This window comes from Oculina patagonica, chromosome 13 (assembly GCF_052425735.1).
Source record: "Oculina patagonica isolate OP01 chromosome 13, crgOcupat, whole genome shotgun sequence".
Classification (NCBI taxonomy): Eukaryota; Metazoa; Cnidaria; class Anthozoa; order Scleractinia; family Oculinidae; genus Oculina; species Oculina patagonica.
In genome coordinates this window covers 30,539,976-30,649,552 of record NC_135770.1, presented here as the reverse complement: position 1 = coordinate 30,649,552, position 109,577 = coordinate 30,539,976, and the positions used below count along the sequence as shown (strand labels likewise).

The following is a 109,577-nucleotide window of genomic DNA, read 5'->3' as shown; positions in this document are numbered from 1 at the left end:
GGTTGCTTGCGGTTAGCTTTTATTGCCAACGAGACATACAGGCGGGCGAAAACGCGAGCCTGCCTCGGCGGCAGGATATAGAGCCGTGCGTAGTTCGAGGGCTATGCAGAAAAAATCTCAGAATCTTTCTGCTCGATTTTCGCGTAATCCGGTTCCGGTAGTGAATCTGTAGAATCTGTTCAGCACGTGCACACTTTGTTGTAGTTTGGCCAATCAGCGCGCTACTAATTTGTTTAGCACGTGCATGATGCATTGGCAACTAAAATTCCCAAACAAGATGCGTCTCAGATAACAAAGAGGTTTCAATTTTCAAATCTGTTCGCTTCAAAAAGCCAAAATTCCCGAACTAGAGATTGAAATACGAAAGAAACTTGAATTAAACTTTGTTTAGAATTTAATTTCATTTAAGATGACGGCAAGAAATGCATTACAAAGCTTCAAAATTTTCAAAGCTTCGAAAATTTCGAAGTCATACAAATTTTGCATGCGTAATTAAGTTAGGTCTGGCTATGAAAACAACACGGAAAAGCGGAAACGGATTTGGTGTCGTGGATTTTTTCGATCAGAAGAGAGCTATTTAGAGTTTTTTTTCGTTTCTCGAATTTATAAAATAAATTCCCTATACTTAATTTTTTTACTGGATTGTCTAGCTTTTTTTTTCTCGGACAACCGGGCCTTGAATTTTCCAAAAAAGCTGTCTCAACAACAACAGTTTAACGTGACATTTGAGACGCATTGCGCGTGATGAATTATTCTCGGAACGGTGGTAGTAAAATGAAATAAACTTGTTCCATCTTTGGCCACAAAGATGGAACCTAGAATTTGTTGGATACTTACGTGTTGAGTGGATTTAACTGCAGCGTGGAAAGTTTGAAATGATTTGTTTTGGCAAATCTTTGTAAAAGTTTGCTTTTTGTTTCGTAATGTATTTTTCCGAGTTCAGTGGGTCATAGCAACTTTGATTAAGACCTTTAGGACTTTAAAACAGCTAAGGCCCGGTTCGCCGTACTTTTCATGAGCCGAACTCAATTCGAATTTGGACCGACCCAAATTGACAAAAGTACTCCTCTTGATTCAAACGCCGTACTTTTTGGCCGTTCCGAGGCCGTTCCTAATACAGTTCCAATAAAACCAGTCGAAATACATTATGATAATTTATGAATTAGGATCGGCACATGAAAAGTACGGCGTCTGAATCAAAGCCGTTCCAAAGGCGTTCCACAGGCGAAATTCTCGGCCAAGCCAGGTGGGAAGAACGGGTGAGCCGTTCCAAATTGAAATAGCCGTTCTAATTTGATTCAGACGCCGATCTTTTCATGTACTTAATTCAAGGAATTAGGTTCGGCTCATTAAAAGATCGGCGTCTGAACCGGGCCTAAAACAGCAGAAACCTTTCCAAAATAGCGGCATCGAACAACAATGGCTGGAAACTCTCAAAAAGCATGGAGTTTGCAAGATTTCTCACTAAATCTTCACTTCTTTAGTATTATTTTAGAACTTTTTCCTCATTTAGCCTTCACAAAATCGCATTTTGTTCCAGAAACATTCAAGATTTTCAAAGAAAACGCGCAATGTTTACATGATCGGACCAAAATCATAAAGTGTACTTTCAGCCAAACATTTACAATTATCCTCCCTTCTTCTCTCCCGTTGTACTCGTTGGCATTTCTACCGATAGGTACCACTAGTAATAGGGCTAGGATTTCTATCTGAAAAAGGGTGGATCCTAGCCCTGATTCTAGCTCAGATCCTGGCTCGGATCCTGGCTCGAATCCTGGCTCGGATCCTGGCTCGAATCCTGGCTCGGATCCTGGCTCGGATCCTGGCTTTATCATTAGTTTATCTCAAATTCTATTCAACAAACAAGATTGAGTTATCGAATTGTCACGGAATGGCACGCTCTTATTCTGTTTTTGCTCTCGATCGTAGTTGCTTTTAACAGCAAAGTTAATACTTGTACCGGTTCATTAAATGTTTGAACGAGATGTTTTACAGTTGATTTCAGTTTACTTTGGCCGCCCGCTTTGCGAAGTTTGTTGGGAAATTGGAAACTTTGTTATGAAGTTGCCAATTACGTTGCGAGTTTGCGAATCAAATTGCGAACTTCGATAAGTTCCCAACTTCGGCCCGACTGAACTTTCGAAGTTTTGGTAGTTGAGGAGAAACAAGACATGTTGCTCGAAAGTCATGGCGATTTCTGAACTCGAAGATTTTAGAGCTTGTCAAGGAAAGTTGAAGTAGCTTGAAGTGCAAGACAACGTTTCGCATCAGCGATCACGCAAGTGATTTGAATTGGCGATAAATAAATTTTATGCAGGTAGAAATTTGGTCAAATTTTAACTTTTTTGTATGAAAACACATAATTAACGATTTCTGTGAGGCATAATCTTCACTGTCTTCAATTTCAAGTCTTCTGCGTTTGTAAACCGGATGAAACTGGATGGTTTATTGATTTTAATCGAAGCCGACGCGACGCGACAGACTAATTTGTTCGAGACAACGTGTTTACGGCTCGCTGAACATAAAAGTTTTTTTATTTTTATGACATTTGTTTCCAACAGTTTAGCGTAGCAAAGCCCTTTTTGATAACATAATTATAGAAGGTTTTATGAATTTCGGGCCGAAGTTGGGAACTTTGTATCGAAGCTCACAATTTGATTCACAAACTCGCAACCAATTTGGCAACTTCATAACAAACTTTCCAATTTCCCAACGAACTTCGCAAAGCGGACGGCAAAAGTAATGACAACATTATTCTTCAAATCTGCTTTGTGCAAATGTTATATGTTATTTTTACTACGGTCAGGAAAGCTAGCCTCTCCAAACGTACGCTCGAATAAGACGAATAACAAGTTAGTGTTGGGCCTTTTGCTCACGGCGTGTGCGTTGTAAGCAGGCGGGCGTTACGAAAAACGTTTTTAATCCAGGGTTAAATCACAACTCACCGATTCCGCCTCCTTCTAATCTAAAAACTTCGAACAAAATTGCTGACTACGTCAGATTGCTTCCCCTTTATAAACTACAATTTGATTGGTTCCTATAGTACCTGAAATCTGATTGGTGTGACAAACAAACATACTTTGCTGACCCACTGACTGATTCACGGGACATCGCGGCGACTAACTGGAGCTATTTTGGAAAAAATAACTCAAAAACGATAGCCGTAGCTTAATTTCTATGCGTAAATCATGGTTGTATCTTACTTTAGATGTTAAAAGATAATGTTTTTTATGGGTTGAGTTGCCTACCACTAATTTCACAACAGTTTAGACCAAAAACCTGCGAAATCCCCATAACGTAACCCCATTAAAATATTGTTGCATGTTGTCGTAGTAAGTGCATATTGTTTTGAACTTCTCGCCCTAAAACGCAAATTTAAATACCTTTTACTAAGATATGGACATCAAGTTTTCTTTTCATGCAAATTAATTTAGCAGAGATCAGTAGTTTGTTTCTGCAAAGAATTCTAACTATTAATTAAATGTAAAAATGACAGTTTAAATCGACGTCTTTGATTTGTTTTGACAGAAAAGTTTTGTCCAAAAATGCACCTCAAGAACAACTGTCGGTATTTCTTTATGCCGTCGGAAAATGGCACGACATATTTTGGCAGGAAAGGAAGAAATTCATGAACCCTTACATCGCCTTCGAGGAGCATTTTGTCGGAGATGTCTTCGGAATGGGCGAGGTCGAGGTGAGATATACCGGCAGTTTCCGTGTGGGATTTCAGACCCTCGGAATGTCTTTTGGTTCGGATAATGATATCATGTACATTTACAAAGCCATTCGAGTGAGTGACCAGAAAAATGCCACAACTGAAGACCATTTTGTAATCCAAACGTCGGCGTTTCCTCGTCATGTGTATCTTCAGCTCAACGTTCCTAAAACGGTGTTCTTGAAGTTGTACCATACAATCGCTGTCAACGTGTATGCCAGTAGGTTTGGCTTTCCTGTTATTGAAGAAATCGATGAGATTCTGGACGAATCCGGCTTACAAACGCCTGAGACTTTGACGGGAGTCTTCTTTTCATCTGAAGTTTTCACATATCTCCACCATCGATTCAACTCTTTTCGTTTTGGCTCGGGATGGGTCACCTTCCAGCCGTCAGGCCCTGCAAGCACCATTCTCAGAAACAAATCAATTTTGCCCAACGTGGTCAATTTTGGGATGGTGGATAATGTTTTTGCTCTTCATTGCCCCTGTTGGCCTGAAGATGCTAAGGGTTGGCTGCGCAGAGAACGTCAGAACGGCTTCCCAAGCTGCGATGTTGTTAAGGCAATTTTGGATTATGGAGTTGACTTGGTACCCAAATCGAAACTAATCTTGGACAAAAGATCCAGTAGAAACTACAACTCCAAGTTCTTATGGAGAATTTCTTTTTCCGTTGCTGAATTGCTGCTGGTCAATACCTGGAACGAAGCGCAGAGAATTTGTTACAGGTACTGCAAAACGTTTTTAACGTGCGACCTGCGGTACTTGGAAATTTCGACCTACGCCGGATTAAACCTTATGCTCTATCTTATCGAAGAAACGAGTCCCGATGTTTGGAATGACCGTAACCTTGTGCTTTGCGTAAAAATGTTTTTTGAAAGGCTCGAGAGATGCTGTTTCACGGGTTTCTGCCCACACTACTTCGTACCTTCCAATAACTTGCTTGCAGGCATCCCTGTGGATAAGCTGTTGGAAGGGGCCAGAATATGTCAGAAGATTCAAAGGGACTTCTATGCTCACCTGTGGCTAAATGAGGGGATATGGCGCTACCTTAAGGGAGCTCGAGAATCCTACTGGATTGCCCCCAACCTCACATCAGTGTTTTATGCCATTTCTGATGACAGCACCTTCACATCATTCTTGAAGAGATGGTCTGCAAGCTTGTCGGATTTGCAAAAACATTGTCAAGAAGCTTACAAGATCTACTATTGCCTAAAGGTCTACAAAGATGTAGCTCGTTGTTGGTATTCAGCGAACACTAGTTACCCTCTGCGAAAAGAAAGAATCCTGAAGACCGTGGCGACGTTTCTGCAAAGATCGACGACTTGTAAAAACAAAACAGATCATATGGAGTATATGCTTAACTGTGTCCGGTTTGCGCAGTTGACTTTCTTGGAAACGTACTTTCGAGAAGCTGCCGACTCCAGTTCGGAATGGCGTGTTTTCCATCGACACGAAATGACCCACCTCCGACGTTACCTTTCTTCCCGAGAAGATCTTCAAGACGACGTCGTTAATGCACTTGAAAGGTACAAAGATGGCGATTTTGAAGCGGCAATAAGAATATTGGAAAAGGACCCGCTTAAAAGAAGAGAAAGTATTCAAAGGTTTCCCGTATTCTCGGCATTTGACAAGAACTGCAATGACCCCGTCATAAAGTTATTTCCCTTCAAAGGGCATGCGTATTACTGCCCGAAGACCATTGTTGCTTGGTACGTGTTATGGCAATCCTACGTTGCCTTGGAAAAGGACAAAGAGCAAATTGCAACAGTGAAAAAGAAACTTAAGGAATTGGATCTTGCCGTTTTGTACGCAGGGCATCTAAACTTGATGAAACCTCTGTTTGAATTGTTTGGAGAGCGTTTGCAGAGAAGGGCTTTCTCTTCCTAGAGTCGGTTTCACTCCCTTGAGAGCGACAGACTTATCTGTGCCCATGCAGTATCTCCAGTCAAAAAAGTAATCCTTTCGGGCATGAAGTCTTACTTTCAAAGGGAACTTAGCATATATTTGGAGAATTTTCTTATTTAAAAGCAACGTTTTGGGTTTTTTGAAGCAACTTTCAAGCAACGTTTTTGATTTTGAAATTTCGAAAACTTTTTGAGAAATTTCGAGCATCTTTGGGACAGCCCTAGCCTTCACAGCGGTCAAACGCAAAAGTTGACGTCACATCCGGTCTTCGCCGCCTCGAACTTTTGACTCGAAAGTGGGCAAACTTTTGTAAGAAATTGTTAAAGAAATAGTACGGTGAAAGAACATTTCAAGCTGGGACACTTAGTGGAGATGAATTATCAAATTTCCAATCCATAAGCGGCGTATAAACCTTAACTTTTCAGGGACGGGGTTAACTTTTGACTTTAAAGCGAAAGTTTTCGAAAAATTTAAGACTTTGTATGGAAAATTTTGGCGGGAATTGCGCAGGAACTGCGCACGCGCGCTGCGTTTGAACGCTGTGTGGCCCTAGCCACAAACAGGCAGACACAGGCATGTGCTTTATCGTCGGTGTATTAAAGGAACTTGGTCAGCGTTCAGACCGCGCTGACCTGGACACTAGTTTTCACGTTTTTTAAAATAAAGTCCACCTTAACCCGAAATCAAAACTAATACGCGTAGAGAACCTTCAGAAATCTGCTTCAATCTTCTCAGTGTTTTTTTTCTCTAAATTTTCCCATTTAGTAAAAGACTGAGAAGATTGAAGCAGATTTCTAAAGGTTCGTTTTGAAAAAAGTCACGTGAAAACTAGTATCCAGGTCAGCGCGGTAAGAACGCTGACCATGTCCCTAGAAAAAACAGTTCTTTTGTTCTTTTCCTGCCTGGCTCAATTTGACTTGTGATAATTAATTAAAAAAACAGCTATTGAGCCATACTCCCTAATGTGACACTGCTTAATATGTGCTGTACAAGGTGGCTCAAATGTGAGCAGTGAGAGCAGTCTGTGAATGAAACCCTAGTGAACGCATGACCATTCAAATGAAACCTATTGAACAGTACTGTACAGTGTTACGCTGTTTAACCGGGTTTTTATAATGTTGTAAAATTAGAAAAACCTGTCGAGACGCACTTCCGTTTTTTTTTATTTTGTAACAGGAAATTTTAAATCTCCCTGTGTAGCAAACTCACATGAATGGTGCTTTGGAGGAACAGCTCGCAGGCTAGGAGGTGTGATGTGTCGATACTACATCCTGTGATCCGGCTGAAGGAAACTGAAAGGAAATTGGAACTCAAGCGATCTAGGGAATAAGTGTCTAAAGACACATTGTACTTTCCTGTTGCTGACGGCTGATAAAAACGTATATCATTAAGGAGATAGCATCGTTTGAGTACAGCAAACCAGAATTAAAACTTCCAAACTCCTGATATAAATGATATCCTCTAACTACCCTGCGAGCAGAGCTACCTTCCATCTTCCTAGAAAAATCGAAAATCTCCTCCGGGTTTTCTAGGAAGATGAAAGGGAACTCTACTCGCAGGGTATCTTTTACACTGCTTGAAGCTTATAGAAATATACACCGGAACAATGTGATTTGTAGTTTCGCTGGACATTATCTGTTCCTCGAAATTTACAGTTTCAGTTACAGCCGGCAGAATCCCGATTTCCCAAACACTAGCGGTTTATCGAAGCTTCCGATTCCTCGAACCAACTTTCGTTTCGATCCGTTGGATAGTACTTCTTTGTATTTAACCCCCGATTTCTCAAGCAATTTTCGTTACCTAAAGTTGCGAAAAATCGGATTCTACACTGTATCCTTTCCGAGAAACAAAGACAAATTTGACTGATACATATTTTTACACATGCAGGGTCGCGCAACAAAGAAATTTTGAATTTAAGAAATTTCTTTTCCTGTGCTTTCTAAAATCATCCACAACCGAATTACACAAAATAATCTCAGCTAATCTCGATAAGCTCTTTCACCTTAAGATAGAAGGCAACCCCAAGAATAAACCTTATGCTCAAAAAGCTTAAAAAATACGCAATGGCTTATTTTCGGCAGCTACGCTTATTCTTGATATTTACGGCCTTTTATAAAATTGCTTTATTTTGGTGAAGTTCACAGCCTTGGGAAATGGACCGAAACAGTCCGCGAACTGTAGTTGCGCTGGACATAATATCTGTTTCCAGCAATTCACAGTTTACCGAAAAGGAAAATGCCTTTGATATATTATTATTATCTTTTCCGAGAAACGAAAACAATCCTTTGTGATATATATTTTTACACAACCGTGCGCAAGGAAGAAACTTCTAGAAAGAAATTTAAAAATATCCATTCTTACGTTTCCGTAATTAGCACTGAACTACGCCTTAGAGACAAAAATTCTTGTGATGACAAGCTCCCACGTTTAACTCTTATTAAATATTTTAACTCTTAAATAATATACACAGTGAATTTTAAATAGAAACTCAGTCCCACAAAAAGCTTTAATTCGGAAGTTACACTTTAAGAGACCGTATGTTTATGGATGAGTACATTATTTTGAGACAAAATAATTATGGGAATCCTAGAACCGGTACCGAGAAAGCACAAGAATTTGAACATTTTGCCTAAAAACTTGACTCTTATGACTCATAAATTGATGCCCACAGAATGGTTTGAAGAGACTGTGATAAATCAAATGAGGTGGTCCTCAGCGCTGGAATTCGAAAGGAGAGCGGTTATATGTACTCCAATCCTTGAAATGACATTAGAAGGATTGGAACAGCTAATCCGCTTTCTAACCTTCGCAACTAGATTCGAGATAAGATCAAAATGTCGTTATCAACGAAGGCTAAACTTCGTTCTGAAATCGAACCAGCCAATCTTCTTTTTTATTCGCAGAGAATGCTGTCAGTGAATGCTATACGGTCCTTCTCTCTCAGTTTATTGTCATAAATCACAAAATACTGTATCTTAATAGACCAATATCTTAATTGACCACTCCCGGACGGGGCGCTTCAAGACCTTTGTAAACAAAACTAAAAGAAATATCGCCGTATTAAAAATGACGCGGTGAAGAATCTAGGCTGGCAGAAAGGAGACCAAGCGAAACCGATGTTAAATATTGGGGCGTTGTAACATTTTAAATGGCTTGATTTAATACATACATGAGCCAAATATAATAAACTTTTACTATTAATATAAATTCAAATTTAGCAATTTCTAAATGCTTCACTTCCTCTAATATTAACACTCACCGCACTGAATTTTGGTCTGCCTACCTCACCTCTGTAATTTTTTTTCTGTGTTTTTATAATTTTTGCGTTGAACATTTAAAGGAGCTACCTCACGGGGATTTCGCAGATTTTTGATCAAAACTGCTCTGAAATTAGTGGTAGGCAACTTAACCCATGAAAAACATAATCATTAAACAACGAAGGGAAGATATATAGAAACCAAACTACGGCTATAAATATTGATTTTTTAAAAAGACACGCGGATACACCTTGAAACGTTTAGCCTTATTACTCAAGGTGTAATCCATTTCCCAGCGATCCGCGGCCAAATACGCTTGTTCATGTTAAGAGTTTCAGTGCTCTAATATGGCAATTGTTAATAAAAATGGACCATTACTTCTAGGTTTGCTACATCACAAATATAAATTTTGGCTGTTCAAAAATGTGTTAAAATTCGAGGTAACACGTGACTTTTGGTGACATCATCGGACGTAAAATGCGGGGCGGATGCACTTTCATGTTCCTTCATTTCTGGTACTTACGACAAAGCCGGATATACAAAGTGCATGAAATCGATCGTTGTACGTGCTGGGTAAAATGTTTAGAAACCGACAAAGTGTTTGAAACGAACTTTAAAGGATGTGAACACTAACTGAAGCAACGCTGTACGTGCGAGGGAAAAGGATTTAGAAACCAACTACTTCTTGAAACGTACTGAAACAGTATTGTAAGCGCTAGGAAAAGGATTTCAAAACAAACTACATCACAGTGAAAGAATGTAATTAAACTTCCCACGATCGAGTTTAATTTTATTCTCTAAGAACTGAGACAAACAATTCTTAACATTTCACGCTGTAACGCTCAAGTAAGTCATCATTGTCTATATCTAGCTATAATTTTAAGGGTAGTATAAATCAAACTCAAACGTCCGTAGACTGTTTGAAGAGAAAATTGGATAAACTTAAACTGTTAATAATTTAAAAATACTTCATTTTTTTCGGCGCTTGAACAAAACTACCTAGTTTTGTGAACTGGCGCACAACGTTTTGATATAACTACAGTTAAACACTTAAGAAAAATGCACGTACTTTAATATTTGAACGACATGTTTCGGATACATCAGAATGTTTACAAGTTGTATCAAGTTGTATTTATAGCGTATCTTTTTACAACCTATGTATTTAACTAGGAAAGCTCGATCCTGCAAGTCATTCGACTGTTTACATGTTTTTATATATCTACTACATTGTAGCTAGAAAATAAAGTCACGTCACATATCAGAAGACTTTTTTTATCTGATATACTCGCGAAAAATCTCTTCTCTTCGTCTATTGACTTCATCTTCCTTTTTGTTTGCTTCTAAGAAAACATTATGTTCCCGAATTGGAAACCCTCACTAATTACGAAACCCTTATTTGTTCGCCTTGTTCTTGCATCATTCTGTTATCTACCCGTTCAATCTTACAATTCAAGTGAGAACTAACTGACAAAACTAAAACATATCTAACTTTGTCGGGTCCCCTCTCCTTCTCCTCGGGAGGAGCTGGGGAAGAGGGGAATTTGGCTTTGCTTTGGTTAATTCAAAAAATGTTTGAAAGGACGAGCGAACAGCAGCAAAACGAAAAATTTGCTTATCCACAGTCCAAAAGAAATTGTTTCTCTTCTACGAAGAACGATAAAACAGAACTTTATTTTTTTACGCTGGAAAAAAACTTAAATTCCCACCCAAAAATTTGAACAATGAACAAAAAAATATCGTACGATCACTGCTCTCTTTAAGCAAATGAAAGATCATCGCAGTAATGTACTCAACTTAAGCAGTTGAGAAAAGCAAGCCTGAAAAAAATTCAGGCTTGAACGGTAACCGAACCCATGACCTCTGCGATACTAGTGCAGCGCTCTAACCAACTGAGCTATCAAGCGAACTGGGAGCTGATCACTTGTGAGTTCGTTATATACCCGTGGATAGAGAATATGTATTGATAAGTTAGGGCCGAATCGCACTAGCGGACAAATTTTGTAACAAATGGTAGATTTCATCATTAATGAGTCACTTGTTGCAGAACACAAGTGCGATTACGTTTTTCGAGACCTACAACTTGTCCAACATTTTAGGAAAACAAAGAAGCAGCTGTCTTATGATTGGTCCGCATTGCACGCGCGATACATTTTGTCAAACAATTGCAAAAACAAGTGCGTACGACTTGTTGGACAAGGGCAAATTTTGTCAAAACGGACAAATCATCAAAGGGGCCGAAGTCCTGCCTCGAGGCAGGACATTTCATGACAAGTCGCATTCCCATGCCCTCGTAATGCCAGATAACAATACGTTGTTGATTGGCTATTGTGTTTGGCCCAAACTGGACCTAATAACAACACGCACACCAAAATGTTTGCGATAGTATGCACCGTGATGTGGCTCTCACTATCATAATTCAGCCGCAAAATCTTTCCGCGATAGGCAAGGCATGTTTATAAGCGAAGTATTTGCCCAATGTAAGAATGAGAAAAGAAAAAGTTATCTTGAGACGACTCATTATTCCACTGCATGAGAACACGCGTGCTCTAAATGCAAATTTTTTTAGAATTTTTTTACCGCGTGGTACTGCATATTAAATGTTTGCCCAAGACGGCCGTGCTGAGAAATGTACAGGGATGCCAGAAGCACGTGCAAAGCTATTGTACTAATAATTTCACCTTTTGTTCTCTTCAAGATGTCTCTGACTTGTCGCGACAATTTTGTTTTGTCAAAAATGTCATGACATTTAAAACTTGTCCGCTAGTGCGATACGGCCCTTATTGACATTTTACTTCAAACCTCGAAATGTACTGAAGGTTACAGGACCTTATATATAGTTGAAAGAACTTTGACTTTTCCCATAAACAAATTCTTGATATTTATCTTGGTTCATTATAGCAAAGCTCGAAAGTATAAAATATTATCTTATAACTTTATCCTTGGGAAGTATACACCGGAACAAAGATTTGATCTGCAATTTCGCTGAACATTCTCTGTTTCTCGACACTTCAAAATTTTCCTGGAAAAAAAATGCACTGGATATTATTTCCTTTCCTAGAAAAAGGAGCGCAACAAGTTAATTTTAACGACAAAAGAATTTCAAAAATTCCTTAGCTTTTCTTGCCGTTTCCGAAAGCATGCAATCGTGACTAGAACGCAAAAATTCCTGTGATAATAAGATCCCACGTTTAGCTTTTAAATAGTTTAACACTTAAATAATTTACACAGACACCTCAAAATAGACATTAAAGCCTTTGAAAATAAAAGATATACACTAAGACGTATTTGGGAACTTACGCAGATCACATATTTCTGAGACTTCTGAATTAAAAAAAATTATAGGCTGATCCTAAATCTGGTACAAAGGCACAGAAAATAGTTTTTGTCATATTCCGATATATAGCTATATTGTCAATAAATTGAGAATTGAACCAGCACAGGAATTTTAACAGGTTTTCCAAGAAAAATTCAATTGTTTGTGACTTATGCCGCACTTCATGCGAAGAGACAAGCGACTATGGTTCTTCTTATCGAAATTTTTGATCTTATAAATAATGAAAACTGGAATTCGAAAGAGGAGCGGTTTTTGCAATCCTTGAAATGGCATTCCAAGGGTTGAAACAACGTTAACTGACCCGATTAAGTTTGACTCACGTTTTGCGATTACATTCAAGATTAGATGTAAATGTCTTTATCAATAAAGTGGGAGCTTCGTTCTCGAATCGTACAGCCAGTTCTTTTTCTCGTAAAGAATGCTGCGAATGCCAAACTCTCCCACTCTCCCAGTTCACTGTCATAAATATCAAAATATCTTGATTGGAATTGACCACTCCTGAATGGGGCTTTTCAGAAAAAGGTCTAGTGTAAACAAACACTGAAACCAATATCGCAAATTCGCAATATCGAACATAGCGTGTTTAAGAATCCAAATTGGGAAGGCAGACCAAGCAAGACCCGAGGTTGAATATCGAGACAGTTGGAAATGTTTTAAATCGCTATATTTTATACGTAATTGAGTCCGATATACAAAAACTTCTACTATTATTATAAATTCAAATTTAGCAATTTCTTTATGTTTCATTTCCTCTAATATTGGACACTTTGCATTGTGTTTTTAATTAAAATTTTGTTTTGTTTATTCCATCTCTGTAAATTAATGTGTTTCTAGGTTCTTATACTTTTTTCTCCCAAAGTAATTAACATTACGTGCTCGGAATTTAATTTCACTTGTTTATCTCATCTCCGAAATTATTTTCTAGTTTCTCATATTTTTCTTTTAAAGTATTTAACGTTACATCATCTTCCAAGGAGTCATTATCTCGGGCCTTCTGTTCTAGTAACACGTGACTTCTGATGACATCATCGGCCAATTACAAACACGTTAGGAATGTAAAATGCGCGAGGTTCGCGTGAAACTGCATTACGTAAACCTTCATGTTTTCTACGCGCATTTTTGGTACACTTGCGATTAAGCCGGATGTGCGTACTGAATGAAACAGTGTTGTACGTGCGATGGAAAGGATTTAGAAACCGCCTGCTTTTTGTAACGTACTGCAAGGGATGTGAAACGACATTTTGGTACGTGCTAGGGGAAGGGTTAACAATAGGCTGTTTTTTTTTTTAATGCATTGCAAAGGATGACACCTGTGCATACTAAATGGGTCGGACTGTGTTGTAATTGCCAGAAAAAGGATTTTGAAAACAACTACATCACAATGAAAAAATGTAAACTTCAGATATAATTCACTTTTAATTTTCTTCTCTAACAACTGAGACAAATAATTCTTAACATTTCATCACGCTGAAACGCTCAAATAAATTAAATTTACATCGTCTATATCTGGCTATATAATAACGGTTATACAACTCGAATTTTGATACGTCCATAGACCGTCTGAAAGGTAACTATAACAAACTTAAACTCTTAATAAATTACTACGATTTTTCGGCGCTTTTACGGAACACTCTAGCTAATTTTGCGAACTGAAACTCAACTGTATATGAATATGATAACGTATGAATTTACTTATCTGATAAGTTACTGTTTTCTGCATTTTGACCTTTTTATTTTACTAGGAAAGCTCGAGCCTGCAGGCATTCGTCAGTAAAATAACTAAATAAATACTTTTATGTTTTATACTAGCCAGAAAATATGGTCATGTCAAATAGAAGACTTCTTTTCCTCTCTTCATCTGACTGATTTATCTTCCTCTTAATGCTTTTTTTGCTAAACAAACAATATGTTCCCTGAAACGGAAACCCTTTCATTCATCTTGTTTTTCGATCTTTCTGTTTTCTACCGGTTCAATTCTAGTAACCAGCAAACTACAGCGAAACGAAAAAAACTACTATCACACAACCCACAAGAATTTTTTTCTCTTCCACGAGAAAGCAAAAAGAAAACTTCTTTACGGAATAATTTAAAACTGCGCCACCACAATGTAAAACTATACTTCATTAATAAATGTCCGAAATAAAAACTATGATATATTAACTACCCTCTCGATATATATAAGTTAATAAATTTCACTTAAAACCTCTAAAAAAAATTGAAGTTAAAACAACTACAAAAACGAAACTTGAATCTTGCTATCTGCTCTTCAAATCTTTTACCATGCGACTTTCATCCAGCTTAAAATTTCCGAGAAAAGCCTGATAGTACTTTGGAGATTTAAGTGAAGATGAAAACTTAACTATACTTAAGTCACACTTGTTATTAAAGCAAACACTGCTAAATTAAGAATAATTATTAAGCATTACATCTAGGTTATTTTTTGTCCTCCATATAAAATCTTGCATGGGCTGTTGTATCAGTATTCTCGCCCGCCTCACGTGAGACGGACGAAAATTTCGCCAAAACTTTTTCGTCATTGCCAACCTTGTTGGAAAATATCTGACAACTGGAACTTGATGGAAGGTTGGACGGCGTCTACGATTCCATAGTTAGCTAAATGCTTAACGTATCTTGACAATTCAAGCTTTCACAGAATCGGGGCTTGTTGGAGTTGTTGGCTCGTTCGACTTTGCCACTTCTGCTGAACAGGGTGATTTGGCTTCGCACGACTCCGCCGCTGTGTTCTTATTTCCGTTTGATTTCGTATCCTTCAAGACACAGGCATGGCTTCGGAACATCTTCTCCAACTGTTCTTTTTGTGCCTTGAGCGCCACTAATTCTCTCTCAAGAGAGCTATTTTCAGAGTTTAGCTCATCGCTTTCCTAAAAGAGACAAAACGAACAACAATTTGTCAACTATATTGGTTCAGAATCTATCCACCACACAACTTGTTGAAACACACCAATACAAACAAAACTTCAAAATAGTGCGGTTTGAAATAGTTGTATAACACAAAAGACGGCTCCAAAACTGAAGGAGGTCACAAATAAGACAATATCAGTTGAAACCCTTTTTACTATATTTTTGGGCTACCGACAGTCAAAGTTGAGCTAAATTCATTTCAAAACATAACATATAGTCATAGAAATTGCCCTATTTCTTTGATTCGATCGCCAAACTTAATTATTAAGAAAGAAGGAAGATTTTGTCCAAAAGAATGTCAACTAGTCTATTGTTCTAATCTGAATAGTTTACCGGTACTAAAAATGCCTATATTTTCTCTTTATAGTTCGGAACCAAATAGCTAAATTTCCTCTCTAAAGTATTTTCTAAAGAATTTTATCGAGTGCACAGTGGCCACACCTTTCCGCGTGTTTACAGGTATGATAAAGATGAAGTCCCACCCACGGGACCAGTCTCACCAAATTTGGTTTGCTATCGGAAAAGATGTTGGCAAGCGCTTAAAGTTCGGGATTTTCGGAAATGACGTTTGAGTATTTTTGTGGGTGTTGTGCATGTGATTATCAAAGAAATCCGTTTCTTTGTCTTGTAAAAAATTTTTTTCGATTATCTCTCCTGAAACGGAACTAAAACGGAAGCGAGAATGAACTACGTACTATCTCAGCTCATGTGACGCGCGTGACTCGTCAGCTTATTTCCGGTTTGATGCGTGACAAGAATCACAAGTTTGAATATTGTTGACATAATAAAATAATACTTACGTCTTGAAGTTTCTGCATGTGCTCTTTCCTCCGCTGTCTACATTTAAAAGCTGCGATCTTGTTACGCTCTCTTCTTATCCGTCTTTTCTCCTCTTCCTCGAAGGAGAGCTAAAAGAAACAAAATTTGGAGAAAAAAATGTTATTGCTTGCTACGTGACCTTGAATGACACACGAGAGAGTCAGCCGGATCTTGACAAATTAGCATACCAATTGTTTGGCAAAACCGCAAAATAACAACGTTTTCATTCAAAAATTAAACGCGCGCGATGATAATGCAATGAATTGAAAATAAATTTACGTGGGATAAAATCGCTCGATCGACTTACCACTTCGACCTTGGGTCTTTTCGCTTCGAGATGTGGCATTCCTTCTAAACCCTGGGCGACCCTTTTTTTTGTTATCGCTTCTCGAAGACCAACTTTTACTTCTTCTTTAGCACCACTTGTCATGGGTGTAAGTTCGGTGTAGCTCGCTGCATCTTCGCTAGATACCTGGTTTTATCGAGAAGAAAAAAAAATTTGATGAATACTTAACGGTCAAAATAACTAGAGCTTGCTATATTTATACAAGCACGAACGTAATATTAAAATATCTTGCCTTACATTACGAAATCATACGTGCCACAAATTACCATTTATTTGCGTTGTCGTTATTTCTTCAAGCGCAATAAGAAAATCTAAGCATAAAACAAGTCCAGCTTGTATTTATAGTGGTATCGCGACATAAACTGAAATTGTAGAGTCATGTAAATACAGAACTTTTCGTTACACACTAATAATAGAATTCTGACATGAAAAAACATCGATCGATTCAGAATTTTTTTATTGCTACTGAAATCATGTTTCTATGATGGGTTAAAACTTAGGGAATTATTGGAATAATGTAATTTTTCCCTACTAGAATCTAGCCCAAGTGGGAATATTACGAACGTGAACAGGAGTGATCGATGAGGAGCACACGATAAAATTTTTAAAGTCGCATGTCGCTCGATTCGAATATTATGCAAACTCGGTCACATCTGTAAACACGTTCATAGAGAAAATAAAAATCTGATGAAAATTTTGAGCTTACGATGGAATCGCTGTCTGATTCATCCAAATGATAAGGCACTGGCATTTTCGCTGCTCCAGATAGAAAATTTCTCTCGTCGCCAGAGTTTGTGTCCATAGGCAGTGGCAAATTCAAATGTCGCATCAACATTGTCGACGCCGAGGTTTTATTCAAATCCAACACGTGGGTGTAATTGAGCATCAAACAATGGTTCACTTTTCGCGCGTGTCCAGTGGTTCTTTCCCAGATATGGCTTGTTGAGATCAGCTTTATTCTGGGAAAGCCCCAGCGAACGCAGTTATATATTATACGATGGGCTCCGATTGCATTAAAAGTATTACGTACCTTCTAAAATTAGCGATCAACGCATTGGCGTCATCGATTATAACCAACCAATCACAAGTAAGGTTTATTCAGTGTTGCTAGGTAACTTCAAACAAAGAAACCAAGGACAAAGGCCAGAAGCGACTAGTAACACGATCTGTTTTGTACACGAAGCACCATGAATTCTTTATTTTTTTCGTCTGGCGATCTTTCGTGCGTTTTTTCTGACGAAATTAAGCAAACAAATCCATGGCAATTGCAAATGGTAACGTCTGGAAAAGTTTTATTTCGGTTTGATTCAAGTTTCAGCGATTTTGGACGTAACATTCTGAACATTCTAGAATGCGCGTGACGTAAATTAATTATGCATCAGATCGGGTGCAGCTCGCAGAGTTTAAATTGCGAAATATTAAAGTAAAAGAATAAAATTCAAGGCACGATTTGCCCTAAGCATGGAGATACGTGCCCTATTCGATTTCGAAATAGCTCTATTGCCAGATAATCTAATTTTTCAGTCATCTCTCGCTGGAAATGTTGAAAACTAGATATTTTATAATCGAGATAAAAATGTAAACAAAAGATAATCGGAATAGTTTGTCGGCGGAGCGGCCGTTCCGTCCGAAGAACTCGGCTATCAGACAGCTGTTAAATAAAAGGCTAAAAAATAGGAAAATTTGACAGTAAAAAGAAGAAAAATGTTCTACAGCTAAGCTATCTAAATGTGAAAAATAGCTAGAAAGGTAGAAAATAATTTTGTATTCAAAAACCACAACACCAGACGCGAGCGACATGTGGAGGCAAGCACCAACTGCAATCTGAATAAATTTTATCGCTAATGTTCATAATACAAGAGCTACCTTCTCACGGATTTCGCTACAATTTCGAGCCCTTTAGCATTGGGGGATTGCTGGGGATTTTTTAGCGCAAAAAACCAAGGGTCGTCTATATTTTGGCGGTGCGGGGATTCCTTGGTGAAATCTATCGAATTTAGGGACAAACCCGGAACCGGCTGCGATGACACCAAAATAGCGAAATGCGTCGGAGTCTGCAAAACCCCATAACATAACCCCTGACATATTTCTGCATGCAGCAGTGATTCAGCTATTTGTCGGCTTCCATTTGCAGAGGGGGAGCTTAGAACATGCCGTAAAAGCTATTTTCTGCAATTGGAGTTTTCCATATTAGGCACATATTACGTCAGTAAATTAGATTCCAGATGTGAATGTCATTGAAGGTGACTATAATTATTGAAGTGTTTACAAGGGTCATGGCTATCGAACGATTTACTATGGAATGATTGCGCAGTTTTTCGTTTGCTGAAAGCTGCTTTTTATTTGCATGCTTAAACAAGCGTCTTGGGTTTACAAGCTGGCAGATTTAACCAGTATCTGACGGGTACAAGTTTCAACATTGCGAAATCTTGTTTACAGAGCCCTAGTGTGACGTCACAAACGTGACTTTCTCTTTGAGGTTTTTAACATGCGAAATAAACCGGTTTTACGGTCTTGTTTCACTTACCGGGTAGATTTTCGGCGCGAGACAACAAGCGAAAACCCATCTTCGTTCGCAGACGACTGAAATAAGCAGAAATACACTGCAAATAGCCTGTATATCGCAGGCTACACTGCAAGCAGCCCATCGCAATCCTGAACAGAAGCTAAAACGTGAGATGGTCGACCCTCTTTTTCTCGCCAAATGTACAGCTACCTTTGTACACAGAACATTAAAAAGAGAATAAGGAAAAGCACTAGCGAAACGATTGTAATCGAGATTCTTGTACCCTGGGAGGCCCTGGGACGCACACTTTACTTCAGTGCAGTCGCCGGGTCGTGCTATTTTTAGCGCGAATCTTGTCTGCCTTCTTTAATTCCGTCTGAAGACATGATAAAAATCAAGATACGCCGAACTTTTTGCAAAACTAGTTATATTTTTTGCTATCGGCTCCTCGAACCTTAATTCAGCAGAGGTTTCCGGCATCAAACCTGCTTTGTGTGTGTAAATCGCATAGCGTGACCTCTCTAAGATCTCTTGCAAAATTTCTTAATCGCCAGTTTCAGGTTTACAGAAGACAAACGTCAAACTAGCAGTAAACAATTGCAGATAATTACGTAAGTTACAGCTCTGTAACGCATCGTTTCAGCGACTGCATTCGTTAAATGCGTCAATATCGAGGGTCATTCAAGGTTTCACAGCATTTACGAGATCTGCGTTGGCTGAATTTGCACGTAAGAGTCTCTAATGGAAATTTTTGGAGCTTTACTTTCACTCGCTTGCGTCATAATGTACGTTATTGCTAGCTGACAGCAATAATGTTATTTAACTAACTGAATAATTTTAATACAAAGATTGCAAAAAAGGGGTGAATCGTCAAAGTTGTTCCTATCATTTATCCCATGGCCGGCCCAGGGATAAATGAGAGAATGTAGATTACATTGTATGATACTAGGTGGGTGATCCGAGGGGACACTGCTCATAGCTAAAAGCATTTTCGATCCAGTATAAACATTTGTTCTGAAATTTGGCGCCTGTTATGCATTCACGTCAGAACTACGCAAAACGTATCACCCGAAAGCAGTTAATAAAGTGAAAAATTGTGTAAATTACTGATGGAATTGTTTTGATTGCTTAGATTTCTCAACTCTTTCACTTTTGTGACGTCATTACAAGGTTCGGCTTGGCACAACAAAAGCACGAGACATGCCATTCGAGGTCACGACATTGCGGGGGATAACAAACTGGAACTAAAGACTTTTTTTCCAAAAATAGTTATATTACTTAGTGCTTGTATTGTTTAGTCTTGTGACCAAGTTGACAGTATTTGAGAAAAAAAATCATTGCACTGTCATGCTAGCTTCGCCCATTTTAGTTACATTACAAACTCGTACGAGCTTACAGTTCATTGAATTGCTTTAGGGTTTAATTAACAAAGAACTGCAGGTGTTGATAAAAACGTCAGACACTCAAGCCGCTAACAAGACTATCCACATTCCAGTTAGTTCAAGGCTATGCAATGTTTAGTGTAGACTCGATACTTTGCAATAAGAAGCAGATAAAATTTAGAGACCGGGACAATTGTAAAATTGAGCCAGACATTTCGGCGTCATCGGCGAAGAGATATTGTTTTTGGAGCTCGAATTTGGGCGATCTCTTAAATAGGGTTTGATGCTGGGGTTTTCAAACTGTAAACTGAGAATTGGCTAAACGAATCTTTCACTGTGAGCAGATAAACAAGGGTTTTGCAATTTGCACTGATACCAGAGAAGCCTGAATAAGGCTCACAACGTAGATAATAAAAACTTTGTTTAAGTGTACTAATTATAAAACATTTGAGAAATAAGCACTCCTCATTCAGATCTTTCCAGTGTTTTGGCGAAATAAGTTGTTTCAACAAGGAAAAATCTCCTGAGATCCTTACAACAGAGTAACAGTTTGTGTCAGCGCGGTTTTGCACTGAGCTGATTGAAACGCATAAATACATATTTAATCGATACACTTTGTTCCGGGTGAAAGTCACGCTGTAGACAGCGTGGGTTCCTAAGCTACTCACCGCAGGGCAAAGTCTAATTACCTTCTCTTTAGGGACTCTTGTTCATGAAAAGCGAAGTCACAATATAATTAATAAAGTACTATTAATAGATTCGGCCTATGTTCCTAAAATTGCCATTGCCCTGAATTTGCTTGACTCGCACGCGTAAAGCTCGTGCAGTCCCGCCTAACTTGCCTTGCAAAAACTTGTCATGTCAGTTTAACTTATCTTCCGGAAATGAATAAGTATGGTTTTCGAAAGCTGAAAGAATTTCCGATCGCAAGCAAGGGCAAAATAAGTTGTTTCTATCAGACAACAGGTGTGATATGCATATTGTTTGCCTGCATGAGAAAATATCGAACAGAAAAGCATCGACCACAACTGGTTACCGCCGGGAAAAATTAGGCACAAAACTCATGCAGTCTAGAACAGTTAAAGAACTGGTCTTTGCTACCGATTTTGCTACAGCCCTTACTGATCGGTTGATCCCGGGATTTTTTATGTAAATGCTTAGCTAACGAATCATTCAGTGCAAATGTTTATTTCCCTTTGAATTATTTTTCGGTCGACTGCATCAGTCGCTGAAACGACGTGATGCCGTTACGGTCGACCTCAAAACACTTTGATAATGGGTAAATTGTGAAGTAGTTGTCGTTTCAGGAATTATGCCTGTTATGTGCTTGTTTTTGTATTTCCGTACTGAAGAGTGAACTATAAAGTATGTTTTTGTGTCATGGTTAGATGCCTTAGCACTCAGCTGTCTTAGCTGGGTCCAAGCAGGGTCGCGCTTTGTGCAAGCTTTACATTTGACTAATTTACGTCAATCGTACGTAATTGCAAACCTCGACAGGTTATGGTAACATTCATAACAAAGCGTGTTTGATGGTCAATTATGCATTAACACTAATTTCTAAGCAGAATGACCAAAGTTGCATTATCTATATACGCCCACACAGGTAAACCGTGTTCATTTGTGACGTCATATATCCTGTTTCAATTGTCTTTTTGCAGGGACAATCTTTAGAACATTCACAGCTTAAGTGTTCTTATCTTCTCTCTAAAAACCTTTAAGACTACTGCACTACAGCGGGTCTCAACTGGGCTTTCGAACCTTGTTGTATGTTTGCTTTCGCTAGCTAACTAATTAGTGTATTTTGTTGAACCAAGTGGTTGATCTCAGTTGCACATTTTATGCATTGTATTAAATTGCAATGCATTCACAGTGTTACTGGGCTGGGCTAGGCTATGCTAGGTTAGGCTAGATCGGTCAGTACCTACTATTTCTTCTGTCTGAAGAGTTTTTTTGTAAAGCTTTGATACCGTAACTGTTTGAAAGGTAAGTAGAAAGTGCGGTTTAGCCAAAACCCCGTCGATTCCAGACGTTTCGAATTACATATGAAGTGCGCGGGAGTAGTAATCCTTCCGCGGGAAGAAATGATATGGCTTGTTATATAAATGATAAGCTTCGTAGAATTGTGAGACAGATTTTATATATTTAATCGCCCAATGTCGCAAGCTTCCCGTAACATAATTTCCAAGATATTTCAACAGGCCTCTACTCCTGAAGCAATCTTTCAGTTTTCAAATGAAACGAACGTGGCTAAAATCATTCCACAGATTCCTGCTGTTTTTTTCGCGTAGGTGGAAGCTACAGCCCCACCTTTATTGCTCAACGAAGGTTGATACCATGCACTTATCAAGGCCAACGCAACCCACTTATTTTAATTTATTAACAGTAATGTAGAAATAATAGCAATAATTGCAGATAATTACGTGGGAAGAGCTCGTGGGAAGAAATACAACAGTTCTGCAGTCTTGTCGTTTCAGCAACGTTCGTTTAATACTCCCGCGCGTCAATGCCAAGTTCATTTGCGGTCACGGAAGTGTTTGTTATTCTAGGACAAGGTACGGGCTGCCTTAAATTGAAATTGTAGATCTAACATGCTCTGCTTTCAGGGTTTGCGTCATGAACTGCGTTGTTCTTACGGTGATTAGCCCACGCACTTAATTTTCACTATTACAAATCAAACCTTCCTTTTCGTTCCCCCGATCGACGATCTTTTAATTTTTTCAAACGCCGAATAGCCAATTTCTGCCAGTTTTTCTTAAGTGGTGATTTTCAGGGATTCTTGTTCTGAAATAATGGTACCAGACGAATCTGAGGGAAAGTGTCCTAGATGATATGAAGTGGTTTTCATTCCGGTAGCACTTGACGCAAAAACTTTTATTTGTCTTGTATTAAAGGCGAGATCAGTTTCGATAATAACGCTTATCTTCGAGCTCTATATTACAAACGCGTCACAACTTTATTTCTACGTAACGCTTCACGTCTGAAGGTTCTTTGTTACGTCAGATATCATATATATAACGTTCGTCAGAGATTTGCAGACGAAATTCTTGCGATTTTTGAAATGTCCATTGCCCACGATCAGGCAAAAAATCTTAATTATTTCACTTCGGTGCTATCACATGATGATTTGGTTCATTAGCTACATTACGACACAGGCCTAGCGCCTGGGGCATGCACAAGAGAGCGGGGGCAAACCCGAGATTAGCTAATCTCGCTGATTAATTACGTGATTATCTATTTTTAGATATATTAGTAAATCTGCATTTATTAGCAAATCACATGTGCTTGCATTTTGTCTTGTAATTGTGGTCAATTTTCTTTTTTTGAGATGGGATTTCTGCATCGTCATGCCGATATGCGCATTTTTCTTTCGTTTAAAGATATACTGGAGATAGAAAGATTAGCTTGTTACCAACTCAAGCCGATAATGCAGGTGACGCCAGCGACACTCAGAGATTTGCTGTGACTATGGGTCGGGTCTGACCCTAAGACATCACTTATGACTGTCTTGGCTACAAACATTTCAATTTCCTTCAGTCGTTTAAAATGCATTTTTCCGTTTTATGCCTGTGATAACTAAACAGATATTTCTCCTTCATTATCATTTATTAGCTACAAGTCTAGTATAACCTCGACTGTTTTAATTTAAAGATACGCTTTACCTTCAAATAGTTATTTCGGATCGGCCCAGTCACCAGATTAAAGGGACTCTGTCACGGATTTTAGTTAAATTTAAGCATGGAAATTGGCCATCAAATTCGTTGAAATATAAAACTAACCGCTTAAAACAGTGGAGGCACATTTCATTAACACAGCAAATACAAAAAAGGTACGGATGGCCAAAAGCGACGAAGATTGAAACGGATTGCAATAAGGAGTTTTGCAATATTGTTGGGCTGAACAGATTTCAAAATTAATCTTGCTTGCTTATAACTTTTTTTTTTTTGGTTTTTAAAAAAAAAAACCTTTTTATTTCAAAATTATTCCCTAACAAAAAACAACAATTTTAAAAAATTTTTTAGTTCTATTTCAGCAATACCAAATTATAACTCCTGGGAGACAGATTTGGTTGTAATAAAGCTATGGTTTTGTCATTTAGATTTATAGAAGTTTTTTCTTTGCAAACATTAAGTTTCATAGCAAGTATTTGACAAAGACTTAATAAAATAAACTGTACTCAGCCGTGACACAGTCCCCTTAACTGTTAATTATAGTATAATAATATAATTGTGGTAAGTCTTTTGGTACAAATAAATTGTTGTTATTTGTGGTTGCATGAATTGATTTCCCATTTATCTGCATGACAAGCAGAAGCCGCTGATTTTGAAGTTTATAAGGCATCAGTGATTCCTCGTTAAAAGCTTATAGAGCCGCCACATGTATGCTGCAATATGATAAATAATTGTAGAACACTATACTAGCAAGTATTTATGTCCAATCCAGAATAAAACTGTATGATGAAACGCTGAGAGACCTTTCATCTGACAAGGAAAAAAGTTTTCTCAACTTTCAGTGTGCCCAAGTGATCTAACGAACAAATATGACATGATTAAGCTTATAAAAGATTAGAAAAAAAAAACAATACCTCTAGTTTAGAGTCCAAATCACTTATCACACTATCTGTGCCTTTGGAGTGCATGGGATCTTTGAATTAAAGTGGTGATCTGATTCGTTCTTGCTCTTGGTCATAAAGTCACTGACTCAATAATGCCTTCTCATTTTATCTACAATGCTATTTATAGACCAGGATGTATGTAGCTAAAATTGCAAATCCATGCAAATTTTCTTGAATGGTAAATAGCTGACGAAAGCAAACGAAAACTTCACGTATTTCTAAGTCAGCATTTCCGTAGGCATTTCCGTCCGGCTTTTCTAGCTACAATCGGAAAAAATAACGCACAAAAATTTCACAATTGTGATAATACAGTAAATCAGTAAAGCATAGGGATGTGATCTATTTTAGAGCTGTTCTAAAGGCCTAATACTGCCGTTTTGCTGACTCCTCGCTGTAACGACCTGTTATGACTAATAAACTGCCCGTACATGTCTAAGAGACCAGAAATTTATAATACAAAAGAACCCCAAATTGAATTTCAATTTGGGATTCTACCTTCTAGTCGTCAAACTGCCGTTTCAGAGGTCGTATTTACTAATAAGCACGAGCAGTCCCTTTAAGTAAGTTAAAAACTGTTCGTGGTGTAATAATACTTCATTTATTTCACTCCTGAAGTGGGAAATAACTTCTCCTGCATGCAACTTGGTGTTATGTTAGGTTCTATTAGATCATCGATGCCTTACCTAGTTAAGTTATGTTTTTCAATGCCTTTAGTAATTGCACAGTTCTACAGGTTTAGTATTATTAAAATTCAAGAAAAGTGTTTCCCATGGTTGTTTATGAAATATAAGATTTCAATCAAGGCATAATATCCTTGTTTATCACGGCATACGGTGTAAACTGCTTGTTATGACGTCATTTCCTAGTACTTGTGTTTTCACAAACCGGAAAGTTTCAATATAGCTTTTCCGTCGTTTGTAGTTAACAAGCACAGCAGTAAGGATAGCTTATTTTACACAGTCAGTCCTAGAATACCTGTTTTACTAGTAAGTTATGAACGGGAGCGGACTTTCGAAAGTGCTAACCGGATTTTGTGGTTTCACGTAAGCAGAATTGTGTTATTGAGTTCCGGAAAAAAAAGGGAAAAAAAACAAACGCCCGACGTACCACCTTAACCTATCCCCAAACATACCGTAGAGAAGGGATCGTTGTTGTTGCTTTAGCTTTGTGGCTGTATTCGGTGCAAAACCAAGTCTTGCATGTGTATTTTCCTTCGTGTGTCTTAAGTTATGGTCGGTTTTAGTTTTCGCGTTCTGCGTCGTCTATCACACCATTCTTGCAGCAGCTGTAATGATTGCCTCTCTCATAAGTTTAGTTTAAGTTTTTTTTTCCTTTTATGAACAAGTCCTTTCTACATCGTTTTAACAACAAGTTTTCTTGTCAGTGAAATATACTGATCATTGACACCCTCCAGGGTTTACCCTAATACACTCCCCTTTTTTTTTACCCCCCCCAAACCAAAAAAAAAAAAACCAAACACCAAAACCGACGGCCCAGAGTAGCCTTACACGCATGCTCATGCAAATCAATGGTGGTGGACACAACTTAACGCATGCCATCAGAAGCACCATCAGATACCCTTCATGATTACAGTTTATTAAGAGTTCAATATACATATTAAAAGAAAGCTACTGAGGTATCTGTCTGTGGAGAAAAATAGCCTTGAAGAATCTGGAAATGGCAACATACTAAACACAAACAAAGATTTCACACTTGAGTGCAGTTTTGTGCTATATGTATTGTTCTACCTTCGATCGAAACCGAACTAACAACCGTATGCTGATTTGATATATGTTGTCTACCATTATAAATTGTATTTCTGTGAGCAGAAATGCTTTTTTGAAAGTTATAGATCTTCAGTTGTAGCCAGGCCAAATAACTCAAACAAACTTGTGGACTGAAATGGCAATTTTGTTACGTATACCTAGTAATAAGTCTTTACTATTAATAGGACTATAATTCAGATCATATAGTTTACTGATATTGTGACTTCATGGACGAGGGTCCTAATATAATTAAGTAATTAATCGTTTACCACGTCACCACAAAATCACACGCTGATAACGTGACTCTAACCCGGAAAAGTAACTATCGTTTTAACATAATCTTGCTCTATATTTGTACGCTTAAATCATCTCTGTGTTAACTTGACAAAACATGCTGTCTAGTTGTAAGGTTTTAAGGATATGTTATCTCACGCTTCTTGGTCGGCCTTGGGAGTGAAACTTAGTTAACTTCTAGTTGTTCGTCTCTAACCAATTTATCATTACGTGTACCCTTAGAATTTGCTTAATCTTGCAAGACCTGTAAATTTCACTGGGAAAAACAAAACGATCATTAGTTGAGCTTGGTGCAAATTTCCCTGAGAAAAACCAATTATTAGTAGAGCTTTGCGCATCCTTTTTTGACTTAAAATGGCAGCCACAAGATCCAAAGCTCAAGAAAACACTCGTTAACGAATGAAACTTTTCTATAGTTTGTTAAAAGTTACTGAGTTCAACTGTGATCGATCAACCGAGGTTATAGATTTAGGGAAGTTGGATACCTCAATAAGCTATAAACAGTCAGACTCGTCGGACACCTGAGGGAAATCTTACAGTTAAAATATCGACTTAGATGTCGTGCAAGAGTAAAAGGGACCCACCTTTAGGCTGCAATGCTTTATAGTGACGCTACCACATGCATAGAATCAACTTCCGGGCGGTTGCAGAGTCAGTAATTACTCAGTAAGACACCTGACGAATTGAGCGGCAGGCGTTTGTCATCTAAAAACCACGTGATGGTGTTTGTCAGTGTCTCGTGATATTTGGCTCAAGTTAGCAACTATGTAATGTAACTAATTTTGAACGAGGCTGATGAAATACCAATTATATTGGCATGTGATGCCCGGATATCCGCCACTTGATTAATTGGTACATGTGTATAAGGGCCTAGACAATTCACACAATACAAGTACCAACTGCAAGTTTCTAATGTAAGTAATACATAACTATTAATAGAATATCATGAGTTAGCTATGCCTCGATTTCCCGCGCTATCTTGTGATGCCATGCCTGGAGTGCACGACTAGCGAGCGAGTTGGTGACGTCACAAGAAGAAATTTCTTTTTTACGTCAGTCATGCTTATCGAAGGCGCTGACGAATCTTAGAAGTAGAGAGAATCCCCTTCGTGTATCCACGCTTTGCACATTATATATTAACAACCTTAAGATGTGGAGTATTACGTAGTTAATGACACTACAGTGGCTCTTGTAAATTGATTGCTGCATATGTTACCCTAGAAAATTGCTTGGAAACAAATTATGCGTGCACGCAAGCGCTTTGGGTAGTCATTCTTCCTTCTGAAGATGGTATAATTATTTCCAAACGGTTCGTTTTTTTATTTTAAAAAGTACTTTAAGAAAGGACTTTGTAGCCTTGTGAATAGTTATTTAACCGGCTAAAGCAATAATTATGGACACCAGCTATGCTTCTCATCAATGCAGTCATTAGCAATAATGATCGAAATGACGCACTTATTTTATACATCAGCGGGACACTGTGCACATACGATAAGTTATGTAATATCAGCGTATACTGTATCTCATGCAATATATAAAAATCTTAGGGCACTCTAAAGAAGCTAAAGCGGTCCTATTTATAGCTTATTTTATTGCCACAAGACACTTCAGGTTGAGAAAACTCAAGAACTGGGCAGTAAAACACTTACACTCGCTCACGGCTCGCTCTTTCTACACAGTAATTGTCTCAACCTTGTTTTAATGCCTTTAAGACGGACTGACAGCCTCTTTTATCTAAAAAAATATTAAATATCTTATAAATATAACAATATCAAGGCTTCTTACTTTACCAAACAGGAACTGTAACTGTAACTACCTAAATTTAATGGTATCACGTACAAAGGCTATCTTCTGCGTCACCGCTCTACGAAGAACATACACTTTGACGTAGGCCACCGAAAAAGAGTCTCCGCTTTCGATTGAAATGACCTGGAAAAGGAAGAAGAAATCCTAAATGAACTTTGATTAATACGCATGTAGTAGTATTGGTTACAGAAGCTGTTCGTCGACGTCGGTATCTGCGACAGTACTAGTACAATAACAGTCGGTGCTACAGTAAAAACCCGCAAGAACCGGCCATTTTTTCCACGGTTAGCCTAAACACTGGTTCTTACATACATATACATATACATATACATATACATATACATACTTTATACATACTAGTTATGCAACGCTTTCGAGTGGTATACTATGGAATATCCCACGAGTCACTTGTATTTTCTCGGTATACACACGAGCCTTTAGGCGAGTGTGTATGCCAAGAAAATACAAGTGACAAGTGGGATATTCCATAGTATACCACGAGAAAGTGTTGTGTAACTATTTTATACCATGCCATAGAAAATACGCTTACTAAATTTCGTCAAGAATACAGTCGCAGCGCACTATGGGAAGGTTGGGTTGAATACCGTCGAATATACAACGGCTTTCCTGTATTCTGATTGGCTGTATTTTCTATGGCATGGTATAAATATACATATATACTTTATTGACGCTCCCTAAAAAGGGTTTTTCAGCTCAATACAATACAATTAAAAATACAGATTTAAATTTAGATTAATTAAGAATATAAGTATAATTATAACTACAATAAATATGTCAAAAATATTCTAAATGTAAAAAATTAACCTAATAATACATTTGCGAAATGACGCCTAAAATTCCTCGGGCATTTTAAAGACTTGATGTTATGGTTTTACTAGATATGTCTAAAGCATTTGACAGTATTCGACACGACATCTTATTATCCAAGCTGCAAAGTCTCGACTTTTCCCAGTGTGCGTTAGATTGGTTCCAGAGTTACCTTTTTACAATCTAATAGGCAGTTAAGACAAATTTAGGGTATTTAGGTTCTTAAAAGGTTCTTATTTCCTGAAGGAGTATTGAACCTATTCCTCGTACGAAATTTCCATACCAAAGAAGTGTTTATGTAAAAATGAAGCACTTATCATTCAGAACAAAACACTATATACATGTACAGCAATGCCTTGTCCAAAATTATTTTCCCAATAGTAAACATTTTTAATCGATTTTAAAGAAATAAAAACCTGTTTCTAAAGTTTAGGCAAAATAGGTTCTTATAAAAAATGGTATCTAATTTGCAAATTTTAGCCTAACAGGTTCTTTAATGTTAGGTTCTTACTCGCGGGTTTTTGCTGTATTACATGTAACGTAGTACAAGGATGTGCTGACAGCGCACCTAATAAACCCTAGGAAAGAACCCCGATATAACGAACCTTCATTATAACGAATACCAAAAAAAGAAAGAAAAAATTATAACGAATACATTTCCCCAATCCCTGTACTTCTCAACGTCCTGGCTCAAAAAAGAAATAACTTGGTCACGGTAAAACCATCATAAGAATACATTTGTCCATGTATCTAATGATGTCCTTAAATAAGTAGTTGCTGGTTTTGCTGACATGTTTAGTCATTTTACATGCAGTGCCAAGCCGTAAGGAAAAGAATTGGACCATTTTGGTCTGAAGTAGGACATAGTTTGTGCGCTCTGGTCTGAAACTGAGTATGACTTTTAGAAAGTTTTTTTTTTAATCATTTATATATCTCTCTCTTGATAATGAGGACAGTGCGGTGAGATTAACATCTAGCCTGCGTAGCGGGCGTCTGTGTTTTTTAAAAGAGTGCGTGATCGCGAGAAGGCCGCGCTCCTTTCACGTTTCCCGGCCCATACGCGCGCTCGAAACTACGGCGCCTGGTACGCAGGCTAAATAACATCAGGAACAGAGACAAAATTGGTAAAGAAACAAACATGTTTTTGTCTAGCAAACGGTGAGAAGAGGGTCGCACCTTCGGCCCCACCGTATTTTTGGGAGTGGTAAGGCGAGAAAATACAGGCGACGTTGTTGTCATTGATTTCACTTCCATTTCAAGTTGTTCAAATCTTAGCCGAGAAACTAATAAGTAGTTTTAATTTGGGAACCCAAAACTAAAGAAAAACATGTGACTTTTTCCAAAAATCTTTAGAAAGTCGTGCTGACGCAGTTAAGTTTTTCAAAGAGTTAGTGGTTTTACTTAACCCGTGAAACAAAAACTGTTAGTGAGTGTGTAATAGTGCCATTCTCGAGCCCAGAGCTCTTGTCTTTTGAACGTGACTGTCAGTCATGCGCAAAAGAGAAGTGCTCTGGGGTACTAGTTCAATGATTAGTGCGTGATACACTTAAGACAAAGAGTAAAAAAAATAATTACTAATTACTGCGAAATAATAAGAACTAATACGAAGTAGTAAAGTGTACTATCCCTCTCAATTTCACAGGTTAAGAACGGTAAAACCATTCTAATAGCAAGGAGGTGCTATTGAAACTAGTCCATTGGGCGTGAAGCCAAAACTGAGAACGCGAGTGGAAAAATGGTCGTTGGAAATCTGGGAACGAGACGCGCAATTTCCCACCGTCATTTTCCCACTTGTGCATTTTTTCGCTTCACGCAGGACGGAATAAGAAAAAAGGGAACTGCTTGTAGTCGACACAAATTAATTTCTAATAGCTCAATGCAAACAGATGGAGACCTGAAAAATAAAGGTTATTCTAAATTGTCATTATAAGACTGTAAAGTAGTCCCATCCATTAATGTGGCCAACATAAAAAGTAAAGAGCTGAAGATTAGAAAAAAAATTCCATTAAAAATCCCATTAAAAAACAGAAAGTACACCGTACCACCTGGGGAACAGGTGGATGGGAGGGGATGGGGATCCTACATGATTAAGTGAGACTTTTTCTGAGGTAAACTAGTCCCTGTAACAAAAATCTTTATTAGAGCAAAGGTCAAGCAACAGTAAAAATATATTTACACAAAAGTGAAAATATTTTACAGCTCCACTTCAATAGCAGCATAGGGCATAAATATACAAAGATAATCCTATGAGAATTCAACAAACCGCTCAACATGTAAATGGCGTAACACTGGAAAGACCCAATATGCAGGGAGTAAGGAAACACTTTCTAAATACCGGTAATTATACTTTTTACAAAGCTGTAGAGTACAAAACTGTATTAACATGTGTTCTTAAATGTTTATAATAAAATAATGATAAGTACAAATAGAGTGCTACATGTATGTCCTGGTAAATGTAGCATGCCAAACTCAACCTTGTGCAAATCAAAAGTCATTTGCAGCATTGAGCAATAATTATGGTACACCACTGAAAGATGTTAAGGTGTAATGCATGTTTTTCTCAAGTTGCTTTTTCCTTACGCAGTAAGTGGCCTGTAGTTCTCAAGTCCTCCTTGCCCTCCCCATGTCGTCGATTGCTGCACAGCCCCGGCTTGAGCTGCTCTGCTTTTGCGCTGTCGTAATTCTTCATGGTGACATGTTAGGCATAAAGGGCGGTCTTCATGATGGTCATAGTTGATAGTTGAGCAAAATGAGCAGAACACTCCAAAGCATCTGTCACATTGACGCACGCACATTTCACAAACATTGTGCTCACAAAATGCACACGGCATAGATTCACTTTGTTGATGACAAACCCAGCAAGGAGATGAAGTAATCGTCGCTGTTGGATGCAGAAGAGGAAGGCCAGAGTCTGTTTGGTTTCTTTGGCTGCTCATTAGCATTTCAAATGCACAACCTGCAAAATAATTTATTACCAGTAAGATATCAATTATCAGTATCTACTAAAAAAAGGACTGTCACAAACATGAAAAATGGTAACAGACTAACACCTGTTTATAAATCAAATGAAAAGGACAAAGAAATTAATGTTTGATAGGAATCAGTCAACAGAAACAGAAATACAGTAGCCATGAATATTAATTACCTTATTGTTACTAATTTTTGCAGGAACTGAACTTCATTAAAGTGGAAGAAGCAAATTTAATGAGACTAAAATTCAATTACGTTGCAGAAAAATCATGTTGAAAGATCTACATTTCATGAAAGTGTTCCACTAGTCTTACAATCTGCACTTAATACATATTTGTTTGTTACACATGAAGCTCACATGGTTAGCAATTCAAGGTTGTCCAGTTGTCCTGAAAAACCAAAATATATGCTGGGACAACCAAATCTTATGGATTGGTTGCCCCTTAGGCAACCTGAAATAGCAGCCCACTGCCACTTATAATAATCCCAGGAAAGAAAACCTAGAAGGTTTTACATGTGTCAGGACTTGTGGAAGGATGGAAGACCATGATTGCAGTTTAGGGGAAAAAAAAGAAATTTCTCACAGTTATTGCTTGCATTTTGCAAAGAATGAATCTGCTTTTCGCAAAGTTAATTGAATTCGAATCTAACAAATTAAGACAAAAATTTATGTTTAGTTTAATCAGGCTACTTGCAATAACATATCTTGCAGGAGTTGGCTTGTTAAAGGTTGAGGAGCTGGGAACCAAAATATTCTTGGGGCAAGCAAACTACATGTAAGTTCTGTGGTTGCTGCAGGGTGAAGTACATGTAGACAAAAAATAAATTTTGAACCCTGGCTCCACATTTTACTACACAGGTTGACATTTAAATTTGCATGATGTATCTACTCTCTGTAGCATGATTCCGAGAAAGAAACTGGATTTTCTGAGGGTATTTAATTTCAAATTCATTTATTTTTTTGTGGTTCTTAAATTTTGCAATTTTTTTGAAATTGGGAGAATAGTTACCTGTGAAAAAAAGGTATTGCTTGGATTTTCTGGTCCAAAAAAATTAATAAATCAATGCTGCTCACATACAGCCTCTGAACAGCCTCTCTACTGGGGTACACATGTAGAATAAAAAATATATACAAGCAAGGCAGTCTGCAGTCTGAGGGAACATTTTGCTAGGATGAACATCATCACTTCCAGGGCAAAGACGTGAGTGAAGCAAGCCCTCTCTTTGGAGCCACGAAAGTGCTTCAGGGGCAACAACGCAAGCACAGAAGGTGGAAGTTTTCAGGGGGTGAAGCGAGCCCGTGAGCAGAAGAAACATTGTTTCCATCTCATTTCTTCTGCATAGGCGCTCGCTTCGCTTGCTGAAACTTGCGCATTCAGTGCAGTCATTGCCTCTGCCAAAAAAAAAAAGAAGAGCCTGCTTGCAGGCTAAGATGAACATCTCTCCCCACTTGCTTTCTTACCCTGAGCTGGGCTCACTTTACCTCCTAACCATAGATGGGCATCATGATTATCGCTTAACAACAACTGTAGTTATTTGTTGTTATTGAAAATTCCCACATCATCACCTGTTGCAACAAATTTGCAAGGACTCCAAATCTTGATTTGGTCGTGAACTTTGATATCCGAATTTCTTTAAACCAGCCTGTGGTTTGATTCCCCTTACAAGCATTAGGGGGCTAAGGGCCTGATTACATGGTGAATTTCAGCCCGGGCTAAAATTTCAGCATGGTTTGCCAGGCTGGGATTTTGTTGTTATTACATGGAGAATTTCAGCCCGGGTTGAACACTTTTAAAACTGAAAACTAATCGAGGCACACTAATTGGATACGCCGGGAGTTTTTCAGCCCGTTTGCCCGGGCTAAGATTTCCAGCCCAGGGCCTCTTCATATGATCCCTGTTGACTGGGCTGGCCCAGTTACCGAGATCTCGGCTCACTCCTATTTTCTTTGTAAAATTTTGGATGTGTTCATATGAGAAGGTGGGCCAGCTCGGTTACCGATATCTCGGTTTCTGCAACCGAGATCTCGGCAACCGGGAAAAATATTTCCCATAATTATGAACACTCCAGCCCGGTTGCCGGGACACAACTTTTTTCGAGAAAATAGCTTCCCTTTCGTAACTGGGTGGTCAAAATGGCTTTATTTTGCCTTGTATCTATTTCCACTTCAGAAATATGCGAATTAGCTTTATAATAAAGTTACAAGGGTCAATAAAGCTACGATAGTCACGAAAGATGCAACTTTATAGCAGTCAGAATAATGACATTCTCAGAATATAATTCCCACTCTAGTCCACTCTTTCAGAAATTAAAAATAAATACTTAAAGTAAGTGACTTAATATATTTGTATAGTGCTTTATTTATGTACGACTATTACTCTAATAGTCTGCCTCTAATTTTTGACAATTTCTTTAAGAGTATCAACAAAGTGCATCAATATCAAACCAGACTGGCAAGTAAGATTTCATACTATCTGCCAAAAGCAAGGACTAATTACGGCAAATTTAACATTCGTTTTCTCGGTGCTAAAGTTTGGAATTCCAATGATGACTCACTTAAATCTAAGAGTCGTGCTTGTTTCAAAAATCTCTTAAAAGAATTGATTATCTCTAACTACTAACTGGTACATTGATGAACTTTATTTTTCATTTGTTCTCTGTCTGTGTGTGTGTGTGTGAATGGAAATCGTGTCCCGTTTTTTTATACTCTGTAACTTTATTGCAATATTTTTTTCTGCTTGGCCCAGCCACTTAGCTCGATTAGCCTTAGCTATTTCTAAGTGGCTGTGCTCTTTTTTATTGTTAATTTTTTCTCTTGCATGTATTTACTTATTGTAACTCTTCTGGGCACGAAATAAAAGATTGTTGTTGTTGTTGTTGTTATTGTTGTTGTTGTTATGTTGTTTTGGCTTCGTTTCTTGAATTTTACCCCGTCAACCGGGCTAAAATTTTCCATATGAACAGACGTCAAAATCCGTCCTGGTAATTGAGACGGTCCGCAAACCGGGCTCATGTGAAGAGGCCCCCAGTTTCAAAAACCGGGCTGGAAATTTCAGCCCAGGCTGTAATTGGCCCGGGATGAATCTTTCTTAGTGTAATCGGAAACGTCTTTTCAAGAAGATTTGTTTTGGAAGCCGAGCTGAAATCTCAGCCCGGCAAACCGGGTAGAAATTTCAGCCCGGGCTGAAATTCGCCTTGTAATCAGATCTGATTACATTACTAGACCCTAAGTTCTGAAGGAGATTCGTATTCACTGCACCATTTACGATCAACATTACAAAACTTTCCAAGTTTACGCACTTTGCTACCTATTTCCATTCAGTTGTTTGCAAGGAGTTTTGTTGAAATCTCGCTGTACCTACCGCTAGAATCTTGATCAACAGCGCAAACATCACCGCGCGCCATGAAACTTTCAGTTGCTGGGATCTTCGGCGGCTGAGGGGACTCTCCAAATGGACACCGCCGCTTGGTTACAAGACGGCTTAGCTCTGGCGATGCTGGAGGTGTCCTACATTCCAAAATCGGTTCCATTTAAACAATTAAAATCAGCAAAACACTTCCCACAAACAAACCATGCAAACGATAATCGAAAAATCGTGCCAAAAAGAACGTTTCAGAGGAGGCATGGGTCGACTGAGTTCCAATCTCCACGCGTTCTATCGACTCCCGAAAGAGGCTTTGTTTGCGCGAAAGTTTTCTGACAACATTACATTTATAGAAGCGAAAGGAAAGTGAAGTTTAGCGGTTGTGTGGGTTGTATTGCACCGTTATTTTCGGCCATAGGTGTTTCCGAAACAGAAATGGTGTCCTTTGGAGTGGTGGAAAGATCAATGGTAGGGTGTATTACGCGTTACGGTCACTAAATGAGGCGAAAGACTGGCTAGTATCGCGCAGGAAACACGAGGCGAGAGATACCCTGTGAAAGAGAGCATTTCCGTGACACGAAATATCTACGATAATCTCAGGATTTTTTTTCAACCTTCATCCACAGAGATTACGATAACAGCTCAGGATTACGTAGGGTGTTTTTGGTGGAACATCTGGCAAACCGAGACACCAACTACATTGTTTTTCTTCGCCCGAAAGTGAAGTCTCTACGCCTTGGATTTTGAACATTTTCGTCTTTCGCTGCCTTTAGAACCACTTGATCTACATTTTTTAGAAAATTAAATTCGTATTTTGCTAACGTGGTTGTTGAATTGACGCTTATTCTTGGCGAAAATGGTGGACGTCGATCCCGACACACTTTTAGAATGGCTAAGTATGGGACAAGGCGACGAAAGAGACATGCAGCTCATCGCTTTGGAGCAGTTGTGTATGTTGCTTCTCATGTCCGACAACATAGACCGGTGTTTCGAAAGGTTAGTACCCTTTTGTATAAAATTTCCCGTTCAATCTATCTTCTATTTGATTTTTAGTCTTCAAGCACTGCTTACATTGTTGTTTAGTGGTTGGCAAAAGTGCTAAGTAGTGAAAAAAAATTCAAGATGAAAAATAATTTCCAAACATGTACATGTAAGCATTATAATTATGTCTCGGAGTGGTTTACCCTGCCAATAATTGTTTGATGTTGTGGGTCCCTGATTAGTTCGCCTGATTTTTGCGAGCATTAATTGAATATCAAAGCAAATAGCCATTTTCTTGCTATGATAGCTTTTTAATCAATATGACTTTTGAAATTGAAAAGTCGTGACATTGAAATGGGTTTAATTTAGAACGTGAATTTGTTTTGTGCAAAAGAGGCGATGATCTAAAGTATAGGCCATTGACGTTATAAAGAACCGAGAATTTATTTTAATTTGTGTTCTGTTCGTCACATAAAACTAAAATTAAGTTTCGTGGAATTTGTAGAAGTGGCATACACGTACATGTATGAATGTCATAATATTTGCTCTACAAATTTAATTTTCTGAATTGAAGACTGAAGTAGATCGAGAAATAAAACGAGATTTTAGTGGTGTTTTGTTTATATTGCTACAGTTAATTTGGCATTACAGGTACATTGTATGAGACACAGTTTTGTAAAAATTCTCATTTTATTTTTTTTTACATTCATTTGTACATAATGTTGTCAACTTCTTTCATGTATATTTCCTCAGAATTGGAAAAGTATAATTTTAAAACAATTTGTAAAATTTAATGCCTTCTCATTAATGGGCCTTTCAATAGAAAGAACTCTCAAAGTTCAAAATTCAAACTAGCAATATTGCATTGTACCTCTCTTCACCCAGGTAAAAGGAAAAGCCCGCTGTCAAGCCAAGTGGCTTATCAGGCTGGAGCCTATCAGGGCTTGAGACTAACTTTTTAACTCACTGGTTTACTGGCTAGTGACATGTCAGATTTTAGTAGCCAAAAGTAATTTTTCACTAGTCAGGTATATTGATTTCTATCAAGAACAGTTGACTTTTCCGAGTTTTTCACTAGCCAAATGGCTAGTAGGAATGCTAAACCTGGTAGCCAAAACCTAAATTTTAGTAGCCTTTGGCTAGTTGGCTACCGTTAGTCTCGAGCCCTGGCCTATCCCAGTTTCTGAAGCATTTAGCGGCTAGGAGTATTTCTACTCCCCCCTGGATAGGATGCTAGTCCATCACAGGGTTACCCCCAGCAGTAAATTCACCGTTACCCATTAAAACAGCTGGGTCTCCACCCAGGAGTATATGTAAATGGGTTCCAGCATTATGTTTGGAAAGCCTGACAAAATACAAGGGGAAAACCTGCAATGGACCAGTATTACATCCAGAGAAAGTACATGTACCAGTACTTGTAGTCATTTCATGTGGGATAAGCTCCAGTCCCAGGGGGGTACTCTGGCTTGTAAATGACGGGGATGATCGAATGGAGGCAAAACTCAGGACCCAAAAAAATCCCTAAGTCTTCCGACATTACCCAAAAAAAACCCTGGACCAAAAATAACCCCCCAAAAAATCCCTTGTCAAATTACCCCTAAATTGCCTGGAGGGGCAATAATATAACACAAAGAAAACCATAAAAAATTGAATGCTCGCGTTTGTTTATTCATCATACCATAAATACGCCAAGGCCGCGCCAAGGCACTTTAGTTCGTTTTTAATACCCAAAAAAATCCCCTATTTAAATTAAGTCACCCAAAAAAATACTTGCCAAATTTTCCAACGCAAAAAAATCCCGGAATTGAAAATTTCAAACCCAAAAAAAATCCTTCCATCATCCCCGTCATTTACAAGCCGGAGTACCCCCCTGGGGCTCCAGTCATGTGGAAAGTGATTAGTTTCTAAAAAAAACTGTTGTGCTGCATTGGCAGAAACACTTTCTGGTTGATTGTCAACTGGAAGTTGATAAAGGTAAATAAATCACTGTAGGGAATTTTGAAAAGCTGATGTTTCAAGCGTAAGCCCTTTGTCGGAGGGCTAATGCGCAATGCCAGCTTTATCAACTTCCAGTTGATAATCAACAAAGTTTAGCAATGCGGGCTTGTACATGTACATTAGTCCAAGTGCAACTTCAGCGTAGATTTATCAGACTAGCATACACTGTGTATGCATCTTTATACCATGCCATAGAAAATACAGCCAATCAGAATACAGGAAAGCCATTGTATATTCCACGGTATTCAACCCAACCTTCCCATCATGCGCTGCAGTTGTATTCTTGACGAAATTTAGTAAGCGTATTTTCTATGGCATGGTATAAAATAGTTACACAACACTTTCTCGTGGTATACTATGGAATATCCCACTTGTCACTTGTATTTTCTTGGTATACACACTCGCCTAAAGGCTCATGTGTATAGCGAGAAAATACAAGTGACTCGTGGGTTATTCCATAGTATTCCTCTCAAAAGCGTTGCATAACTAGTATGTATTTAATGGATGTAACTTAGAAGTTATTATGTGTTTTCTTCTCACTAAAACCTGTTAAACTTACCTTTCATTTCAGTTGTCCACCACGGACATTCCTTCCCGCCTTGTGTCGGATCTTCTTGGATGAGTGTGCACCTGAAAATGTACTTGAAGTAACCGCAAGAGCCATAACATATTACCTTGATGTGTCGGCAGAGTGTACTAGACGGATTGTGGCTGTGGAGGGAGCCATCAAGGCCCTGTGTAGTCGGCTGGTGGTAGTTGATTTATCGTCAAGGACAAGTAAAGACTTAGGAGAACAATGTGTTAAAGTGAGTTTGCATGGGACTCAGTAGCAAATCCTATATAATTATACAAGTCATATATGTTATACATTGTACTACATGAACAGACCCTTTAAGGCTGGTTTTTACTAGCAACATCTGGAGTCAGAGTTGGAGTTGTGATAAGAAGCTCAGAGTGTTACTATGTTAAAATCAAACTGACAGAGTCATAAGCAGAGTTTTGATTCTTCTTATGACTCAGTTCCTTGTGATCAAGTGAAAACTAGATCCGTCACAAGCAGAAAGGAAGTACTTGGAGTACTAGCATCGTGATTGGTTTGTTCTTCTCCTTCTCTTTGCAACTCCGACAATTAAGTTTTTTTCTAGATTATAAGTGTCAGAGTAATAAGCAGAATCAGAAGGAATGGAAACCTTCTGATTCTTTCGACTTTCATTCCGTCGAGCTTATGACTCTGCTTACAACTCCAATTTTTGATCATCATTTGGTTGTAAGCACTCTTAGGACTCTGATTGCAACTCCAACTCCCAGTTCGAGGCCAGTGAAAACCAGTCTTTAAAGGCCCTGTTACACTCCGTTAAGTGTACAATATGATTATTTACTAATAAGTACCGTAAATAAGGTACCCTACATTCTGTTTATTTACTTACAAGTTATAAAAATAAAGTTAACGAGACTGAAATTGTCACGTTATAAAACACAGACAGTCATAATTTTCTGTACTGACTAGTGACAATGTTATGATTTCAGGTTCTGGAACTGATATGTACACGAGAGGCTGGGGCAGTGTTTGAAGCAGGTGGTCTGCAATGTTCGTTAACATTCATCCGTGAGTTTGGTAGTTCTGTGCACAAGGATACCCTTCATTCTGCAATGAATGTTGTTACCAGATTGTGTGGAAGAATGGAGCCACAGGATACCAACTTAGAAACTTGTGTCAAATCACTGTCAACCTTACTAAAGCACGAGGACCTATATGTAAGTGCTAATTATAACTATATAATTTAATTACTAAACAAAGAAAAATGTAAATGGTTTCACACAATCGTACGAGTGCTCGATGCAAATACATGCAGAGCGGGATACTATAATTAAAAGATTGAGACTGCACGGACAGTTACTTAAAGTTTCACGCACGAGGCGATCATCAGACTGTGCCGTTAATAGCAGTTGAAAGAAAATTTAAACTACACTCATGGAGGGCGGTTTGAGCGATCCTGCTTTTGATTGGCTGCATAAAACTTGTTTTCGTGCCTGCACTTGGTGATTAATTCAGATCTCTTATTGAGGAGAGTAGATCTGTCAGCGGATAGAATGCAGAGCTTTTCTGTCAGACACAAATTGCAGCGAGACGGGTTTCCCCTGTAAGAGCTTGCTCGCGTGACAATTGACCACTTGATTGAGAAATCGGTGTTTTTGTCTCTTTGGTCCCAGAGCAAGCTCTTACAGGGGAAACCCGTCTCGCTGCAATTTGTGTCTGACAGAGAAGCTCTGCATTCTATCCGCTGACAGATCTACTCTCCTCAATAAGAGATCTGAATTAATCACCAAGTGCAGGCACGAAAACAAGTTTTATGCAGCCAATCAAAAGCAGGATCGCTCAAACCGCCCTCCATGAGTGTAGTTTAAATTTTCTTTCAACTGCTATTAACGGCACAGTCTGATGATCGCCTCGTGCGTGAAACTTTAAGTAACTGTCCGTGCAGTCTCAATCTTTTAATTATAGTAATTTAATTACTATAATTATAATACATGTACACTTTATAATGCTTTGCAGCTGTAGTTAAAACTTAATGTGTATGCTGTATATATCATTACACTGTATTATTACAAAAAGTCATGATTCTGCATGTAGATGTATTTAACAATTATCCCGCAAAACTGCATGAAATATCACCTGATACTTAGCCGATGATATCTGTTACATGTACATGTACAGGTGACAGATGATAACAATAGCTTCCTGACCTTATACAGGCATTGTGACAGTGGCTGAATAATAAGTTCAATTGTACATGACTGTACATACTCATTAAGGAGGCTCGATGTAGTTTTTTTAGCCGAAGGGTGGTTGTTTTGAAAATTAAAATTATCTAGGAAGCCAATGTTCGATTTTTGTCAAAATACACCATAATGATCAAATATGACCAAATTTTAATTTTTTACCCGTCACTTTGTCACAAAGGTTACCATAGCAACCATTGACGTTTTCTTTTGTTCTCAAACAAGCTTGATTTTCTCGAAATCTAGATTGACTCTTGGTATTCATTTTTTGATATGTTCAAGTATAGTAGATTTACTACCTGTGCACAAAATTTTAGGAAAATCTGTAAGAGTGTTTTAGAGTAAATCAAGAATGAAGTTTTTGGTGTTTTCTTATAATTTCTTACAATCGGCAGTCGATATATTTTAACAAATTAAAGTAAAAAGTCTTTTGCTTTTAGTTAATGGTCTTTGATGGTGTAAGTATTTATATTTCAGTGAGAGTAACTGTGCTCAAATAATACGAAACAATTTTAAAGCGCCTATTTTATATTAAAACGGTGTTTTTCTGAGAATTTCATTCTTGATTTACTTGAAAACGCTCTTACAGATTTTTCTAAAATTTCGTCAACAGTTAGTCAATGTACTAAACTTTAACATATTAAAAAATAAACACCAAGAGTCAATCTAGATTTCGAGAAAATTGAGCTTGTTTGAGAACAAAATAAAACGTCAATCGTTGCTATGGTAACCGTTGTGACTAAGTGACGGGTAAAAAATTAAAATTTGGTCAGATTTGATTATTATGGTGTATTTTGGCAAAAATCGAACATTGGCTTTCTAGGTAATTTTAATTTTCAAAACAACCACCCTTCGGCTAAAAAAACTACATCGAGCCTCCTTAAAGGGACTATGTAACAGATTTTACCAGATTTTTGAACAACAAAAATTTTTATTTGTGTCGCAGTAAACCGTAAAATAATAGTCCATTTGTATTAAAAATTGCTATATGAGAGCACCGAAACTGTTACATGTAGCTTGGATGGCTCGGATGGAAACGGAAATTGCAACTTGAAAAAGTTAGGCTAAGGTTTTCAAGTTGTTTCTGCGCGTCGTCAAAAAAATCGTTAAGAAATTAATCCACATACATGTACACTGTATTAAAGTTATATCTTACTTTAGATGTTAAAAGATAATATTTTCATGGATTTAGTTGCCTACCACTTATTTCAGAAGAGTTTAGACCAAAAATCTGTGAAATCCCCGTGACATAGCTCCTTAAAGAGAACACCTTTGGGATCATACCGGAATTTTTCTCTTTTTGGGAGATGTTCCTTTATAGCGGACATTACGTTGTATGCTGTCAGTAATAAATATTTTCACTGTCGCCTTGTAATATTAATGATCATTATCACCTCGTTGTAAAATTTACATGTAGGTTCCTAAAATACATGTACATGTAAATACCGGTTTGATTGTGCTATTCCCCATGTTTGCAGGTATCTGATGGTGCTCTGAGGTGCTTTGCATCTCTTGCTGACCGATTTACCCGCCGTGGTGTTGACCCTGCCCCCTTAGCTGAACACGGATTGAGTGGCGAGTTGTTAGAGAGACTAGCAAGTGCTGCAGCTTCTGCTGGAGAGAAAACAGGAAGCAGTGGAGCCACACCAGACTCGAAAAGCAACAGTACATCAGTGTCTACTATTGTTAGTCTGTTATCAACACTGTGCAGAGGATCACCCAGTGTTACTCATGTATGTAAACATGCTCATTTACTGTTTCATTAGACTTTTGCTATATGTGACTTTGTGTTAGGGAGTGAAATGTGTAAATAATATAATTGTGAAGCAGGGGTGGTGCAGTGGTGAGAGCGCTCGCCTCCCACCAATGTGGCCCGGGTTTGATTCCGGTCCGGTGTCATATGTGGGTTGAGTTTGTTGTTGGTTCTCGTCCTTGCTCCGAGGGTTTTTCTCCGGGTTCTCCGGTTTTCCTCCCTCCACAAAAACCAACACTCCAAATTCCAATTCAATCTTCGATGCACGTACACGTCTCAACGAGCTCTAACCTCTTCGGTGTTACGTGGGTAAATAAATTACATTTACAAAAAAAAAAATTACATTTACATTTTTTACATTTTTTTTAAAATGACATTTGTTTTTTTTATTTTTTTACATTTTTTACATTTACAAATTACATTTACAAAAATTACATCCTTTTTGTTTTATAATCATGACTAAATGTACCAACTTACTTCTGCAACTCTGTGTTTGAAATAAACATGCGTGTACATGTACAATGTAGCTTGCAGTCTCATGGTCAGTACAAAATATGATATTATATTATATCAGATGCACTCCTCCTCCTCAAATGTTTACAAACAATTATTATTGGCATTAAAGGGACTTTTAAATTCTGTCACAAGGAGGTAGTATGGACAAGTACATGTACATGTACGTGTAGTCACAGAACTGAGCATCAAATCTTGGTAGCTTGGCTTTATGTTTAAATCTTCCATTCTTCCTCCCCCCCTTTTATAAGTGCATTTGAATGTATTGACTTTAATTTATTGTGGTGTACAATATTATGTGGTTTTCAGCGCATGTATCTCGAGACTGCAGTTCAAAAAATGCATCAGTTGTGACTTATGTCTTTATAGTTTTGTTTATGTAAACATACTCATTTTTTGTTTATCATCACAGGATTTGTTAAGAGCTGGGCTGCCAGATGCAATCCAAAAAGCACTCCAAGGTGATGAGAGATGTGTTCTTGACACCATGAGACTGGTAGATCTGCTCTTGGTTCTTTTGTTTGAAGGACGAAGAGCCTTGCCTAAGTCGTGTGTCAGTATTCCCAAGGGAGGAATTTCTGGTCTTCGGAGGTTTGACAGTTCAAATGAGAGGTCACACAGACAGCTTATTGACTGCATCAGAAGCAAGGATACAGATGCAGTGATAGATGCTATTGAAAATGGTGAGAGTTACAGACTGAAATGGTCAAAGGGCCTTGTAGTGTTCACGTATACATGTACATTATAATTATGTAAACTGTATACATACTTGATCAAGACACGTCACTGTCAGTAAATGATTTCATTGAATTTCATTTAAAACAAAAAGATCACCAAGTCTGTATAATTGTATGTGTTGGTACAGTGTATGTTGACTATATGTGTGAATAAGTAAGTTACCAATATTACTGGACAATGATAATCATTAATAATTACAATACTAATTTTAATTATACAAACAGATAGTTATAAAATGACTATGATGTCATACAAAATGTCTGACTTATAAATTGCAGTGGAGACTGTTGTGAGACAGTTTTTGTTTTAAATTTATATGTTTACAGTGTTGTAAATGATTTAGCACAGTATCAAATAATTATTATTCCATTACAGGTGGATTTGAGGTGAACTTTATGGATGATGTTGGACAGACATTGCTGAACTGGGCATCTGCATTTGGAACCTTAGAAATGGTACATTACTTGAGCTCCTTATTTAAGCTATTAAATTTCTTTTACGTAGTCTGAGTCAGCAATTTTTGGCAGTTGCAAGTATATGTTTTACAAGTGAGTTTTTGTGATGATATTTTAGGTGGAATATCTTTGTGAGCGAGGTGCAGATGTCAATAGGGGTCAAAGATCCTCATCTCTTCATTATGCTGCCTGCTTTGGAAGACCAGCTGTTGCAAAAGTAAGTTTAAGTGAAATATTAACATTACTTTCCCCACAGAAGGGTTTGGAAATTCCTGGGGGTGGGAGGGGTACCAAAGGCCAAAAACTTAAAGGAAATGTATGGAGCTTAATTTGAATTTCCAGAGGGGTTGGGGGGTCTTAGGAAAAATCCCTTCTTTGGGGGAGGTATGGATAATTTATATAACGTTCTACACAATGCTGCTCAGAAAAAAGTCACTGATATTAGTAGCCACAACAATAGTAACTTTAGGCTTGTAGATCATTTTGTGAGAACAATGCATATGGAAATAAATGAATCCTGTGTAGCAGATGCCCATTTTGTGTTTGAGCATACTCAGTTCCTCTGTACTGCATTCCTGGTCAAGACACTTTACTCCCAGCCTCTCCACCCAATTTTAATAGGTACTGAAAAATATGATTAGGAAACGTTCAGCAAACTACATGTACCTGTAGCATTTTTCTCAAAGCGACTTAAAAATACTGCATCAGTTTGTTCCAATGAAGTCTGTTTACTTCTTATGTATGAGAGGGTACTTTGCTAGTTTCAGTCTCAGTCTTCAGGCTTGATGACTTGAATGCAGGACGAAAGAACATTTTCTTATAATTGATAGTCAGAAGGTTATAAGTGCTGATTCAGAAGTGAAAAGTGTTGGAAATGAATGAATGAATGAATGAATGAATAACTTTATTATCGTGTCTAAAAATGTTTAGCTGAGGGGAAAAGTCCCCTCTACTAATTGTGGACACCTGACTAAGAAAAAACTTTAAAAAACTTAAACCTATCATTGTACAGCTATTACAATTAATAATTTAAAGTTAAAATAAGTTAAAAAAGAAGCTATTTACATAATAAAAACGGGTAAAAAAGTAAATCTATTTATGTGATAAAAAAGACTATATACATGGCTAGTATTAATAGTCACAGAGGCGGCAATTGCAACGTTCATTGTTTAAAAAGTTATTGAAGTCACGTTTCCGAATTTTTTTCAGACTTTGCTTCGGCATGGTGCCAACCCAGATCTTAGAGATGAAGATGGCAAAACTCCAATGGACAAAGCTAGAGAACGAAATGATGAAGGCCATAGAGAAGTTGTACATATTCTACAATCACCAGGTATGCTTGCTGTTAGTCTATTGTTTCCAGCTGCTTGCTAAAGAACTCTAGTCAGTCACACATTGTGACATTGGTTTTGTTGACATAGGGAATATTTTGGTATTACATTTCACGTGGAGTATGTGTCTAAATGAAAGAGATTGCCGTGAAATTGCTAAAGGTTTAACAGACTTGCAGTGACAAAACTTATGGCAATGCACTTAGATTTCACTTAACCATACAAATATTTTCATAATAATTATTACCATGGCATAAAAAATGGCAGATTTCAGGGATTTCATAGTGTAGGTGACTGGGTTCCTTCAAGTGTTTTCCTTACAGGAGTCATTTAGTATTTATTATAGAATGTTTGAGGAATTGTGATGCTATGATTGGTCAGTTCGACTTCATTATAGCTCCATAAAGCACACGGCTTACGTCACGCACATGTATGCTTTATCTAGTTATGCACTATATAAGAAATAAAATATATATTAAAAAAAATAAAAAACTTTCTTCTAATGCAATTTTTGAATTAAATAGGCACTTGGGAATTTTTAAGAACACTGAAGAAGTGTGAGAGGCACTCGGCTGTGCCTTATATAACTGAACAACTCTGCATGCTTATATACTCAACAACCCAGGGGGCTACTTGAAAAGGTTTGATACGGGGAGGCTCCGCCCCGAGGTCCAACCCCTTACCCGTTTATATACCATTTTGACAGAAAAAGGTTTGATACGGGGAGGCTCCGCCCCGAGGTCCAACCCCTTACCCATTTATATACCATTTTGACAGAAAAGGCACCCCTTTCGTATACCTTTTATTGAAAAAAGATACCCCTTTCACATACCTAAATGACATGACATACCAGTATACCTAAAACAGGAAGTCTTATCTCATTTTTATGTAGCGTTTAATAAATTTAAATGATACAGCCATAAGGTGTGTCTGTTTGAAAATAATATTTTTATTAAAGGCCCCTTTAAATTCCTAAATGACAGATTTCCCTACCCTTTCACATACCTAAACTTATGAAATTCCTACCCTTCTATAATAAATAATAATTAACTTATATTGCACAATTATTGCGCATTACAATATAATATATATATATATATATATACACTCGTTTTCAAAAAGGTTGACATTTGAAAAATATATATATATACATGAAATTTATTGTTCTTATGTCATATTTGACATGATTACAAAAGATATATATATTTTATATATATATAAAATATGTCAACTTTTTTGAAAACGAGTGTATATATATATATATATATATATATATATATATATATATATATATATATATATATATATATATATATATATATATATATATATATAAATATATATAATATATACCTTATATACCTTAAGTGTGAAAAAGGTACCCCTTTCGGGTGGAGCCTCTCCATATAGGCCATTATAGGGAGTGCCCCCCCCCCTCCCCAGGTCAACAATGCACTCGGGTGCGTTTTATGAAATTATAAAACATTGATTTCTTTATTTGGTTTATTGGGTTTCTCTAACATGCAGTTTGAATTTGTAAGGTGAATGGATGGCACCTGTTGGAAACAGTGCGTCTGCTTCATCCTCTACACCATCAGCACAACCAGCGGCCACTCAAGATTCCACCAATACCGAGGAGAAGAAAGAAGAGGCAGAGGATGTGAAGGGAGACCCAGAAATGGCTCCTGTGTACCTCAAGAATTTACTGCCGCTATTTGCCAAGAACTACAAGGAGACAATGATGCCAAGCATAAGGAAGGCAACCTTAGCATTGATGCGTAAAATGATCCACTATGCATCTCAAGCTCAACTGGAGGAGCTGTCGCAGAATTCAACGTTTGCCTCAGTTATTGTGGAGGTCCTGTCAGTTGTCTTGGGTCATGAGGTGAGACTGCTTTAAAACATTCTTATCAGTCATGTTTAATATTACAGTCAAACACTGCAAGTTAACAAAAGTGCAATGTTTTGTGTCTGCACTGAGATTTTTGTCAAACTTTGCCTATTGATCGTTTATCTCATACGTACAATTTCCTTTTAATAATATTATCATATGATTATGATTATGATCACAATCGCTTGCTAAATTCTCATTATTTTTCAACAATTGATTCTTTTTCTACACTGATAATTGGTCTAATTTTACAGAAAGAAAGTTATTACCCATTTTAAAACAACAGGAAAAAAAAACTAACAGTAGGTCACCATACTCATTTTTGAGACAATGATGATGATTTACGTCTTTGGTAAGGTCCACCATGCAGAAAAAAGGTGCCTGTTGATCTTTTAATGCATGCACTAATTACGCATGAAGTTATGTGCAGTAGGAATGTGCAATGCAATTCTGGGTAATGACCTCAACTGAAGGTTAATTCAAAAATAATTAATAATTATTTGTTTGCTTTATAGGATGATGATGATGGCCATTTAACAGCCCTGCAGATCATAGAGGACTTGTTAGAGAAGTGCCAGGAGACATACATCAGTCACTTGGCTCGTCTGGGAGTCATCAGCCATGTGGCAGAGCTGGCAGGACCACTGCAGGAGGTGGAAGCAGTACCAGAGGAACCAGAGGTGAAAGGGAATGAAGAGGAGACTGAGAAAAAGGTATGGTATTATTTACAGACCTAGAAATTAGTCTTGTCTGCAAAAAGATAATCATGATAAAAACAGAAAAAGCCTGGTAACTCGAACTCGGATAACTCGAACACCCTGCTATCTTGAACTAACTTCTTTTTCCCTTGGATTTGACCCCACTTTTCAGTCATTTTTACTCACTCCTCCCAGTTAACTCGAACTCGGATAACACATACACCCTGCTAACTCACCACGGTTGCCCATTAATTAGAGCAACGAACATATCACGTATTTGACAGTCATTTTCCACTCTTCGTAAGAATGTATGATCGTGTTAGAGTTTCTGACGAGATAAGTTTAGTCGTTGTACTGTACTGTATACTGGATTGCAAAAAAATTAGTAAACTATCAATTAGTTTACTATAAAAATTAGCGGATATAAGCCACGACGTTTCGAACTCATCTTGAGTTCATTATCGAGTAGATAAAAATAACGGTTGAGTTTAAGTTCAAATAGACCCTCGCTGATAAATTTGAAACCCTGCTACATGTAACTTGAACTGTTTTCATTTCCCTTCAGAGTTTGAGTTACCTGGGTTCTATCAGAGTTTGAGTTACCTGGGTTCTACTACACACAAAAAGTTGAATTTTGATTTGTTGTGCTATAATAACCAGCACAAGCCACCCAATAACAGCTAATCAGCTCATGGTTTTTATTTTTCTTATTTTCTTACCACCATGTAACTTTAGGAAGAAGAAACTGTCCAGGAAGATGCTGGCGAGATAGAACAAGGCAAGCCATATCACTGGCATGACTGGTGCATTGTGCGCAGCCGTGACTGTCTTTATCTGTGGAATGAATCCTGTGCTTTGGAGCTTTCTAATGGCAGTAATGGTTGGTTTAGGTTCATTTTGGATGGAAAACTGGCCACCATGTACTCTAGTGGAAGCCCTGAAGGGGGTTCAGATTCGTCTGGTAAGGGTCAGACCTACTTTGTACAAACCATCAACTATGTACACACCCTGACACTGAGATTTAATTTTTTAATTTTTTTTTATAAAAATAAAAAAAAATAAAAATTACTTTTATTTTAAATTTAATTACGTTATTCTTCATTTGAACAGGAAGCCAAAATATATTGAGTATTCCAACTGAATGTGCGGTTTCAGCACACTTGATTTGAATAGGTTTTTCTTTGAATGAATTGTGAGATTAGGGAAAAGGATTTTATCTTAAATCTCTGAATTTGACGATTTCCTGGGATAGTTAAAAGGTAAAGGTAAAGCAACTTTATTTATACACGGTTTGTGTTTAAAGCTAGAAGCTTGTGGGGCCGTGTATATGAAACAAATACTGAACAAATATAATATATTAAATAAACATAACATGGTTAAAAATCAACTGGCTGGAGGCAGACCAGTTGGCTATTTACAAGCATGACCGAGGATTTGAACTCGGGACGACTGAGAACAAATCCAGATAGTGGTCAGAACGGGACTTGAACCCGGGACCTCCAGATTTCAAGTCCGGCGCTCTAACCACTCGGCCACGCTGCCTCCTCCTGCCTCTCTTTAATTTACCTAACTAAAAACAAAGTGATGTCTTTAAAATGGTTCACTTGCTCACTGTACCCTCTAAAATCCCACCTGTTGTAAATCTTTAATTATTACACCTGCATTTGGATGAGAATTTCTGACAAAATAATCTGATTTTTCATTCCAGAGAGTAGAGGAGAATTCCTTGAAAAACTCCAAAGGGCACGTGGTCAGGTGAAGCTTGGAACCCCAAGCCAACCACTTCTATCTTCAGCAGGCTCCAATCGACTCTCGGTAGGCAACTGGTCTCTCACATGCACCAAAGACAAGGAAGTATCTGTACACAATGCTGATGGACAACAAGCGACCATTCTTCGTGAAGACCTAGCTGGCTTTGTCTTTGAATCAAACAGAGGGACAAAGCACACCTTCAATGCCGAGACATCCCTGGGACCCGAGTTTGCTGCTGGCTGGTTGGGAAAGAGAGGAAAGCGATTTGTGTCGAAGGTCGAGGCTCAGAAACTGAAGATCAGAAACTTAGCTGCTGAGATTCAAGAGAAGTATCTGCTAGCCGCACAGGCAGCACCTCGTGAAGTTGTGGCCAAGTTACAGGAAATTGTCACACAACTGCATTCAGCTTGTTTGTCTCAGGAAAATCTTACCAAGGTACAGGACTTTAAAGTTTACTTTGTGTCATTCACTGAAATTATCTTAATAAAAGTTTTTGTCATGATTACTTTTGATTCAATTTCTACCTGATTTAAAAAAAATAAAAAAATATCTGGTTTTAATGTGTATTTCCACGGTGAATAACCATTTTCTGTCCCACCCGCAGAATAATTTCTTCACTATTTGCTGTTACGTACATTACGGTTAACAGTAGTGTCTTTAACTGGAGCTGTGTGCATAAGATAAAATAGAGAAAATGCATAGATGTCTCGTTTGGAAAAAGTTGATTGTGGTTCAACTTTTGGTTCAAAGATGTGAACAGAGGCAAGCTGTCCACATTTTTTCTCTATTTTTGTAACACATGTTAAGCCAGTTAAATTTACGCCCGTTAACGTACATGAAATTATGTAATGGAGTAAATCCACCTTTAGAGAGGAAGCCACATCAGCTGTAGCTGGCTAATGCGGGTCTTTTGTTCAGGTTGAATTGGAATTTGGAAGTGTTGGACCTGGAGCTGCTTCATGAAATAATTTAAGAAACGTTTGTTACTAACTACCACTGATTTGTCATGGTAGGGCGGAGAAAGTAAAGAATCTTGGAAGGAAGAAATGTTCGGTGCCTTGAAAGGCTTGCTGCAGGTACTTCAAGATGATGCCACTGTTTCATCCTACGAACTACAATCTACTGGACTGGTTACAGCTCTTCTACGTTGCCTACACCAGGTGTGATGCATTATATTATCAAGATTGGTTTACTTTAGGCAGCCAAATGTAGTTCAGACAGCCCAATCATATGGTGCTGAGCGTAGGGGATATGGCTTATGTGCATGTACTCTGTTGTGGTCCTTGTAGAAGCCTTGTTACTGTTGGTGCATGTTCTTGTTCAGGTTTGATCTCTTTGAGAAGAAAAGAAAGGACACTTAAATAAGAAATTAGATATTTAGCTGTAGCCCTTTTGCATTTATTGTGGACTTAGGACACAACAGATACTTTTGGTGGGTGATATATTGTACAAGAAAGATACATGTGAGTCCTCTTATACTTGAAGAATATAAACAAAAGACCTTTTGTTTATTTTTCATAATCAAAATACATAAACTGGGATGTCCCTAAGGGCCGGCTGAAAAAGCACTTAAATCCGGCTGAAATTTCACATGAATACAAAGACTAAAGTAAACTTTTAGAGCTGCCAAAGCCAGAAAAGCTAGAACTTTGGGCTTGCCAATGAGCCGGCTCGGGCTTAGCTATATCCCTGTTAGCATAATAAAGTTTCCTTCTCACACTTGACTGAACTCTTCCTCGTTCTTACAGACTGGCAAAGCAATATCTTCTGACAATGAAAACACCAGCAATCGTGCTGCAGAATGCATTGCTGAAAGAATTGAAGTCTTCAAGTCAGCTTTTGGTGAAACCGAGGAGCAACTGAACCAGGAAAAGTATGTGAACTATATTGTACAACCTTCCAAGTTAAAGCCAAGTTTTGGAGCTGGCGACTAAATTGGAACCGAAGTCGCCAGCCTGGCGACTAAATTTGAGAAGAAGGACTCAAAGCATGAGCTTAATTTAGTGACTAAAACTTTTCACTAGCGACCAAACTTAAGCATTTGGTGGCCAAATGGCCACTAAGGAAAAAATAACCTTGGAGGGTTGATTTTACAGTGATCAAACCTTAATTCTACTCAAACGGTCAGAGAAAATTGATGCCATTTTTTCACCCTTGTTTGAGAAAACAAGTAATTTGAAGGTCGGAAGGGTCAGAGAATTTTGTATCAAAAAAGTTTAAAGTGAGAGGTTTTTATTTTCTGATAAGTTATGGGTTTTGTTGTCTGTTAATTTATTGTTCATATCAATTTGGGTTATCTTAGAAAGAAGGTCAGCCTTTAGCTACATGTATCTTCAAAGAGATTATGTAAAAGCAAGGCATTCATGAACTGACCTAGCTTCTCTTTTGGTCACAGAAGTGGTGAAGTAACATCTGCCTCGATCCTTGTTAAGAAGCTTGTGGCTGTTTTAGAGTCAACAGAGAAGTTGCCTGTTTTCACTTACGAATGCCCTGGATCAGGCCTTCAGGTGAGTTTCAGTTATTGCTAGTTATGTAAAACTGCATAATCTTCCACCCATGATGACAGATCGATAAAGATCACCAAAAATCGAACGCAAGCTACTTTACAACCATCGTCAAAAGTGTTGGCACGATTACCAAATTAATTCATTCTGTCCTCCTCCCCTTCTTAATTTTGAGCTCCCGAAGATATTGCGCAGACAATCCTTAGCCACAATGGGTTCAACATTGAAAGGGGGGAGGGGGACCTCTTAAAATGTTTGTATGCGCCATTGAGAAAGTTTAAGCGTCAAGTATCTGCATTTTTATCTTCTTACCGTAAGCGTTCCAACTTCTTCTGTGTAGGGTTGTAGATCACGTTTGGTAAACTTGTTTTTCTTTTTCCTGGCTTTGACTTGGTGGAAAGACAACACTTGTAAAATGCAAAACGTCTAAAAACTACTTGTAAATTATTCACAAGCTAGTTTCTGTGGCTGCAAGGCAAGTGCCCATTCAATTGCCAGGGAACTGTTGTTTTAAATTTTCATTTTAGACGATAAGAAGATACATGTACTGCAAGGATTCGTTGAACCAATTTTACAAGCTCAAGACCTTAAAACCAAAGCAAAAATAATGCGCAGTTAAAACAGTCATAAGCGAAACTTCCCTGAACAATCTTTTATTTGTATCTCTAGGTGTTGGCAAGGCGACTTAGGTTCCAATTAGAACGAGCTCCAGGAGAGAGTTCTCTGATAGATAGAACAGGAAGAACGTTGAAAATGGAGCCGCTGGCGACTGTAGGAGATTTAGAACGATACCTTTTAAAAATGGTGAGTTTATTTTTGTACAGAACAAAAACGTCCTTGTGCCTTGTTTGTGTCTGTCTTGATTTGTGTTGCAATACGGTAAACTTATGAATAGATTATGAGCTCCCAATAACTACAAAGAACACAACATATTGGCCCGTGTTTCGAACCCGGACTGCTCAATCCAGAGTCCAGCATGTCATAACCATTACAGCTACCATGCCACAGTCAGGGCCATCGTCAGACTTTTGGCATAGACAAGGCAAGATCTGCGATAGCCAAAGGGGCAAGCCACTGCGGCACGCCCCCCCCCCCTTCCCCCCCCCCCCCCCCACAAAAAAAAATGAAATCAGATCTAGAAGACCTGAAACGCTATTTAAGCATTTTTCGTAAGCTATTTCTTCAGAAAAATCGATCTCGTTCATTTGGGGATTATTTTCCCAACTATTAGTAAATATATATTTTTTTAAATTAAATTTTTGGGTTACAATCTAGACGAGGCAAGTGTCTCGCCTTGCCTTTTGCTAGTTACGGCCCGCACAACGTGGGGAGAGTTCATTAATGTTATATTTTGCCCGTTTTCTTAAGGTTGCCAAACAGTGGTATGACTACGACAGAAGTAGCTATCACTTTGTGCGTCTCCTCAGAGGAGGCAACAAGATCACCTTCACGCACATGCAGGACTTTGACGAGAACGGCATCCTGTACTGGCTCGGCACAAACGGCAAGTCTATTCCTGACTGGATCAACCCAGGCTCGGTTGGAATTGTGTCAGTAAGCACGTCAGAAGGCAAGGGACTGCCGTATGGAAAGGTTGAAGACATTCTTAGCAGAGATGCCGCTGCTCTGAACTGCCATACAAATGATGATAAGTACGTGAAGATAGTTTTTACATTCTTTAAATTGATGAGGTTTACTGATGGAATTGTTGATGGAATAGAAATTTTGTCTGCATTTTTGTTTTATGCCGCATTTTTGTAGCTTTAATTTTTACGTCGCGTTTAAGTTGCGTCGAATGTACATGTAATTCGAGCTGGAAAAATCTCTGATAATACTTGACTCGACTGCGTTGTTGTATTCTGCACCATGGAAGCAGCATGTTCTTCTGTGCTATTTGGGTTGCCATTGAACTGATTTACACCCGTTTTTAGTGTAGTGTTTGAACTACACTTATGCGGTGGTTGTGGGTGAGGTGGAAGTGCTACCGGGATAACGCTAGGTGTGGACTAATGCGCACTGAAGTAGAACAAGCGTGCCATTCATTTCGAAAGATCGGCTTTCAAAAGATCGTATAATTATATGCAAGATTCAAATCCTCGCGTTTCCCAGTATGAATTGCAAGAATTTCTTGCCTTTCGCCGCAAAAGAAACAGCAAATACATGTCAAAAACTTCGAGTTGCAAGTAGAGTTTATTTGTCAAACATGAAAGCGAAAGTTTTTTAATGTACCACGAGCAGCATGCTCTTTTCCTAAAACATCAACAATCGGTCACGCAAATCGAACATGGAGAAATGTCAAGTATTTCCTTCGTCTGAGAGCGGAATGTTTCGTCACAAGGACTATTGGCTTGAGTTTTCTCGCCTGCCTTGCAGTAGGACTTGTCGCAATATCCTCGATATAGTCCTAAACCGGCCGTTTAGACTGTGTTACGGGGGCTTATGTTTTCAGACCGCGAGACAATAGATTTGACCGTTTAGCGGTAAATTTTTCGCGTGATGTTAAATATCATGTTCGGCAAGCTGCCAATATTTGTCGGCATTTACTGATGATAAAAATAAATCCTGCAATTGGTAATCCAAATTTTAAAGACAGCGATTTTGGTAGCGTTTAAAGTACTGAGAGCAGCTGTTTCCACTGTGCGTGCTAAACTTACAAAGGGCTTTGAATGGCGTTTTTTTTGTTCTTAAACAATATTCATTTTGGGGCTTTCAAAGGTCGCACGCAATTAAATATAAAAGATTCAAATCTTTGCATTTAAGCAAAGTGTGTTTTGGAAGACTTTCTTGTCTTTCGCCACGAAAATTTTTTTTAACACAGCAAGCACTTGACTAAAACTATAAGAATTGAATGTTTAAAACAGTAAGAGTCAAATCAAAAGTAGCGAGTAAAGTTTATTTGTCAAACACAAAAGCGAATGTTTCTAAATTTACAACCACTGAGTAATTTAATAGCCTGCGTGACGCATTCTTAATAATAAAAACAACATCCCGTCACGAGTTGATCATTTTCTCATGTTTACTCGCGTGAAAAGAAGAAAAAAAATCAAATTTCCAGTTCCTCACCCTTTACAGGAACGTAAGATGAGCAGACTTGAGCAGAATTTCGTTGTCCTCGTGGAAATTTGATTTTGAGCAGAAAACTTGATTTCTCACGGGCATACATTGCCGCGAGCGTCATTTATCACGTGATGCATTTGTCTCTTCATCGGCCATTTTGGAGTTTGTAGAGTAGTTTGTAATAGTTTTTACGTAGCTCGAGTGGTAGGAAGCGATTCATTGCTAACCTCGCGAGATCGTGATTGATTATCTCGAGTATTTAACTGTTCGCATTTTATGTTGAACACTGACAATACAACTTCTAACATTCCTGTGCAACCCATGATTTTTTTCTTACTTGCTTGCTAACCACATTTTATTGTGATTCCAGAAAATCTTTGTACCCACCCCACAGAGGTTCATTGGAAATTCTGATGGGAGAGGGGGGAGGGGGTCTCACAATTAAACTTTTAAAATAAAGTATGAAGATAAACCGAAATTTCCAGAGATGTAGGATGTTGAGGTGGGGGGGGGGGGGGGTATTAATAGCACATTTGTATCAAACACTACACTGTCCGTACGGACCGCTCGTTAGTGTTACGTGCATAGCTGTCTTTCTACATCCATCTTTCAACATGCTGTTTGAAATGAGCCAATCAAAACCGATGCATACAGTTGTTGGTTTTATGCTCATGAGCCAACAAGTTCAGAGAGTCATGCTAGTGGGATGTGATTGGCAGATTTCGTCTTGTTTGCTTAGCATGTCGAAAATGGATGTCGATAGAAAGCCGCTATGCATGTTACACTGTAAGCGGGCGTAAAAGTTTTCTGGGAAGTAGATGACATCTCATTAGGCCTCAGCAAAATGACATCGTAGGAATGTAAAAATAACAATTGCTCTTTGCGCATCGGAAAACTCACATCTCTATGTTTGGCTTAATTTTATGAGTTGTGTCCAATATATAAAATTCTCGATTTTACTGTTTTCTTTGCAGAAATGCATGGTTTGCCATTGATCTTGGCGTGTGGTTCATACCAACTTGTTACACTCTTAGACACGCTCGTGGCTATGGAAGGTGAGTTAGTTTTTGTCCCGTTACATCAATAACTCGACTAGAGAAAGGTCAGGTCAAAATCTTTTTTTTTTAAGAATTCACTGAGCCTGTGGCTCCTCCATCCGTGTGGTTACTACGATAATCATATTTTGATTACTCCAGAAGGTGCTGATCTTCGGGTTCAGGTGCTTGTTCTCAGTATATTTCCTTGCTTGTTTTGAGGGTCATGTTTCGAGAAAGGGTTTGTGTTGATAACACAGAGCAGTAGTATAATTTATGATAGGTAACGCCTTAAAAAACTATTGCATATACTTCTATCTGTCTGACTTTCCTTTATCTTGTAGGTCCGCTCTTCGTAACTGGCTTTTTCAAGTAAGCAAGGATGGGAAGAACTGGACAACACTGTACACACATACAGATGACAACTCTCTTAATGAACCTGGGTATGAAATGTTATTACTGTTTCCTTTTAAACCTTGAATTTAATGCTGTAATCTCTCAGCTTCAAGGAAAAAAATGTAAGGCATAATCCTTACTCACCAAGACAGGCCTCAAGGGTAAAAAAATACTCAATAAACTCCGATTCCTACACTTCTGCCCAGCGCCATGTATGCCAAGTTCTGCCTGGTGAACCATTCGTGCTGCCTAGCTAGATTGAGATTTTCTGCCAGAGTTTGAATTGAACAACCTTTCATTCCACAGGTCTACAGCATCCTGGCCGCTAGAGCCTCCCTCAGACCAAGAGGGTTGGCGATATGTTCGGTTGCAGCAAGCTGGTAAGAATGCCAGTGGTCAGACTCATTATCTGTCGCTGTCTGGATTTGAGGTGTATGGAACAGTAGTAGCAGCTGTGGAAGAACCATTAGGTTTGTTTTCAACTTTGAACTTTACTCACCTTGACCTTTTAATTCTTGGCCCATTGCAGTCAGGAAAGGATAATATTGTATCTGATGGCTACAATGTTTGTTCAAAATTAAGGATCACCTGATAGGCCGGCTTCAGAGAGGACAGCTTTTTAATGAAAATTGAAATGACTTCCTGCTCTAGTTTGCCCATTCTAAACTTCTCGTTGTCTCTTACAACCCCTAAGTAAAATCTCTTTCTCTCTTGTAGTCTTAAAGAAGCGTGACACAAAATATGTTTTGTGCCGAATAAAATAATAATTGCGATAAACAATCTATTCAAATTGTTTTAAAATCATAGAAAACCTCAATAAATTAATAGTTCATTACTAAAAGAGAAAAACACCAAAAAGGAAACAGGGATGGTTGAAATTGCGAGAGATTGAGAAGGAATGAAATCTGTTACTCTTCCAGAGTTCATAAAGATACTAAGGGTAGATGTTTTGTGATGAACAAAATTATTTTCAAATCAAAGGTGATTAACTCAATAATAGTTTACTAAGTTAGAAAAACCGAAGAAGTGATCGTAATCCAAAAAGGAACAACGATGGTCTAGACTCGCGAAGATTGAGACATAACATAACGTAACGTATCTTATCGTAACGTATCGTAACGTAGCATAACAAAAACTTTATTTTCTCTCAAATTTTAGAGTAGCTTATAGTTAATATTATTAATATTAGTAGCTAATATCTTTGAGGATACAATAAAATAGATTAAAATATGCTACAAAAATTTGTAACACACTTAGAAGAAACTAGTATGTATATAAAAGCAAAAAGTGTCTAAACAAAAGTAATGCCCTGAATGTTCCTCTTAAATTCTGTAAAATCACTTGTTCGCGTAGTGTCTGGCAGCGCATTCCTTTGCTTAGCTGAGAAATACGAAAATGAATAAAGGCCATAGCTGATCGTTCTAGGCTTACTGAGGGACAAAATGTAATTGCCTCGAAGATCATAAGAAGAGGTCCGAAGTGAAAACATATTTCTCATATAAGCAGGAAAATGTGGGAAAAACAGGCTCTTATATAATAATAATTATAAGGAAATTCTGAACGCGCTTATTAGCTAAGAAGGATTACAGTCATCGAACTTGTGGCTAATTTTATCATTGAATTTCCAGGCCCAGAGCAGTCATCTCCCAAGGGTGTCACTGCCGGCGACAAACTGGCCAAGTCACTGAAGCCCTGCTGGTCTCTGTGTCCTGGTAAAGCTGCACGGGAGGTGGAGGCTGCCTTACGCCGCCAACGCCGCCTTATTCGCTCGCAGATGCTGAAGCACCTGAATGTGGGCAGTAAGGTGGTCCGCGGCATGGACTGGAAGTGGAAAGACCAGGATGGAAGTCCCCCTGGTGAAGGCCTGGTGACTGGAGAACTGCAGAACGGTAACGGTGATTAGCAGTCTCATGAAGTTGTAGAGCACAAGGGGCGGGGTGGATATTATTGTTTATAAAGTAAGGTAAAGTAAGGAAGACCAACCGAAAGATGTCAAGAAGTTGTAAAAAGTAAACCAGTGGTTCAACGCGTTTATTTAAGTCAATTTAAGTTACGAGTCTCAAAAAATCGTCACTAAAAGCAGGGCAAAGAGCCTTCAAGTCACTTGTAGCCAAGGAATAAAAACGTAAATTGACTTGAAAGGTAGCGCAGCAGGGTAGAGAGACTTTCAGACAGTTGCAGCCTAGAAAAAAAAAAAATTGGCGCATTAGTGCAAAGAGACTTCCAGTCACGTGTAGCCTAGGAACAAACTTAAATTGGCTTGGAGCATGGGGCAGCCAAGTGGTGCAGTGTTGTAGATAAGCGGGGAGTCCCTGCTGGGTCACAGACCTGACAAGGTTTGCCTGTTCCAGGCTCTCGGTAGTTCTCGGTAGTTATGGGAGAGCGAAAAACGCGGGTGAGCGAGGAAAAAATGAGGCGGGATGAAGGCGATGACAAGGTCAGCTACCTGGCCCGTCAGTGCAAGTTGGACCTGTTGGAATTCCTTACCTTGAACTTATCCTTATTTATTATATAAACTGCAGTGGAATAGCGAGTGGTAGCAAATCGAGAAAAATGGTATTACACATGCAGGCTCGTAACCAGGATTTTGCATGGGGGTGCGTATGAGCGCCTCCTGCGTGAAATCTTTAGCGCCGCAGGCGCGATAACGTAGGGGGTCTGGGGGCATCCTCCCCCGGAAATTTGGAAAAAAATAAGTAATCTGAGACAGCATTTCGCGCGTTTTGAAGACAGTTGGTTAAGAAAAAAGGCAGGTAAAAGTGAATGTAACAACGACAATAATCCTGGTCATTTTAAAATTCAAATCATATTTTTCAAAACAGAACCTTGAAAACGTAATTTACGATTTATTTAATGACGATTTTTTTCACAATGAGCGGACTTCCAAGGCTCGTTGGGGGGGGGGGGTGCGGACGCACCCATCGCACCCCCCTCCCTAGGGGCCTGCACATGTGTGGATAAAAATGATATCCACACATGTGTGATATCATTTTTGACCAATCAGCCCGCAGAGTTTGCCGTGTTTCAATGCTCAATCAGCCAAATTTTATCGACATTAAGTCGAAACATCTTCGGATCCTCCTCGGCAATCTTTGGTAATCTTCAGAAAAGGTCGGAAAGTGGTCGGAATCATTCGTACGACCTTCAAACAACCTTTTTGTCAAATCTTCAGAAATCTTCGGGAAATGGTCGGAAATATTCGGAAAATCGTCAAAAACATCGTAATTAGTAGTAATAAACAGAATAATACATTTTTTTCTTGGATATATGAAATTTATCTTCTCGTGTTCAAAACTGATATCTCACTCGTTCGCTGCGCTCACTCCTGAGCTATCGGTTTGAACACTCGAAGATAAATTTCATAACCCGCGCACAACCATGTATTATCCTCTATGTTTGACCTGGTATTGCTTCATTGCAGGTTGGGTCGAAGTGGCATGGACAAATGGTACTTCTAACTCCTATCGCATGGGGGCGGATGGCAAATTCGACTTGAGAGTGGTAGAGCCTATTCCTTCTTCAGAATCGGCAGGAGAATCTTCATCGTCGACCCCTGGCGAAGAAGGACATTCTGAAGAGGGACCCTCCACTGAGGAGCCTGAAGTTGTCTCACCCGAGAAACCTCAACAGGAAAGTTCCACGACGTCCCAAACTGCTGATGTGTCCAGCGAAGTGTTAGTTGAAGCCGTACGAGTCGAGGAGATCCCGGATGAAGGTACCTTATTATAGGAAATAAATGCTTCGTGAAATTAACGCTAATGAAAATATTTAAATCGCGTTAAGTTTTGTTAACGTTAATTTTCACGCCGTTAATAAAGTGAAAAGTTAATTTCCATGACCTTAACTACCATTATTTTGGCCCCAATTTCTCGTTACAGTCCAGACGTTCAAGGCTCCTAGGAAAAGGCATTATTTCATCAGGGTGGAAATCTGCCGGTATCACGAAAATGTGAAGAACGTTCGAGGCGGTCAGATTCCTTTGCTTAACCCCTACGTTTAGGTTTATACGCCTAGTGTTGAAATAGACCCTTTCCTGTTGTCTCAACAAGTTTTTTTCTTTGTGTACGTCGCGTTAATTTTTCTTTGAAATTTTACCCCTTTTTCGCGTTAATTTCATTTATTGGGAAGTGATTTTCCTTTCGTTTCGCGTTAATTTAAGTCTCGTTAATTTCAAATACCTTAATAACACAAGGGTTTATTTCCTATAATAAGGTATATTTACCTCAGATGACATCATTGACACGCCTGGCAATGTAATGGTCGTATCAGAGACATCGGCGGGCAGCGCGGAACCAGTGCAGAGTGCTGCTGATGAACCGAAAGAGACTGTGGGTGAAATAGTAGAGGTCACAGAGGACGAGGCAGTCACTAGTGAACCTGCAAATACTCCATCGGTGCCAACTACGAGTTCCAACACTGAGTCTGTTAACATTTCTGTGGGAGAGACAGCCAGAAGGTAAAAGCATTTTTAAGTTCATGTTCGCGAGAATTTATGATACAGGTCAGATACCGTATTCACTCGATTAAACGGCGCCCTCAAATATGGAATGCAGCCCTCGATTAAACGGCGTTTAATCGAGGAAGTATAAAAAACCAACCCTTTATGATAAGGTACTGTATAGTCGTCTTCACCGGAGACAAGATTCCGTGCTGCATGTGCTTTGATTGGCTAGAAAACGTCTTTTTAAATAATTATGGCATGGCTTCAGAAGTGACACATTTAATCGCAGAAATAATGTCTTTTTGCGCGCGCGTGAGCTGCAAAAGGTTAAAAACACCAAGATCGTCTGCCAAAAGTGAATTTGTTGGCAATAAAGTGAAGGAAAGAGTTCCCACCGCCCTCTGGTTTTCCTTTTATCTTTTGCTTATAGCAGGAAAGCGACGCCATTCTGCGCGCGAAAACTAGTTTAAAAAACAGTTTGTTTATTCGCAAAAACGAAAAGAATTTGTCACGATTATAAGTGCCCCTATGTTATAAATGTATAAGAGAGCGTTAAACGCGTTTAAAGGCTCTTTGGTTATAAAGTTATAAGGCTCTTTGGAAGACCCGAGCTAACGAAAGAAGCATACAGGCGAAAACGGTCCCCAAAGATCGTTTTTTAGCCTACAGCTCTTATTTCGCTTTTGTGTTCCCGTCGCTTCTTCGCGTGCTTTGTTACAGTACAAAGTATGTGAAGAAAACCTAGCTGCTAATTTATCAGTATAAGGAGTATAAGGTCTTACAGAGAGATTCTAGTTAGTGACGTTTGCACGTTTTTAAACAGGTTATTAAGCTCAGCCGTGAACGCTGCCAACTCACCAGGCAGCAGACTGTCCAGAGCATCTGACCTGGACATGTACGTGGCCATGAGAGGCTCAGGACTGCTGACAGGACTGGAGGATGATTACGACCTTCCTGAACCAGATGACGATGATGATGACGACGACGATGATGACGATGATGATGAGAATGACGAAGAGAACGAGGATGATTATGAGGTGCGTGAATTGTTATTTGCTCTATTATTACCTGTATTTTTTTTATTTTTGGAACTTGCTTTATTTCATGTTTTTGGCCTTTGAATGACATCTGCGAAACTTTTGAAATGGTACTGCGAAAATCTTATTCTTTTTTAATTTACATGTATGATTTTTGTCATATTTTACCATCTTTATTATTTACTACAAACTTGATGATTTCGACATTGCTGATCCTAGCAGTATGCAGGACAAGTGTCATATATCAACCTAGTAAATGGCCCAGGTCACAACGAGTCTCCCGTAGTTCAGTTGGTTAGAGCGCCCAACCTGTATCTGGGAGGCCATGGGTTCGATTCCCGTCGGGGACTCAGAATTTTTCTTTGTCCCATGCCCGTTATGATAACGGCTTTTTCAACGCTTGTAAGAAACGACCTCCGAGTGTTTGATTGCAATGGCATTAAAATTAATCGTGTAAGGAACATCCAACAGGAATGTTACATTGTTGAAATACACTGTTGTTTTACGTCGACTAAGCTTGAACGAATCCCTCTTTATCCCCCGTTATAACACTAACCACGGCCACATGATAAAATCCTGAGTATCTTTTTTTTTTCTTAAATTAACCCCATGATACGGCCATCTCAAAACTGTTAATATGGCCATTCCAGAACTGTTGTTTGCAAATGGACTAGTTAAATTGACTAGGTGAAACAGTCGGCTTACAGCAAACTACACCACATTGGGACCATACCAGCGGCGTGACTGTTTGTATGTTCGAAATATAAAGAAATGTATGGGGATTTTGAAAGGGTGTTATTATCGTGAACGTATTTAGAGTAATGTCTATGTTAAAGGTCAAAATAAACGTACACTTACCCCAGCTGATGTCTTTTGTCGTTACTGAGCCTCAGAATGCCGAATTTGAGAGATTTGGAGGGTTTTGCGTTGAATGTTAACAGTAGACTACATCGCAAAAACCCTCAAAAAGGCTTAAATTCGCCGTTTTGAGCTACAAGGACGACAAAGCACAACGATTAAGGTAAGTTTTCGTTTATTTTGAGCATAAATATAAATATTACTCGCTACAGTTCATGCTTATAGGAACGATCGAAAGTTTCCCATACATTTATTTATAAGTTTGAAACATCAACAGTCGCTCTATTTGTGTGGGCCCCCTGTGACTACACTCTAACTGTAACGACTAGCCACGTCTCTGCAGTATTGCCATGCAGTGTTTTTGTATATTCTGTAACAAGGTACAATGTACAAAGGTCGTGCTTGTGTGTCTATTCATTACTCCCTGTCTGAGCTGACTCCATGTTTACACGCTTTCTCATCCATCAGGTTGAAGAGGAGCCCGAGTCACGTGGTGGGCGTCGCCGCACGTGGGATGACGAGCACGTGCTTAAGAGACAGTTTTCAGCTCTGGTGCCTGCGTTTGACCCGCGACCAGGAAGAACCAACATTGCACAGACCCAGGATATTGTCATTCCCGCACCAGGTAAAGTGTTTTTGTGAGAAACTAGGTGAACGATTCGCGTAACCTTACGGGAGAATCCTTACTGATCACACTTAACATTCTATTAGGATTTTTGTAGCAAGACGTTCCACTAAAAAGGAACTTGTAATACGTCATACATTTCCAGCCCTTTTGTGTGGAAAAAGCAGACTTAAAACTCTCTTTGCCTTGGCACAGTGTGGACGCAAGCATCTTACAATGCAAACTTCACATTCTTCAAAATCTTAAGAATATTATTGTAAAGTTTTTTAACGAAATCTTCTTTGAAAAATTGTTTTGAGTATTTTATCGGCAAAACTAGCATTGGAGTTCAGGTTGTTTCTTAGTTGTTAATGTTTTGTTGGTTTATCGATAACTTGAGGTAAATATGATTAACTTAGCAGGACCATTTGTACGGGATTATTTTATGTTTGTGTTTCAAGCGCCCTTGTTTTTTCAACAGGATCTCAGGAGAGTTCCTCGTCAGAGATGACTGCCACATCTCTGGAACCTCGCCTTGTGTTGTCTCTCAAGGGACCCGCATCGCTAACGGTACATCCTTTGTTTGTTGTTTTTTTGCAAAATAACGATCTGATATTAAAAAAAAATCCCAGTTTAAAAACGTGATCGATCCAGAGACTTCTAGAGAAACTAAACTAGTTAATCTTTCATTCAACAAACCTTTTGAATTCGGATAGTGTAGAGATTTGTCCCACCACCCTTAACCATAGCCAGCTTCGGTCTATTTTGTGCATTCGATTGATTTTAAGATTCGGCCCAGAGAAATGCACGTTGTCCGTGCTTTTGAAACGAAACTCTTTTTTTCTGATCATTCCGAGGCAGTTTATGTAACAGGACTCCATGTTGTGGAAAATGGGATATCTGGTTAAGTTGTTTAGCAATCACTGAAACAAGCTACTAAGAACAAATTCCGAATTAACCGCACACCATTTGTCAGAACTGGCCGGCCAGACCAGTATATTCGAGAACAGAATTCCGTTGTTAGTCAGATTTGTCCTGTCAAATCAGTCAATACATAAATATTAGACATTGTTATAGTGGATTTGTGGGAACATCTCGTGGAAAAGGCCCATTTTACATTCAAAACCACCGGACCGGCCGTTTTTAACGTGACAAACATTTGAATTGGATTATTCGGTTTCTAGTTATTTTAGGCAAGTTTCACTATGACTTAACCTCTTGTTTTCTTACTTGTTCTTACCAGCAGTCAGAGGTCGAGGTTTATTTAGATGATCCCAAGGCCACGATTTTCTCCTACGTACAGAGGGTCGCGCTGGCTGCTGGGATATCTAAGAATGAGCGAGTGAGAAGAGTCTGGGAACCAACTTACACGTAAGTTTCATTTGAGGAATATGTTTTTATAAAATTCAAAAGGTATTTAGTTTCCAGTGGAAATGGGCTACATTTTCGCCTGTAGTCCTATATTATGTCGTTGTAGCGTTTTAGGCTTATGGCAAGTTTACATTCACCTGTTTTCCTCTCATCTAGCATCAGCTATCGAGAGGTGCACGATCCTGAACAAGCGGAAAGCCCAAGTGAAAGCAAGGAACACTCAGAAACAACGGTAACTACCAATTTTTGACTCCTACTGCGTGTAGACGTTCACTTTTTTTCTCTATGACAGGGACGTTGGCGTACAAGCTACTTTTGACGCACATCATATTCAAGGAGTTATGTCACGGTTCAATAACATGACATCAGTTATGGCGATGCACAGTGCTTTGCGATACTTTCTTGTTTGCTTGCTTGCTTGCTTGCTTGCTGTCTTGCTTGCTTGCTGTTTGACTGACTGACTGACTGACTGACTGACGGACGGACGGACGGACGGACGGACGGACGGACGGACGGACGGACTGACTGACTGACTGACTGACTGACTGACTGACTGACTGACTGACTGACTGACTCACTCACTCACTCACTCACTCACTGCTTGCTTGCTTGCTTACTTGATTGATTGATTGATTGATTGATTGATTTGCCAGGTTCACTGGACCATATCATACGTGGAGCGTTATCTAGGCACTGATGAGCTGCCCAAGTCTGAAGTCATCTCGTTTCTTCAGAGGAATGCTGATGCTGCATTCCTGAGAAAATGGAAGTTATCAGGGGTTCCTAAGAGCATACGAAAGAACAGAAACTGCTCTCAACTCGTGGCAGCCTACAAGGTACTTAAGGACACCCTTGCATGAAACTGAAAGTGAACTGACCTGACTCCTTTCCTTTCTTCCTCCTCTCTATTCCCTAGCTTGAATACCTTTTAAATCACCCAATACCTTTCGTCCCTTTGTCCCTGCAATTTTCCAAATAAATTTACCGGACGTTTTCCACATAAGTAATTGGTTCGAATAAATTGAATTTCCTCTTTTCCAGTTGCTCGTTATATCCAAATTTTTGACCCACCGAGCTCGTTTAACTGCTTTCCTGCGCTGTATTCTGTTCTGTATTCTCGGCTCGTCTGCGTAGCCTTCCTGAACTTCATAACAAATCGATAAAAAGTCTTGTTACACTCTCTTTCATGTTTCGTTCTCTTTTCTCTTTTCTACAGGAATTCTGTAATACTCTTGACTCGTCTCCGCCCACTTCTCCTACTCTTGACAAGCCGGAAGTCAAGGAAGTTAAACCGGAAGTGACAAAGGACAAGAGCTCGACTGTTCCCACCCCGGCAGGTGTAAATGACATATCCGCTATTGAAGACATTCTGCAGCTGCTGAAAGCTCTTTATAGTATATCCACAAGCTCTGCATACGACTTTGGGGACGGTAAGTTTTTAAAACTTTTGGGACTGGGTGTTTCGGCACTTTGCAAGAGACCCAGAAAATGAAATAGGCTTTTTTTTGTAGCCCTTAGACGGACGAGAAAACATTAAACCATGTTTTTTGCCTTTCTCTATTCAGGTAATGAGAAGTACGGATTCATTGTAGGAAATGAAGACTTTACAAGTAAAAAACTGACAACCAAACTAGTACAACAGATTCAGGTAAGACGGACTAAGCATTCATGTTTCACTAAATAGGGCCTGCATCATGGCCTTTGTTAAGGCTGGTTCTCATACATGTATAATCGCCCCGATCGTTTCTTTCGCCTCTGTCACTTCAAAAAGTTTTTTTGCGATCGGGGCGATTATATGAGAACATCACACAGACGATCCCTAACGTCTGCGTCGATTGGGGTGATCACGGTCGCTTGGATTGCCCGTGTTCTATCCTTCTAGCTTCTCTTTCTCTTCTTCGCCGTAAAACTGCAATAACTGAGAAGATAGGAGCCACGAGTTGCACTCTTTCATTGAAGGCTGCCATTGTGTTGGATCTAGGGCTTAAATGATTGTTTTTCGTAGGTTTTTGCTCATACCAGGCGATCGGGACGATCAGAGAACCCCGATCGCTTCCAATCGCTTCGATCGCCTACGATCGTCTCAGTATTTGCAAACGATCGATGTCGATAGAAACGATCGGGGTGATCATATGAGAACCAGCCTTTAGGAAGATATTCTTCCCGTAATACTCACTTAAATCGAAGTTCTAGTAAGTGTTTTAACTAGTAAAGAATTACTTTGTGGAGATACTCCGTTTATTCCCTTACTTCTGGTTCACAAAGAAAGGAAAGTTTTATTCAATGAAATTATGCACTTCCATTTTAAAATCTCCTAAATCGACAAAAGCAAGAATACGACAAAATTGCGACGAAATCGCAGCAATATTTCGCAGGCATTTCGCCTTTCGTCTCTCTCCGTCCCATGCATACATACATACATTTATCGCGCTCCCTGAAAAGGGCTTTTCAGCAGCAATGTTAAAAAATACAATTAAAATACATGGTCCCTCTTGCGTCTCCTCTGCACTTGTTAAAACCAAAACTTTTGACTCTAATTTCCATTCGCTTGTTTTGCAGGATCCATTAGTGTTGTCCAGTAACGCGTTGCCGGAATGGAGTGGACTGCTGACTAGCACGTTTCCATTCCTGTTTCCTTTTGAGACTAGACAGCTTTACTTTTCATGCACGGCTTTTGGCAGCTCACGGTAAGAAAGACACACAAACGCCACCTCCTTCTGACAGTGTCAAAATTGAAGTTTGATATAGTTAGCAGTTTTCGTTCTATTTTTTCGTTTTATACAAGTAGAAGACTACGTATTTCTATATGAAAGAGCGTTGGCCTTATTTGAATCAGCGCGTGAAAATGTTCCTTCAAGTGCGATAAGTGTGTGTAGGACAGGCTCCCTTTCAAAACCTTCTTCGATGTTGGGCTTTTCCTATAGCGAATCTCGATCGCAATTAAATGTTTACATCAGTTTAAATTTCTCCGTTCTGTAAATTTGTTCATAAGCCTCCTGTTCCCTCCAATCTCTCACAACCGTTCCGCTCAGGTTCCAAGCCTAAGTATGTAAGTCTAAGTATAATTTTGCTCAAGAAACGTTTCCCGATTCTTTTTTATCGCAAATTCTGATTGGCTGAGTATGTTATTATTAGCTTCAGTGAATGGCTGTTTGCGTGTGTCGCAATATACGCTGTTCTACTCTATCATTCCACGTCTAAAATTTCTTTCGCGTATGTCTCTTTAGGGCAATCGTGTGGCTTCAAAACAAGCGCGATGTAGCGCTGGAACGAAGCCGTCCCCCGAGCCACAGACGAGAAGAACAACACGAGTTCAGAGTGGGGCGACTGAAACACGAGAGAGTGAAGGTACCACGAGGAGATGAGGTAAATATCGCTTTGAAGAAATTGGGAAAACCTATAGAGGGTTTTCACTCATGTGACCAGCGCCCGTATTGGTTTACTAAAAAAAATCTTTGAATGGCTTTAGGAAGCAGGGAAGATCGTCCCCGCGGATCTTTTCCCCTCTTTTTACCACACTTGTGATTCTCCAGTTGGCGTGTCACATCACTATTGCAAGCTCACCCTCTCTCGTGCTCTGGTGGCGCCCCCGGATCTGGGGGTCAGGCGCCTCGGCCTTTCTTTGTCCCTCTCGTGTCATTTTTGTATCTTTTTTTTTCCCGCTTCTCTTTATTTTTTGAGTTTTTCGGCTGGTTGGTCACAATTGCCGCCGTTCCTTTTTTTGGAACACCAATATCTGCCGTGACGTCATATAAAAACGTCCGATATTCTTCAAAATGAAGTCTAAAAATAATAATGGAAAATTGTTTGTCTTGAATACTTCCTCTAAGAACATCGCACGGCAGAATTATATGAGCCCGCGGTTTTCCTAAAAAAGATTGCTTAGTAACGTGTCGTAACGTTATGACGTAAAGCTGACACGTGTCAACGTTCGGTGCGCTCGCGTGTGCTCGTGCAGTTATCTGATTGGATAATAAGAATCGGAAACGCTTCGGAGACTTATTGAAGGTTTAACAGAAGCTGCTTCATTAGTTTCTCAGACTGTACTAAGTAATCTCGTTCTTATTTGCCTTGCAGTTGTTAGATTGGGCGATGGGCGTGCTGAAGTTCCACGCTGAACGCAAGTCTGTGTTGGAGGTTTGTTCTTGTTTTGGATTAACTTCTGTCTTCCCTCCAACTTATATACCAAATTCAACCAGGGAGCTAATGAGAATTAAGGAACTGAACGTCTAAGGAAAACTTACTGATCAAAAACCCAAACTCCCCCAAGGAGAGTAATAAAAAATGTACGAAAAACAATAAGGTAAATTTGAGGCCGATGATGAAACTTCAAAGAAAACTGTAGTGTTCATAATCGGGGTCTCGGCTGCTCTTCGGGATGTCACACAACACAAAGGGACCGCGTTAATTTTTCGCGTGATGTCCATGAGAATGATCAACATATAACGCAATCTCCTCTTTTAGGTCGAGTTTGAGGACGAAGAGGGTACAGGGCTGGGCCCATCGCTTGAGTTTTACGCGCTTGTGGCGGCCGAGCTTCAACGTAAGAGCCTGGGTATGTGGATTTGTGATGACGTCATCGTGGATGAGACTGCCAGAGAGGTTTGTTGAAGGCAAATTGTTCTTCTGAAATCCTTCACGTCACTCTTCCCAACGCTGAATGCGACTGAATTCTTTTTTTTTTTTGAATTTTCAGGTTGATATTGGACATGGAATCCGCCCGAGGGGTTATTACGTGCAGCGCGCCGGGGGCCTTTTTCCAGCGCCCCTCCCCCAAGATGCCCCTGACACGGAGAGGGTAGCAAAGCTCTTCTACATCCTGGGTATTTTCATGGCTAAAAGCTTGCAGGACAGTCGATTAGTGGACATCCCTCTGTCGCTCTCATTTCTAAAACTCTTGACTTGTAGCGCGTCAACGTCGAGCAGTAACAACGCGCTGTCCCACAGTCGAAGCCCGTTACAAGTAATCGATGACGCGTCGTGCTCGCTCGAGGATATTGTCGATTCCTCGGACACGTTGAACGAGCTTGATCAACCCCAGCCGAGCTTAGAGGAGAACGAAAATGCGATTAATAAATTGGACTGGGAATCCAGCAAAGAAAGAGAACTCATCGAGGAGGAAGAAGAACTCTCCAAAGAAGAGAATTCTGAACTGAGTAAAACTAAAGAAAGTGTCGAAGACTTACCATTAACGCCATTACCGCCATCTTGGTTTGCGGGTATTTTGGATGATAGTGATATGGAAGTTGTTGACCCTCACAGAGCGACTTTTCTAAAACAACTCCAAGAGCTGGTCGCCAGGAAAAATGACATTCTTAAAGACGATTTGCTGACAACAAATGAAAAGAGAGCCAGAATATCAGAGCTTAAGTTGAAAACAGCTCATGGTGTTGAATGTAGTGTTGATGATCTAGGGTAAGTGGTGTATTCCAAGTTTTTTAAAACCGACCGGGTCACCCTTTTTAAAAATTCAAGCTACAATGGGCCCCAAAAGTGTTGAGACACACGGCACTTTTTGAGTAACCGTAGACAAAATTTTTTTACCCCTCACCCCTTCGATATTAGCCCCTCCCCCCGAACCAATGTTGGATTTGCTATCTTCAAGACTTGCCCCGATTTTGTATACCATTGAAAGCGGGGAGGGGGAGGAGTTCACAAACTGCACCGGATTTAAAGAGAACAAATGGGAATGTTAAAATTGAAATTCATTTCAGCCAGCTGTCTCAAGGACTTTTGGCGCTCATTGTAGAAGATTTTGGAGCCATGTATGACAAAATAATATTAAACAACGTATTGACGAATTCCCAATGACAGTTCCAATTGACAAGGTCAGCTCATTTACCAAGAATTCGGGATCACCGTTTAAACACAAAATCCGTCTAGTGACAGGGAGGGAAATCCGTAACTGGGACCTCTGGACTACATAGTCCAAGCTTACGATTTTATTTCGCTGTTGTATTACAATCAGTAGTTGTTAGGCCCGATATGCATAGAAGCACAGTTTTGTACCAAGTAGCACACACGATTAACCCACAGGTCTACTTAAGCTTAATACAGTTCTAAAGGGTGCCTGTGTCTTTAGAAGGCAGCGTGGCCTAGTGGTTAGCGCGCTGGATTTAAACCTGGATATCCCGGGTTTAATATCCTCCTCCCTGCCACTAGATGGATTTGTATCTGGGAAGTCCCGAATTCAACTCCTCGGCTACGCTTTAAATAGCCAACTGGTCAGCTTCCTGCCAGTTGGGATTTTTAACAAATTCCTGTTCTATTTACATTATTTGTTTATTCCTATTTACAGTGTCCTCAACTAGCACAGCAGTGCTAGTTGATACTTGAATAAAGTGATCCCATATTTTTTGTATCCTCTTTTCAGGTTAACTTTTCAATTCTCGCCGTCTTCCAAAGTGTACGGGTTCAGTGAAGTAGATCTGACACAGGATGGCGGAGAAAAGGTACAAAATTTCTCATCTTCTATAATTTTGCTCGCTCATCCCAATGAGATAACAGAAACCCGTGCGAGCTTTTACTTTCTCTTGTTTTAAATAAAATTCAGTTTCACTGAATAACAGTCATATGTGATACTTATCACAGTGCAGTGAGAATTCTGCATTTTTGCAACTTCGTAGCTCTCCCACAGGTAGATTTGTTGGGGCCAGTTGACCCTTTTTATGATGATTATAAAATGAACTTGTATTCCTACCTCTCATCCACCTTAGCTCTTTCAATAAATTATTTGAACTCGAGTTTGGCGAATCTCTTGAAAAAATATATTTTTCTACCTGTTAATACTGGCTACGGCAGCTTTGTGGCTCTGTTTTAATTTTATGGTGAGGGTGCAAGCGTACCAATCTAACTTGCAGTAGGGAATTTTTTTCCCCACAACTTTCAACTCTTTGGTTGTCCTAGTTTGGGACTTACGCGAGATCACCAGTTAGAGCAACCCACGTAACACCCCTTTATTATATTTTTAATTATCTCAAATGTGACTTCTTTTTTTGATGATATTGTTTGTAACAGGTGTTAACAACAGAGAATGCCGAAGAGTATATCAAGCTAGTCAAGGAATTTTGCTTATATACCGGTGTACAACGGCAGTTAGATGCATTTAGAGGTAATACTCCTTGTATTTACCTTATTAAACGGGTTTTAGTCAATATGGTAAATGTCTGAAAATGGATTAATGTTCATTTGGGATAAAATGTAAAACTAAGGTTATTGGATTGTAAAACGTTTTTATCTGTCAATCTTGGGGTACTTTTTTCGTTGTCCAATAGTTGAAACGTTGGACAGATATAAATGAGGAAAATGACTGTTGACATTTTATGATTCAAAGGTCACGCTAATCCTGTGTTCCCCAAGTACGCTTTGAACAACCTGGCCCTGATGGTACAAAATACTGCCATGTCAAATAAAAAATCTTTTATGAAGTGTTTTTAGGTAGTTTTTATAATTCCTTCAGAGCAATAAACGACAACAATTTTCTGCACATCCCTGCACAACCATATGATGAGGAAAGTTTACTGGTGTAGCGTTTTGTTAAAAGTATTTTATTCTTCATGTGAAAAAACTCGCCTTTGCCTATGAAGGTATCCATGCACACTTTATATTTTAGCGAGTCGACTTGTTTTTTGACGGGGTATTTATTTTTTGCAGATGGGTTTAATTCTGTGTTTCCAATGGAGAAGCTTGGTCCATTCACTCCAGACGAGCTACAGTTGATGCTGAGCGGAGAACAAGTTCCTCAGTGGACCAGAGAGGACATCATGAATTACACCGAACCTAAATTTGGATACACACGAGACACGCCTGGCTTTCAGAGATTTGTAAACGTGTTGGTCAACATGAATGGCGACGAGAGAAAAGTAAGAAACTTTCGCTGTCACTTGTTCGTTCGTTCGTTCGTTCGTTCGTTCGTTCGTTCGTTCGTTCGTTCGTTCGTTCGTTCGTTCGTTCGTTCGTTCGTTCGTTCGTTCGTTCGTTCGTTCGTTCGTTCGTTCGTTCGTTCGTTCGTTCGTTCGTTCGTTCGTTCGTTCGTTCGTTCGTTCGTTCGTTCGTTCGTTCGTTCGTTCGTTCGTTCGTTCGTTCGTTCGTTCGTTCGTTCGTTCGTTCGTTCGTTCGTTCGTTCGTTCGTTCGTTCGTTCGTTCGTTCGTTCATTTGGTAGTTCGTTCGTGTGGTCGGTCGGTCGTTTCTTGTTCGTGTGTGTTTTTTTTTTTAGATAGTACAGCCGTTTACGTTTTGTAATCTGGCCAGATAAGTGGGCCTTGTTAGACATGGTAGAAGATTTTGACACTTAAAAAAGTTTATGATGATGTATAAGGAAGGTTATATATCAAACACGAGAGAGTGTTTCATCACATCTTCATACAACGAGAAGAGGGTTGAAAGTACGACGCGCAGCGTAGTATTTTTGACGAAATTCGAGGTGTTTGGATAGCCGATGAAACACTCTCTTGAGTGTTTAATAAATCTTCTCAGTCGAAACTAACACTACGAAGAAAACATAGAAATAAAATCGTAAAAATCCATGCTAATAGCCTTATGCATGATAACGTCATAAGCTCAAAATTCGCCACCAAGCCTCGTTTACGCAAATTATTCGCAACCTTTCGCCGCCTTCAGTGCAGTTTTCACGTGGGTATTCTTTTCCTTTTTTGCTGCTTTGGGAATTCGTTCATGATAATATTCACAAGTTTGCAGTTTGAAAGCGAGGCTTGGTGGTGAAACTAGCAAGTCTGACGTAAACATGCATAAGGACTATTCAGATCACATATCCAAACCTCCGTCACGGTTCTGATTTCCTTTGTTTTAACTTAATGAATAATTTATGAGTTAGAGAAGGATGACTGACAGGGCGAGGACAACTCTGGTTAAAATAGGTGGATAGACGTGAACTCGCGTGTGAACGAAGCTGCTTGCCCAAGGCTTTTAATTAACTGTCCTTCCCATTCAGTACAGTAAAAACCCGCGAGCAAGAACCTATTGTTTTTAAAGTTTCAATGATGTTATGGAGATTTTAGTGGTATTCGGCCTTTTTCTGATATAAAATCTGCATACCACATAGTGTTTATGTAAAAATGAACCACTTATCATTCAGAACATAACATTATATACATGTACAGTAATGTCTTGTCTAAATTATTTTCCCAAAAGTAGACATTTCTAATCAATTTTAGAAATTAAGAACCTGGGCCCGGTTGCATAAAATACTTAAGATTACAGGCTATTTTCTGCAACAGCTCTCTGCGTTCCGGTCAACGTTTTCAAAGCGTTTTGGTTTTTCCAGTGCTCCTTAGTACATTTTCTCCCGATTTATCGTTATAAGCACGGGAGAAAACCCTCAGAGCACAGGGAATGGCTGCAGAAAATCTCACGCAATCTTAAGTATTTTTATGCAACCGGGCCCTGTTTCTTATACAAATGGTATCTAATTGCAAATTTTAGCCTAACAGGTTCTTAAATGTTAGTTCTTACTCGCGGGTTCTGACTGTACTCAAATATGTCCTTTATCTTTTCAGGCGTTTCTTCAGTTTACCACCGGCTGTTCGTCTTTACCACCCGGTGGCCTTGCCAATCTACATCCTCGCCTCACAGTTGTGCGCAAGGAGAGCGACGGAGATGGTTCGTTTCCTTCGGTCAACACGTGTGTCCATTACTTGAAGCTGCCTGAATACTCCTCAGAAGAAGTGATGCGAGAGAAACTGCTAGCGGCCACAAGGGAGAAGGGATTTCACTTGAATTAACCGAAGCGCGCGCCTTGCATCGCCTGTTATGTCAGCTCTAAACTTCACATAGCGACTGTCTGTTGAAGATGAAACTTGCAGAGGCCTTACATGTGATTTCCGTCGTTTTATTATTCAAGGAACTGCGTTCAATTTTATAGCTTAATCTCCAGTTAGGGTAGCAAGATGTTTTCTAACTGGAGGTTTTAAATGTACCGTAATGTGACCAGGACTGCAACTTGTTGTCCTCTTACTCTTTGCAAGGTGTCCCTGGAAATCGGTTTTGTTCGCCGTCTACTTGATGCCTTAGAGTTAAGTTGCTTTCTTGTTAAATTTTGCTTTGTAAATGTTTAGCACGGCGGGAATCACAAAATATGATGAATTTTCTTAGTTTCTTTCAAACCAGCTCAGAGCTGCAAAGTCGCCCTCGCTCACCAAGAAAACCTTGTTTGTGTCTCGTAGAAAAATGAGTCAACAAAATGCAAGTTTGTAATGGAGCCATCCCAAGACTGTTGATGTTTTAAGGCGACAAATCGGATTCGAGTATTCGTTGGAACCTAACCCTCTATTTAAGAATGCACCAAAGATCGCCTGTAAGATCAGGGCTAAAATTATGTTGATCGCTTAGTTCTAGTTAGGCATTTTTGAAACCGCTTTTTTGTTGCATTAAATAGGTAAATATGCAATTTAATTAAAAGAATATCCAAACAACTTTTTTGTAGTCGCTGTCGTCTCGCACAGACAAATCAAGAGGAGGTATGAGGAAGAAAGAAATTGGGCTAACATTGGAAAGGAGAAACAACTGGGCGGGGTCATTTGGCGGGGTCTGGGTAGAGAGGGCAAATACCCAGTGCAATCTCTTCCTTAATTCGTGATGCCTGCGAAGGACGCTTGTTGTTTCTCCATAGTCCACCCGCAATCCCCGGGTTAGCATTGGCAGTCCTTGTTGAAGTGCTTGGAATGTGTCCAAGTCTAGACTGTTCACAGCCCTCTTTTTTTCGTATTTATTCGATCGATGAGCGCGGGGAAAGAACGGCGAGAGAACTGGACGCCAGCGCAAAACGGGAGGCGCGAGGGGGCGGCGCTTTTTTGCGTTGAAAAAAAGAGAGAGGCTGTGGACCAGTCTAGTCCAAGTCTTGACGGCCAATCACAAGTAATGCAAACATGTTCTCCTTTTCTTATTCTCGACGAACTCTTGGGGAAAGAAATCTTTTTTAACTGACAAAAGAAAACGCCGAGACTCTACGGTATTCAGGCTAAAATTAGATGCCTGACAACCTTGCTGTGGCACAAGCTGCGGTGCATGTGATAGCTGTGTCTGGTTCCTGCGTTTTAGTTTTCACATCACATCCCTGGGAATGGGGGTCTCCGGTCCCTATTTTCTACGAAGGGGGATGTATTCTGAAGGACAGGAGATTTTTCCCCCTGATTTGATCTGAGTACATTCCCCCAGGCGGTTAGCCATACGTTCCCTTGTGGCTTCTCTTTTGCATTCATTTGTGCGTTCCTATTTGCGTTAAATTCCCCTCCCCCCCCCCCCCCCCCCCGCCCCGTCCAAAACTAATTTCTTTATTATTTTTTTTAACTTTTCCATTTCTTATTTCAAAACTTTTTTTTTTTTCCCCTTATTACCCCCCCCCGTTTCGTCCCCCCGTTTATAACCCCCCCAAAAACCCCCACAACTTATATAACCCAGGGCTTATAACCGAAAATCTACGGTATGGGTGTGTGTACACCCCAGCATTTTTTTAACAGGAGATATCCCAACAACACCTTGCGGGTTTAAATGAGTCCTTCAGCAGAGGCATAGTTAATAGAGAGAAATGGTTATGAAGCCCGGCAGTGTTCTTTGTTATAGGTTTTTGTTCGCTATTTTGGGGGTTGACGGTGCACAAAACCTGTCAAAATACAATAGGTTGTTACGTGTGTTCATGCAACTAACCAATTAAAATATTTCGATCACTAACTCATGCATAGTAAAGTATAAGCTCAAAAAAGATGTGCACTGTCATGGACCTTCCAACCTCAATCTAGGCCTCTTTGTTCGCTCCTTTGATGTTTGCCTGGCTTCCTAACCGTTTCCCTCTATTAACTATGGCTAGGGGCTTTCCACAAGTTGCTCGGCAACTTTTTGGCAACTTTTCATATTTCGAGCAACTTTTTCCCCTTTAAGCAACTTGTTGCATTTTGAGCAATTTCTAAACCGAAGATCTCCGAAGATTGTCCGTGTGTTGTCTGAAGTTCATACGAACGTTTCCAAAGAATAACGAAGATTGCCGGTGATTGCCGAAGACGTTTCGACTTTCGACTCATTCCTCGTTAAAACATTACAAAACAGTCAAAAACATACGTATCGATAACTTCACGATTTTTCTGATGAAAGAAATCCTTGATTTAGTTTTGCAGTGATTGTATGAAGCTGCTTAGGAATCTTACCTTCAAAGGGAAATTAGCATATATTGGGAGAAATTTTCGTGATAAAAAGCAGCGTTTTAGATATTTGAGGGCAACTTTCGAGCAACTTTTTTAATCAAAAGCAACTTTTTTGGATTTTTGGAGCAACTTTCGGGCATCTTTTTCAGAAATTTCGAGCAACTTTTTGAATAATTTCTAATTATGGCAGAGGCAAGTAGCCATGCACACAACAGACAAAAAGATCTAGTCTCACTCGTTTATTTCACTAAAACAAATCGACGCGATGTTTCAAAGGGTAAAATGATTCTTTGGATTTGTGAACATCCATTTTTTTATCAAGTGAAATGGAGAAAAATCTACTGATAGCCAATTAATGTTATTACAACTAAACGCATGCCCTGTATTCATACTTACAAAAGTTTGAGAGAAATATTCTCGGAGCTGTAATAATTAGTATTAATAGTAAGATTTCCGTTGATTTACGGTAACAATTTACAATAAGCTAATATTAATTATAATTTTGTTTTTCTTTGTTGTGTACATATACACAGTTTCTTAACTCCTTAAGTACCAAGCTCAAAATCTCAATTCCCCCGCTCAATGCCATATATTTCTTTAAATGTTATAACTGAGAATTTGGAAGCACAAGGTATTTTCTTAGGTGGCTCGATACTTCTTAAAGAGGCAGTGTCACTAAGATTTGGTATTACTTGAAAATCCAATTTAAGTGTTGGTATTAATTGGGAATCCACTAATAGTGGCCTGTCTTTGCAGTACTAGTCACGAAAATTGTTAAAAAGCTAAAACTTAAAACTTGAAAAAGTCAGGCTGACGTAGAAAGGAGATCACTGATTATGGTTTATTCACATCTTGGAGAATGAATTTATTCCTTTCTTATTTCAAGGTTATTTTGTTGGTCAATGAGTGCACCCTTTGACTCTAGAATAGTTTACACAATAACTTAGAAGACTTCTCGTGACACTGACCCTTTAAGACTTTTCTGTCTTTGGCATTTTATTGCAGCTAGCCCAGCGGTAGTAGGCTGAGGGGGTGTTTTTTTCCCGTCTTGGGAAAATGAAGGGGGAAGGAGGAGGGGAAGGAAGAAAGATTCCGTCCGGTAGAGCGAAAAGACGGAAAAAGAAGACTGCGGACAAGTCAGAGCTGAGGAGGAACTTCTAGAACAAATCTCTCAAGCATTTACCAAAGAACAGGATAAGGTCGACGCTTAGTCAAATGTACCCTAGTTTTAAGGTTATTTGCCTAAAAAGGTTAAAATAGGGTACATTTGACCTCTTTTAGTGTTGCCTAACAATTAATTTTGACGTTATAGAGTCATTCAGGTTTGATAAAATATTTTTAGGATTATAATAAAAGTACCTTGTCAGCATAACAGGATTAGCTGCTGTAAAATACCAAAGGCAAAAGCCCTAAAATACTGTGAGCCACCTTAGTATTATTTTTCCCCTACGCATAACCTGCAAATCAAAGGTGACACGACAAAACCAATCGCTTACCAAAACAAAACAAAACAAAAATCGTCTAGCACCAAAAGTGTGATGATAAACCGACACGACACAAAGATGAGTTAAGAATGGAAAGGATTACAAAATGTGACATCCGTAACGCGACTCGTTTAACGCCGTATCTTATGGAGAATTAAGATTTTGATCGCTCTTTGGGGTTGACAATCAAATACTACATATAAAACAGGAGGCATACAAAATTGTTTTCAACCTTACTTCGCCCTTAAAACACCAGTAAGGTTCACCAACCTGACCGCCGTTGTAACGGTTGCGTGACTTGGATTCTTTGGAAGCCAGTACGTCACGCAACCACCCACAACGAAAGCAGGGCTTTGGTATCGTGAATTGTGATTTGACTGATTTTGAACCGTCTCGTAAAATTAAACTTAAAAATTAATCTTCCCATAAGATCAAAATAATTTCCCGGCAAAGCACATCGGGGAAAATGTCGCATATCTAGAATATTTTCCATGTCAATCTATAAAACAAATTTGTTAAAAGTTCATAGGAGCCAATAATGAAATGCATTTTCTTTTTCCAAATACAATATTCCAGGCGTCAAGCCATGTCACTAAATATTGCGAATGAGCCACATCCATTCTCAGAACTGTTCATCTCCAAATAAATTGTCTTTTTAGAATTCCTCTATTAACTCTGTTCTAACCGAGTAGGTCTGCAGTGTTACAAGCACCAGTTGGAGACACTGTCGAGGGAGGGGTCGGGATATTTGTTGCTCCTTTTACAATACCGTCCATCTGATTGCTCCAGAAATCTGAAATTAAGATAAAGAAAGATGAGAAAACCAACCCAAGACAAACAGAACGAAACTGTGCTAAGTCACGTGACGGCTGATAGTGACGGTTGGCAAACAAAACAAATATCCCTGGATTGAACAGAACCAGACCGACAAAAAAAAAAAAGAAAACCAAGAGGGAGGACTACGCGAGGGAATGAGTACCAGCAAGATTTGATGTCAGCCCGCGGTTTTTGGTCAGAAAGTTTCTAAGTATCACTAGGTTTTTGTCCCCCCCCCCAAAAAAATAAAAAAAACGAAAAAAAGGCCGCACGCGCGCTGCGTTTGACCGCTGTGAAGGTCTGCCCGGAAATGCGCAATCTTTTGCTGGTTATCAGAATCGGAAACACTTCGGGGTATTATTTCATTTTATTTTTTTTTCAGTGCTGACACGTACTCTGATTGTTCATGGCGTTGTTCAGGAGCGGATCGTAATTGGCTTCCTTCACAGTCAAACTGGTTAACAAGTCCAACTCCTTTTCAACTTCACCAGGCGAGTGTGGAAACTCTAAATAATTTAAAAAAATAAAAGAAATATTGTGTATTGTCAGTAGTCTATGACTAAACTGCAAAACAGCTGTATTATTAAGTGCAGAAAGTGCCCGCGCTGATTTCAAACAAATGTAGCAACAAACACGGTCATTCATAATCACTAAACATTACGAATTTTCCCAATTTAGCGGAGAGTATATTGTTTTTTTTTTGTCAGCTCAGTTGACATTTCCATGGCAACCATTTTCTTGACAGGTTTCCCCTCCCAAATTTGGCGTTTTCGATTTGATTTTCGTCTTTAACGACACTTTTGGAAAAAATATTTAAAACGGTGGATCCAAGATCCCTTTTAGCGCGATATGAAACCACAATCGACACACGATCGCCACCAAAATGTACATTTTTAGATGTTTAACACACTTTATTCGCCCCATCATTTTAAGCTCAACAATAATTAAGGACCAATAGGTCGATTTAAGAACTTGATTCATACCTGTAATTTTTCTATCAGTCTGTACGGGCGCAGGAATTAATGGAGCCGTGCTTGGCTTTAACAATGAACCAACCGAGTTGTTGGACTCGTGTAAGTCTACAAGAGTAACACTCGACACCTGGTCACGCAAATCACCAGTCACGCTCGCATCGTTTACATCCGAAGAACAGTTAGAATTTGATAAATCCACAAGGGGCACAAGATCATCTTCACTCGAATTCGAATCCTGGTTCGTGTGCTGATCCTCATCTGACACGGCAGTCACCGTGAATCGTGACAGGCCAGGATAGTCCGCTGTCAAAACTTTAAGCTCTTCAGCAATATCCGGAGGATTCTCCAACTGAATCAGCTTAGGCGAACCCGATGTAACCTCGTTTTCAGGTTGAGACTCGAGATTGGTCACGTGTTCTTTGACGTCATGAATGATACTGTCTGTTTCACTAACCCCTCCCTCCTCAGTCTGGCTTTCGTTGGCTAGTTCTCTCTCTTCGCGTTCCTTAGCTAAAAGTTTGTTTCTCTGGCAATAGCCGTAAATGTCGGCGAGGAGGATTCGCTGCGTTGTTTCCATGCCCTGTAAAAGGAAAATCGCAGAGAAGATTAGATGTGGGCATTGCCACTGATATCTCGAGAGGAAAATCGAGACTGTCTATTCTTTTCCATTGTTATTTTAGCCAGTATAACTGAGAAACCATTTGACGTTTTCTTTGGTTTGTATTTCTACACTTAGTGATTGGATTAGAAAAACCCGTGCCACTTTCTCAACCAATCAGAAGTAACAAAAACAAAACTAATCATGATTCGTTCACACAAGTTTTCCCGCGCTTTCCGCCGGCTACATGCACAGTATTTGCTTCGAGTTTTAATTGGCTTACTAAATTGTCTGTGTCCTTTGTGATTGGCCAGAGCGACTACTACTTTGGTTTTGGTTTTACGACACTCAATCGAAAATCGCTCTAACACAGTAAGTATTATGAGAATTTGATGCTAGAACAGTTTTCATTTGAGTGTCGAAAGTAATTCGCGTTTGCTTCGGTTTTGCATTACTACGCTTAGTAATTGGTTTAAAAAAACTTGCGCCACTTTGTAAACCAATCAGAAGTAAAACCAAAACCAGTCGTGACTCACTCGCGCATGTTTCCCGCGCTTCGTGCCGGCTTCATGTATTTGCTTCGAGTTTTGATTGGTTCACTGGATTGTCTGTGTCCTTTGTGGTTGGCTAGAGTGATAACTTTGGTTTTGGTTTTACAACACTCAATTAAAAATTGCTCTATATCAATTAAAACTCCTCTTGTAGCTAGTTGATTATTTTGTTGATTCTCACCACCTCTCCGCTTGACAATGTATCAATATTGTAAGGAGAATCTAGACATTGATACAGTCTTACCGGCTCTTTTTTGAGCTCCTTATCCAGGTCTATCCGCACAAGGGACTGATTGACCTTGAGTGACAGTGACAGAGCCATCAGTCCGCCTACATACGGGTCATTTTCACGCAGATCCATTCTTAACATGGTCTTGCTTTCTGCTATTACTTCGGCTAGGGCAATCATCCCTACAACGGAAACAAGGAAATACATAGAAGTAACATCAACTTGCCCATAGGGTTAGTGTTTTTCTCTGTCGTGATCTCGTCGTTTCCTGGCGCCCTTTACAGCAGAACAAAGCTAAAAAATAAGACGAAGACACGACAACCTGTCATATTTAAAATTCTCCAAAAAACAAAAAAAAAAAAAACGGCAACGGGAAAGGGGGGCTTTTTTTTTTCCGAAAGCGCGAGAAACAAACAAAAGCAAAACATCAAAACAAAAAAACCAATTACTTTCAACACTCAAGTGAAAACCGCTCTAATAATTAAACAATCCTCCACTCCATAGATCAAGGCGCAGTAACAAGGAAGTAAACAAATAAAGAAATAAAAAGAAATATATTTCAACTTTCTATTTCTGATGTCAATTGTTTTTTTTTTTCGCATACTAAAAGTCTGGAAAAAAGCTGAAAGTCACAAAACAATTACGATCCATACAAAGTGCTAATATGTAGTTACTTTTTCTGTACCTTCACTAGAAAGTCTTGTATTTAACAGCCCAAGTCTTTGTAGAGAGTGATTTCTTAGGAGTCCTTCTTTGAGCGTGTGTATTCCCTCATTAGTCACTCGATTGTGTCCAAGGTTAAGGGTTTGAAGAGATCTGGTGCACATCTACAAAGACACACAAAAAAATATCAAGGTATTAATTGGGAACTTTGAAACGTTTACACCACGGTTTATGGCCGGAAAATGTCCCTCAGGTATACTCCTGGATGGGTGTGCCATTCAGGGCCACAAATAGCCAACTGTCAAGCGGGGCCAAAAGGGAACTGGGATTTGGGCAAATTTCCAATGGAAAAATGGGATTTAGGTCACTGGGACTGGGAATCACAAACAAATAAACAATAGAACTGGGAATGGGAGTCAGGAAAATCGGGAAAAACAATAGGCTGGGAAATGAGATTTTATATCGCCTCACCCCACCCTTAAGGACCCACTGTCAAAATAGGCTCTTAACTGGCTTACTTAAAACTTAACCATCAACTAATGATACACTAAGTTTTAAGTCACTTTACAGAAAGATCAATGTCATGTTTGGGGTTACAAAAGTCCATTAGCTCACCAGTGCATTAGCCAGGTAACCGACTCCATGGCTTGTAAGTTGAGTGTTCCACAGCACAAGTGTCTGCAGTCCACCATTCTGCTGTTCAGCAAGGCCTTCACATATATGACCTATACCCATGTCCTGTAAAACAAGTTCATTAGAGGTATTTTAGAAGGCATTCAGAAGTAAAATACAGATGAACGCAATTACCCACTTTTGATTACAACAATATACCTGTTGTGGTTCAGTTATGCCCTTGGTACAATCTGGTATTTTACTTTGTTTTATGTTCATTATCATATATCACCAAATACCAGAACAAAGGAAAATACCAAATAATTGTACCACGGGTAAAACTGAACCACAACATACTGATTGCGAGCAATATTTGTTTTGGCCCAGACATCATGTCAGTTGTATAATTTAGACCAAGACCTAGTACAGTAAGTAAGTATCTTTACTTTCAACACAGTTAGAAACATCAGACCTTATTTATAATAATTACTTATAATAATCTATTATACATTATAAGGAAAATTAATAATTTTTAATATAAAAACAATTATAACAATTACAATGAAGAGAAAAAAAGCCTGCTGTCCATGAATGCTGTGTATTTAACTAGAAAAGAAATCGCTGCAGCCAGATTTAAAGCTAGAGAGTGTTTGTGCTTGCTGCAGTTTTACAGGTAAACTGTTCCACAACACTGCACCCCTATAGCTAAAGCTGTTTTTTAAAAAAGTTAGTGCGGGGCAGAGGAACAGCTAGTTTGCCCTCGGAGTCCCTTAGTAAATAAGTGGATATTTCACTCCCTGTTTTTAAGTACCCATTTATCTACGAGTTTGATTTGCTTGAAATTAAACATGCAGCTACATGTAAAACTCATTTTCATAGGAATGGTTTCACACGAAGACTTGTTTTGACACAGAGCCAAAAGGCAATTACAAATAGGCCTGCAATACGTGCAGAGCGCTAGAGAGTTTATACTAATTAATAATTATAAGTCAAGAGTGATCAACACTGGATTCCTCCTTACAATTTCAATACACTTTTCTACAAGACAGCAAAGGAGAATAACAAAAATCATCAGCTACAACATGTGGTTTTGATCTCAGGGTCACTAGAATTACCATTAAAAGAAATGCATCGCTTAGTTTACATGTAGGTTTTACCTGCAAAGGGTTATTTCGTAAGTCTAGCAGCTGAAGATGTTCATTGCCCTTCAGCATGGCACCTAAAGACTGTCCATCTGCTGATGTTAGCTTGTTGTCCCCAAGGAACAAGTCTTTGAGATTCCGGTTGAACTTCACTGCACTGGCTGTAAAGTCAGACCATGAAAGAAAGAGAAAGAAATCAATCACCATAATTATTGATTCCACATATTGTCACTGCAATGAAACATCATCAATTGAGATGGTATTGTGTTGTTGTGGTCACACTGCATGTCACCCTCATTGTAAACATCTGCAAGTCAAATGCATGTAGTTTTTTCCTTGTGTCACAATCTATTCTAAACACATGACACAAGGATATGGAGGGGCTTCTCTGCTTTCCTTATTGTTACGTACTGGAACAATCCGCCATACGGAAAAAGATGGCGCCACGCGCGGAACTCTGGGTAAATCGACCAAATCAGGTCAAGGTTATGTCAACAAATATGGCTGCGGGTCAAAAAGGTCAGCGCGTAGCGCCAGATGAAAACGAAATTTACGGGGCTAAATCAGCCAAAGACATCGACCTTTTAACTAAGACTGAAGCAATAAGGTCGTTGAAGTGTAGGACTTGTCGAAATGTGAGCGGCCTGACCTTGAAAGAGCTGAAAAGCAAGTAAGTTTTCAGATCGCTTTGCGACTTTGGTTCACTGTTGTAAATTCGATCACTAATTAGGCATTAAGTACACTTGAATTTAACAAGGTTATACTTATTTGTGACCACAAAAAATTTAGGTATACATCAAATATGGCTGAGACAAGAAGTTGCTGGTGGATTCAGACGGGAGAGTTTCCGAAGTCAGAAGAAAACAGGTCCAAAGCGAGCTCGATAAGGTTACGCAAAATTTTACTAGCTCAATGGTGAGGGAATCCCCTCCTGGACGACCTCATTACAAGACATTCCTATCTTAACGTATGCAGTTGTTGAAGATTTCTTCAGGCAGACCAACGACAAAAAGCATGTCACAGAAGAGTATCCATTGTCAAAGACCAAAAAGTTTGAGATGTCGGGGAAAACCGATTAAACTGAACTTTCCGATTAGTACTTTAGCTTCGAACGCTCCACCCCATGTGCTAAGCTTCAGAAGACTGGTTGTGGCTTTCAAACTAGGCTCATGTAACATATATCCTTCATACTGTAATGATTTGAATGTCGATTTGATGCTTCAAACTTTTATTTTAGCTTTAGATCGCTCTGACAAATTGCTAGCCCTGCACAATTTGTCTGCAAGCAAGGTAATAAATTTAGTAAATATGTATACAAAATATTTTGATAAACAATGTCACCCTTCAAAATTTATGAAGATTGCCATAAAGTGTTTGCACAATATTGGATGTCAATATTTCAGTCAGTATCTTCTCGAATAAATTTTACAAGGCAAAACGTTGTGTGGATATCAGGGTGAATAATCTAAATCTGAATGATATTAAGCCCCAAAAGTTACAGGTCAAGACCTAACAGAGAGCCAGCACAAAGAGAATGTGACTGTTATTGTCAAAAAGAGTTATGTTTCTGTGTTTGATTCAATGCCAGTGTGTCAAAATAAAGAAAATGTAACTGAAGTAGGCCCACCCGTTGCTCAAAGAAGTTCTGAATGGTTCTGGTAAGAGATATGAAAAGATGAGATCATCAAATACACCTGCTGTAATTACTGGTAGTCTACAAGGGAAGAAGGAGTTTCAAGAATTTGGGACTTCATCAGAAATAAAAAAAGCAGAACCTTAAAAAAATTCAAGAACTAAGACAGGTGCATTATTTTTGAAGCTGACAAGTGCTTTGCAAGTAAGAAAGCTGCTATTGTGGAACAATGTGGACTTAACTTTCTGGAAAGTGAACAAACTTATGGAGCTTCTACAGATAGAACATTTCTGGAAGAAACAGGCAAGAAGCTTGTAAGGCAAGTTCCCCTTTCTGGACTGTGTCTGCTACCTTCAGTAACAAGGTAAAGGCTGCCCAAATACTTGTGTTATAACCTAAACACAGTTCAAGAGGAATGTGCACAAGACAGTGTTTGTATTCTCCAATCCTATGTTTGACATGTTACAGAGAGTAAGAAGTCAAAATGATATGATTTTTTAATCAGAAAGGACAGTAGTTTTATTTATTTGTTTAAGCTACGCTGCAATGCAGAAAAATAGACTATATACCTGTATATTAAATATCAGATTTTTAATACATTTTTTAAAAGTAAATTGTTTAAAAATAAAGTCTGATAAATATTCACAAAAATAAATTCCAATCCTTAATTCACCTCTTAAATATGCTTCAAATAAACTAGTACATGTAAATATATTTGCAGTGCTTTAAAACTCTGGATATAATGTTGTTAATTTAATTAATTATTTCAATTGTGAACAGTTTCACTGAACTGAACTGCTTTGCAAAATCCTGTATTCTAACATTTCCAGCATAACTAAGTCTGAAACATATCACCATTGTATGTTCATGTACACCACCAAAGGAAGATAAATTTACTTATTGCTAAGGTAGACTAAAGAAAGCATGCTCAATGTGTGGTTGATGTGTGCCAGCTAGCTGTAAAAATATTATTCGGATTGTTAGCACTTTATCATTACATGTATGTTCCCTTATACACCCTGAATATCCACAGAATTTGTTGTTTTTCAAAATTTATTCGATAAGATACTGCCTGAATTGAAATATTGACATCCATGCAATAATTTATGTGGGAGGCCGGTGACATTGTTTATCAAAATATTTTGCATGCATATTTACAGTGCGGCTACTGTAACCGGGGTCACCCAGACAAAGTTAACCAATCACAAAGCAGAACGGAAACAATAAATTTCAGCATTTTTGTGTTTTGCTGCAGCCGCAATGGCTGCAAGCAAAACACATTGAGAGCTGAAGTTTGTGCCGTAAGGTGTAAGGTGTAAGTGCCGTAAGGTGTAAGTGTCGTAACAGAGGAGAAATCTGAACTACCGATGTCAATCAAATCCATGAACAAACAAAATCGAAACCAATGAACCGTAGCGCTGATCGCATTCGAAGTTACGGGCCAAAGTATTCGAACGCAAACCACGTTGGACACGTTGGAAAACAGAAAACCGATTTAAAAGTATATCGCATTGGGAAAGAAAACAAACTGTGGCGCGACCACTCCAGTTTTATGAGAAAATTATTCAGTTTCCATCATTTACGAAAAGAGCGAAGACTTGGAACCTCGCCGAAGGTCATAAATATTTTCTCCGAAGGACCGGTTAGTGCACAGTTTGTAAACTTTCGCTTTGAAAATAAACTTACCCTCACCTTGTCTACACTGTCTACAGCGTACTAGTACTGTATTAACTCTGAACTTCATATTTTAAAATAAAATGTATGAACGTGTAACTTGTCACGCAAAGACAGCTGGAAAGGAATATAGTAACATCATGCTGGTCTGCACCGCTAATTGTAGCTGTATTCGAGCTATATAAAAGACAGCTAGAAACGAATTAATACTAGTAACATCACAATGGGAAAGAAACTTATTCAGTGGTTCACACCGTCGAAAACAAAGAAATATTAAATGCAACATTCGTCAGTTCGTGTTTAAATGCGTGCGACCAGTTTGTTTACTAGTTATTAAAAACACGGTATTCATTTAATAAACAGTTCATCCTTAAATTTCAGCTTTTCTACGACTGACAGGTAGGTACTATAAGCCCCGCTAAAAATAGCTGGAAAGGGAAAGTTTTTTGAAAAATGAATTTTTGACTGCCAGACGCGCTGGCGCCACATGTTTATTTTGTGAAGATTACTTAAACGCCGTGAAAAATAGAATTTGATGTCCAGCGAGCCACTGCATCTACGGCTACGCAGTCCTCAGTGAATCCTCCAACTTCACAAATTTCTAAAACTTTAAGAAAACGAACTTTCGAAGAATCAATTCGATTATTCAAAAATTGGTCCTTATCGATCTTCCGATCTTGTTGTGAAGACACTGCAATTCGACGTGTGTTCATGCGTGAAGGGATGACTGACGAATGATAATAATTATTTGTAAACTTTCGCTTTCAAAATGAACTTTGCGTTACGTTCAACCCCGTCTTTCTGTTTTTTATCAAAGAGACAATGATTTCAAAGACATTTCGTTAACTCACTGGTAATTAAATTATGTTTGCTGTGTTTGATTTCAATTTGAATTCAATTTGAATTTGTTCAACCCCGATTCTCTTCGGTAACATTTGGCAAACACTCTCTTCGATACCTAGGGCCCAAACTTTGGAATGCTCTCACACCTATACTAAGAAATTTACCATCTTTAAAACAATTCAAATGCGGTATACGTGGTCGGGACCTCACTGCGCTGGCTGCTAATATCAGTGACTGTCGGGGATGCAAACTATGTCAAGAATGACTGGCAGCCATGACATAATTTTTACTTTTTAACATAATTTTAATTTTTATATTTTAATATAGATAAAGAAACAGAATTTTAATATATTTGTACTTAGGTTTTTTTTTTTTTTTTTTTTTTTTGTATATAAATATTTTCTATTATATATATATATATATTAATTACGTTTTTTAGTTAGTCAGGTTAGGTGTCCACAATTAGTAGAGGGGACTTTTCCCCTCAGCTACTACAGATTTGACACGTTAATAAAGTTATTATTATTATTATTATTATTATCATTAAAATTATCAGGATTGAATTAACACAAAGTGAGTACAATAAAGTGCAATTATTAACCTGCACACAAGTGACAGATAATAAAAGACGTTGGATTTGAATTTCTACTCACTTGTCTTTCATCAACATGTTTGCTAAGGCTTTGCTCTAGCAGCAAAACACATGGACCCATAGACTTGCACCAAGTCGCCCTCTATTGGCGAGCGAAGCGAGCCGAAAAGCGTCGCGAAGCGACCCGCAGCGAGTCGCGAAGCGACGACCGCGAGTGACGAAGTCGCGAGAGGGCGACTTGTCCCGCTTGAAGGATTTTGAATCAAGTTTCCCGCCGAAAGCAAGAGGTATCAATTATCAGGGGGCGGTGTTTCTTCGAGCGCGTGACTTTTCTAGCAGGAGTCAAGTTTCAATAATTCTTGTTTGTGATGTCGGAAAGTAGCGCGGGGTCAACTCCGACCTAAACGATCACGCGAATTTCGATTTCTCCTCGCTCGAAAGAGCAAATTTGTATTCTTTGCGCTAAGGAAGTCGTAAAAAACGATTACAGACGAAGATTGATCGGCCCAGGGGGAAAAAACAAGGTTTGCTTAGACCTGGAAATCCTCGCCGGACGGCAATTCTTAGAACCTGAATTAACTCGACTACAAATATTATTTGTAGAAACTGTGCCGACAAAAATGAGAAGATCGTGAAGAAAGCAGAAGAAAGTAAACGTTGAATTCGTTGAAGGCTGGTCATGAAGCGATAGCTGAACATTACTTGAATACACAATAAATCGCTTCCTAAACATAGATTGCAAACACTTTTAATCGGCGAAATATGTGATGGTAAATGTTGTGAAGTGCTTCTGGACTTCCAAAAATAATTCTGAACTTTAAATCAATTATGTCCTTTAACTGTTCGTCGCTGCAGTCGTCTCCAACATATGAGGCCGCAATCGGTTTTGCAAAGAGTAAACTTGTTCTTTCATGAGCGATACTAAAGGGACAACAACAAGGACTATCGTCGTGTCGCCTCCATTTCGCATGTAGTCGAGTGCAAACGGTGCCAATTCAAACGTTAAGCTTTTGCCCGCTTCCGTGGGCACAGAAACGAAAACATTTTTCCGCAGAGATACGCTTCTATGGCCTGTTGGCCTGTTGTTGATATTCTTTTAACTCATCGTTTCCAATTCCCGTGACCTGTTTAGCAATTTTCAACGCTTCCTTCGCTGTTCGCATGATGTGACCTCGACGTGACAAGAAATGACGCGTCAAGAAGCATCGATTTACATTTGAATGACACTTTCTTTGAGATCTCGACTCTGATTGGCCGAGGTTATAATTTATTCACCGACCCGTTTTTGGGTCGGTAAAATTGGCGCGCTGCAAGTTGGAAAAGTCCTTCGTACGTGACATACCTAAACCGCGCGTCGAAGGACTTTGAGAAAGTCTAATGGACCCATTGGGGCCCTATTTTTTCACTTCAGCTAATGAAATGTCGAGTACAGAACAAAGAAATTTCAACTTCTTCGTTCGCCACGAAAACACATCAATGCTAAATTTTGTCTGTATGGCGCTGGATTTTCAATTAACTTCGATTGCATCCCTTTTGAGCTTGAGTAGTTGTGACAGCACAAGTTGGAAAGTAAATATCAGCGACATTAATGAAAGAGGAGTTTGAAACTGTGTCAAAACAGGGAAAACAACGGCCATACCATTTGTCTCCAGACGTAAAAGTGCGTGGCGGAGTTCGCTCGTGACAATTTCAAACAAATTCCTCTACGGCATCAACCGGAGTTTTGGTAGTATCATTTGGAAAATAAATGCACGTAAGGCCAGCAAAGGAAGACATTCTAAAGTGCATAACGTACCAGAGAAAGCGACGATGACAACATTTATTTTTTTCACTTCACACAATAAAATGTCAGTTGAGTAAAAAACAGTGAAGTTTCATTTTGTTCACTCGTGAAGTTATTTACTTTATATGTTGAATAGAGCGTTAGCTAGCGTTGACGTTTCGATTTTAAATTTGAGTAGTTTCACATGCTGTACAAATGAATGTCATTTGTCATGCAAGTTTGCAAGAATCGATTTCAATCTCTGTGAAAGCAGTGAACGCGATGGTCGTTTGTTTGGACTAACTGTGTGGCGGAATTTGATTCTCGGAAAAAGTAAAACTTTATAGCCGGCTGTTTCAGTGTTTTCTCGCAATTGTAACAATGCAGAAAACAGAACACATTCCAAACAGGAACATCGGTAACGTTTTCATTACTAACTAGCAAGTGAAACTGTTCTTTAAACTTCATCCATCTTTCGACGTGCTAAAGAGCAAGACGGATCGAAATCCGCCAATCACAGCCCACTAGCGTGACCTTCTGAACTTGTGGGTCATTTGCATGTAACCAACAACGGTGGTCGGGACTTTTCTCGGAAAAATCGAAGCTTCTCTGCCGTACAAATGAGCGACCAATTTTAAACTGTTTTAAAAGCAAAGTTGAGGTGCTCGAGAGAGCCAACCGGCGGCTAAGTGTGAAAGTTTCAAATACGCCATACACTCCTCATCATCCAAGACCAAGACCAACAACTCGACAAGCTTGTGAAGGAATTTGTTTCGAAAAGAAATAAATTCAGATAAAAATAAATAAATGAACAAGTATGTTAGTGTTGAAAACATCACCGGTTTTCCTGTTCGGAATTTGTCCTGTGTCTTGCATTGTTTATACAATTGCAAGAAAAACTGAAACAGCCAGCAATAAGTTTTATTTTTTACTGAGAATAAAATTCTAACAAACGTCCGTCAGGTTCACTTCTTTCACAAATCGATTCTTGAAAACTTACATGACGAATGACATTCATTTGTACAGCATGTGAAACTACTCAAATTTTAAATTGAAACGTCAACGCTAGCTAACGCTCTATTCAACATATAAAGTAAATAGCTTCACAAGTGAACAAAATGAAACTTCACTGTTTTTTACTCAACTGACATTTTATTGTGTGAAGTGAAAAAAATAAATGTTGTCATCGTCGCTTTCTCTGGTACATTATGCACTTTAGAATGTCTTCCTTTGCTGGCCTTACGTGCATTTATTTTCCAAATGGTACTACCAAAACTCCGGTTGATGCCGTAGAGGAATTTGTTTGAAATTGTCACGAGCGAACTCCGCCACGCACTTTTACGTCTGGAGACATATGGCATGGCCGTTGCTTTCCCTGTTTTGACACAGTTTCGAACTCCTCTTTCATTAATGTCACTGATATTTGCTTTCCAACTTGTGCTGTCACAACTACTCAAGCTCAAAAGGGATGCAATCGAAGTTAATTGAAAATCCAGCGCCATACAGACAAAATTTAGCATTGATGTGTTTTCGTGGCGAACGAAGAAGTTGAAATTTCTTTGTTCTGTGCTCGACATTTCATTGGCTGAAGTGAAAAAATGCTGAAATTTATTGTTTCCGTTCTGCTTTGTGATTGGTTAACTTTGTCTGGGTGACCCCGGTTACAGTAGCCGCACTGTAATGACTATCAGTTATTATATCTGAACCTATATTTGTGCTAGAAAAGTGACATGGTCACCAAAGCTTAAAAAATCTTTAATTTTTGTGCTGATATTTACAGGTAGCCTGTGTACAGCCGCCCGTTTAATTGTCATGTACGTGAAAGGATTGACTTAAAATTATTACCTTGCTTACAAGCAAATTGTGCAGGGCTAGCAATTTTTCAGAGCGATCTGAAGCTAAAATAAAAGTTTAAAGCATCAAATCGACATTCAAATCATTACAGTATGAAGGATATATGTTACATGAGCCTACTTTAAAAGCCACAACCAGTCTTCTAAAATTTAGCACATGGGGTAGTGCATTCGAAGTTAAGTACTAATCGGAAAGTTCAGTTTAATCGGTTTTCCCCGACATCTCAAACTTTTTGGTCTTTGACAATGCATACTCTTCTGTGACATGCCTTTTGACGTGATCTGCCTGAAGAAATCTTTAACAACTGCATACATTAAGACAGGAATGTCTTGTAATGAGGTCGTCCGGGCGGGGATTCCCTCACCATCGAGCTAGTAAAATTTTGCGTAACCTTATCAAGCTCGCTTTGGACCTGTTTTCTTCTGACTTCGGCAATTCTCCCGCCTGAATCCACCGGCAACTTTTTGTCCCAGCCATATTTGATGTATACCTAAATTTTTTGTGCTCACAAATAAGTATAACCTTGTTAAATTCAAGTGTACCTAATGCCTAATTAGTGATCGAATTTACCACAGTGAACCAAAGTCGCAAAGCGATCTGAAAACTTACTTGCTTTTTAGCTCTTTCAAGGTCAGGCCGCTCAAACTTCGACAAGTCCTACACTTCAACGGCCTTATTGCTTCAGTCTTAGTTAAAAGGTCGATGTCTTTGGCTGATTTAGCCCCGTAAATTTTGTTTTCATTTGGCGCTACGCGCCGACCTTTTTGACCCGCGGCCATGTTTGTTGACATAACCTTGACCTGATTTGGTACATTTACCCAGAGTTCCGCGCGTGACGCCATCTTTTTCCGTACAGTGGATTAACAGGTTGTGATGTTACTATAATTCATAGGCAAATAATTAATATGTATATCTAAATAAAAACTTTATGTAAGGTGATCAAAACAAATGCAACTTGATAACCTAATTATACAACCATCTGAAAGCCTATCTTAACAACAAAACTGATGGACAGCAAATTTTAACCTACCCAGCAGAAACAGTGGTCTCCCAGAAAGATTGGTGCACTCCATGTGAAGCACAGTGAGACAGCAGTCCAGTCTTATTGACCTTCCCAGGAGCGGGAGAGCCTGTTCTGTCCACACTGTGTTACGTATGTCCAAGTACTGTAAACATGGAGTCTGAGAAGATGAGAGGTCATGATAAGTTAGCATTATCAATAGTGTTACAAGTATGAACAACAAGAGAGATGTCTGAATAGAAAATGATGCTGCTATTCAGCGGAACAATAGAGCAATTGACAGAATTGTGCAATCATGAAATACACTGACAGCAAACATTCTACAAAAATTAGGCTAGACAATACTGAATGTACAGTAAACAAAGCCATGCACCAGCAAGCACTTTTAAATAGCTGCTTTGCTTTCAAACAGCCTGGATTGACCGACTGACTGACTGGCATACAGATGGACGGACAGACGGACAAACAGAATGGAATGGAATGGAATGGAGCAGAACAGAGGTCGGAACAAAACAGAATGGAACAGATGGATGGACAGATACAAGGCACTATGCCATGTTCAAACGACATGCATGACTAAGCTTCCTCTTTAGAATTTTTGGAAATTACTGTTTGAGATTCCTGAACCTTTGAATTATGAAGAAACCAAATGTAAAATAGTTTTACCTTCTTTAAAGTCCTACTGACAGCCTGCCATCCTCTAATCTTTATCTTAGTGTTGTATGCCAAGTTAAGTTTACATGTAGATTTGTAGAACTCAATCATTTCCAGCAATGAAACAGCACCCTACAATGCAACATTGAGATTTTCAACTAAGTAAATATAAAAGGCATTACATGATAAACACTGAAAGTTTCTTTTAAATATTATATTTCAGCCATCTTCAGGAGGAAGTTTAAAAAAACTTATGAATGTTTAATTGTTTTATTTGCCTAACATTTTTTAAACATACATGTACCTTAATTTGCAAGCGAAAAAGGAAAATAAATTAATGGTTATCTTTAGCTTAAATTTCAGACTGGGATTGGGTACCAAATTCTACTGTTTGGTTCAAGCCAAGTGGGCCATACAGCAAAGTGCAGAATAACCCAGCACCCCACCCCTGCCCAGCACCTGGGTTTAAAGAGGCACTTTGAGAGTACAGCAACTTGCCCAAAAGGAAACACAATGACCCCAGGCAGGGCTGGAACCAAGTGCACTAACCATTAGGCCAACACACCTTCAACAGCAAGTGTTGTGACTAAAGAAAATAACCATAGAAAATTTTGATCCAAGTTGGGGTAGTGGCCTGAAAGAAACAGTTGCTAATAGCTGTTGCAGCAGCTGTAGTGGCAGGGCTTGTAGCAGTGGCAGGGGCAAGGGAAGCAGTGGTGGCAGCGTCAAATAATGATATATTTGATATATTTGATGCAGTCAAAAGAACAGTAAAAGTCTCTGAGCATAAAACTTTATGAACTACAAAACAACTGCCTTACAGTATGTAGGTGGGTTGATGGGAGGAATTATTACTGGAAAGATCTTTGCATGCCAGATTTGGGGACCTTTTTTTTTGGGGGGGGGGAGATTATTATAAGAATTTTACAGTATTAAGCAGACTAATGAGAAATCATACTTAGTGTCATGTACATACATGATACAATTTAATCTATACTCACATCATCCTCAAGTCCTGTGTTTTCAAGATCTAATGTCTTGGTTCTTACTCTCCTGAACACTTCCTCTAGAGCTTCACAGTTCCGTAAGTCAAGTTTAACACCTGAAATATAAAGGAACACTTACAAAATATATTGGACATACTACACTGAGTTTTGCACATTAACTGATGTCTCGTGTTTTTTGTTCCAATGCAGAAAGAACTGCAAGCAATAATATTATACACTGATGTACCTAGAGAAATTCCCAGCTGCGGTTACATGTCGACTTTAATGTCTTTTACTAACAACTTGAATAAAAGGTCTTGGTAGTGATCACAAAAAGATGGCAAAATCAAGAGATCACATGCATGTATGTACCCTGCTGTTGACCTTTGAAAGTTAAAAAAAAAAAAATCAAGAAACTTCAACTGGGCGGTTAACATTTGGCCCTGGAGCTCTTTCAGTTCTTTGGATGTGCAGTGCATACAAAATTCTAGATAACAAACAGTAACAAGTATACAATTTTTTTTATAATTATTATATATAATTTATAAAAAAATTGAAATCAACCTCTTGTTACCTCTCAAGTCTATAACATCTATTCTGTCCTGAAAGCTTTCACATGCCTGTCAAAAGGGAAACACTGTCAAGTTTCTGAAAGTTAAAGGAGCTACATGCACATCACAGGAATTTTGCAGATTTTTGGTCTACTAAATCTGTTCTAAAATAAGTGGTAGGCAACTTTACCCATGAAAAACATTATCATTGACTATCTAAAGGAAAATTATCCTTAAATGGAAGATAAAAATCAAATTACGGCTATAAATATCAATTTTTAAGATGCTCGGAAACACTTGAAAAGTTAAGCCTCAATTATTCAAGTTACAATCCATTTCCATCCTAGCCATCCAGAGCCAACTTTAAATGCTTGACCTTGTTAACAGTTTCAGTGCTCTAATAAAGCAATTGTTAATAAAAAGGTCCATTATCTTTAGGTTTCCTATGTATATAATATATACCGGTATGTATACAACACAATATATAAATTTTGGCAGTTCAAAGATCTGTTAAAATCTGTGACAAAGCCCCATGAAAGAGACCCAGGAAAAAAGGTGAAAAATACAAATCACAAATTAAAAATTACCTCAAGCTGTTTAATGAGTTTTTCACATGGCTTGATCTTTAGCCTGGTGCATGTGTTTCTGTAGGCATCGATCACTTCTTTGCTACTGTGATGACCAGCTAAAACAAACACAAACTCTACAAAATTAGACATGCAAAACCCTACATGTATGTGCCGCACTATCCTTTCATGTCTGATCAAGCTGCTGTAGATACATGATTGTATGATTTCGATTCTGATATCCTCTGACATATTGTTACTTTCAAAAATATCTGTACAGTTATTTCTCCCACTAAAGGTTTTGCAGGGGTGGAATCAAGCCAACAACAAAATTGCCTTGACTCCCCCCACCCCTCAATGAATGTTAGTCAGGAAAAGAGAAACAAACAAACGAGTCAGAATGATAACAGTGTCCTACAGAAAAATTGACGCATAGAAGCTGCACATAATTATGATAATATATAGCTTTCCTTGCATTGAAATTGTGTTATCAATGAGACCTCGCGACTTCAAAAGCTGTTTGAAGCTGTTTATGAAAGGTGATATACTGTTAGTAATATCAGAGTGACTACAGCAAAATTATACTTAAAGCAGGGCTGCAACAACAGTCGGTCATTGGACATTGGCCGACCAAAATTTGCTCATGTCCGACGAAATCCCAAGTGTGGTCGCACATGATGTCCGGACAAATTTTTGATCTTAAATCATTTTATGGCAATGATGAATAAAAATCTGCCCAACCACATTTTTTAGTCCGACCAAGAAGGTGTCTTAGCACAACATATGTCCTTTCAAGTGAAAAAAAAATATGTATTTGCAGCCCTGCAAAGGCAGGGGCATAGCTAGCCTATTTTAACAATAGAGTGTTTCTGTCGAGGAACTATCGGCTGATAGTTGCCCCGTGGAAATTTGATGTTCTTAAAACAAATATTAGCCCGAGAAGCAAAGCTTCGAGGGCTAATATGCTAGTTTTAAGAACATCAAATTTCCAAGGGGCAATTCTCAGACCAATAGTTCCGAAACAGAAACACTCTAGATATTGTCTTTATTGTTCACAACTAAATTTTCTTCCGCGCACACATACAAAAACGAGCATCGTGAATTATTTTTACTTTTCAGGATAAAAAACCCAGTTGAAAGCCGAAATTTAACAAACGAAACAAAACCAGACAAGAAACCCACTAAATGCAGTGAATTTGATTGGGTTTTTTTTGTCTGCAGGCACGCTTGTTTACAAAAAAAAGTCACGGGCGGGCACTATCGATCTGGGCATTTTTCTCGGGAGGGCACTATGGGCTGATAGTGCCCTCCGGCGGACGGGCACTATCGCGTCACGTGTTCAATTTAAACCAATCAGAATCAGAGAAAATTTAGTGGTGAACTATAAGGGCCCATAGGCCCGGACCTACAAATGTTTTAGCCTGCTCATATTTTTTAAATATATATAGTAGAGAGCAATTCAGGCTGAAGCACTTTCAAGATGAAATATAAAGCTATATGCATTATAAATATCGCAAATAACCTTTCGCGATTAGTCAAGTCTCAAGCAAGTAGAGATGTCTTGAGTAACCAAGTGATAGGTAAAGACAAAGTACGTTTATATATTTAGCAATGAGTGAAAGTTTACCCATTCTCTGTAATAAAATGTCAAAATTTAGGTGCTGTGGAACTGCACTTTTGAGGGCCTTTATTGGTTGGATGCCCCCAAATCCCCAACCCCCCACCACCTCCACCACCTAGAAGCTGCCAGGCCTACATCTTTTCAGAAACTAGCTACGCCCCTGAATAGGATGAACTTAAAATAGAATTTATAAATGTTGTGGTTTAAATTTATCTTTGGTTTAAAATTTTTCAAACAAGTTTGATTTTTTTATTGTTATCGTAATCTAAAAAAAAGGGAAATAAAAATCAAACTGGTTTGAAAATTTTAAACCGTATAAATTATAACCATCAGAGACAGTGCTCAGGCAATGACTGTATTAGGGACATTTTTGACTTGAAAAATATACATAAAAAAAAGAAAAGACAGCAGGAAATGAATAAGAGATTTGTTTTTGCCTTTTCAAAAAGTGTGTAAACTTAGGATTGGGTAAATTATGGCAAATGAAAATTTTATTGGGATGACCAGTCTTAATCAGTTACCGTCTTTAAAAAAAGCCACCCAATTTGTAAGGTTTGTTTGTTATGGCTAGTTCTCATATGGGGATTTCCTGGCATTTCTAATAACTTAGATGTTAGCATTTTTGATTTATTATAAATTGCAAAATATCGCAGTAGCTAAAGCAATGTGGCCAACACTAATATGCCAGCAAATAATTCAACTTAGTAATCATAATTAACATCTCCACTATGATATTGAAGTCATACTGTACGTACAGTGTATAAAACACGTACTTAAAATTTGGCAAATCTCATAAAAACAAAAAAAAATGAAAAACTGCCAACAGAAATATTGTAAGCCAGCAAAAATTGTTTATCAATTTAATATTGCCACATTAAAACATTGCTGTGAAATGCTGGTGATTTCTATTTATTTAGCACTTGAGTATTGCGGCTACAGAGTTCCATAGCAGCAGGTGAGCTAGTGCTGTAGCTGTGATCAGATCTACATATTAATCATTTTGTCATTACACCTGTATTTAAACAATATAATTATCTTTTTATTCTTTCTGCCATAAGTTAGAATATGATTGAGCTGTCAGGCAGAATCCTTGAATAGGCCGCCCAAAAAAAATATGCACCACTGTTTCTTAAATCAATAAAAATTAAAACAAATCCTTGTGCAAAAAGGAGTAACCCGGGAAGATTTTCTTATCAATTTTGTTTCCATTACACTGATCCCATTAAATCGTTAGCACTTTCTAAATCATTTTTCTACTGACAATGCCGGGAGAGGTTTGCTATTTTCTTGATGGCTTCAAAACAGAAAGCAGGATAAAAAATGTAGAGTTTAAGATTTCCATAAATTTAGGTCAAGGTCATAATTTGATACAATATATTTAGTTTATGTTCTCGGATCTCTCGTTCTTGGAAGGAACTTTCACAATTTTGCTCAGAATTGACACCAAGGCGAAGAAAAACGTTTGTACGAGGATCTTTAATAATTATTCCGATAATATGATTTACATATAAATATATATTAAGCTTACCAGCACGCCGAACTATCTGCTCGTGAAAATAACACTAAATTAAATGGTCCACCGGAAATTTTCTATTTAAATATCACGTCTGTTTTTGTTATGCGTTACCGTCTGCGATTTCGCAGAAACCTGACAAAAAATTGACGGCATTTCCATTTAGAATAAAAACCTCTGAGCTGCATTTACAAAAGCACTTCAAAAAGCAAGAACTTCAGTCTCATTTACAACCCATTAGTGGCTAAAAAACCTGCTACTGCGTGCTGTATAGAAAACAAACTCGAATGTACAAGAAAACAATGCATCGGATTGAAGTATTCGGCTTTGGAAAGTAATTGCTTAGAAAAATAGCTTGACTACGTTTTCGCACATCTTGAGAGCAGAGATTACATGGCGCTAAATGGCGCTAACAGGTACAAAATACGAAGACCAATATTTACGATTCGCACTGTCAATCGACAGGGTAAAAGCCCATTGAACACAAACAATTTTTTTACATTTTTCCCGTATTCGCATTGGAGATATCGCCATAAAGCGTAATTATTGTACACAGAGTAGCTTTCTTACCGTTTTCCCACGGATCTACAGGATCTAAAGCCCGAACTAGACGTGCATCGTCCGGAAAAGAAACCTTTCTTGATAACTTCTTCTGCCGACCACTTCGATGATCACGACAGGCAGCTTCACGTACGCCTCCTTCTCGACAGTCCGAGCCACCTTGTATCCCTTCTTCCGATGCCAGGACATCCTCACCCCTTTCCATAATTATTCATGGCTTTAAAATTAAATCCATTATTATTAAATAGAAATGCAGTGAGGGCAGAGAGACTTCCTGTTTTCCAGCACCGAGCTTCAACTTCTCGAAGGAGCCATTTTGAAAAACACCCACGCCGTGAGGAATTGGGTACGAATCCCTTTCGGTTTCGCCGACGAGCGTGTCCGTGAAGCGTGATAACGCGTGATGGCGTGATGGAAACGTGTTCCACCACGTGAAAAATTGACTAGAAAAGGGGGGGGGAGAAACACCTTCATTCATTTGTGAATCGGTTCCCGGATCGGTTCTTAAAATTACCAACTCAAATTTTAATTGACTGTCCACCCCACTGAAAGGATCCGGTGTATAGTGTGTCCATTTTTGCCAGGGCGCGGAGGCCGGGCGCCTGAATAGGAGCAATTCCACTTTCCTTACTGATGCATTAAACTCATTTGTGTTGGACACTTTTTGTTAGAAGATGCTTCGTCCTCATATCCAGGAGCGTGTACCCCTGCCATATAAAAGTTCATTTCTCCCGCTATATAGAACAAGAAGCAGCCCATCTCTGCCATGTAAGACTAGAATAATTAAACTACTGAACCGAAAAATATCCTAGTAAAAAAAAAATAAGACATCAACTCCTTTGTGACAAAAAAATAGCCAGCCACCACATTTCTCTTGTTGTCCTTTTAAAAAAAATATCTTGAAGTATTTCTTTCGTCTTCTTCACATTTTATCGAGAATTTTCGTGTTAGTTACACAAAATAAATAGCATAAAATGAGGAAGCTAGACCATTACCCAGACATCCTTGCGAGCTCAAGTTCCGTTGGACGCCATCTTGTCTTGGCTGATGTTCTACAAACTTGGTTCTTTTGCGGGCAGAGTTGTGCCTGCTGAAGCTTCTGCTGCTTATCAACCTCAGGTAGGACATATTAATGACTATTTTTACAATTGACATTATTACAGTGGTTTCAGATGAAGTCATTGTTTGTGATTTTTGTCATTTATGTTGATATCGTGTTGATTTCGCCAGGGACTTGGAGGCTTAAAAGAGGTAAAAGCAGGGCCAGTTTTTGAAGCACCAATGTCTTCTTCGTCTACTGGTGCATATCCAAGCTCAGTTCGCCACTGGCAGGACATTTTCAAGGTAAAAATTAACCCTTTGAGACCATTTATTCTTGACTACACATCCACTGTACTTGATCAACATATCAAAACAATATTATTAAAGCTTATTATTTCCTAACATGTATACAATATTTCCTATCAAAACATAATAACCCTATAATTCTTACATATATATCAATAATAATGGTGCCAATCACTATCAACAGGGTTCTCATTAAGTGCCGGCAACCGGCTAAAAAACCGGCTACTTCGAATTTTGAGCCGCCTACTTTTTGATGATATGGTTTACTAACTAAGCATTACCGTGAAACAGAAAGCCGTGTATATGAATAAAAAAGTAACCTTGTGCGAAAAAAATAATGAAGACAGCTTTATCGTAAATATTTTTACATATCACAATAAAATTTTGTACTTTCATAGCACTGATAATGATAACGCTCTCTTTTTCACCTGATCATCATCATCATCACTTTGTTTACCCTCGGATTTGAAGAGTAGCTTATACAGCTAATAAATGTTTTCCTCCGAGTCGATCCGCCGATCCGCGAGCCGCCATATTTTTCAGTTCGTGCGCCCGCGATCACAATCCACTCCCATCATGCATCTGTGTTAGGTTGAGGCTTCGGTTCGACTGTCGTGGTTCCAGTTGTGTTATATTACTTAAGGGGGCTCACAATAGTTTTAAGGTTTTCTAGCACTTTTACATTTAAGGGATTCAATAAAACAAAATAACATTTCTTTTTACAATTTCTTAGGAATAGCTACTAGCTCGATCGTCAGTGAACCGAAATATAATCATATGACGTCATCACCTGTTACCATAGCAACAGGATATGGGTGTAAATAGGAGCCATCATGGAGCTTCTAACGGTAATAGCGCAAAAATTAACTCGGTGACCCCTATTTTTCTGAATCTTATCCAATTCTACATAAAAAGGGGAGCAATTATAAAGAGTTTAAAAAAATTCTCTGGAGCAGATTTTATGTAATTACTCAAAACCGTAATTTTTGACTGGCTAAAAATCCGGTCCAGAGAATTTTTTTAAATTTCACCTGTAGTTTTCTCTCAGGCCACACTACCTAATTTTGAAATAAAAAAGTGGGGTCACCGGACTTGTTTTTCAGTTAAATTACTTCGCGTTTCAAGAAAAGCCACGCGTGATCCACGCGCGTTTTAAAATCTGGCCTTTACAAGATCCCGTCTTTCGCATGCGTAAACGTTGTCCGCTGGTCAATGCCCTCGATTTGCTTAGAAGAGTCGCTTGCTTGCTTTCATATTTATCAGTCATTAAGTTGACCTGTAAATCGAAGTGCCGCTAATAAATGAAGTAAACTAAAGCCACAGACAAAGCCGCCCAAGGAAAGATAGAGAAGTAAACGTGTATTGCATGCTTTAGTTTCGGGAATTTCGTAGGTTTGGTTGGAAGTCCACTCCGGGGTCTACACGATCGATCGCAGCGCGTACATAAAATTTTCTCCTCGGCACCAAGTATACTGGTCGGCAAACATTATTTTCTTCAGCTAATAGTAACAATAAAGACTCTTTGCGGCTAAAAATGTCGTGAAAACGCGATTTTCTCTGAAAACTGGACAAAAATAGACTTCGACAAAAAGTTTACGCGCCGCCATGTTTGTTTTTCTTTTTCGTGGCTGAAAAATCTCGCGAGTGACGCGCGTGATTCGCGAGGTTTGGTCCCAGGCCTCAGGCGACCGTAAAACTATTGTGAGCCTCCTTAAACGAGCGAGAAGCCATTAAAATGGACCCAAACTCAACGAAACGGCCTATGGCACAAAGAACGATGTTGGCTTTTATAAAAAAGAAAAGAACTGACGAGGAAAACTTGCTTGAAATGATGGAAGCCACAAACTCAAACGTAGAATCATCGATGGTCAGTGCCGCTTCAAACGTAAAGTCCCGAACAAACGTGGAATCGTTGGTTGATAGGAACGTGGTTGCCAAAGTGCACGAAATGGCATATCTGAGCCTCTACATATTCAAAATTTCCTGGGGGGGCATGCCCCCAGACCCCCCTAGGGGCTCGTGCCTTCGGCACTCGATTTACCGGCCGTCTACTATTAGCTCTCAGCCGTCTACTTTAAAACTTAATGAGAACCCTGTATCAATAAGTAGTCAACTGGTATTGATTATTATAACAAATCAATTAATTTTGTACATGCTCATTGGACAAAACACGTCATGCGGTACAAAATATTGGACGATGGGTATCAGACTTTATACCCCACTGATAATTTTTCAGATGTGCTCGCTCGACAAAACGCATGATGTGGTACAAAATCTGACGGGTAATAGTCAATATATCCTGTCCAATTTGATATCCATTGCTCAATTTTATAGACAGGTACAAAACAGGCAAACAAAGTCACCTTTTCAGGTGTAACTTTTTAATCAAATCACGTTGTTCAAATTAACATAAACTAGTCAACTTGCATTGTATCTCAACCACAGTAACGCCGTGATTATCATTGTAGATTTTTCCCCATTTACCGGTGAAAAAAAAATTGTCTTGTTATTCTTACATGTATCAGTTATATTGGAAATTGATGGACAACTAATCAAGTGGATTTTGTCACCCAATTGTTTATAAGAAAACTTCTGAACTTGTGTGATGCACGATAAGCGTGCAAGCGCTCTGACATTTTAAATTTGTACCTAAGGTCGTGAGCACAATTGCGCTTACAATTATCGCGTGTGCAAGTTAAAGTTTTTCGGGAGTCGTTTGTTTTGAGGATTGTGTGCGGTTTTAGAGTTAACCATGTTACCGTTTGGTGGTGTTTTATGGACGATTAAATGTGTTTGTTGTATGAGGTGTTTTTCATTACCGCTTACAAACACTGATGTTGTTTTCCACTTGCTTATACAATGAAGCAACTGCCAAAAACCCATTAACTCTGAAATATTTATTGAGTTTTGTGTTGCTACATGTATGCATGTACTACAATAACGATAATAATAATAATAATGGTTTATTTGCATTCCATAAAACAATATTGGCTCTTCTATGCAAATTAATATAAAAACTAAGATATGAGACTACAGTCGAAGCTCTCTTAACGGACACTCTCGTAAGCAGACAGCTCTACTTACGGCCACCTTGTTTGAAACCCCATTTTAACTCCCATACAAACTCTGTATTTTTACATTCTCGTAAGCGGACATTCCCGTAAGCGGCCGCGGACACTTTCAGAGATTACGACTTAGACTTTTTCTTTGTTTTTAAGCTCCCGTAAGCGGACACCCGAAAGAAAATCCTACTAACAACCTCCGTATCTTGTTATTATCAATCAAATTCACATCGCCGTTTGTGACAATGATTTTGCAGTAATTACAGGACCACATTTCAGTGCTTGTTTTGTCGTCCGTCTGGTTATTGTTAGCTGGGCAAGCTCTCATAAGCGGCCACTAGAGGTGTAGATGGCCGCTTACGCTTTCCATTCTCGTAAGCGGCCAGCTCCAGTTACGGACACTTTTTTTGCGTCCCGAGGGTGTCCGCTTACGAGAGCTTCGACTGTAAGATATAAAATAAACTAAGATAAAAAGTTATGATATAATGTAAATCTAAACATCTACAGGGCCACATTATTCCAAAGCACTACACTATTGTGTAACTAATCAATGTAAACCAATCAGAATCAGAAAATGTAGTGGTGAGCTATAACTCCTGTTAGCATAACCCATTGACCTTCTATTGATGGAAAGATGGCTCTGGGAGCTTGCGCTCAGTTTTTTGCTGAATTTTATCAACCAAAACCTTCAATAAATCAATTTTAGTGATATTCAGTGGTTAATAGAGTGGTCAGTGGGTTATGCTTAAACAATTAGATGACTCACTCTCAGTTTCTATCGACTTTGATAGTTTGCTAGGGGCTTCGCCCCCACCAACTATCAGCCAATAGAAACCTGAAGCTTGCTGTCTAATAATTAGACGGCAATAATTGTTAAATAATAATTATTAGCAATTGTTAATTAGTCAATTGTTAAAAATTATTGTTAAATAGTTGTCTTTCCCTTCAATTTGTGTTTTGCAGAAAACTAAAGCCCCAGTGTACTTGCTGCAAGGATCAAGGGATGTGCTAGTTTACAGGGGCCTGATGGGCACTGTTGCTGTTGGAATGGGCTTTGCCACCTACTTCTACTACATGATGGCCACTGGAAAAATGAAGAAGAAGGAGAGATCATAGTGAAGGACTCACTACTATTTCAATCATTTGAAGTTATCTGAGTGTGCTTCAGGCTGTCTTGTTTGATTTTTGAGTTAATTTCAAGTTAATTGTAGTGAATTTCATTTTCAGTAGTCACACTAATTTTTTGTTATCACTCTAACTGTAAATTAAGTGGATTGCAAATTTTTAAAGGAATACTTGACTTTAAAGTAAAAACCATTTTCAGGTGTTAATAATAATTAATAAAAGTGCTTTTATAGTGCAGGTATTGCCTCTTCATTAATTTTTAGCCCTGGTGTTAAAATTTCGGGCAACATACAAATTTCCCTTTGTACGCCTTACATTTTATAAGTGAGTACAAACAGTTCCGCATCCATGTGCATTGTTGAGTTTTTATAAACACACAACATGCTCAACAATTCACGAAGAGCAAGTTTACTAATAGTGGCCCTGATCAGTGATGCCATGCTGGGGGAGTTGGATGATAGGATGTCAATCTCATTCCCAGGGCCTGCGTTCCCCTTGACCAGCAGTCAGGAAGCTCAACAGCTCTGGGCTAATCCAAAACTGAACCAGGAAATCCTGGTTCTGGTTTGATTGTGCATGTGCGCCGGAGATTGTGTTGAAACAAACTAGTTTTCAACAGCCAATCGGGTTTGGTCGCTTTTGTGGCAGGCTTTCAAATTAGCCCAGGTGTCCCGATCCCTGGCGCAGACCAGAAGGAACGCGGCCTCTGGGGACGAGATTGCTAGGATCTGTGTTCAGAATGAAAAACCTGCCCATCTTGATTTGGATGAGCTGGAATAGCCGAGGAGGTGAGATGGTTTTTCCTGATTAAGGTGAATATAAAAAGCAATAAAATAAAATAACAAAAATAGAATAAAATAAAAAAAATGAAAATGAAAATTCTAATTTTCATTTTATAAAATTAACATTAAAATCAAAATAAAACAAAGCAAAATAATACAAAAGAAATAAAATAAATCTTGATAAAATAGCAAAATAAAATGGCATAGAATAGCAAAAAAAATAAAAATTGATAGAAGTAAAAAGCAGTCATCTGAAGTAAGAGGTTTAATTCTAGTTTTAATTTTATATACCTTTAACAGCTACTTATTTTAGCGAGTTGTTCAAAAATCACTGAAGTAAGTACTCCCTAAAATTTGTCTCGGCCAACTTGTTAATACTCGTTTAATTTAATTCCCCCACCTCAAAGGAAACCTAAATTCATCATAGTCGACTTTAGATGGATGCTGGACCCATTTTCTGGCATTAATAATTAACTTTGTTCTTTCTAGCAGTGCAAATGTTAGTTCAATTTGAACGTTTATTTCCATCTTAGCTACATGTTCATCAAAAACTGGTTAAAACGAAATCGGTTTGTTTTTAAAAAAAAAAAAACGGAAAATCGCTAAATTTAATAGTGGCTTGCAGATAGGATGCGTCCTTTAGACTGGAGACACCCTTGAAAGGGATGCGATAAACATAACAACGCTTACACCAGTTTTGATCATTTCCAGGAACAGAGGATTGTAACAAACTCTGAGGCCCTGTTAGGGGTTTTCGGGATATAAAGGGATAACTCACAAAATTATTCTAGGGATAAGGGACAAATGTTTAAATAATTATAGGGACAAGGTACATGTATAACTCATGTTAGGGATAGTTAAAATCAAAATAATAGGGATAACAGCTTTGGTAATTCTTGGGATAAAGAATAACTGCCCTCAACCACCCTTTACAGGCCGGGCCTCAACTCGATTTAAATGTTTCATAATTGGGCAAAGTGGACCGTTATGCCAAGATGCTTATGCTATTCTGGTGCATCATTCGAGTTCGCGCTAAGTCCAAGTGCGTTTTTTTTTTTTTGCGATATTGCATCATTAAACTGAGTGGAATTCCTATTTCTCGAATCCCCAAGGGGCAACGAAAATTGGTTCGAGAAATCTAGAGTTCGAGACATCGGGATAAATTGACTGAGTGAAACAAATCCAGTGATAGAGTTGTCGGCAGGTTCGAGAATCAAAAGCCCTCTGGGCTTAGTGTCTCGTGACTCTTTTCAGAGTTTAATTTATTTGAAAATAGACCGCTTTTCACGTCTATTTATTGCTTGTAAAGATATCGAAAATTCAAAAGCGTGCATCTAACATAAAGAAACATTTAGACTCCTCACCCCTAAAATTTGAACTAAAACTAAAGCTACTTTTGTCGCTCGATAAAAGTTGTGACATTCACAACACGATAGAGCAGTTTTCAATTGAGTGTCGTAAAACCAAAACCAAAGTAATTACTTTGGCCAATCACAAAGGACACAGACAATCCAGTAAACCAATCAAAACTCGAAGCAAATACATGTAGCTGGCACAAAGCGCGGGAAAACGTGCGCGTGCGAGTCACGATTGGTTTTGGTTTTACTCCTGATTGGCTGAGAAAGTGGCGCGAGATTTTTAAGCCAATCACTAAGCGTAGTAATGCAAAACCAAAGCAAACGCAATTAACTTTCGACACTCAAGTGAAAACCGCTCTATACGAAACTCTTGATTCACTTGTCAATTCAGAAACCTTTGTCGTGAATGCTTGCGCTGAACTTCACGATTTCACAGTTAAAGATAAAAACAAAGGTTTATTCCAACTACAAAAGGTTCTCACGCGAAAGCCTCAAAATCCAACTAAATATATATATATATATAAGATTACATGCTTAAAAACAAAGTTTTGAAATCGATGCCTTAATGGTATCCATTCCGATCACTATCACGGTAATTAAGCGTCCATCTTGATTCATATGCATACTAATTGATCGTTGCTATTTCTGTCAGGCGGATAATGTTTGTACTTATAATTGTCACGCGACTTGTTTCCGACACCTTATCAAAAGCGATTTTTCCAAGCAGCCGAAAGTAGGCTTAAGCTTGACTTAAATTCAAAGTACATTCCAGCATGTAGCCGTTGAACAGTTATAGGACTCCGATAACAGCAGAAAAAGAATACAGACAG

General features: G+C 38.8%; 5 protein-coding genes and 1 non-coding gene across 8 annotated transcripts; 3 read left to right on the top strand and 3 right to left on the bottom strand.

Annotated features, from left to right (window-relative positions):
* Window positions 1–13,608: 13,608 nt before the first annotated feature.
* Window positions 13,609–17,221, bottom strand: LOC144636094 (uncharacterized). Its single transcript, XM_078495237.1, has 4 exons — window positions 17,005–17,221; window positions 16,260–16,424; window positions 15,934–16,041; window positions 13,609–15,093 (listed from the first exon to the last, which is right to left on the bottom strand). The coding sequence occupies exons 1-4, from the start codon at window positions 17,182–17,184 to the stop codon at window positions 14,851–14,853; spliced, it is 696 nt and encodes a 231-aa protein (XP_078351363.1). The 5' UTR covers window positions 17,185–17,221; the 3' UTR covers window positions 13,609–14,850.
* A 14,379-nt stretch (window positions 17,222–31,600) lies between these two features.
* On the bottom strand, window positions 31,601–36,086 carry LOC144636079 (uncharacterized). The gene is made up of 2 exons (XM_078495222.1): window positions 35,825–36,086; window positions 31,601–32,448 (listed from the first exon to the last, which is right to left on the bottom strand). Exons 1-2 carry the CDS (start codon window positions 35,991–35,993, stop codon window positions 32,069–32,071), a joined length of 549 nt encoding a protein of 182 aa, XP_078351348.1. The 5' UTR covers window positions 35,994–36,086; the 3' UTR covers window positions 31,601–32,068.
* An 83-nt stretch (window positions 36,087–36,169) lies between these two features.
* Window positions 36,170–76,010, top strand: LOC144636015 (E3 ubiquitin-protein ligase HECTD1-like). 3 transcript variants are annotated; one of them, XM_078495151.1, is made up of 40 exons: window positions 36,170–36,823; window positions 39,378–39,612; window positions 40,334–40,561; window positions 43,066–43,320; window positions 44,266–44,536; window positions 44,967–45,046; window positions 45,165–45,263; window positions 46,256–46,379; window positions 47,919–48,262; window positions 48,784–48,981; window positions 49,702–49,927; window positions 50,675–51,153; window positions 51,732–51,878; window positions 52,467–52,591; window positions 53,114–53,225; window positions 53,892–54,026; window positions 54,591–54,874; window positions 57,254–57,334; window positions 57,658–57,756; window positions 58,016–58,179; window positions 59,338–59,604; window positions 61,131–61,424; window positions 61,922–62,165; window positions 62,974–63,187; window positions 64,514–64,670; window positions 65,131–65,219; window positions 65,896–66,020; window positions 66,177–66,252; window positions 66,674–66,856; window positions 67,237–67,450; window positions 67,586–67,668; window positions 68,580–68,707; window positions 69,248–69,386; window positions 70,098–70,157; window positions 70,485–70,622; window positions 70,717–71,435; window positions 72,394–72,472; window positions 73,038–73,131; window positions 73,674–73,882; window positions 75,537–76,010. In XM_078495151.1, the coding sequence occupies exons 1-40, from the start codon at window positions 36,684–36,686 to the stop codon at window positions 75,759–75,761; spliced, it is 7,563 nt and encodes a 2,520-aa protein (XP_078351277.1). In that variant the 5' UTR covers window positions 36,170–36,683; the 3' UTR covers window positions 75,762–76,010. The 3 variants fall into 3 exon arrangements, with proteins under 3 accessions (XP_078351277.1, XP_078351276.1, XP_078351278.1); XM_078495150.1 differs by having other exon boundaries at window positions 65,893–66,020; XM_078495152.1 differs by having other exon boundaries at window positions 36,171–36,823; window positions 59,338–59,598; window positions 65,893–66,020.
* Window positions 63,463–63,537, top strand: Trnat-ugu (transfer RNA threonine (anticodon UGU)). Its single transcript has one exon. It is a non-coding gene; the product is annotated as a tRNA-Thr (tRNA).
* A 3,791-nt stretch (window positions 76,011–79,801) lies between the features above and the next one.
* LOC144636027 (protein phosphatase 1 regulatory subunit 37-like) lies at window positions 79,802–101,403 on the bottom strand. Its single transcript, XM_078495165.1, has 13 exons — window positions 101,083–101,403; window positions 97,400–97,497; window positions 96,836–96,881; window positions 96,277–96,377; window positions 95,288–95,407; window positions 94,631–94,781; window positions 85,258–85,403; window positions 84,104–84,226; window positions 83,511–83,652; window positions 82,841–83,007; window positions 81,457–82,027; window positions 80,869–80,979; window positions 79,802–80,450 (listed from the first exon to the last, which is right to left on the bottom strand). The coding sequence occupies exons 1-13, from the start codon at window positions 101,276–101,278 to the stop codon at window positions 80,338–80,340; spliced, it is 2,085 nt and encodes a 694-aa protein (XP_078351291.1). The 5' UTR covers window positions 101,279–101,403; the 3' UTR covers window positions 79,802–80,337.
* Window positions 101,404–102,082: 679 nt separating this feature from the next.
* On the top strand, window positions 102,083–106,844 carry LOC144636090 (cytochrome c oxidase subunit 7A2-like, mitochondrial). Its single transcript, XM_078495233.1, has 3 exons — window positions 102,083–102,192; window positions 102,304–102,417; window positions 106,446–106,844. The coding sequence occupies exons 1-3, from the start codon at window positions 102,121–102,123 to the stop codon at window positions 106,596–106,598; spliced, it is 339 nt and encodes a 112-aa protein (XP_078351359.1). The 5' UTR covers window positions 102,083–102,120; the 3' UTR covers window positions 106,599–106,844.
* Window positions 106,845–109,577: the final 2,733 nt, after the last annotated feature.

Excerpts from the sequence above, each read along its gene's own strand:
- LOC144636094 (XM_078495237.1), bottom strand. The coding sequence starts at position 17,184 with ATGCTCAATTACACCCACGTGTTGGATTTGAATAAAACCTCGGCGTCG. Across the intron at positions 16,425-17,004 it reads AATCAGACAGCGATTCCATC|GTATCTAGCGAAGATGCAGC; the intron begins GTAAGCTCAAAA and ends CGATAAAACCAG. Across the intron at positions 15,094-15,933 it reads ACATGCAGAAACTTCAAGAC|GAAAGCGATGAGCTAAACTC; the intron begins GTAAGTATTATT and ends TGTCTCTTTTAG.
- LOC144636015 (XM_078495150.1), top strand. The coding sequence starts at position 36,684 with ATGGTGGACGTCGATCCCGACACACTTTTAGAATGGCTAAGTATGGGA. Across the intron at positions 57,757-58,015 it reads AACTCTCTTAATGAACCTGG|GTCTACAGCATCCTGGCCGC; the intron begins GTATGAAATGTT and ends TTCATTCCACAG. Across the intron at positions 66,021-66,176 it reads GTCTGGGAACCAACTTACAC|CATCAGCTATCGAGAGGTGC; the intron begins GTAAGTTTCATT and ends CCTCTCATCTAG.
- LOC144636027 (XM_078495165.1), bottom strand. The coding sequence starts at position 101,278 with ATGGAAAGGGGTGAGGATGTCCTGGCATCGGAAGAAGGGATACAAGGT. Across the intron at positions 95,408-96,276 it reads ACACAGGACTTGAGGATGAT|GGTGCTGTTTCATTGCTGGA; the intron begins GTGAGTATAGAT and ends GTTGCATTGTAG. Across the intron at positions 83,653-84,103 it reads GTTACCTGGCTAATGCACTG|ATGTGCACCAGATCTCTTCA; the intron begins GTGAGCTAATGG and ends GTGTCTTTGTAG.
- LOC144636079 (XM_078495222.1), bottom strand. The coding sequence starts at position 35,993 with ATGGAACCGATTTTGGAATGTAGGACACCTCCAGCATCGCCAGAGCTA. Across the intron at positions 32,449-35,824 it reads TGTTGATCAAGATTCTAGCG|GTTGTGCATTTGAAATGCTA; the intron begins GTAGGTACAGCG and ends ATTATTTTGCAG.
- LOC144636090 (XM_078495233.1), top strand. The coding sequence starts at position 102,121 with ATGTTCTACAAACTTGGTTCTTTTGCGGGCAGAGTTGTGCCTGCTGAA. Across the intron at positions 102,193-102,303 it reads CTGCTGCTTATCAACCTCAG|GGACTTGGAGGCTTAAAAGA; the intron begins GTAGGACATATT and ends TGATTTCGCCAG. Across the intron at positions 102,418-106,445 it reads ACTGGCAGGACATTTTCAAG|AAAACTAAAGCCCCAGTGTA; the intron begins GTAAAAATTAAC and ends TGTGTTTTGCAG.